Source organism: Arachis stenosperma, chromosome 10 (genome assembly GCF_014773155.1).
Source record: "Arachis stenosperma cultivar V10309 chromosome 10, arast.V10309.gnm1.PFL2, whole genome shotgun sequence".
In the NCBI taxonomy this organism is placed as follows: Eukaryota; Viridiplantae; Streptophyta; class Magnoliopsida; order Fabales; family Fabaceae; genus Arachis; species Arachis stenosperma.
In genome coordinates, this window is record NC_080386.1 from 39,308,458 (window position 1) to 39,452,636 (window position 144,179).

Genomic DNA, 144,179 nt, shown 5'->3' on the forward strand with positions numbered 1-144,179 from the left:
ACCTCTTGCTTATGTATTTTCAACAGTGGAGTTTCTGCACACCATAGATTAAGGGTGTGGAGCTCTGCTGTACCTCAAGTATCAATGCAATTCTATCTTCTCTTATTCGGTCTCTATCTTATTCTTATTCCAAGATATTCATTCGCACCCAAGAACATGATGAATGTGATGAGTAAATAACCCTCATCATCATTCTCACTTATGAACGCGCGTGATTGACAACCACTTCCGTTCTACATGCAACAGAGCTTGAATGTGTATCTCTTAGATTCCCCAACAGAATCTTCGTGGTATAAGCTAGATAGATGGCGGCATTTATGAGGATCCGGAAAGTCCAACCTTGTCTGTGGTGTTCCGAGTAGGATCCTGGGAATCCGGAAAGTCTAACCTTGTCTGTGGTATTCCGAGTAGGATTCCGGTAATGAATGACTGTGACGTACTTCAAACTTGCAAGTGCTGGGCATTAGTGACAGACGCAAAAGAATCAAGGGATTCTATTCCAGTAGGAGCGGGAACCAACCGGTGATTAGCCGTACTGTGACAGAGTGCGTGAGCATTAGTTTTCACTGCGAGGATGGGATGTAGCTATCAACCATGGGTGATGCCTCCAGACGATTAGCCGTGCGACTGACAACCGCATAGGATCATTTTCCCGAGAGGATGAAAGTAGCCACAGCTGATGGTGAACCCCTATACACAGCTTGCCATGGAAAGGAGTAAGAAGGATTGAGTAGAAGCAGTGGAAAGGCAGACGTCCGTGAGTCATACAGCACCTCCATACACTTATCTGAAATTCCTACCAATGAATCTACATAAGTATTTCTATCCTTTTTATTATTTATTATCTATTTTCTTATTATTAATTTTCGAAACCCATAAACCAATTTAATCTGCCTGACTGAGATTTACAAGGTGACCATAGCTTGCTTCATACCAACAATCTCTGTGGATTCGACCCTTACTCACGTAAGGTTATTACTTGGACGACCCAGTACACTTGCTGGTTAGTTGAACGGAGTTGTGAAAATAAACAGTGCCCTAAGAGTATACAAAAGAACATGTGATCACAATTTCGTCCACCATGGATCAAGCAATTTTAGTGGGTGATTAGTTTAGTCAAGCTAACATTGAGTGAATTGTGTGAAGTTGATCAACAGAAAGTAAATTGCAAGAAATTTAAAAGATGCAGAAAATAAAATTGCAGGAAACTTAAAGAACAAGAAATGTAAATTGCAAGAATCTTAAATGACAAGAAATATAAATTGCATTAAATGTAAAGGGAAGTGGGTGCTGGAAATTAAAGGAAGCAATAAATCAAGCAACTGAAAATTTAAATTGCAGGAAGAATAAAAGGATTTTGGGAGCTGGGATTCAAGAAATCAAACAAGAAATTGTAAATGGAAATCAAACAGAGAAGTAAAGGATGTAGTAACTTGCAACCGATCTCAAACAGAAAGTAGAATTGCTTGAAGAAGCAAATAGAAATTAAATTCAACTCAATTGGAAAATAAAATTAAAGATCTCAGGGAATCAAAGAGACTAGAAAACAAGTCTAGATCTCACTCCCTTCCTTGATCCAACCAAGAACAATTGCAGATGGAAAGAAGATGAAAGCAGTAAAGAGAGTTTTGGTTCAAAACAAGAGAAATCCTTAATTCACTGAAATTTTGCAGAAGAATAACAAGAGAAATCTTAGACCAAGAGGGAAACAGAATTCCTTCACTCTCAATCCCAGATTTAAGACAGAAAGAAAATAAAGGAAAGAGCTCCCCTTTTGAAATGAGAGTGATGCCTTTATATAGGCTTTACAAAATAAAAAATGAAAATGACATTAAAACAAATTACAAAAATGAAAATCCTAATTTACTTGATCCATGTGCCTTTGAGTGATGATGTGGGCTTTGCTTGCTTTGGATTTGAGGAGAAATGGGTTTGGTTGGCCTTGATTCAATTTGGTGAGGAATTGAATTAAATTGAATTTTGGTTGATTTTGGCCCATATGCTCCCAGGAGGTTGCCCTGCCCTTGTGGAGGGCAGGGCAGAAAATGTTCGTGCGCCCTTGGTGCGTGCTGGTTGGTGTGAGTTGGTGCTGCAGGATGCTGCCCTGCCCTCGCGGAGGGCAGGGCAGAAATTTTTGGTGCACCAGTTTGGTGCCTGTGCGTGCTGCTAGTGCTGCCGAACCGTCCCTTGGTGCGCCTGTGTGCATCACCAAAATGCTGCCCTGCCCTCGCGGAGGGCAGGGCAGTGCTTCCAAAAGTGAAGTTCCAAGTTCGAAACTTGGTGGATGCACACGCTACTTCTTTTCCTTGGTTTTCTTGGCACCAAAGTAAGGCTTAGTTTCTTGCTTTCTCATGGCCCTTAAAAATGCCTTTCGTTCCTACCTCAATTGTGCGCCAAATATGGATTGCTATATATCGTTGGAAAGCTCTGAATGTCATCTTTCCAACGCAACTGAAAGCACATCAATTGGACGTCTGTAGCTCAAGTTATAGCCCTTTGAAGGAGGCATGGTCATGCTGTGAGCGCCCAGATTTTACCTTAGCGAAATTCTTGCTTCCAACCTCTCTTTGCATCACGATTCTGCCCTGCCCTTGGCAAGAGCAGGGCAGTGTGTGCTGTTTGCCTATTCTTCATTAATTTGGTCATGGGCCACGCTTTTAAAAGCGTGGCCTAAGCCTCCAAAGTGTGCTCCAACTTCAAAGTGTACCCCAAAGCTCTTTTTTTCTCCTTTTTTTGTGCTTCTTTGCTTCTTTTTCTTCTTATTTCCTACAAGATTTATAAAATTAAAATATCAAGAAAATATATCATTTAAGTACAAAAAGCATTCAATATTTAAGCACAAATCATCAATTTCTTGTATGAAAAAGCATAGAAAATGGGTATATGATGACATGTCATCACACACCCTTTCAGATGTCGCCTTTCTGCCATGTCTGAGGATATAGTGCCTAGCACGCTTTTGTATCGTTCTGAGGATATAGTGCTTGACACACTCTTGGGCAAAAAGAAAAACAACAAAAACATATGGTACATCATAAATCGTTCCAAAGATATAATGCCTGGCACACTATCATTCCAAGGATATAGTGCCTGACACACTTTCCACCTCCAACAAGTCCATCAACCTCAAATCATCACCAGTCATCACCATTTTCTCATCTCAATCCACTTTCAATCCTCAAGTCTCAATATTCTAAGGATATAGTGCCTGTCACACTCTCCTTTAATATCCATCAAACTCATCATAACCATCATCAGTTCTTAATTCCACAAGTTACCATCCATTCACAAATTCTCAAGCCATTGCCAATAAAACACTTCGCTAGTTCACCCACAACTTCAGAAACCTAAGTCGCCGTCTTCTAAACTCATACAAAAAATTACCAATTTAGCTCACTAACCCATCTCTATTAGTCTTAAGATATAATTACTAGTTAGCAATATTAAACAATAGATAAAGAAGTTTGGAAAGCTAGAGAACCCTTTAAAAGGGAAGAAAAATAATTTTTTGGCAAAACAGGGTGTATGCGTGTGCATACATACATTTTGGCCCATTTCGCGTACGCATACACATGTATGCGTACGCATAGGTGCCAAATAGAATGGCATGTATGTGTATGGGGAATATGCGTACGCATGCACTCCCAGACTTAGAAAACTTTGCAAAGTTGCAAAAATCAGTTTTAAACTCCAAACTTTAAACATTCATAACTTCCTCTACAAAAATCCTTTTTCATCAAACTTTATATCAATTTAAAGATCTTTGAATGAACTTTAATTTAAGAAAAATTTCAACTAATTTAAAATATTGAGGCTCAAGTTATGATCCGTCAAAGTTCACCAAAAATCAAGTTTTACACAAAACATCAAAGTTCTCATATTTCCAAATTCCATAACCAAAACAAACCAAAACATACCCAAACATCATAAAATACTACCACACACTACACCTTACCATTCTATTGTACTTCCATCACTTCCACACCTAATTCACTCAACCTTTCCACTATAAATCAACACAAATCCATAATTCCCAACTTAAGATCTCAATCATCAACAATTTGTACAATTCACTCATCATAAACATCATTCATCACCTCCAATCATAAATCCTCATAATTATCATTATTCAATCTCAATCTCCATAATCAACACCATGAACATAAATAACACCAATACTCATCATATTATCATCATAACTCATATATCACACATTCCAATACTCCATATCATACTTCTCATCATCAAACATAAATTCACATATAATTAATTATATACAGCTCTCATTCAATCCTATCTTAGGGTCAACTAGTCTAAGTATCCAGAAACATTACATATTACATAAAGAAAACCAAAATCATACCTTGGTCGATTCCTAAAATGCACCAAACACCAAAACAAAGCCACCAAGCTCGATCTAAAGCTTCAAACCAACTCCAACAAACACCAAAACTCAATCTAACATCACATAACATATAAACATCAAACCTAGGGATCACAAAAATAACTAAACACAAGGATTTAGAGAGACCTTACCTTATCCAAAGAAATTAGGGACAAAACCAACAATATTCCAATACTAGATCACCCCTAAACAAACAAAACCACAAAATCTACTCAAGAACTAGAACAAAAAATGTAAAACTATTTGGGATAGAAACTGGAGTATATATTTCGAAAATATTACCACTTTGTTTAAATAAAAACGAAGATCTTAGCGAGAGCTTCACGTGGCCACAAACGGCTCGTCAATCGGAACTCCGTAACTCAAGTTATGGTCACCGGAAGGTGGATGTGAATAATGACCAAACCCTTTTGCTCTCTTCTCTCTCAAGCTGCGCCCCCTTCTTTGTTTTAGGGCAAAAATGAGCTGAAAACTCATTAAACATACATATCTATATTGGGCCTTGGACCTGGTTTGGGTTCGGTTCCATCCGTTAGCGTTTTAGGTCTGTTTGACTTATTTTAGGCCAAAACTTTTAAGATTAGTGTCCGGTTTTCAATTCTAAATTATTTTTGTCCTTTCAAAATAATAATTCAATTTTCAAAATCTTATTTTCCAAAATACATGGTACTTGACAGACTAGAGCCAGTACTGCCAGCTTAAGCGCTAGTATGCATTTTTACAAAAACTTTTTGAAAAAGATATATTTTCCAATTCAGAAAAATTCTTTGAAATCAAATTTCACTTTTTTATTCTCAATTTAAAACTTCTAAATTTTGAATCTACTTCGGGCACTTAAGAATTATTATTTTATTAAAACAGTTTTACGTGAAAACTCTTGTTCTTACAGTAAACTGTTAAGAAAGCTGCTAATGTCATCAGAGCATCTCCCAAGTTGTTCTTGACTCCCTCTCTGTTTTCGTTTCCATTTCCATTTCCTCGTTGTATTTTCTCTATGGCATGAGTAGTTGCAACAGTGTTTGCTTGCATCGCAGTGGCTAGGTTAGTCATTGCCGCCATAAACTCCGCATGGTTGTCAACTGGCGGATTAACCTCACTCTCTTCCCGTGTACGAGGTCGACCTTGCCTACGAGGCACCATTTGAGTTTTCTGTCCACACCAAACAATCGATATCAAGGTGATCAGTCTCAATATCTCAAGCTCGGTGATTCAATATTCCAAAAGTACTCACAAATAAGCATGTAAGACCCAAGACTTTTGAAAAGTTCTATTCTGAACTAATCTCAAATTATATATTGATTTATAGTTTTAATTTCAGAAATTATTTTTAGTAAAAATAATTAAAGGCAATTAATATTTATGATTTAAAGTTCTAGAAATTTGAAAATAATGAGGTTTGGCTATTTAAATTAGAATTTTGTTTAATTTTATAATTATTGGATTATTTTCTATATTTAAATTATAAAATTGGTAGTTATGAGATAATAAGAATTTTATATGATTCGATTTTAGATGCTTTATATTTATATTATTTAACACTTTAAGTTAAAGATAAAAAAATTAATTATATAACCATGTATTTTCAATTAGAGTAATTTATTGAGAATCAATTAGTACTTTTATACCACAAATAATATTTTAAAGTAATTTTAGAGATTAAATTAGTTTTCCAAATATTAATACTTTATACTCCAATTTTATTAAAATTACCAAACTATCCCTATACCTAATTTTTACCAAAACTCTAAATTCTCAAAATATCACCCTAACCTTAACTTTCCCATTCCCTTTCAGCCGCCACACACCTTTCACCCTTTCTTCCAAAATCAAACACAAACACAACACTTAGCAGTAGCAAAAATCAACTAAGAGAAAGAAAAGTGAGGAGGGGGTGCGAGTCAGGAGAGGAGAAGGGGGAGGGTGCGCCAGCGAGTCACTGCCGCTCGTTGTGCCGCCGTTGTTGCGGATGAGGGAGGAACGAGGAGAGTGTGTTGCGGAGCAGGAGGAGCTATCCGCATGCACCACCGTTGCGCACCACCGCCACATCACTGACGAAGAGGAAAGAGCGAACTATGTCGTCTGTGAAGCCTGGCTCGCTATCGTTCGTACTCGCCACCGCCGAGGGTTTACCGCTGGTGAGGAGAAAACGTTGTCACATAGGTTGCTATCGTCACATCTTCCAGTTGTCTCTGCCGCCGTGGAGAAGCTGTCACCGCCAGGTCCGCCGCTGCCGAAGCTTCACGCCGCCTCTGTCGCCCGAAACCCACCCTATTGCCTACGCTGATCTGCGGATGCCATTGCTGTTGAGCTCCTCCACCACCGTTCGGGTCATTGGGAATGTGGCGGTGATCACCGGAACCACCATCAGAGTTACCGTTATTTCAGTTCATCCGTTCATCCTTGTTTGGGTAAGCGATGCGTTTCGAAACCCTTAAATTAGTATTTCTGTTTTAAGTTATTTGAGGATCTAAGATCTTGGTGTCATAGGATCGAGTTACCAGTCTTAATTGCTGAGTTCTATGGCTGTTGTATATGGCATCAAGGTGTTGCATCGTCACCGGAACTGCTATTGCTCCGTTTTCTCGATTATTCGTAAGCCCGGTAAGTCGTTCCTTGTTCCAAACTCTTTTAATTGCTGTTCTGTTATAGATTATTGAGTTTTACGCGACATTAATATTTTAGGATTGAGCTAAGGCTGTGTTTATAGGCTGTGACTACTGCGGGGACGGTCGGTATTAATGTTGTTGCTGTGAGATAAGAATAGAAATGCAGTTTGTCGCGTAGTTAAATTGCGAATGAGGTAGGGGTTTTCTTAAAATTTATTTTATCTTACAGAGTTGTTATGAATAGATATTAATGTGAGAAACATATGTCTGTGATTATGATTGTCTTATAAATGTGGTTGTTTGGTGGACTAAATGACTGATTACTTGATTGCTTGAGTAGTTTGTGATTGTTGAAAAGAAATTAGTTTGAAACGTTATTTAGTTGATTATTATGAAAAGTGGCTTTCTTGGTTTTGAAGCTATTTTTGATATTGTAAACGAATCGTCTTTGGAAATTATGTGAAATATGAAAGTGAATTAATTTTGGAAACGGTTTAATTTTGAGTTAGTCCGACTTTATAAATGATTTAGTATTTGAGCTGGTTTGATTTTAAAAAGAGATTTATCATTGGCATTGATTCGCTTTGAAAATAATTTGATATTGGAACTGGTTGAATTTTGGAAAATGATTGAGATTTGAAAATGGTTGAGAAAAAGTTTGAGAAATATTTGGATGGGACCCGTAAAGGGTGGCAGTGTCTGAGTTTTAGAGGAGATGCTGCCAAAATTTTATAAAATTGGAAGTTTTATTTGAAGTAATCGATTAAAAAGATTTTTTTAAACATTATATGTTTTAAGATTGATTTACTTATCAAAGAAAGAATTATGTTTTGAATTGGGATTGTTAATGGACGGAATGGAAAGAAGGATGATGAGAATTTTCTTTGAAATATGGTTTTGAATGAATTTGAAAATGAGATTTGAATTGATGAATGATTATGATGTTGAGAATGTTGAGATATCGATTGAGAATGTTGAGATATGATCTTTGAAATATTCATATGGCTTATGTATTTGAATTATCTGATATACGAAGTTCCCTGGATAAAGTACCATAGCTTGCCACCACGTGTACCAGGTTGAAAACTCGATACTCTATTGACCCTACGACATAAATGTGACCGGGCACTATATAAATTCCCGGGAATGTAACCCCCATTGAGCAATATTGATTATTTGAGAAAAAGCTATGCATAGACTCTTGGGGATGCACGTCGGGGGACAGTCTAAGTATTTTCAGACTTATCGGGTTGGCTGGATAATCGACAGGTGAGCCTCATAAGCCGTAGGACAGGCATGCATCACATGCATTTGTTTGCTATGTTTGGGTTTGAACTTGTTTTGGTTTGCCTAATTGCTAAACTGTTCTTAACTGCTACCTAAACCTGTGATTTCTTTGTCTGTCTTGCCTGTGTTTGTCCTGGCGTGCTACATTTGAGAATGAACTTTGGTACTGAATTAATGATTGTGTTGTTTAATTGCGTGATTGGTTTCTGATTGAGATTTTCTTATAAGAAAGGAAAGGTTTCAGATTTCTAAAAGATTAAACATTGTTTCTTTTAAAAGGTTTTGAATGATTACCTATTGGTTTTTAAAAGATTCATTAGGTAATGATAATCACTGAGCTTGAAAATAGTTTTCTTATGAAATATCTTCTTATGACAACTTTGAAACTGTGTGGTGAGACCGTGTGGTTAGGTTCTCACCCCCTACAGCTTTACCTTTTCAGGAACCGGATGAAGAAGCATTAAGAAGAGTTATACTGCATTTGGTTTATATGTTGTTGTATTAATTAGATTATTTTCTTCCCTCGTCTTTATTATTACAATTTTGTAAGAGGGATATGAGTTTGTATGTTATATATATATATATATATATATATATATATATATATATATATATATATATATTATGTAAGAAGTCTTGTATATGAATCTATGCCTACTTTTTTTTAAGATAAAGTATTTATTTCCGGTTTTCAAAGTAATCAGTGATACGGTGTTGAGTCACAGGCTCCTATTTTAATATTAAATATATAAAATAGTCGTAATACTTCTTGTCTCTCATGTTTAGCCGCTCTAAGGCAATCAAGTTTAAGATACAAAAGTGACAGTACTACAACAAAATATCCAAAAGTACAAAAGATGATAAAAGGTCCTCCGCTCTGTCACCAGCTCGTAACTCACTGAGGTGGGTTACGACCTGCATCTGAAAAACAACAACATATGGTATGAGAACCGGATGTTCTCACTTCTCAGTATTGTAATAGTGCCAAATATATAAGATATAAGGTTCTGAGATGCCAAAGGCAATCCTAGAACTTCGCATTGATACAGATATTCAAGCTTAACGAGATAAATAACTTAAACCATAAATAGGGTAATCTAACTTAAGGAATTTCTAACTAAAATAACACCACTGTCCTACAGCCTTCACCAGCCAAACCTCCATAGGATCCCATCGCCACCGCCTATCAAGCCTCCTCAATCCCAGCAGAAAATACAAGTAATGCAAACAAGTAAAACACAAGTAATATACATATATATCAAGTAAACAAATAGCAAGTAGGCATGTGATTCATTTAGGCATACTGAAGATAAGCAAAGCAAACAAACACATAGAACATGCATATGATGAATGCTTGTCCTATTGGCTCGTGATATCACTTGTTGATCCGTAAATGCCAACCTGACACATCCTTTCGGATGTAGCCTTTCTGCCATGTCAGGGATATAGTGCCTCGCGGACTATCGTTCCAAGGATATAGTGTCTCGCGCACTACCGTTTCGAGGATATAATGCCTGACACACTTGCATGCTCACTCCAAGGATATGGTGCCTGACGCACTCTTGCAACAGAGAAGGTTATGCAAGCGGGATACTACCTCAGTCCTCACATCTCAACGTAGGCAGGAGACTGCCTTGGCCCCTACGCCTGCACTGCTACCTCGACAAGAGGTAGATTGCCACAGCGCTTGTCCGGGGCGCATAGCAACTTACCAATTCAATGCATGTCACGTGAGCAGGAGACTGCCACAACTCTCACATTCGAACGTAGGCGGGAGACTGCCACAGCCTTTATGATGGAGAACAATGTATATCACAATCACATACTCAATCTTAGAGATCATTGTTCATAGCACAAGTATGCTTATACTCATCTCATTAACCATAATTATTCATGTTTCTCAATTCATTGTCACCTCAACACTCTGCCCAAACACTCAAGCTATTCCATCTACAGAACTTCCCAAGCCTTGTCACCGTCTTCTAAACTTATATAAGAAATTCATCAATTTAATTTACTAACTCACCTCTAATAGTCTTAGGACATAATTACTAGAAAGAAACCTTTAACGGTAATTAAAGAAGTTTAGAAAGCTAGAAAATCCTTGAAAAGGTGAAGAAAACTATCTTTTAGCAAAACAAGGGTCTCATGTATGCAAACCCTTGTCCCGCGTACGCATGCTTTGAAATTGGACCATGTCGCGTATGCGTCCATGCGCCACGAACGCGAAAGTGCTGGATAGAAGCCATTACCCGCGTACGCATGCGTATGCCGCGTATGCGAGCCTTAGTAGACTTGGAAAAGTTTTAAAGCTGTAGAACCTCAGATTTTTGCACCGAATGTCAAACGCTCATAGCTTCCTCTATAAAGCTCCTTTTTTTCTCAAACTTTATATCATTTTAAAGCTCTTGAAATCATCTTTAACTTAAAGAAAAATTCAATCAATTTAAAAAATTGAGGCTCAAGTTAAGATCTACCAAAGTTTACCAAAAACAGATTTTTACCAAAAGTGACAATTCTCTAGTTTTTCCAAAACTTCTAAAACCAAACCAAACAAAACACACTGAACACAACTCAAATATTCATAGTAAATACTTCTCAATCATTTCTCAAGCATCTAGCTATCAAACTGTCAAATCCTCCTAATTTTCTTAATGGCTTCTCAATATAATCATCTTAAACATAATCAACAATCCCAACATCAAAATATTCACATATACACCATTCTAAACCACCACAAACATTTTTTTATCAACTTATCATCATAAATTCTCTAATTTCTCATCATCTATCAACAACAACATCATCAATCATCAACACATAAACAATTACCCATTATTAACATCATAATTTATCCAATCATCATAATCATCATAATCATCAATATTCATACTCCACCATATACAACTCTTTCAACCTTCATCAAAATCATCATCAACCATAACATTTACATGCAATTAATCATGCAACCACATCATCCAATCCTATCCTAAAGACCACTAGCCTAAGTCTCATGAAATATTATATATTACATAAAGAAAATCCAAACTATACCTTGACCGAATCCCAATATGTACAAATTCACTAAGTTGAGTCCTCAAACAAGCTCAACAACGCCTAGCTACCAAAGATCAACTCCAAGTTCACCAATTCCTCAATTCAATTCCAACCAACAAGAATTTCCAAGCTAAACCATATAAATTACCAAAATCAAAATCTAGGATTAAAAAATATGGCAAATCATAAGGGTATAGAGCTTTCTTACCTTACCCACTGTGAATTGGGTTAAAACCCAATAGAAATCAAGTGCTAGATTATACTTAAATACCCAAAATCACAAAAACCATTCATTCACCATAACCAAAGTTTCAAATTTATTGGGAAGAGAGAACTGGGCTTGATAATTCAAATTTCTCACTGGTGCACGAAATTGACTCTGCAATATTTGCACAGATAGACCGGTAAGTGTACCGAGTCGTCCAAGTAATACCTCAGGTGAGTGAGGATCGATCCCACGGAGATTGTTGATTTGAACAAGCAATGGCTATCTTATATATCTTAGTTAGGTGGATAGAAAATATAGTTGTTGTGGAAAAATGCATAAAAACAGAATAAATAAAGTATTACTGGCTTGGTGTGAAATCAGTGATAAGAGAACGGTTGAGAGTTCGGAGATACTTCCTCCTTCTGGATCAACTTTTCTCACTGTCTACTTCAACTTCTAATGATTCATTCCATGGCAGGCTGTAAGTGATTAATGCTTGGTCAGTGGTCATTAATCTCCTCTGCTTCAGATCAAACGCCAGGTCAGTGGTCATCCAATCTGAATAGAAGTGAAGCTCATGCAGTCAATTCCCTTGGTAATCCTACTCAAAGAGCCACAGATAAGGTCAGATCTTCCAGATCAGAGAATGCTTCTTCCTAATTCTAGCCTATACCACAAAGGCACTAATCACCCCGTACCTTGGCTAAACTGATGTCTCCAAGTCCCCAACGAAGTCATGGATTAGCCGTCCAAGAGATGTATAATCAAATTTGTTGTTCAATACTATTCCATCAAGGACTCACACGAACCCATGTAGAATAGGAATGACGGTCAAGTTACACTCCCAATTCATTACGATGAAGAACGAAGATACATCTTAGAATGGAATCAAGCATAGATTGAAATAGAATAGTGATATTATTAATCCATAAGAATCAGCAGAGCTCCTAACCTTAACCTAGGAGGTTAGTGACTCATAGCTTATAGAAAAGTAATGAAAAGTTTAAATGGGCAAAGATAATGATAAACATGGGTGATCTCCTTCTTAAATACTATCTAATGACTAAGGATTACAGAAAATAAGATAGACTAGGTTGACAGTGCAAAAATCCACTTTCTGGGCTCGCTTGGTGAATAATTAAGCTGAGCTTGGGGTGACTCCACAAGTTGGTACTCCCTTTTGGGTGTTGGACGCCCACCTTGCTTCCCTTTTGGGTGTTGGATGCCAGCTGCTCCCTTTTGAGCATCCAACACCAGGATTGGGGTTGGTACCTAGCGTTGAATGCCAGTTTTGGACCTTTAATTTCAGAGATAAGTGATGAGCGGATAATTTATACGCTTTTTTGCATTGTTTTTACATAGTTTTTAATATGTTTTAGTTACTTTTTAGTATATTTTTATTAGTTTTATGCAAAAATCACATTTCTGGACTTTACTATGAGTTTGTGTGTTTTTCTATGATTTTAGGTATTTTCTTGCTGAAATAGAGGGACCTGAGCAAAAATCTGATTAAGAGGCTGAGAAAGAACTGAAGATGCTGTTGCATTCTGACCTCCCTACACTCGAAGTGGATTTTCTGGAGCTATGCACGTGAAAGCTTCAATGCTCAGCCCAAACACACATCAAGTGGGTCCCGGAAGTGGATTTCTACACTATCTACACTTAGTTACTCATTTTTTGTAAACATAGTTTACTAGTTTAGTATAAATAGCACTGTTTACTATTGTATTCATATCTTTAGATCATTTTTGAGACTATCTTAGGATCACTTTTGATCTCTTGATCACGTTTTGGGGGCTGGCCACTCGGCCATGCCTGGACCTTCATTACTTATATATTTTCAACGGTGGAGTTTCTACACCTCATAGATTAAGGTGTGGAGCTCTACTGTTCCTCATGAATTAATGCAAAGTACTATTGTTTCTCTATTCAATTAACGTTTATTCTTGTTCTAAGATATTCACTCGTACTTCAAACTGATGGATGTGATGATCCGTGACACTCATCATCATCCTCCCTTATGAACGCGTGCTTGACAACCACCTCCGTTCTATCTGCGAGAGCTTGAGTGTGTATCTCTTGGCCTCCTGGTTCACAACGCATGGTTGCCTCTCCTGACAACAGAGTCTTCCATTCTGTGAGATTAGAGTCTTCGTGGTATAAGCTAGAATCAATTGGCAGCATTCTTGAGATCTAAAAATTCTAAACCTTGTTTGTGGCATTCCGAGTAGATCTGGGATGGGATGACTGTGACGAGCTTCAAACTCGTGACTGTTGGGCGCAGTGACAGTGTGCAAAAGGATTAATGGATCTTATTCCTACATGATCGAGAACCGACAGCTGATTAGCCATGCGGGAAACCATAGCGGACATGTTTTCACTGAGAGGACGGATGGTAGCCATTGACAACGGTGATCCACCAACATACAGCTTGCCATGGAAGGGAGTACGCAAGATTGGATGAGGACAATAGGAAAGCAGAGGCTCAGAGGGGACAAAGCATCTCCATACACTTATCTGAAATTTCCACCAATGAATTGCATAAGTATCTCTATCCTATTTTATGTTTTATTTCCTTTTTAATCATCAAAACATCATAACCATTTGAATCCGCCTGACTGAGATTTACAAGATGACCATAGCTTGCTTCAAGCCGACAATCTCTGTGGGATCGATCCTTACTCACGTAAGGTATTACTTGGATGACCCAGTACACTTGCTGGTTAGTTGTATCGGAGTTGTGCATCACAATTCCGTGCACCAATAAGTATGGATGATTATATATTTCTAGAAAGTCCTGGATGTTATATTTTCAATGCTTTTGAGAGCGCACCATTTGGACCTTTACATCTCCAGAAATGCTCCTTCGAGTGCATGGAGGTTAGAATCTGATAGCATCTGCAGTCCTTTCTCTATCTCTGAATCAGACTTTTCCAAAACTCCTCAATTTCAGTCAGAATTTACCTGAAATCATCATAAAACACGACAACTTAAAGTAGAATCCAAAAATGTGAAATTTTGCACTAAAACCTATGAAAACATAATAAAACTTGAACAATACATAACTAAAATGATATGAAAATGATGTCAAAAAAATGTATAAAATATCCGTTCATCAGAAGACCAAACTTAAACTGTTGCTTGTCCCCAAGCAACCAAAAACAAAGTAGGATCAGAAAGAAGAGAAGGAACAATAAATCTCAAAGTTTTTCAAATGAAGCTCAGTTCCAATTGATGAACGGGGCTTTTAACTATTCACTTCTGAACAGTTTTGGTATCTCACTATCTTTTAAAGCTCAGAAGTGTTGATGTCTTTAAGAATTCAGAATCTGGATGATATTATTGACTTTCTTAGTTAAGTTCTTTTTTATTTTTGAACACAGCTTTTTTTAGAGCTTAGCCGTGACTCTAAGTGCTTTGTTTTTCTGTATTACCACCGGATACATAAACGCCACAGACACTTAACTGGGTGAACCCTTTCGGATTGTGATTTAGCTTTGCTAGAATCCCCAGCCAGTGGTGTCCAGAGTTTTTAGGCACACTCTTTTGCTTTTGGAATCACGACTTTAACTACTCAGTCTCAAGCTTTTCACTCGAAACCTTTACACCACAAGCATTTAGTTAGGGGAGGAGCTCAATTGAACTTTTTAGGCCAAGATTTAGATTCTTTTAGCCCCTCCTAACCATTGATGCTCAAAGCCTTGGACCCCTTGCTCTTGCCTTTTGGTTTAAAGAGTTATTGGCTTTTTCTTTTTCTCTCTTACTCTTACCTTTTGGTTTAAAGAGCTATTGGCTTTTTCTTTTTCTTTCTTATTCTCTCTCTTTCTTTTTTTTTTTGTTTCTTTCTCTTTTTTCTTTCTTTTTGCTACTTTTTCTTGCTTCAAGAATCAATAGTTGGATTTTTCAGATTACCAATAATACTTCACCTTTTCCATCATTCTTTCAAGAATCAACATTCATTACTCCAACATCAAATATTCACTATTTATTCATGTATTCAGAAAGTAAAAGTAATGCCACCACATTAATTAACTGGACTATTCTTATTATATAACTCAAGTTCATGCATCTTACTTCTCTTTTTCAAATAAAATTTTTCTTTTAAGTATGGTGAGAGATGCATGGAATATTTCATAGCTTAAGACAAAACACAGGATGATCATGCACTTAGAAATAGAAAACAGACAATGTAATACAATGGAAAACAGAAAAATAACATAGGCAAAAGGGGGTATGAAATGTGACCACCTTAGTGACGGTGGCTACTGCTTCCTCTAAAGAATCCAATGGAGCGCTTGAGTTCTTCTATGTCACGCCCTTGTCTTTGTTGCTTTTCCTTCATGGCTCTTTGATCTTCTCTTATTTCATAGAGGATGGTGGAGTGCTCTTGGTGTCCTATCCTTAGCTGATCCAAGTTGGAGCTTAGTTTTCCTAGAGAAGTATTAATTTAATCCCAATAACCATGGGATGGAAAATGCATCCCTTGAGGCATCTCAGGGATTTCTTGTTGAGGCAGCACCATATGCTCTTGCTGTGGTTCATGTGCCAGCTCTCTAACATGCTCCATCCTTCTTTTAGTGATGAGTTTGTCCTCCTCAATGGGGATGTCTTCTTCTATGATAATTTCGGCTGAATTGCATAAGTGACATATGAGGTGAGGGAGGCGGAGGCAAGTGCCTTTCCCTTTCTCTTCCTTGAGATTTCAACAGTCTTTGGTGCCATACTTAGGAGTGGTAGAAGTAAAAAAGCAAAGCTTTTGCAACACCAAACTTAAGAGATTTGCTCATCCTCGAGCAAATATGAACAATGGGGAAGAAGAAAGTAAAAGAAGAAGAAAGAGGTAGAGATATAGGGAGGGAACGGAAGGGGTGAATGATTGGTGAGTTAGGTGTAGAATCTGTGGGACCCACTGATCCTGAGAGGCTAGGAAATTCGAATTTCCTGCCTCCTTGTGGGCGTTGAACGCCCAATCTCTGCTCCCTGGCTGGCGTTCAACGCCAGCTTCCTGCTCCATATAGGGCGTTGAACGCCCTTCAGGGTTTCCCTTCCTAGCATTCAACACCAAGTCTTTGCTCCCTGGCTGGTATTAAACACCAGCTTCTTGCTCCATTGTGGGTGTCGAACGCCCTCTAGGGACTCCTCCCTTGGTGTTCATCGCTAGCTTCCTCACCCATTAGGGCGTTGAATGCCCCCTTGCCTCCTTGTCTGGCGTTTAATGCCAGCAAGAGGTCTACTCCAAGGTGTTCTGTTTTCATCTCTGAACGTCTCTGTCTCTGTTCTAACTACTGCACATGATCACAAACATTAAAAATCAAGGGAAAACTAAAGGAATTAAACTGAAATGAACTCAAATGAAAATAAACAAAAGAAAAATAAAATTACTCTACTCATGGTTGGGTTGCCTCCCAACAAGCATTTCTTTACCGTCATTAGCTTGACGGACAGCTCATTTCAAGGAGGAAGGTAGTCATAGAGGATTAAATTCTTACTCCTTACTGGGAGCGTCCTTCCTGTGCTCTCATGGAAGAGGTAGGGTTGGGCTTGTAGCATGATGTTGGTGTTTCTTTGTGCCATGTCCCTCTTCCATGGTGAATACTATTATGAGATAAGTGAATACTACCATCTTCCATGGTGATAGTGCATACCTGACACCAAACTTACGTTTGGTGGTAAGAGGGTTGAATTGGTTCCATCCAAGGGAGGAGGCTTGAATGCTGAATCATTTATACAAGTGCCTCCCTTGTCAGGAGGCATTGGAGGGTTGAAAACCTCAAACACCATCCAGTCCCCTTGCAACCTAAGTGCCTTTTCTCCTTGCTCAATATCTATCAGGGATCTTTTAGTGGCCAAGAGTGAGGTTTCGAGAATGATGGAGTCATTCGCATCCTCTCTCATGTCAAAGCCTGTAGGGAAGAAGAACTCTCCAACCTTTACCAGTATGTTCTCCACTGGCTCGTGTGCTTGCCTCAAAGACTGGTTATTCATTTGTAAGGTAATTCTTGTTGCTTGTGCCTCTTGGATTCCCAACTTCTTAATCACAGATAAAAGTATCAGATTCAAACATAAGCCAAGATCATATAGGGCTTTGTCAATAGTGATCTTTCTGGTAGTGCATAGAATCTAAAAGTTCCCTGGATCTGACATCTTGGTTGGTAGTTCATTCTGGAATAAAGCACTGCACTCTTTGGTCAGTACCATAGTCTCATCTCCCCTTAGGTTCTTCTTTTCAAAAAGAATGCCTTTTAGACAGGCCGTATAGGGGGGTCTTCTTTTCCAATACCTCTGCAAAAGAGATATTGACTTGCAGCTTCTTGAGTGCTGCTAGGAAATGAGCCAGTTGCTCATCTTCTGATTCTGTTTGCATGCCTAGGAAAGGTAGCACTTGAGGCTCTTTTACCTCTGCAAGGGCGTGCTCTGTGGTAGTCACAGGCTCCTCTTGCATGCCCAGAGAAGAATCAACTTAAGGTTCCTTCTCCTCTGTAGGGGCGTGCTCAATGACATTCTTAGGATCCTCCTGGTTCTTGGTTGCCTTAAGTCCCTTAGTAGTAGGCTCCTGAGGTTCGGCCTCCTTGGTGAAGACTACTATTCTACCTTCTTTTAAGGTCTCCTTCTCAAAGAGCATCATGCTTTCTGTGAAGGCCCTATAGGGATGCACCTCCTCAAATAACTCAGTAAGAGGAATATTAACCTGCTCAGGTGTCCACTAGTCATGGGTGTGAATGTCTCCTTGAGGGTAGTTACCACTCATATCACTAAGAGCATTATAAATCTCAACAGGGGGTGCGGCTACAGTCTCCATGTCTAGAACTTCTGTCCTAACTGGGATCTCCTCACAGGAGTATAAGTGCTGGTTATTAGCAGCTATCTCAATGAGCTCATTTGCAAAGTGATCTACTGTCTTCTTGGCAATCTCAGAGATGGCTCATAGAAGATGATCGTCTTGCCCCATCCTGAGAACATATGGGGAGGCAATTCCTGAACAACAGCTTTTACCTCTCCTTCTGCCTGAAGGTCTGAACACCTGTCACTAGCTTAGTTAATCTCTGTGAGGGAGAGAACCTGTTTAGGAATTTGTTAACAACCTTATCCTAGGTGTTCACACTTTCTCTAAGTTTAATATACCACCATTCATTTGCTTGATCACTCATAGCAAATGGGAAGATTTTTAGCATGAGACTTCAGGGTCTACTCCATTGGCCTCTACAGTGTTACAGAACTGCAGGAAATCAGAGATGAACTTACTGGGGTATTCCTGTGGGTGTCCATGAAATTGGCATTTTTGCCGAAATAGTAGGACTTGGTCTATGTTGACCTTAAAGTCATCTGAGTCAATAGGAGTGTCAAATGTATAGGAGCCCAGAGGTCTCTCGATTCGGTTATTCTCCTTTGGATCCATAGTTACTTCGGTGTTCCTGCATACATAAATAAGAGACAAAGAAAAATGGGAGTCTCTATGTCACAGTATAGGGAGCTCCCAGTGAGATATCCAAAAGAAATAGAAGAGAATAAAGAGGGAGAATTCGAAAATTAAAGAGGAAAAAGGAATTTAAAAATTAATTTTTTTAAATTCAAAATAATAAATAAAAATGGAAAAATTAATTAGAAAATTTAAAAATAAAAAATTAGAAAGAAAGGGATTTAAAAATTTTTGAAATTAAAAAAGAAAGACAAACAATTAACTAACAAGATTTGAAAAGAAAGATAACATATTTGATTTTGAAAATTTTAAAATTCAAAAAGAATAAGTCAAACAAAAAGATTTGAAATTTGAATTGAAAAGAAAAAAATATTTGAAATTTAAAAGAAAGAGTCAAATTAGATAAGATAAGATTTAAAAATTTAAAATTTAAAAGATTTGAAATTTTGAAATTTAAGATTTAAAGATTTCAAGTTTAAAATTTAAAAGATTTGAAAATAAAATTTGAGACTTTGAAAATTAAAATTTAAAGATTTAAAATTCAAATTTGAAATTTTAAAGATCAAGAATCTAGAAAGATAAGATTTTATTTTGAAATTTGAAATTGATTTAAGATAAGATAAAGATTTTGAAATTTGAATTTTAAAATTTGAATTTATAATAAGATAAGATAGGATCTTTTTGAAATTCAAAGAAAGATAAAAAGATAAGATAAAGATTTAAAAAAATAGGATTTAAAATTTAAAAATTAAACTTTACTTAACAAGGAAACACTAAACTTAAAAATTTTTTGAAATCAAAGGTTATTATTTTCGAAATTTTTGAAGGAAAAACACAAAAAGGACACCAAACTTAAAAATTTTAAGATCAAACAAAGAAAAACACCAAGAACAATTTGAACATAATGAAGAACACTCAAGAACACTTTTTCAAAAATTTAATAAAAGAAAAACACAAAAAGACACCAAACTTAAAATTTCAAAAGCCAAGACACTAATTTTTAGAAATTTGCAAGAAACACACCAAAAGACATCAAACTTAAAGAAGTTGAAATCAAATAAAAGAAAGTAACAAGAACAGTTCGAATAACAAGAAGAAAAATAAGAACAATTTTCTAAAAACTCAAGAAAAGACAGACCAATAGTACCAAAGGGACCAAAGATAGGAGACACCAAACTTAAGGATTGACACAAGGCTCAAACAAAAAATAAAGATTACCGAAGAAAAGAAAAGATTTTGAAAAATTTTTTAAAAAAGAAATAAGAAAGAGGTAAGACTCAAAACAAAAAACTCAAAAGGAAATAGATGGTCAAAAACAGATAAAGATTTTGAAAACTTTTTGGAAAAGAAAGCAAGAAACACAATTAAAAGAGCAATTAAACCATAAAAGTACCTAATCTAAGCAACAAGATAGTCCGGTAGTTTGTCAAACTCGAACAATCCCCGGTAACGGCACCAAAAACTTGGTGCACAAAATTGACTCCGCAATATTCGCACAGATAGACCGGCAAGTGCACCAGGTCGTCCAAGTAATACCTCAGGTGAGTGAGGGTCGATCCCACAGAGATTGTTGGTTTGAACAAGTAATGGCTATCTTGTAGATCTTAGTTAGGCAGATAGAAAATATAATTGTTGTGGAAAAATGCATAAAAACAGAATAAATAAAGTATTACTGGCTTGGTGTGAAATCAATGTTAAGAGAACGGTTGAGGCTTCGGAGATGCTTCCTCCTTCTGGATCAACTTTTCTCACTGCCTACTTCATCTTCTAATGATTTATTCCATGGTAGGCTGTAAGTGATTAACGCTGGGTCAGTGGTCATCCAATCTGAACGGAGGTGAAGCTCCTACAGTCGATTCCTTCGGTGATCCTACTCAAAGCGCCACAGACAAGGTCGGATCTTCCGGATCAGAGAATGCTACTTCCTAATTCTAGCCTATACTACAAAGGCCCTAATCGCCTCGTACCTCGGCTGAACTGATGTCTCTAAGTCCCCAACGAAGTCGTGGATTAGCCATCTAAGTGATGTATAATCAAGCTTGTGGTTCAATACTATCCCGTCAAGGACTCGCACGAACCCATGTAGAATAGGGATGACGGTCAAGTTACACTCCCAATTCATTAGGATGAAGAACGAAGATACATCTTAGAATGGAATCAAGCATAGATTAAAATAGAATAGTGATATTATTAATCCATAAGAATCAGCAGAGCTCCTAACCTTAACCGAGGAGGTTAGTGACTCAGAGCTTACAGAAAAGTAATGAAAGGTTCGAATGGGCAAAGATGATGATAAACATGGTGATCTCCACCTTAAATACTAATCTAATGACTAAGGATTACAGAAAATAAGATAGACTAGGTTGATAGTGCGAAAATCCACTTTCTGGGCCCACTTGGTGAGTGTTTGGTCTGAGCTTGGGGTGACTCTACAAGTCGGTACTCCCTTTTGGGCGTTGGACGCCCACCTTACTTCCCTTTTGGGTGTTGGACGCCACCTGCTCCCTTTTGAGTGTCCAATGCCAGGAATGGAGTTGGTAGTTGGCGTTGAACGCCAGTTTTGGACTTTCAATTCCAGAGATAAGTATAAACTATTATACATTTCTAGAAAGGCCTGGATGTTAGCTTTCTAATGCTGTTAAGTGCGTGCCATTTGGACGTCTGTGGCTCCAGAAATACTCCTTCGAGTGCATGAAGGTCAGAATCTGACAGCATATGTAGTCCTTTCTCTGTCTCTGAATCAGACTGTTTCAAAACTCCTCAATTTCAGTCAGAATTTACCTGAAATCATCATAAAATACAACAACTCAAATTAGAATCCAAAAATATGAAATGTTCACTAAAACCTATGAAAACATAATAAAACTTGAACAATACATAACTAAAATGATATGAAAATGATGTAAAAAAGCATATAAAATATCTGCTCATCCCTTACCAACTTGTTTAGCTAGAATTGAAGAGCTTGACAAGAGTTTCGTGTGGCTACAAACAACTCATCAATTAAAGCTCCATAACTCAAGTTATGGCTCCCAAAAGTTGATTGTGAATAGTATTTTATGAAACCCTCACTCCCTTCCTCTCATTCATGTTACTCAGCCCCTTTGGTGCTGAAAGTGGTTGTCTTGGCCATTTAAAGGTGTAGTTATAAGTTGGGCTTGGGCCCAGTCTAACCCGTTAGCATTTTTGGTCCGTTTGACCCAACTTTGGGACAAACCTTTAGAATTAACGCCCAGTTTTCAACTTTAATTATTTTTCTAAGTTTTTCTATAATTTTACCGGTATGCATTTTTGTGCCTTTTTTTAGTAGAAAATTATATTTTTCAACTCAAAAAATCCTACTGAATTCAAATCTCACCTTTAAATTTTCAAATTAAAACTTATAAATTTTGATCCTATTTTGAGCAATTAAATTATTATTTTATTTAATTAATTTGTTAATTAAAACCTGGTTCTTATATGGATAATTAAAATTAGGTCTTAGTTGTTGCATCTTGAGAGTTGTAATCATGTTTAATCCGGGCTTGTATTAGAGAAAATTGAGCAAAAAGTCCAAAAACACACTCCAAGAGAAGCAGGTCTGTCGGGCGTGAAATGAAGAATGTCGGGTGTAAGGTTGGCTTAGGGGAGTCCACCGAGCGTAAGGGGAAAGTCGCCGAGCATAGGAGCTTGTCCACCGGGCGCAGGGCATAGCCGCCGGGCATGCTGGAGCTTAGATGGGTCCACCAGGCGTGCATCCTTCCCCGCTAAGCGTGCATAGTTTTAATTCCCTGGTCCACACTTCTACTCCTTATGCTACGCTGTTGTTGCCTTTGTGTTTTCTTTGAAAAAATCTTGGTTCTTGCTAGTTTTTTAGTCCAAAACTTTTGAAAACATAAAAACACTATCCCAACTCCATGTAGTTGGTTATTTATTAAATTCTTTTAGAAAATATAAAAAATTTGATTAAAATCTAAGAAAGTAAATGAAAATAACCCTAAAAATCACTTAAGATGATGTGTTATAAAAAATAATTTAGATTAAATTTAAAAGATTTATCTCTCAATATTATTATAAATCTCTAAATTTAATCAAAGACCTTATTATATTATCCCTTTAATATAATAACAATAACAAATTATTTGACACACGATAGATTGGATTGTGGTCATATTACTTATTCCTAATAATCTTCCACTTGCACAAGAGTCAATCATGATATATTGGGTCTTGGGAATACTATTATCTAAATAATCTTCTACTTGCACTAGAGCCAATCAATCATGTGTATACTTTTTTAATACACATTTGTGAATTTAAACACCTTAGCTTTTGAGCATGTATGCTTGACGTTTTGTAAAATACACTTACACTTTGTTTGGTTTAGAAGAATTTGGAAGGAAAGAAAATGAGGAGAAGAAAATAGATGAAAAAAATTAGTTTTTCATTGTTTGGATCAAGAAAGAAAATGAATGGAAAATGTAAAAGTACATGTGGGACCCATATTAAAGTTTTCTCTCCAAAATTGAGAAGAAAACTTAGATTGGGATGGAAAAATGGGTAAAATTACAAACTTATCATTATAACATTAGTATATTATAATTTATAAAGGATATTAATGTAATTTTATTTAAGTATGATTTTTTCTCTTCTTATTTTTTCTTCCATCCAAACAAAAGAAAAATTTCTTTCTACTTTCTTTCTTTCCATTTTCTCTTCATCCAAACAACACAAAAAAAAAAAAAAATAACTTTTCTTTTTATTTTTTTCCACTCATTTTCCATTTTATATCCAAACAAAGTGTTAGTGCATAATAGATATCAAATTTTCTCAAACACATGAAATTTTTCATCACAATAGTGCATAAGTTTTTATTTTAAGAAAAATTCTTATTGAAGATAATTCTAATGCCTATCATTGGATAGTTTCTTTTAGAATCTTTCATACTATATACCATTTATTTGGTATCAATGTACATGAATATAAAAAATTTAAGTAACTATTAGTTCTATTTTTTATAGAATTATATCATTATACAAATAGGTTACTTTTTAAAAAAAATAGTTTGACAATCAAATTTTCTATTCTTTTGAGAAATCATTGTGCTCCCACTATTCTTTTGTATATACAAAGTTCCTCTTCACATTACACAAATTGAACTTTTCAATTGTCTTGAACTTCATCAAGATTTATTTGTTCACCTTATCTTCTTTCGAAAAGAAAATTTCTTTTCTAAAACAAAAAGGTTAAACATCTTGTCACAAACACTTTTATCGTAAAAAGAATGATAGAAATAATATTCATTATTTCTTTAGGATAACCAATAAATCTCATTTATCGAATCTAATATTAATTCTATTATTGTGCAATCTCTAAACACATATAAGACATCTCTAAACTCTAATGTTCTTAAATTTCAATTTATACCCTTTTCATATCTCATATTGGATAAAAATTGATTTAGTGAAAATTTTGTTAATTTAGCAACATTTCTAAAATATAGTCCAAATATTTAACAAAAGATTAGTGATCCTCGGCCGAATCAAATTCCTTGTTTCTCAATAAAAATACAAATTAGATATTTTCTTAGAGATTTCACTTTAAATCTCTTATAATAAAAAAAAAACTCAATATTTTTATTATTGGTCAAACCAACCTTTAAGTGTAATTTTAATTCTTATACTCAATATTCATATTGAGCTTTTTTTACGAGATTACAAATCTTAATTATTAGGTTGAGACTCTTTGAACGATCTAAACAAAAATGAAAAATTTGTTTTTTATGGTGTTCCTTAAATAAAAAATAAGTAGTCCTATCAAAAAAAAAAAAAACAAAAATAAGTAGGATAAAGTTTGTGTAATTTTCTAAGCATAAATTATTAGTTTATGTGATTATTAGTTTGAATTTGTTTAATTGTTTACGAAGTGTTTGAGTAATGTCTATTGGGTTATAAGTTTGAAGAAACATTTTTAATTTTATTTTCTTTCTAGTTGTACATCAAGTAAAGAAGGAAATAGAAAAAAAAAACACACACAAAAACTAGCAAAGAAATAAAAAAAGGGTTCGATTTGACACTCAAATTTCATAAAAACAAAAATTTTAAAATTTTAATGAATACAAATCAAACAAAAAATTCGATTTGTGTTAAAATTTAATAGAACACAAATGTGAGAATCAAATTTGTATATTTAAAAAAACTAAAAATTTAAAACTACAAATCTGACTGTACTAATATCCGACTTCACATCATGGTGAAATACACCATGTTCCAATAACGCCGAAAAACAACATTGTTGATTCAGTATTAAAATTAAAAATTGCTATAATAAAAGATAAGATATATTTATGAATTTATTAGTAATGGATATCTAAAAGAAACATATTAAGTGATTAATTTTGTTTAGATTTACTACACATGCAAGTGTTTTTGGCATACAAGTTTATATAAGTTAACCCTAAATCAACAAAACCTACTTTCATAACGCGCGTGTGAAATCACGACGTTCCTCCTCGAACATGTGTATCCCGTGTTCCTCCTCTTCCTCTTTCTTCTCCTTCTTATTTGCGTTCTTCCTCCTTTTTCTTCGCGTTCATTCTTCTTCTTCGCGTGTTTCATCCTTTTCGCCATTCTTTTTATTGCTGATGTTGTTACTATACTGTTTTTCTCCTCCTCTTTCTATTGATTTTGCAATACTATGTATTTTTGGAAAAGATGAATAAGAAGTAACAGAAGATGAGAGGAGAAAGAGGAAGAGTTTTGAATCATGCACAACTTATCAGTATAAATCCATGAAAAATTCTTAAACAATACACCTAAATGTCTTAGTTTTATCGCAAAATTTACTGCAACTACATAAAAATGTTTTTCTAATGCTGCATTTTTTTTCTTATTTCTTTCTTTCTTTTAGTTGAATGAATGTAAGTTCATCCTCTTCCAAATAATTTTGCAGCATTATGTGTTTCTTCTTCTTCTTTATTTGATTTTTTTTGCTTTTATTCTTGTTAAAAAAGAATAAAATAAAAAAAAACTTGAGAAGGTAAAGCAAGAAAGGAAAGATGAATAAGGAAAAAAAAAAGAAGATGGTAACCATGATAAAAAAAAAAGAAGAAGAAGAAGCAGTAGAAGATGATGAGGTGGAAGAGGAAGAGTTTTGAATTATGCAGAATTTATCAGTACAAATTCATCGAAAATTCTTAAACAATACACCTAAATATCTTAGTTTTACCCCGAAATTTACTGCAACTACACAAAAATATTTTTTCTAATGCTGTATTTTATTTTTCTTTTTTTTCTTTATTTCTTACTTTTTTTTAGTTGAATGAATGTAGGTTCATCCTCTTCCAAGTAATTTTGCAGCATTATGTGTTTTTTCTTCTTCTTTGTTTGATTCTTTAATTTTTATTCTTGTTAAGAAATAGTAAAACAAGAAGAAACTTGAGGAAGTAAAACAAGAAATAAAAGATGAATAAGAAAAAAGAAGAAGAAGAAGATGGTGATGATAATAAAAAAAGAAGAAGTAGTAGAAGATGAAGAGGAGAAATAGGAAGAGCTTTGAATTATGCATAATTTATCAGTACAAATCTACCGAAAATTCTTAAACAATACACCTAAATGTCTTAGTTTTACCCCAAAATTTGCTGCAAATACACAAAAATATTTTTTTTAATGCTATAATTTTTTTCTTATTTATTTCTTTCTTTTAGTTGAATGAATGTACGTTCATCCTCTTCCAAGTAATTTTGCAGCATCATATGTTTCTTCTTCTTTTCTGTTTGATTTTTTTATTTTTATTCTTGTTAAGAAAGAGTAAAACAAGAAAAAACTTGAGAAGGTAAAATAAGAAATGAAATATAAATAAGAAAAAAGAAGAAAAAGATGGTGATAATGATGAAAGAGGAAGCAGTGACGGAGGAAAAATGTCGATAAAAATTTTCACAAAAATGTCGCGTTGCAAGTATAGTTCTAAACTGACAATTAAAGCTCAATCAAAATTTAAATTATTTGTCACAGATACAAACCCAATAAAATTAACCGAAATATTCAAACCTCAGGTCGTTTCTCAAGGAATTGTAGAGAAGTATTTATTATTGGTTATGATGTTCTTCTTTTTGGGGTTTTGAAATAGGAGACAAGAAATTTAAATAACGAGAAAATAAACTAATAACTATTAAAGCTCTTAACAAGGAAAGAGAATTAGAAGCCTATCCTAATTATCATAATCAATTGTAATGGTAAATATAAACTGTCTTCACTTAGTTAACCTATAACCAATGAAAGAAAATCAAGTGCATACAACTAACTTGAATTCACAAGTCTTAGTCAACTTATAGTGAGGGGCTAGAATTAGTGAAGTTCAAGCTAACCGGCAATCTTCAATTACCAATCAATAAGAGACTTTGACAACTCAAGAGTCTCTAAGTAATCAATCCAAGTTAAGAACATAAAAATCTAAATTAAAATCCTCCCAAATATTTTATCAAACACTTGGAAGGTACAAAATAAAAGTATAGAAAATTAACGAGGAATATTAAATCTAAACAGCCAATTGCAAGAATCAATGACTAACAATTAAAGAGAGCAACAATAAACATAAAAAACATAAATTGCATTAAAAGAAATCAAACGTAACAAGAGCTCATAAACATAAAATGATAATAAGGGGAATTAACAAGAGAAGAAGATGAACTAAAGTACTAGGACAAATAAAAGTAAGAGAAAACTAAATTAAAGGAAGATTGAACCTAAACCTAAAGAGAAATTGAAAGAAGAAACCCTAAGACCTAGAGAGAGGAGAGAGCCTCTCTCTCTAGAATTCTACATCTAAACCTAAAATTGTATGAATGAATGTTGAATCCTTGATTCTGCTCCACTCCCAACCTCTAATCTGTAATTTTGGGCCTGAAACTGAGTCAAAAGTAGACCAGAAATTGCCCCCAGCATTTTCTGTTTAATGCAACACGTGACGCTCTGTCACACATACACGTCATTAGACTTTTTACTGGCCACACGTAGGCGTCAGCCACACGTGCGTGTCATTTGGACATTGGCTCAGTCACGCGTACGTTTTGTCTACGCATGCGCGTCGCTACCAGATTCTCAAAACTTCAATTTCTTGTGTTTCTTCCACTTTTGCATGCTTCTTTTCCATCCTCTAAGCCATTCCTGTCCTATAAACCTTGAAAACACTTAACGCACATATCACGGTATCGAATGGTAATAAAAGAGGATTAAAATTAGCAAATTTAAGGCAAAAAAGTATGTTTTCAATTATAGCATAAAATTAGGAAGGAAAATATAAAATATTTGAATTATATGTATAAGTGTGAGAATAATGGATAAAAGTCACTCAATTCAATACAAAATAAACCATAAAATAGTGGTTTATCAAGCACCGAAGATGAGGAGGAAAAAAATGAAGAGTTTTAAATTATGCAGAATTTATGAGTACAAATTCACCGAAAATTCTTAAACAGTACACCTAAATATCTTAGTTTTATCCCGAAATTTGTTGCAACTACACAAAAATGTTTTCTCTAATGATGTATTCTTTCTTCTTCTTGTTTTCTTATTTCTTTCCTTTTTTTTTGTTGAATGATTGTAGGTTCATCCTCTTCCAAGTAATTTTGCAGCATTATGTGTTTCTTCTTTTTTTTTTCTGTTTTTATTCTTGTTAAGAAAGAGTAAAACAAAAAGAAACTTGAGAACGTAAAACAAGAAATGAAAGATGAATAAGAAAAAAAAGAAAAAGATGGTGATGATGATAAAAAAAGAAGCAGATGAGGAGGAGAAAGAGGAAGAGTTTTGAATTATGTGGAATTTATCAGCACAAATTCACCAAAAATTCTTAAACAATACACCTAAATGTCTTAGTTTTATTTCAAAATTTGCTGCAGCTACATAAAAATGTTTTCTTTGATGTTGCATTTTTTCTTCTTTTTTCTTATTTCTTTCTTTCTTTTAGTTGAATGAATGTATGTCCATTGATGAGCGGATAATTTGTACGCTTTTTGGCATTGTTTTTAGTATGTTTTTGGTAGTTTTAGTTGAGTTCTTAGTATATTTTTATTAGTTTTTAATTAAAATTCACTTTTCTGGACTTTACTATGAGTTTGTGTGTTTTTCTGTGATTTCAGGTATTTTCTGGCTGAAATTGAGGGACCTGAGCAAAAATCTGATTCAGGGACTGAAAAGGACTGCAGATGCTGTTGGATTCTGACCTCCCTGCACTCGAAGTGGATTTTCTGGAGCTACAGAAGCCCAATTGGCGCGCTCTCAACGGCGTTGGAAAGTAGACATCCTGGGCTTTCCAGCAATATATGATAGTCCATACTTTTCCCAAGATTTGATGGCCCAAACCGGCGTTCAAAGTCACCTACAGAAATTCCAGCGTTAAACGCCGGAACTGGCACCTAAATGGGAGTTAAACGCCCAAACTGACATAAAAGCTAGCGTTTAACTCCAAGGAGAGTCTCTACACGAAAATGCTTCATTGCTCAGCCCAAGCACACACCAAGTGGGCCCGGAAGTGGATTTTTATGTCATTTACTCATCTTTGTACACCCTAGGCTACTAGTTTTCTATAAGTAGGACCTTTTACTATTGTATTAGACATCTTGGTTCTTCTGGTTCCCTCTTTGGGGCCGAAACCAATGATCACTTTTGTTCTTATGTATTTTCAACGGTGGAGTTTCTACACACCATAGATTAAGGTGTGGAGCTCTGCTGTACCTCGAGTATTAATGCAATTACTATTGTTCTTCTATTCAATTCTGCTTGTTCTTTGTCCAAGATATCACTTGTTCTTCAACATGATGAAGGTGATGATTGACACTCATCATCATTCTCACCTATGAACAAGGTGACTGACAACCACTCTTGTTCTACAAGCACATGAGGCTTAGTGAATATCTCTTGGATTCTTTAATCGGAGTCCTCGTGGTATAGGCGAGAACTGATGGCGGCATTCAAGAGAATCCGGAAGGTCTAAACCTTGTCTGTGGTATTCTGAGTAGGATTCAATGATTGAATGACTGTGACGTGCTTCAAACTCCTGAGGGCGGGGCGTTAGTGACAGACGCAAAAGAATCACTGGATTCTATTCCGGCCTGATTGAGAACCGACAGATGGTTAGCCTATGCTGTGACAGAGCATCAGGGACGTATTTCCAATGAGAGGATGGGAGGTAGCCATTGACAACGGTGAAACCCTACATGAGCTTGCCATGGAAAGGAGTAAGAAGGATTGGATGAAGATAGTAGGAAAGCAGAGAGACAGAAGGGAAGGCATCTTCATACGCTTGTCTGAAGCTCTTACACCAATGATATACATAAGTATCCCTATCTTTATCTTTTATGTTATTTTCGTTCATCACCATACCCATTTGAGTCTGCCTGACTGAGATTTACAAGGTGACCATAGCTTGCTTCATAGCAACAATCTCCGTGGGATCGACCCTTACTCACGTAAGGTATTACTTGGACGACCCAGTGCACTTGCTGGTTAGTTGTGCGAAGTTGTAGTGATCACAATTTCGTGCACCATCCATCCTCTTTCAAGTAATTTTGTAGCATTATGTGTTTTTTATTCTTTGTTTTTTTTTATTCTTATTAAGAGAGTAAAATAAGAAGAAACTTGAAAAGGTAAAACAAGAAAGAAAAGATTAATAAAAAAAGAAGAAAAAGATGGTGATGATGATTAAAAAAAAGAAGCAGCAGAAGATGAGGAGGAAGAAGAAAAAGAGTTTTGAATTATGCATAATTTATCTGTACAAATCCACCGAAAATTCTTAAACAATACACCTAAATGTCTTAGTTTTATCTAAAAATTTGCTGCAACTACACAAATTGAGAAAATTCTATAGCAAAAATTCTATGATAAAAATTTTGGATCAGACAACGTCATCAATATGGCAAAATTTCTACGATAACGATAACAATAACGACAATAATGATATCGACGATATGTATAAGAAGAAGATGACAATGCTATAACGATAATGATCATGATGATGAAGATGATGAAGGAGAAGGAGAAAAATTAAGAAGGAGAAAAAAGTCCAACGAAACAAGAAGGAGGAGGAGGAGGAGGAGGTGGTGGTGGTGTTGGTGACGATAATAACGAAAAGAGAAAAATAATGAAAAGAAGAAGAAGAATGAGAAGAAGAAGAACGTACAAGGCGTGTGAATGTAAATGACTTGTATAGACTTATATGTAAAAAAATAATTAATATTTTTATTCACAGTATGTGTATATCTTTTATAATACATACTATTTTGACATCAGTATTTTCTTATCAATTATACACATATTTTATTGTAAATTAAAATTAATTTAAATATGTGATTAATTAGTAACAACCGTATTTTTATAAAATGTCAAAAGTGTTTAGTGTAAAATAGCATTTTTTATATATTTTGTATTTTAGTTAATATAATTATTTTTTATTTTCTACTAAAAACCTCTTTAGAAATTACACGCAATATATTAGGATACATAGTAGTATTTTTTTTATAAACATATATCTACTTAATAATATATGTTTTGGACTCTAAAAACTAATCTCAATTATTCAAGCTACACTTATAAATTATAATATATATATATATATATATATATATATATATATATATAATATTAACTTGGGATAATTATACAAATTAAAAAGATAATTTAAATATTAAATAAGTATAGTTTATAAATGTACATAGCAACAATTTTAATAACTAATTTTACTTTTATATATCAGCAAATATATTACTTATTTATTTTTTTAATTAGTTAAAATACACAACTAGAAAATGGATTAATACAGACAGATTTATAGACAGATTTAGTCTTTATTACAGACGGATTTTTGGTTACCGACGAAATTACCGACGGATTTTGTCCCTATGTAAAAGCCTCGTCGAAAATTATTTACCGACGGATTTTTTTCCGTCGGAAAATTACCGACGGATTTTGACCAGTTATCGACGGATTTTTCGTCTGTAATTACAGATGGATTTTTCGGCGGATTTTCCTTCTATAATTACAGACGAATTTTTCGACGGATTTTCTGTCTGTAATTACAGACGGATTTTTCGACGGATTTTCCGTCTGTAATTACAGACAGATTTTCCGATAGATTTTCCGTCTGTAATCTGAACTTTGGAAAATCATCTCACACTCTGAATACAGACAGAAAATCCGTCTGTAAATCCATCTGTAAGGTAAAATAGAATTTTTTTAAAATTTTTCTATTGCAAAATAAATACTTTAGATTTGTTTTCTAAATTTACTTCATCAAACACTGTAAATTGAAAAAAAAAAAACCAAAAATCACATAGATAAACATAATATTCATTATATAATACCTATAAAATTGGATGTTATTTTTCAACACCATTATCCAATATCTCAGTGTCTCAATAAAAAGATACCCCAAAATTTCTTTTAAACTACAACAGAGAAGGGCAGGACTTTCAGCCTAAATTTTAAAACTATTTCCTCATGCTATCTTTAAAGTATAAACTCTCCAATCTAATCTGAGTTACATGATTCTTCACTCCATGGTAGACTCCAATCTAATCTATTGCCACATCGATTTGCTCCTCATTGTTCACAATAGCTGAATTACCAGCACCCTTTCTGCGCTTGTGTGGCTGATTCAAATCATTGTCCTTGATCTCCTCTAGGACATTCTCACATGAATCACAATGCTTTGAAACTTCTGTCCCATCATCATCATTCACAGTCTCTATATTTTCATCATTTTTGTCATTAGACACTTCAGAAGTCTATTCTATCGCGGAGGAGGGTTTCTATCGCGCTCATCATGTGTCTGTTAACCTATTGCAAAGGCCAGAAACAGCATAAACACAATCGCAAGATCACATACAAACTGTAAATTGCATATTTATGAATGCTCCTCTTTAGAAGATTTATTTCTAAATGTGAACACCACCTAATTAAACTTGCCAACTCTCCATTGAATCTCATTTCAAGGAAGGCCTAAGGTTTTTCAGTGACTTTGGGTTAACAGAAAATAGAACAAATTAAGGGTTGGATTTGAAGTTATCCACATTTGGTGTCAAATATAAAACAAGCAGCAAAAACAGATAGAACACTATAATTTTTGTGATAGAACACTATGGTATTGCTTGACCCATGTAACTAACCCTAATTAATGGGACAAGGTTAGTTATATTGTTGTTATTGTTGATTTCATACAGTTGCATAAAGAATCCAATGGTCATAGTACAAAACAGAAGAAAAGATGCAGATCACTTATTCTTCATATCAAATTACTACAATTATTAATGCACCTTAAGTTCTAGTTTTACCATAGATGATATTTGAGCTAAAAGAAACACTAAGGATAGTGCAATAAGACAAAATGCAAAAGTTCTAACAAGACGAAATGAAATATCAATAAGAGTAAAACACGAAGAACAACAAAAATAAAAAACAAGGCCATAACATGTGACAGCAGAGCATATATACATGCAGAAAAATAGTAGACAAGGTACAAAATTTGTGAATTTAACTTGTTTAAGAGAGAAAATCACACAAGATTCATCAAAGCAAATATTAAGAAAAAGAAATGTACGCCATGCTCTAAATTCTCCAACAAGTACCTGTGAAATGATTGAATTCAATAAGGATGTTTCCTTTAGCATCAATTCTTTAATTTCCAAAAGAGCATTGTAGGTAGCATAGTATTTACGGGTTTGTCGATGTTTTCCCTGTACATTGCAAATACCATACAATCAAGAACAATTAGAACTAGCGCATATATGATTGGATAGGTAACAAATGAAAAAAAATACTCTCCCAATAAGAGTTTAATATCAAAAGAATCTATGATCCTGGATTTGAGCATACAGTTTTGAGAGCCGGCATTCATACCTGCACCAAGCCACCAACACAAAGAAGCGACATCAAGTAAATAATATATTTTAAGGAACTAGTTTCGACATTCTCATGTAGCCAATCCTATCAACATGCATGGAATTACTTACCCACACTCAATCTCTACAGTTAATGTCTTTATCATCTTATTTTGTATTACATGCACATAAATAGCAGGGAGATAATTCCAACATGAATAAATATATTTTTGAGAGACTACCAGACTTATTTTAAATGATCGATGCAAACATTGTGATCTAATAAGAATGAAAAGAAGAATGTAATTGAAACAGGGGACTAGCACTATATATATTTATAGAAAAGCATCAGTACTAACAGCTAACACCCACTACTAATAAACTCTTGTAACTAAGTTGCTCTTCTTAACATCGTTTACCTTGCTTCAATTTGACCATGCTAGCATCGACAATTTGACCACTCATTGACACCCATTTACTGGCTTCAATTTGACCATACTAGCATCACAAACATATATATGCTCCAAAAGTTATCATTTGAAGAAAAAATAATTAAAAGATATATAAATTATAGTAAGTACTCTAAATTTCATATACTTATTTGTTGTAATTAAATTAAACATTAATATAGTAAAAGAATATTAACTACTTAATCCGTACAACTTGCGAAAAATTTTATTATTCATATATAATCTCCTTTGCATATACATATATAGATTAAGAAAACAAAAAATAAAATAAATTTATGAAATAGCATGCATGAAAAACATACTAAAAAAATATTTCGAATAGTTAATTTCACCTTTACATAATAATTAATTTATCTTTTTTTAATTTAGTATAAGTCTATTTCAAATGTTATTATTTGAATTATTAATTGGATCAAACATCAATATAACAAAAGAGATTAATCAAGTTAATCTTTTTATATATCAAATAAATTAATTAATTCAATAAATATATATTAATCTTTTTGTAAACAAATTATACATAAATACAATAAAATAGATTAAGTACACGACTCTCGTCGAGCGCAGGCTATTCACTAGGAATCTAATACTTATTATTAAATACCACACTACCAAAAAATGGATTAAAATGGCAATAATTTTATAGCGGTTACACAAAACTGCCTTTTTTTGCCAATTTTGTTTCTAGTCTTTGCTAAAATTTTCATATTTTTGTGGCGGTTTTAGTTGATTATGGCGGTTTAAAACCGCCTCTATCATTTTTTGTTTCTCTTTTAATTCGGATGATTAGTGTTGCTGTATATATGAGAAATTTGTGGGCAATGTAAATGATAAACCCTAATCTTTTTTCCACCGTTCATCTCACACCATTGTCCTTCACCTCGCATCGCTGCCAATTATTTCGTTGCTATCATTCAGTCCCTCATCACTGCTCATCTCCTTGCCACTGCAAGAAACGCTATTGTTGCTGCCTTCATCGAGCTTCTACGATCTGGTTCTTGATCTGTCTTCAATCTGAATATTTGTTGTTGTCCCTTAATTCATCTCCGTCGTTCATTCCCTGCCACTGCTCATCTCCTCGCGACACCTATCAACATCATGCCGTTGCCTTCAATGAGCTTCTACGATCTTGTTCTGGTTTCGATCTGAAGGTTAGCCATCACCTACCATCTTCTTGTTGCTTTGTTTATCACCTTGCTGCCGCAAGCAACATTGTTGCTGCTTTTAGCGAGCTTCTGTGATTTAGTCTCTGTCACTCCGCAATTACATCCTCGCTCTCGATAACTGTCGAGAACCTCCTCAAGCACTGCCTCCAGACTCTCCTCTTAAAGTTTGGCATGGCCAAGTCAATCCACCACGTCATGGTCCTCATTCGCCAGCACTGCACATTAGGTCTTTCTTTCTTTTTTTCAATTTTTTCTGAAATTTAGGATTTTTAACTTCCTAATTTTTTATCAATGGTTGTTTGTTTTTGCTCATTGTCGAATTAAGAATCTAATTTCATTGGTTTCTAAACTTTTGATAAAGTATTATTAAATTTTGTGATTATAGAAGATTTGTTTAATTTAAAATTAGGCAAATAAAGTATTATTCCTTCTGAGTGTTTTTGTTTGCTGAAGTAGGAGATCTTATGTTATGTTTTGATCTTTGATTTGGTAATTGAAAGTTTATGTGTGTGAATGAATAAGAATAAATCCTTTGGCCTTACGTTTTAAATTTATTTGCTTCATCCTAAGTTGAAATCAAACCCTAAATTTAAATTAAATTCAAATCAAAGTCAATTTATCTTTATAATAATAATATAAATAGGGAGATTTTTTACTGACGTAGCGCTCATCTTTATCTTTATATCTTTATAGTAATACAAATAGGGAGATTTTTTGCTGACATGGCGCTCATACATTAAGATTAGGAGTGTATTTGCTTAGGTGACGTCATTAGAAATTTTTAAAATTTTATTTATAAATTATGACTTATTATTTGTTAAGGTTGTTACTTTTTAAATTTTTAAATACACTTTTTAGGTTGTTAGGTATTTAGTTTTTAATATTGTTGAACTAATTATTTGCTTACACGTTGTCACTAGAAAATTTTAAAATTTTATTTTTAAATTATTATTTGCTTAAATTGTTACTTTTTAAATTTAAGTTATTTGCTTAGATTGTTTTGTTTAAATTGTTATTTTTTAAATTTTAAGTTATTTTATTTAGATGGTATTTTTAAAATTTTAATTTATTTATAGTAATATAAATTGGGAGCTCTTATGCTAACATGGCGCTCATAGCTAGGTGTTGAGTTTATGAATTTATTTGTTCAGGTGTCGTCGCAAGAAATTTTTAAAATTTATTTATAAATTATAAATCATTATATGTTTAGGTTGTTAACTTTAAATTTTAAGTTATTTCCTTAGGTGTCATCACTAAAAATTTTTAAAATTTTATCTATAAATTATAAATTATTATTTGCTTAGGTTGTTACTTTTTAGATATAAGTTATTTGCTTATGTTGTTTTATTTAGATTGTTATTTTTTAAATTTTAAATTATTTGCATATTACTCTTTTAAATCGTAAATTATTATTATTTGCTTAAATTGTTGTTTTTTAATTTTAAGTTATTTGTTCATAAATTAAAATTCTCAAAAAAAATAATTTAAATTTATTTTAATTCAAATTTATTCCTAAACTAAACTTGAACGGAGTGTTTGGGGAACAGGAGAGGAGTTGATGACCTAAATAATACACGATGGAGTTTGAGTTGATTTTTGTTTTCTCAGGAGCAAGTATAGAAGGGCAATGAAAATTAATAAAATAAATTAGAATAACTTATTAAGTATCTTTTTTATAGAGAAAGCAAAAAGAAAAAATTTGAGCAAGGTAAACAATAATAAATTTTGTTGAAATTGATAAAATAAATTATTGCAAGAAAAAATATATTTCGGGATAAATCCTAAATTTGTATAATTAAAAAAATCACGTAATTATTGTAATTTATAACTAAGTGCAGATTAGTTTTTACGTAATGACGATAATAATTAACAGTTATTCAAATAGTTTGCATGTAACAATAATATGTCTTATCAAGTGCATGTTAATATAGAGTACTGCAACAACTCTCTATCAAATGTTTGTTCAAGTATGTGAATAAAGGTCTAGATAGAATAGCAGTTGGAGTTTCAAAGAACACTTTCAATGAAGAGGATGCTCAGGTTATTGATGAGATCAAACAATTTTATAATTATAGGTATTTGTCTACCACAGAATTGGAAGCTTGGTGCCAATTGAGGGATAAAGACCAAAATTTGCGTAGTTATATATTTATGATATAGAAAATGAGGTCTCAAATAGGATAGAGATTTTCAGGTTTGTATCATGCATTTCAAACTTATTATATCTATATTAAAGCAGTTCGTACTTTGATTTTGGTTAATTATGAATACTAATATTTTTCAATTAATGTTTTATATAGTTCAAGAACAACCAACAATAACATTGACCAGTTCTTGGTTCTAGATCTCAAGGGTATGATCGATCAACATAATACTCTTACTCACACATTTAGGACAGTAAAAAACTATCTAAATCAAGGAGATATCACAAATATAAGGCTGCAGTTGTACTAGAAAATATAAAAGGATGCGAGAGTCTATAATTTACCATCTTCTAATGAGATCGCAGTTCTAATAGTAAGAGATTTTGATTCTGAAGATGCGGAGCGTGATATTATAGTTCAATTAAAGTCCAAACATTTACAAAGGATTCATGAGACACAAACAGTATTTAGTCCTCTTCAGTATCCTATTGATGTTTTCTTAAGGTGAATATGGCTACCAAGAAGACATTCTTTTGCGAGAATCTCATAGGGCTGATGAAAATAGAAAGAGATGTCATGTGAGTTTAAGGGAGTAGTTCATATCATCTCTATAGTAAACAAGAGAGAAGGGTCAAGTATGTAATGGTAGAAGACTATTTTAGCAGTTCTTAGTTGATTATTTTTCTATGATTGAAGCACAAAGGCTGACCTACTATCGAAACAACCAAAACAAGGTGAGGAGCGATATATATAAAGGGATTCAAGATGCAATTGTTAGGGATGAGACTCGTGCTTCCAAAGCAGGTAAATGTGTCATCCTACCCGTGTCCTTCATTGGTGGTATGAGATACATGTTTAATAATTGTCAAGATGTTTTGGCAATTTGTAAGAAATATGGATATCCATACCTCTTCATCATAATGACATGTAACTCGAGTTGGCAAGAGATTAGCAGAGTTAACAATCCAAAGAACTTAAAAGTTGAAGGCCAGCCGGATATATCATATAGAGTGTTTAAAATTAAGCTTGACATGATAATCTCAGATCTTAAGCAAAAAATTTCATTTGGAGTGCTAGATGCAGGTATTGCTCATCATCCAACCTTATTTTCAGAGAAATGTTCCTTTAGATTGTTATAAAATAAATTGTAAAATATTTTTTTATTTAACATATTGTTGATTTTTTATTATCATCCATAATTTATCAAAGCATATATATAAAATTGATAGTTTATTGATAACATATTTTTTTGTCTTTTTGTTATAAGGGATGTATACAGTGAAATTCCAAAAAAGAGGTCTACCACATGCTTACATTCTTTTATGGTTGAGTGGAGACCACAAGATAACAACGACAACTCAAATTGACCAATTAATATCTTTAGAGTTACCAGATCCTGTTCGACATCCAAAATTGTTTAGAGTTGTGTCTGCATATAGGGGTGTTCAAAACCAATCCGTATTGATCTAAACCGACCAACTGAACCAAAAAACCAAAAACCGAACAAATCAATAACCAAAAAAACCGAAAAAAATATGTGTTGTTGTTTTTATTGCGGTTCAGTTCATTTTTCAATTTTAACCATGAAAATTCCAACCGAACCGAACCGAACCGGTATATTAAAAACCCTAAAAAACCAAACACCCACCCCCCAACACAACGTGACTTTTCGTGACCTAATCCCCCCCCACCCCCAGATCCCCCAATTTCCCTAAATGCAAACCTAAGTCTATTCTCTCAGTCTCGCACTTTTGCACTCTTGGTCTCGAGCTCGAAGCCCTTCCTCCCACCACCTGGTGGCGCCGCCGAACCTTTCCTCCTCGCGGACAGCACCATTGAACCCCAGCCAGCACCACCCTCGCGGAGTCGCGGTCGTCGACACACACCGGCGCCACCCCCAGCACCGTCTTTGGCCACCCGCAACACCGAGCCACCCAGCACAGCACCACCGAGACATAGAGCTCGAGCCTCCGAGCCAGATATGTAATTATTTAAATATTTTTCAACAACATAATAATACTATGATTTAGGTGTTCTTTGATCCAAACTCATAATGCATAATTATAAGAACAAATAAGTAGTTGATATAGATTAGACAGCTATTGAGCACAACAAAACATCCATCCATCCTGTTCTAGTTTCTAAGATATTGCAACAATAATACATGAATTAAGTAATTTGTTTTATTGGTTTACTTGTTATTGATTCAATGATTTCATTGTTGCTGGTTGTTGTTTTATTACTAGTTCAGTGTTCATTGTTTTATTTGTTTTTCATTATTTAGGGAAATTTTTTTTGATTGTTGGTTCACTAATCATTGTTTAATTTATTTGTAGTTCTGTTTTTAGTTTATTTGTTGTTGTGTTTCTGCTCTTGAATGATTAGACTAAAGAAATTGAATTGATAGATAAAAATTATAGTAAAACACTTGTAGCTTTGTCCTATTTGTTATAACACTTGTAGCTTTGGTTATGATGTACTAGGAAAGAATCTGCACCCTGTATTGGAAGCATTATTAGTATTTAGTAATTTGGTATGAGGTATATGATATCATATCATGCTATGTTGACTAATGTTTGTTAGTCAAGGCCGCAAGGCTAACAGTTACTGTCATGTGAAACTTTAGAGTTGAGCTAAGGCATCACATGCGCTTATGTTAGAGTATGGATATCTGGAGTTGATTAAGTGCTTTTTAGTGCCGTTTTTCATCTCTAAATGAATTGCTGTGATTTTCTTTGAATATGAATATCTTGATAAGATTGGGATGGATTGTTAATATCTTGATAAAATTATATATATGATATATGTGTCCTTATAAGAATAAGAGGATAACTTGGGTAGACATTATACATGCAAGAAATGGTCACAAACAGGTAGAAAAGGATGAAGAGGCAACATTTTTATTAACCAAAAAACTCAGACTGCTGGGAAACAAACACTTTTGTTGACAAGTAACACAGTCAGGGTTAGCAAGTTGTGTTGTGAGCAATCAAAGATGGAAACACTTTTGTTATTATTATTGTTCTTATTATGTAACTGCTTTTTTATTTCAGGTTGGTTTGTGTAAAGAAGTTTAGCTGTTTTGTTGGAGAAGACACCATAACTTGGCTATCTTTTGATAAAAATTTATATTTATTTTTAGTTGTGTTGATTATTGAACTTTTATACTTCTTTAATTGTCGTATTTGAATTTCTTTTGTCGTTAAATTTTATTTGATCAAGATTTTGTTAGCTATTGTGTATTTATGTTTGTCGATTTCAATGTTATAACTTTGTGAAATAGTATGGTAGTATTTTTTTCTGAATTGATTGAAAAACCGAACAAACCGAATCAAACCAAACCGATTTTAATTGGTTTGGTTTGGTCCGGATGGCCTCGATAAAAAAATCGAACCAAACCGAACCGTAATTTAATTAAACGATTGGATCGGATGATTTTTCTCTCAAAAATCGAACCAAACCGCACCGCGAAGACCTCTATCTGCATATATGATTCATGGACCATGTGGTAGAGCTTTCTCAAAATCTCCTTGCATGAAAGATGGGTACTGCATCAAATGTTATCCTAAAACATTTAGTAGCACCAGAGTTATCGATGATAGTGGATATCCATCATATAGAAGACGAGACACATGAGTAGTTACTGAGAATAAAGGAGTCCATATGGATAATATGAATGTAGTTCCATACAATGCATATCTGCTGATGTCTTATCAAGTGCATGTCAATGTAGAGTACTGTAACAAGTCAAATGCTATCAAATATTTGTTCAAGTATGTGAATAAAGGTCTAAACAGGGTAGTAGTTGGAGTTTTAAAGGAAGCTTCTAGTGGAGAGGATGCTCAGGTTATTAATGGGATTAAACAATTTTATAATTGTAGGTATTTGTCTGCATGTGAGTCTATGAGGAGAATTTTGGCTTATGATATTTATCAGAGGTAGCCTTCAATTATGAAATTAACCTTTCATTTGCCTGGAGAGCAAAATATCATCTTTAAAGATGATGACGATCTTGAGAAAATCGTGGAAGAATAGGAAGAAAAATGTACGATGTTCTTAGCATGGATAGAAGCCAACAAAGAATTTGAAGCAGGTCAAACTATGCTGAGTTTCCAAATCAAATTGTGTATGATAGAGAAGCAAGGGAATGGTATCCACGCAAAAGAAGGTATTCTATTGGGAGGTTAAACTATGTTTTATCGGATACATGTAATATCTACTATATGAAAATTTTGTTAGCTGTTCAGAGAGGTTGCACAACATATAAGTCTATTAGAAAAGTTAATAGGATTACATATTCTAACTTCCAAGATACTTTCTATTCCATGGACTACTGTGTGATGATAGGAAATTCGTTACATCTATTAATGAGGTAGCTGAACTTGTATCTGGTCATCAATTGAGAAAACTATTTGCGATACTATTGATATCTAATAGCATTAGCAAACTAGAGCGTGTTTGAAATGTAACTTGAACATTATTAGCTGACGATATACTATATGAGAGGAGAAAAGTATTGAAAAATTAAGGTATTTTACTATTTTTTTATATCAATATTGTATTCTCTTATTACTTTTATTTTTATTAATAATATTAATAGTTTTATTTTGAAATTACTTATTAAATATTTCATAAAACCATCATGTGATTTTGCTATGACTAAACATGACTGACGACAAATTGAAAAATCTCTGTCTTATTGAGATTGAGAAGATACTCAATAGCAATGCGAGATCTTTACGAGACTATCAATCAATGCCATATCTGAGATGTCTGATGTTCGCCTTTTTCAGAATAAGTTAATAGAGGAAGAGTTAGCATATGATACAAATGAGTTAACTCATACAAACTTATATATGGAACAAAAGATGATTCATGAGCAAACGTTAGTATTCGATGAGATACTCAATGCTGTTATTACAGACTTTAGTGGTTTTTACTTCGTTTATGGGTATGGTGGGTGTGGTAAGACATTTATTTGGAATGGACTTTCTTCTGCTATTCAGTTTAGAAGAAAGATTGTTTTAAATGTTGCATCCAGTGAAATTGCGTCCTTACTTCTACCTGGTGACAGAACAACTCATTCTAGGTTTTCAATACCCATTACAATTATTGGTGAATCTACTTGCAACATCAAGCATGACAGTTTGAAGGCTGAGCTGCTCATCCAAAGTAGCTTAATAATTTAGGATGAAGTTCCAATGCTCAATTAAATGTTCTTTGAAGCACTTGATCGGACGCTCAGGGATCTTATGTCAGTTACCAATCAACATAAGACACATTAACCATTTGGTGGTAAGGTTGCGGTTCTAGGAGGTGATTTTAGACAGATACTTCCGGTGATTTCAAAAGAGAGTAGACACAATATATTGTCATTAGCTATTAACTCATTCTATCTATGATCGTTTTGTAAGGTTTTGAAGTTGCATACGAACATGAGGCTTCTAATGTCTTCTTCAGATCAATATGATGGTGAAAATGAAGAGATTTGCTCATTAGATACTTGATGTTGGAAATAGAAATATTGGTTCTATTGTTGGTGATGAGTCAGAAGTTGAAATTTCATATGATCTGTTGATTACAACTACTGATTCAGTAGATACTGCCTTAACGCCTCCTTTTAGGGAAGTGTCATCAACAGAGTACAGATGTTGGTTCATGGAAACTGTCTCAATAAGCTTGTGAGCCTCTTCAATTGTTTTCCTTATAGATATAGACCCACCAGCAAAGTGGTCTAGAGACATCCTAGCCATGTTTGTGAGGCCAAAATAAAAGATGTCTAACTGCACCCATTGTGAAAATATTTCAGTGGGGCATTTCCTCAGCATTCTTCTATACCTCCCCTAGACATCATGAAGAGACTCATTATTCTCTTGCTTGAAGTCTTGGATGTCCAGGATTAACTGGGTCAACTTCCTTGGGGGAAAGTATTGATTCAGAAACTTGTCTACTAGCTGCTTCCGTGTTTTCAAGCTAGATTTGGGTTGATTATCTAACCACCTCTTTGCTTGATCTCTTATAGCAAAGGGAAATAGTAGCAGTCTGTAGACATCCTGAGTGTGTACTGTGTCAGCAATTTGTAAAAATTTTGCCAGAAACTTAGTAGGTTCTTCTTGTGAAAGTCCAGAGTACTGGCAGTTTTGCTGTACCAGAATAATGAGTTGAGGATTTAGCTCAAAATTACTTACTTCAATGGGAGGCATACTAATACTTCACCCATAAAAGTCAGGAGTGGGGGCCATATAGGACCCAAAATTCTTCTGAACTGTTCATTCCCATTTGGGTTCATGGTAAAGAAAGATAGGAGAGATTGGATGTTAAGAAGTAAAAAGAAAAACTAAAATTAAAATATTTTTGTTTTATTTTATTTATTAATTGAATTCAAAAAAAAGAAAGAGATTAAAAGCTAATTAATTAAAAAGATTTGAAAATTAAATGGATGATTTTCAAAAAAGAAGAGAGAATAATTTGAAATTGAAAAAGTTTTAAATTTAAAAGAAAAGAAAGTAAGTTTTAAAATTAAAAGAGAAAGATAAAGTATGAAAGAATCAAAGATAAGATTTGAAAAGTTCTCACCTCTTTCTCTCTCTTCTTGAAAATAGAAGATAGAATAATTAGTTAGGAAATTTTGAAAAAGGTAGAAAGAGAAAACAAGTAACTAATTAAGAAAGATTTGAATATTAAGATAAGATTTGGAATTTCAATTTAAATTAAGATAAGAAAAGATTTTGAAAAATTGAATTTTGAATTTTGAATTTGAAACAAATAAGATAAAGATTTGAAAATGATTTAATTTTTTTGAAAAGATTTGATTTTGAAATTTAAAATTTGAAACTAGATAAGATAAGATAATAATTTGAAATTAAAATTTGAAATTTTTTTGAAATTTTTGAAAATATTTTGAATAAAGATAGAAAAGATATTTTTATTAATTTTTTTTGAATTAATGAAGAAAGAGAAAAACAACAAAAAAACACCAAACTTAAAATTTTTAGATCAAAAGACACGTGTTTTTCAAAAATTGAAAAGAAAAACACCAAAAAACACCAAACTTAAAAATTTTAAGATCAAAATAAGAAAGAAACAAGAACAACTTGAATACCAAGAAAGAACACTAAGAACAATTTTCGAAAATTCAAAGGAAACAAAGAACACACAAAGGACACCAAACTTAAGAATTGACACTAAACTCAGACAAAAGACACCATTTTTGAATTTTTTTTTTTGAAAAGAAAGCAAGAAAGTTCAAAACTTTAACAAGAACAAGAACAAAAGACTCAAATAAAAGATAAAGATCAATAAAGAAAACAAAAGGTTTTGAAATTTTTTTTAAAAGAAAACAAAAGTAAAAAGTACATAATCTAAGCAACAAGATAATCCAGTTGTTTGTCAAATCCGAACAATCCCAGGCAACGACGCCAAAAGCTTGGTGCACGAAATTGGCTCCGCAGAATTCGTACAAATAGACCGGTAAGTATACCGGGTCGTCCAAGTAATGCCTCAAGTGAGTGAGGGTCGATCCCATGGAGATTGTTGGTTTGAGTAAGCAGTGGATACCTTGCAGATCTTAGTTAGGTGGATAGAAATTAAAGTTTGTCACGAAAAGTATATAAAACAGATAAATAGAACAGTACTAGATAGATAAGAATTCAATGGTATGAGAACGGTTGAGGTTTCGGAGATGCTTTGTCTTTCCGAATTAACTTTTCTTACTGTTTTCTTCAATTACGTTCTGATTCCTTCAATGGCAGCCGCAAGTGATTAACTCATGTCCTCTCATCAAGTTAACCTCCTTTATTGCAGCAATCCATCACGTTGAGATGACTCATGTCCTCTCATCAAGCCACCTCTAGGTTTCTCACTATAGCAGAAGATGAAGCTCTAAGCAATCCACTCTCCTTCACGATCCTACTCAAGGTGCCGCATACAAGGCAGATCTTCCGGATCAGAAAGTGCTGCTTCTCTGACTCTAGCCTTAATGCCACAGAGACCTCACGCACCCATAGTAATCGGGATTTCATGTCACATATCCAAAGTTGCTCAGATGCTTTATTGGAATTCGCAATGTAATCTCTAGCTTTTTAATTCAACTCTATCCGGGTAAGGAATCGCACGAAACCCATGTAGAACAAGGGTAATTATCACGGGTCACTCTCAATTCATAAGATGAAGAACGAGGTTGCATAAGAGATAGAATCAAACATATTGAAATAGAACAGTAATATTATTGATCCATGAAACTCAGCAGAGCTCCTAACCTTAACCTTAAGAGGTTAGTGACTCATACTATGCAGCAAATACAATGAAAGGTTCGAATGGGCAAAGATCAAAAGTCCTTAACAATGGTGATCTTTGTTATATTTATACTAGTCTAGTAACTAAGGATTATAGAAATAAGATAAACTAGTCTTGTAGTGCGAAAATCTACTTCTGGGCCCACTTGGTGAGTGTTTGGGCTGAGCTTGAGTGTCTACCACGAGCTAGTACCCCTTATGGGCGTTGAATGCTGGCTAGGGACTCCATCCTGGGCGTTGGACGCCAGCTGCTCCCTTGTGGGTGCTGGACGCCAGGAATAGGGCTGGTGGCTGGCGTTGAATGCCAGTTTTTGGCCTTCATTTCCAAATTAAATTATAGACTATTATATATTTCTGAAAAGCCCTGGATGTTAGGATTCCATAGCCGTTGAGAACGCGCCATTTGGACCTCTGTAGCTCCAGAAAAGCTCCTTCGAGTGGACAGAGGTCAGATCCTGATAGCATCTACAGTCCTTTCTCTGTCTTTGAATCAGACTTCTGCTCAATCTATTCAATTTCAGTCAGAAAATACCTGAAATCATCATAAAACATACAAACCCAAAGTAGAATAAAAAAATGTGAATTTTACACTAAAACCTATGAAAATATAATAAAACTTAAACAAAACATAATAAAAATGATCTGAAAATGATATAAAAAAACATATAGTTAGACGGAACCTATTATAGGTTCATTCCCTAACAGCCTAATCTTTATCCTGGTGTCGCTTCATTTGAGGCAAACATCATTGCCACTACATCACATGCCTCGGCCACATTAGTGCAAGTCTCTAACCACAAAATATACAGGTAATTTGTTTCCCTAACCCTAGGTTAATGGGCGGGCCGTCGTATTGGCTCAGATTACAATTCGGTCCAAATACAAACATTCCCTACGGCAATTCAAAAAGTGAGCCCATTATGTGGAGCCCAATTGAACAGCTTAACAAGAGTTCCGGATTTTGATTACTGCTCCTTCTTTCTCTTGCTCGTCTCAGACACAGACACACTTGCAAACTTCTTTGCTCCGTTTCGAACACTCTTTATCAATGCTGCTACCAGCTTCAGCTTCAATGCTACTTCCATTTCAGCTTCAACGGTAGCTATTCCAAGATACAAATGGCTTGCTGCTATAGGTATCACTGTTTTCTTCTGCACCTTCATTCCCATTGCAGAACCATTCCGCTCTCACTCCGGGCTAATTTCTCAACCGTCGCAACTTCCCTTCGCAATCTTCAACCGCCAAGACCGCTTCGACAACCACGCGCCCTCGTCTACAAGGTGGCCGCACGCGCCAATGTTATTATTTTTATTTTGCTTCTGAAGTATCGCTTCGAAGGTTTATCGTCTCATTCTCTTGTTTGCTTGCTTACGATTGTTGCGGATTCGTTTCGTTAGGGTTATTGTAGTGCGTCCAGCAACGCGAGTTTGATTCCAGAATATTTGCAGCTCAGCAATGCGGATATTGCAGCTAACTCTGCCGCTTCCAATGGCAGAGTCATGCTCATTGATGGCACCTCAATAATTCATAGGGCCTATTACAAGCTTTTAGGTATGCAATGTTTTTATTTATTTGCTTACTTTTTGTTATTTTCATTTTGGGAGAAGAGAACTTGGATTGTGTGGTGTTTATTGTATTATGTGGATTTTTCCCCCTTTTTTTTCTTAAAAAAAAAAGAAAATTGTAAATGAATGTTGTTGTTCCTTTTTGTGGTGTGATAGCGAAATTGCACCATGGTCATCTAACACATGCCGATGGAAATGGAGATTGGGTTTTAACGATATTTACGGCTCTCTCACTTGTAAGTTATATGTATATGTATATGTAGATTTTTTATTTTTTATTTTTTCATTTTAGCTTTTCGAATTGAAAGACTTCTATGCAAATACTAAATTTAGTGGCCAATTAAAGTAAAGTAATGTCTATTTGACACAAATTGATTATAAAACTATTAAAACTATGGTTTAGGATAATTTCTTGTAGCCTATCCTATTCCTGAATTCAAATTTTGAAGGACTGTAAACTTGATTTTGTAGGATGACCGATCTTAGTTTCACTAATTCCTATATTCTCACATGGATTAATAATTATAAATCCTTTGAATAGAAGCATTTTGTTATGTGACAGCATTATCATTTGGGATGGACTATGCACAAGATTAGCAAAGCCATTTGTCTAATTAAATTATGGCACTTCTAGTGTCAGCAAATGCTAAATCACTAGTAGAAAATGCATGGTTTTGTGACGGCTACAATTTTACCAGTTTGCACATTATTTCAATTTCCTCTTGATGCACCTCAGACAATTAATGAGTATTTAGTTTACATCATAGAAACACTAGTGTTTTCTTGATCAAGAAGTGAGAAAAATTATGTTGTGCTCTTGAAAATCCTTCAAGCTTAGTTGCAAGTTTCTTCCATACCTTCCATTGACAATATGACTTGCATCCAATAATTTTGACTGTAATTGAGTATACAGAGAAGTTTCATTTCGTTTCATATGTGTTATTTTTATCAATATTATTATTGGTTTCTTTTTTGCAGATTATTGATGTTCTGGAGTTTATCCCTTCCCATGTTGTGGTAAGTTTTGTCAATCATGTATTTATGTGTGTGAAAAAGCATGTATTTCCATTAAAAGTTTTTATCACCATTTCTCTTTCCCTGGCCCATTATTTCATTCTTATTCTTTTTTTGGTGTTTATTATGTATTATTGTTACTGCTGATATAGTATGGCTTCTTTTGTGTGCAGGTGGTGTTTGACCATGATGGTGAGTTATAAAGTTCTTCCTGTATATTTGTTAGTATCTTTGACTTTTTGTCTTATATTCTCCAAGCTGACAAAAATGTATCTTTGTTTTCTTTAGTCACTGGGAACTATTTTATACATTTTCTATTGAGGTGTATGCTCACTTGAATGATAAATTCTGAAATATCGCAGCTCCTGCTTTTTTTACTTTGGGTAAATCGCAATTTGTCTTTTAGGCTAAAAAGTAACCAAAAGGAACTTTTTCTATTTAGAAACATTGAATAAGTACTGTTTGATTGCATGACTTTCCACCAAGTTCTTGCAGTGATAGTTAACAATGTTGTGTTTGGATAAAAGTTATTATGATCAGTAAAGAAAGTATCTTAGGAGGATTATTATCTTCATATTTAGTGTAGATTTCTTCTAGAAGTTGACATCTGGCCCTTTCAAAATATTTTGAAACATACATCATTTAGTTTTTCTTTCTTTCGAGAGGCTAACTTGCATTTCTCTGTTTCATTGGCTTGTAAAGTCCCTCTCAGAGTCTAATAAAGAAAAACTTTTCGTTTCAGGAATTCCTTTTGGTCATTCCACTAATTCATCAAAACACTGTTTTAACGCAAAAGGTATGTTTGATTCTTGGTTTCCGTATTTTTGCATGATGAAATTGGATACAATAGCAATACCAATATAGGACTTTGAACCCCTCTTTTTGTTGTTATTCATGGACAAGAACAGAGTTACTAAAGTTCCCAGTTATTCTTAAAAAATAATTCAGCTTTACATTTGTATTCTTGACTTCAAGTATGGTGTTCTTTCATCTGTTTCCCCCTTCCTCCAAAAAGACAACACTCCTCTAGGTCCCTCCATATGTATGATACTAAATGTATATTTAGTGGTTTTTATGGAGGTGATCTGTCTGGTTTTGTTCATCACAAAATTGGAGGTAAACAAGATAATGATCTCAAGCTTTTGGTAGATATTTCAAGAAAACTTGGTTCCAGACTTTGTTGGATTCAATATTTTTCTGTTGTATTCTCAAGCTAAATTAGTTCAGCATAAATGAGGTAGGCTGAGGCTGGTTTTCCTCATATTTCTATTTCTTTCTTGAGCTTCATTGAAAAGTAAGGACCACAATATCTATCCATTTTTCATAGTATATGCTATTGTGTGGTATGGCATGGCCTTGATCTTTTATTCTGTTCAGATTTCCACTTTGGTTCTTCACTTCAAATTAGGCTGGGCAAGCAAATTTTTCTTTTGTGGTGTTCTTATGACAATGAGTACCTGATTATAACATTTTTATTCAAACTTTACCTTCTTCGAAAATGTCTTACTATAAAGCTTTTATCTTTTTGAAGTTTCTAATTGCATTTCATCATAATCTTTTCTGCACTATTTGAAGGTCAGAATTTCCGACACAATCTATACCCTTCCTACAAGAGCAATCGCCCTCCAACTCCTGATACCATTGTTCAGGGACTTCAGTACCTAAAAGCCTCCATCAAGGCAATGTCCATCAAAGTCATTGAGGCAAGTACATGTTGCAGATATAAGTTGGGTCATGGATTTTAAGGATATAATACAAATGATATAATTTTTTTTGAAAACAGGTTCCAGGTGTTGAGGCAGATGATGTGATTGGAACATTGGCCTTAAGGAATGTTAATGCTGGGTATAAGGTGATCTTATTAATTGTTGGGGAATATAGAGAATGACTCTATCTCTCTTTCACACACACGCACACATTGATGCAACTTCTTCAGATTTGACAACATACTAATCTCTTTGCTATCACAAGAAAATAAAAATAAAAATGACAATACGTTAATCTCTTGAGAAAATGGAAGTGTAATCATTTGGTTTTAAGTCTGTATATTTATTATTGAATAAAATCAATGCTTAAGACATATAACAGCAGATTATTCTGATTTCTGAATGTTAACATAATGTACAGGCACAGACCAAAACCTAAAGTTGCAATCATTCTGACATGCTAGCAATCTTCTCCTTATCAGGATCGGAAAAAAAATCATTATCATAATTAGGGCCTTTTTTAATTTCTTTTTGTGCTATATACAGAATGTTGATTGTTGTGTGAGAAGACAAATGCATGACATATTGCTTTCCTTATGGAAAATACCCTTGCTGATACTACTAATTCACTGATGATTATCTGGTCTTGATGAATGGTAGGTACGAGTTGTCTCCCCAGACAAAGACTTTTTTCAGATTCTGTCTCCTTCATTACGCCTCCTTAGAATTGCTCCACGAGGAGATCAGTAAGTACCAAAGATGATTTTCTCTTCTCTGTTACGTGGTAGCTAATCTGCTAATGATCTATGCAATAATACCTTATTTCTGACAACAAATGAATGAGAAATCATTCATGAAAGGGTTTGACCTTTTTTCCCGTCCCTCTTAACATCTTATCTGTAAAAATTACTTTACCAAACTAACAAAATTGAAAAGGATAGAAACCCATTTTAATCCACCTCCTGCAATCCTCTGTTGCAAAATGTAGCTGTTTACTAGTTTTTAAAAATCACCTCTTGACAGTTGTGTGAACTTTCATAAATAAGTAAATAAAAAGCTGTATTACAGGTATTGGATTGTTGCTGGATGTTGAATAATAATTCAGCAATATGCTTCCCCTTAAATCAAATTTGAATATTGCAACAAGTTACTGACTTACTGCAGAAATAGTTAAGAACTTAATATGCTTCCCCTTTTACTGGGATTGCAGTAGAAAGAATAGTATGAGGGATCCGGTTTTCTTATTTGAATGATAAACTGGACTAAAGAAAAAAGTTTCAACGATGATTTAGAATTTAATTAATAATTTTCTTTAAAAAAGAAAGAATGGTAGATAATGTAAATACAACCACAAAAATCAAGAAAAGATCTCAAAAAGGTAAAAGAGGAATTTTTATTTTATATTTATATTAATATGGGAAGCATGACCTACCAATATGAGGGCGTCATCTCTGATAAATGGATCAGAGCAAAAAAGATGTTTTGCTTTTTAGAGCAAGTATTCCTTGCCCTTTAATTTGTTGATTGTTTTTTACTTTCACAAAGTACAAAGTAGCTTACTCATATGTTCAATTTTAATTATTTCCGCCATTTAGGATGGTTTCATTTGGAGTTGAGGACTTTGAAAAACGATATGGAGGTCTTAAACCATCACAGTTCGCAGATATGGTTGCACTTTCCGGTGACAGATCTGATAACATTCCAGGTTATTTTCCCTTCTCCATGTTTACATCATTTGTTGAAGTGTGAAAAGGGAAATCAAACGGGTTTACTGATAGCATGGGAGTCTTTTTGACTTTGAGGATACGCTAAGGTTCTTATTAGTCGCATTTTTTTTATAAGATTATGATGCTTTTGATTTTGAAGTCTTATAATGTTAGCAGTGTTAGTACTAGTTACACTATACTCTAGATTATGAGTATAAATAATGGTACCATTACTGCATTATCTTTTTTGTAAAACATATTTTATCTTCTCTCTTTATTTCTCTTTAAGTTCAATGTGACAATAATCCTATAACATCACTTAAAAATAAAAAAGAAAGTGAGGAAGTACTTATTGCAGATGATAGACTTGCTGAAGTTTTAGCAGGATGGTTCTTAAAACATGATTAACTTGCTAAGTGGTGCTTAACTCTGCTAATGATAGTATGAAGTTGACAATTTTTTTTCAACTTTGCTTCTTATTTTGATTGTACCTGACTGGAAATAATAATAAAAGCGATGTTGGTTCACTGTTTTTTTGCACCATGTCTTGGCATATATTTAATATGAATTTTTCATTCTAATTAAGATATATAAGGAAATAAAAGTAGCAGTGAATCATCCCATTCTACAAGGAATCTCATTCTTATATTCTAGGGTAATTTCTATATTGTGGAATCAAGCTCTGGGCAGGAATTTTCATTCCTTCTCCACTTAATGAATCATCATTGCTACAGAATATACAGTAGACAAGAATGGGTTACTGTCCTTTCCAAGTATTCACGTATAACATATAAGCTTCTGGAGTTAAGTATTTGACACAAAATAGTACTTTGTAAAAGCAGGAGTTAGCGGGATTGGAGATGTTTATGCTGTGCAATTGATCAGTAAATTTGGTAAGGTTCTAAAACTCTCTAGTCCAGATAGGATTGTACTTTCTTATGCTTATGAATGTATTTCTTAACTCTTAAGTCATATTTCTTTGCTTTGCTTGGCTTATATGTGCAGGCACATTGGAGACGTTATTGGAATGTGTTGATCAAATAGAAGAGGATCGCATTAGAAAGGTATTCCTGATCAATTATTATGCTTATATGTGTAACATTAAAGTTGCACTAGTGATGGTTATATTGGTTTTGGAACTTGTGTCTGGTTCAACATGATAAACAAGGTTTCTTGATGCAATTGGCATCTGAATGTAATTATAACCTTGTCTGTTACTATAATAAAAGGGCAGCCCGGTGTGTAAACATCCCGCATTAACGTAGGGTTCGGGGAAGGGTTGCACCCAAAGGGTGTAATTTACGCATCCTAACCTGATAATTACATCAGTGGTTGCTTCCACGACTTGAACCCATGACCTTGAGGTCACACGGAGACAACTCAACGTTGCCCCAAGGCTCCCCTTCAACCTTTTCTGTTCCTATATATGATAATAATTGGCATCTGGATCTAATATTGTCATTTCATTTGCCATTTCCCTTGTAGACGTTGATTGAAAATGCTGAGCAGGCACGCTTAAGCAAGGAACTGGCAAGCATCTAGATCTCTGATCTTTTCTTTTCTTCCTACACTTTTCTTGTATATTTTATTTTTCCTTTTCCAGATCTGCATGTCCTGTATTCTACAAGTTTATATATTACAGCTTGATATTATGTGACAGGCATTGTTGCGTTCTGATCTTCCATTCTACATGGTGCCATTTGCTACAAAAGATATCTTATTCAAGAAACCAGAGGTTTGTGGCATCAGAGTCGGTTTGAGTTTTAAATTTTACCTTTATATTTTCTAATTAGTTTATGGCATGTCTTTCAGTCCTATTGTGAACTCTTTTAAAGCCCTAATAATGGTGTGCGTCTTTCTTAAGGAATCAAATTATTATGTTTTTTATGGGAACAATAACTTTTTCCAGATTCTAATGCATTTCAAAATCATCAAAACTGTTTTATTTTGATTGCTCGACTTTGCAAACCCTTTTTTATGGAATTGAAAATGGGAAAACTTACCATTAAATTATTAGTTGCCCTTCAAATTCATAATTGAACACCATAATCATATGCATTGCTATAAACTCGAGTATATTAGTACCATGAATTCTTGCTTTAACCCGTGTAAAATAAATTGTGTACAGGACAATGGTAGTAAATTCAACAGCCTTTTAACTGCTATCAGTGCATATGCTGAAGGGTTTTCAGCTGATCCTATTATCAGGAGAGCATTTCATCTGTGGAGAAAGTTGGAATCAAGATAAATTTACCAAGTCATCAGGTTCTTTTTTATTTGTACCTATTTTTGTATAGAGAGCATTTGTTGATTACAACATGCCAATCCTGGAACACCATTAGTATTCTCGAGTGTATAGTAACTAGTAAGCGCACTCCAGTGATTGTTCTGCAACATATTCAACATTAGGTTTATCTAAAAATTTATTTCATTCTTCATAATTCATCTCATGGAGCTTTTTTGTTTTTGGTTAGATGGATTAGACAATCTCCAATCTTAGACATTTACAACATCACAAGCACACACTACACACTCGCACACGCAACATTTAACTACTTGGCCTCAGTCAAGTTGCAAACCCGGGTGCAGCACATTAAGAGGCACAGGATTTGTCACTAGAACAAAGCCTCAGCTTCATCTCATAGAGCTGGTATGCACTCTTTTGTCCCCTTTTTTTCCATTGTGGGTATGCATTTTCATTTTTGTTAGCATTTTAGCTTAATATGGTAGAGAGGGGCACAAAATAGTTTGCCAAGAAAGTTTCTTGATGGTTTGTGGTTAAATTTCATTTGAGTTTTATTTGTATGCACAGGTGAATTTAAGGGTAATGCTACGGTGAAAAGTGAAATTTTGGTAAAAAATGGTAATTGTTTTTATTTTTTAGTAAAGAAAAAGTTCACCAAACAAAATTTATCATGTGCAATGCATGTGCTTTTTATAAATTTTGTAAAAAACTTTACTCTTCACCTAATTCAACTCTTCCCAAGAGAAATTTCTTGAATTTAAAGTCTTCAGGTTATGGTTCTATAAAATACGTCTTTTTTATTTTTGATTTAGCAAAATTTTTTTAATTTTAAATCCAGTTTTTAGTTTGCTCCCTTACAAAATCGAACAGCAAAATTTTTATAGGGACCATTTAGGGAGTAATGATCCCTAATTTAAATAGACGCATGTCTAATTTTTATTTAGTCTATTCTAAAAATGCATTAGTAAATAGCTAAATACTACTTTATATAAAAATATTCTTACATATTTTATATAAATCAATTCTAAAATATATGAACTTATTTAAACTTTACCACATCAAATGATGACAAATATTGACCTAATTAATTCTAAAATATATGAACTTATTTAAACTTTACCACATCAAATGATGACAAATAAAAAAAGGTGAATTTTAGTATATAGAGCAAAATTGGTACAGATTTAAAGATTTGTTTACACCACACTCTAAAGCCACACTTTAAACCATAACTCTTCATAAAGAAAAGCGTCACCTAATGGAAAAAAGTAAATTAGAAGATTTAAGAGAAGAAATAATCAAGTTATCAAAATTAATAGATCAAAAATTAATGATTTTAACTAATGTTAACTGTAATGACACCGAATTCTTAAAATCAATACAAAATGATTTTTCTCAAAATCTTTATTTTACTATAAGTTTTATTGAAAGACTTCAAAAACCTGAAAAAACTTATTTTTTACACGGAATTTCTAAGAAATGTTATCATGGAAATGATTCCTCACATCTTTATCATATTTTTAACCCATAATTAAATTCTATAGTAGATATGCTTGAAGAAATATTAGTATCTATAAAATTTCAAAGAAATAAAGAAAAAGAGAATCCCAAAGAAGAAAAATTTCAAAATATAATCAACATAACAGATCTAAAAGTAAAACCACCACTAAAATTATGAATATTGAAGAAAAATTAAAAGAAGTTACAATACTTTTTAAACAATTAAAAATGGCTCAAGAAAATAATATTATGGAACAAGGATTTCAACTAGAAGAAGAATTAGTAAATTCTGAAAATATAGAAAATGAAGAACACATCCTAGATTATTCAAGTGACGAAGAACCAGTAATTCCAATACAAGTAAAAAATGAAGCTGGAACATCTAAAGATAACCAATCTCAATATAAATGGGAAACAGGTTTTGATAATTATGCTTTTAAAAAAGGGTTTATAAATAAAGATTCAAAATATACAAAAATACCATCAAAATACGTTCCTAAAATCCAGAAAATGAAAGGAGAAAGAATGCTTGATTTAGACTGTAAAAAGAATGAAAAAGAAATTTTCGAAAATTGGTTGAATTCTTTTTTATTAGAAGCTTTTACTAATCCAAAGTTTAGTGAATTGTCTGGAAGAGATATTTGGAATTACATAGGATTTCATACTAAAGGAACTATAAGAGATTATATGACATCAATAGAAAACCAAATAATAGAAGATTTAGCAACAAAAACAACAGCTTATGATAAGATATTATATATAATGATGATTCTATATAAAGAATTTTTTGGAAAAAATATTATAGATCATAGACAAGAAGTCTATGATAAGGAATATCAAGAAGCAAAAAACCATTTAGTTAATATTCAGATATATGATCTATGTAATGTGGAATCTTATATATGTGAATATAGAATACATTATTACAAACTAAAAGAAGAAGATAAAAATCATTATCTTAGTATGTATATAACAAAACTTCCATATCCTGCTAATGAATTTATAATGGGAAGATTTATAAGAGAAATAAATAGAGGGACAATTGAAAATAATTTTGGTGGAGCAACCGCTGCAATAAGAGAGGAAATAAAAGAACGTTGTATGCAAGAAGCCACTCAAAAAAGATTTGCAAATATAATTAGAATTTGCTGTCAGGATAATGAAGAGATACCCCAAAAATATGAGCTTAATAAAAATTTTCAGAGAAAAAGAAAATATCAATTTAGAAAAAGAAAATACTATCCAAACTGGAGAAAAAAGAGGTATTTTAGAACAAGAAATAACAAAAAAAACAAAAGGCAAAAAAGTGACTATTGCCCAAATAAAAAAGAAAAATGTAAGTGTTGGTATTGCCAAGAAGAAGGACACTATGCAAATGAATGTCCGAAAAAGAAGGATAAAAAAGATCTTACTAAACAAATAGAAATTGCTAAGTCTTGTTTTATGAAACCTTTAGAGGAATCTGATGATAACCTAGACTATATTTTTGAATATGTCTCAAAAACAGACTCAGAGGCTGAGTAATAATGCCACATTTATTACTATAAAAATAACAGAAAAATTTATAAATGCTTTTATAGATTCTGGAGCAACACAATGCTTTGCTAGTTCAAATATAAAACTTGATTGGAAAAAATTAAAGAAACCATTAAGAGTTAGAATAGCTGACAAATCAATACATAAAATTGACCAAAAAACAGAGATGACTGAAATTTTTATTCAAAATTATAGGTTCATTGTTCCATCTATATATATGTTAGATTCTGGAATGGATTTTATCATAGGAAATAACTTTTTAAAACTATATCATCCATTCATTCAAGAATTAACATATATAGTTTTAAAAGCTCCACACGATTCTTCAATAAATCAAAAATCAAAACGTATAAAAATACCAACTACTACTATAGATAAGATTTTAAAATTTAAAATATTTTCTATATTAGAAACATGTTATTTAAATTTATACTTTCAGATAAACATTCCAAAAAATAATCTTGAAATAAAGATAGAGGAACTTTTGAATGAAATTTGTGCTGAAAATCCTTTAGATATTAAAAATACAAATAACGAATTAGTAAGCATTAAATTAAAAGATCCTACAAAAGAGATAAATGTTTCAAATAAAATTCCTTATTCCGCAAGAGATAGAGAAGAGTTCTCTTTAGAATGTAGAGATCTTTTGGAAAAAGGAATTATAAGATTAAGTAAAAGTTCTCATGCGGCTCCAGCCTTTTATGTCGAAAACAATAATGAAATTAAAAGGGGAAAACGAAGAATGGTTATTAACTATAAGAAGATGAATGAAGCAACTATTGGTGATGCTCATAAACTTCCAAGAAAAGATTCTATTTTAGAAAAGATAAAAGGAGCAACTTGGTTTTCATCTCTTAATGCAAAATTAGGATATTGGCAACTTCGTTTAGACGAAGAAACAAAGAAATTAACTGCTTTTACTTGCCCAACAAAAGAATCAACAAGTGTGTTACTCTATGAATGGAATGTATTACCATTCGGATTAAAACAAGCTCCAGGTATTTATCAAAGATTTATGGAAGAAAATCTAAAAGAGTTAAATGAATTTGTTTTAGTGTACATTGATGATATACTAATTTTTACAAAACAGGATAAAGAAGATCATCTTCAAAAATTATTAATAGTTTTAGAAAGATGTAAAGAAAAAGAACTAGTTCTTAGCAAAAAGAAAGCAAGAATAGCAAAACAAGAAATAGAGTTTCTTGGATTAATTCTATCCACTCAAGGAAAGCTAAAACTTCAGCCAAATGTCCTAGAAAAGGTAAATTTATTTCCTAATAAAATAAAAGATAGAAAACAATTACAAAGATTTTTAGGATGTATAAATTATATTTCTGATCAAGGATTTTTAAAGAATATAATAGAATACACTAAAAACTTATTTCCAAAAATAAGTACTAAAAAAGAATGGAAATGGGATGAAAAAGACAGTATGCAAATTCAAAGGATTAAAGAATTATGTGAAAAACTTCCAGAACTTTATATTCCAGAAGAAAATGACTACTTAATAGTAGAAATAGATGCTTCAGACATAACCTGGTCAGGATGTCTAAAAGCTAAGAAAGTTATAAAAAGTTTGGAACAAGAAAAAGAATCATTAGATTCTAAATATTCCCCAAAGGAATTACTTTGCAGGTATATTTCAGGGACTTTTACTCCAACAGAACGGAGATATACCACTCATGAAAAGGAAACTCTAGCAGCAATTAAATCTCTTAAGAAATGGAAAATTGATTTACTACCCAGAGAATTTACATTAAGAACAGATTCAAGTTATCTAACAGGTTTCATACGATATAATTTAAAAGTTGATTATAATCATGGACGATTGGTAAGATGACAATTATTTTTGTTACAATATCCAATAAAAATTGAATATATTAAGGGTGACAAAAATGTTATTGCAGATACATTAACAAGAGAATGGAGTTCGTCTACAACGCATTAGATCAAGAAATTCAGAAATACGAACAAGAACTTGAAAAATGCAAGCATTGTCAACAAATAAGGACACAGATCCAATCCCTAAAGAAGGCCATCGAAGCAATGAAATCAACACAACAACCAAAACCATCAGAGTTCAGCCAGCTAAGCGTGGTGGACAAATCAGGTGAAGAAAAAATTCCAGAAAATAAAACAATTGCTGAAATTATCAAAAAATCCACCCAAGATAAAAAATATTATGTAATTTATAATGGCCCCATGAAAGGAGTATATGATGCCTGGGAAAAAGCAGCACCAGTTACACATCAATCAAGGATAATTCATAAAGGAGGGTTTTTAACACTGGAAGAAGCAAATGAATCTTTCAGGGAATATGAAGCTCTTCATCCAGAGCAAACCCTAAAAAGAGCAGATAAAACTCCAATTCAAACCCAGAGAACAGGAATAATAAGAAACATTCCTACAAGGGTTGAAATCAAGGAAAAGAAAAGGGTCTGTAGATCAAATCTTAGAGAAACCCTTAACATAGTCCTAAATTGGACTGAAGAAAAAAGGGCAATCTTGGGATATTATCCTATTGCCAAAGAACAGCTAACAAAGCTGGTTATATTTCCAGATGCTTCCCCATCTGACACCTATCAGTTTTTCCAGTATGGATTAATTGATACAATTTTATTTTTTAATGATTTGAAAATTATTAGTGAGTTTCCTGCAGGATTCATTGATGCAGTAAAGAGATTTAAAAATATGATTGACAACGTAAATCCAAGGGATATATCCCTAAAATTTACGAATAGTCAACCTATTTTTAATGAAGAAGAAGAATGCTTGGTTCCAGCACATCAAGTAATCTTCATGTCCGTCTTCCCAGGAAATTTTCAACCAATTGATCAAGTTCAAGATTTAACAATCTACAGTCATGAAGGAAGACTAGCCAGCACACTAGCAAGGGTCTTCGAAAGAACTCAAAAGATAACAAGAGAATCTCACACAAGAATCAATTATAAAAGCAGAAATACTTTGCTTGTGTCCAGTAAAAGGAATGAAATTGAAGAAAGAGAGATGAGACTCTTAGTGGAATTTGAATCAGCATTCTACAACTTATCTGGACTCTTAGAAAAGCTCCCCGAAAGGATAAAGAAGAATCTCTGCTATTTGATAAAAGACAGAGAAGACCACAAGTGCCAGCTATGTGTCTCAGAGTTATCTGAAGAAAGCAATAATGAATCAACCCACATGATAAAGGAAGGAGACAACGCATCTGAAGGCCACATAATGAAAGAGGAGGACAGCACATCTGAAGCATCTCTCAACATTATTGCATAATGACGTAAGCGCTTAGGTCATAGAGCACCAACAATGTAGCTGGTGCAAGATAATAAACAATGACGTAAGCAATGACGTCATAAGAAGGGTAAGGATGGGAATTGTCCATCAGACCCAACCATTATAAATAGGTTGCTTAGGCAATTGTAGAAATCATCAAACCATAGAAAGCAGGAGGCTAAGAGTACTTATATGCTAGGAGAGCAAGGAGGAAGTTGCCGAGGCGATTCTATAGTTTGAAGAAGAATTTCCTTAGGAAAAACCAATTCTAAAATCCCCTCTGGAGTTAGTATCTACAATCTCCCATCTGGAGATAAAAACATCTTATGTAAAATATACTAAATAAAGGAAGTTTTTCTCCAGAAAGGTACGCCTTTATCCTAATTTCTTAGTTATGAATTATTTAGAAAGTTTAGAATTAACAGAAGAATCTGATTATTATAGATTAACTGCTTTATTAGATAATGAAAGACAGGCTGTTCTAAAAACAGAATTAAATCTCAAATCAAATGAAAATTTCAATAAACAAAATCTTTTAAAAGAAGTTTTTAATAGAAAAAATATAATATATTATGGAAAAATTCAACTTGAAGCCCCTATAAAGATAAAATCCGCCAATGGAGAACTTGAAATAGCTTTGATAAATGATGAAGAATTGAGTAAACAGATTGAGAAAATTAAGGATCAACAAAAAAGATCTAAAATTGGATGGATTCATATTAGTACTATACAAGTCTTAATCAAATCTACATATATGAAAGGAATTAATTCACCAATAAGCTTAGCAATCTGTGATAAAAGAATTACTGATGACCCAATAGATCAAATAATTGGAATTGTTCATGGAAACTTGGCAAACGTAAATGTTAAATTCAATGCCCATCTTGGATATGCTATACCTTTATCAACTGAAAACCTTGGAAGATCTATAAGTTTGGCTTATAAATTTCATAGAAAGAATCTAATGGAACAAGACGATGAACCTTTTTCAATTACATATGCAATAAATTATGCTTTAACAAATAGCCATCATAGTATAATATTTAAAAACAGAGAAAGAATTTATGTTGATGAATTATTTCAGAAAATTGTAAAAACAGAAATACCAAAATATAAAGCTATTGAAAACCCAGTTCTATTATTAAAAGAACCATCAGAAAAATTAGTTTCATCAAATTTTCAAATAAGAGAATCTAAAATTAATAGCCCTTTAAGTTTATCAAAGTTAAAGATTAAAGAAGAAAATTCTGAAATAAAAGAATTAACAAAAAAGGTCGAAAAATTAAATGAAACCCTAAACATTAAATTATGACAATAAATAAAGAAAAAATATATGTAACTTATCAAGACAAGAAACAAGAGCTCTTTGAAAGAGAAAATCGGTTGAATTATTTACAGTTTTCTGAAATAAATCAAAGAGCATTTGAAGCTCTAAAAATAATTTATGACAAGTTAAAAAGAGAAGTCGAAGAACTAGAAAAATTAATAGAATCTCTAGAAAATAATAATGAATCAATGATAGAATTTGCAGAAATTTTAAAATAAATAATGAAGCATACAAAGATTGAAAGACCAGAAAATAAAATAAATAGGAAAAGGGCGAAAAAAATTAAAAAGTAAAATAAAGGAGTATAAAAGGGAATTAAATAATCTTCAGTTCGAAATTAATGACCTTATAATAAAAAGGATAGAAATAAGAATAAATATAAACAAGTTGGAGCTAAACTTAAAAAAATTATAAATGCCTGGAAAACCATATTATGACTTAAAAGAATTAAAGCTATTGAAAGAAAAAATGGAGAATGAAGTTGAAAAATTAAAAAGATATTTAGAAACAACAGAAAGTGTAGAAATAAAAGAGGTTATTGAAGATTTGAAAAATACAAACAGATAAAAGATTTTATATACAATAATCCATGCAAAAAAGAATATTATAAACTAAAACAAGATTGAAAAACTATAAAAATGAAATCAGAATTAATAGAAATTGTCAATATTTTTTATGAAATTGTAAACTATAAAGTACCACAAACCAAATCTATACAAATTATAAACTTATTCGAAGCAAAATATGAAGAGTTAATAGAAATTTTGAAAAAGAAATTACATTTAAAAATTGGTATCAGAGCCAAGTTAACGATTAAGGGTAACACTTTCTCTTTAAGCAACACTTTTAATGACACGCTTTTTCAACCACAAAAGGACAAAAATCTGTACAGAAACATCTGTACACTAGATGGCCCCATAAAAAAATATAAAACAATTTTTTTAATTCTATTCATTTACAAGTATACACAATTCTGATGATACCAAAGTTTCATTATCTTTGTTAAAACCTAAATAAATGATACATTGTTCATTTGAATGATGTTACCGAGGTTGCAAAAACCAAACTGGTCAATAAATTGAGTTCAATGGTCGAATCGTGATCGACTTACTGGTTCAATAGTTCAATGGTCGAATCGTGATTGAACTGGTTTAATTAAATATTAAAAAAAAATCAAAACCCAATAGATATTATTCATATTGCAAATGAAAAACCATTAGGAAGTTCTTTGGTGCCTATGATTGTGTTTAAATTGCCTAAAAATAGAGATAGAATATGAGATCTACTCTTTTATTTTTGAATTCTATGTCTAAAATTTAAGCACTATAGAAAGCACCAAAACCATTATATGAAACCAACAAATATCAACACCTCCTAAGCTTGCTTTCGAGTCTGGTATGGAGCCATGATGATTGGATTTTTGACGGTTTAGAATTTCACAAATGAAATCTCGTTGAAGTATAGTCTCTAAACCAACAATAATCCTCTCATGCAAAAATTTGTTTGTCACAAGTACAAACCCCTAAAATCTATAAACCGAAGTATTTAAACCTCGGGTCGTTCTCCCTAGGAATTACAATAAAGTGTCTTGTTATTGGTTGTGAGTTGTTTTGGGGTTTTGATATGAAGTATGAAAGTAAATGGCAATGAAAATAAACTAACAACTATAAAAGGCTCTTGGCAAGGTATGAAAATTAGAAGTCCTATCCTAGTTATCCTTCTCAATTGTGATGAGAATTGTTCATTGCTACCACTTAGTTAACCCTTACTAAAGAAAGGAAAGTCAAGTGGATGAATTGATTTGAGCCACAAGTCCTAGCCAACTCCCAAGGAAAGACTAGCTTTAGTGCACTCCAAACCAATTAGCAATCTCTCCAATTATCAATCAACAAAGGAATTAGATAACTCAAGTGTCACTAATTACTCTACCTAGGCCAAAAGGAACAAAATCTATACTATATCTAGAAGAGGCATTTCAACAAACACATAAAAGGCAATAAAAGTAATCAACATAAATTGCAAGAATTAAAGAGAGATCTAACTACAAAAGCAAGAGATCAACAATAGAAAAGCAAAGAAGAACAATTATTATGAATTACCTCTTATTGAATTGAAAGAGAGTAAAAAGAACAATACTAGATCTATAACAAAATACAAGAACAACATAAGAGAGATTATAACAAAAGAATGGAAGAAGAATGAATGTAACTACAAGGGATTGAGATGTAGAAGTAGAAGAAAGTAAAGATTGAAACCTAGATCTAAGAACTAAACATAATCCTAATGCTAGAGAGAAGGGAGAGCTTCTCTCTCTAAAACTCTAAAACTAACCCTCTAACTAAAACTAAAACTTCCCTAATTGATTCTTGGTCAAAAGTGATGCCTTCCCCTTAATCCTTCATCCTTTTATTCCTTTCCCTTAGCAATTGGCGCCAGAATGGGTTCAGAAACCCTCTCAAATCGCTAGGCACGTGTTGCATTAGTGAGGTCATGTGCCATCATCGACGCGTGCGCGCACGGTACGCGTGCGCGTCCTTGGCCTGTATCGCAATGTGCGCGCGAGCGCCTTGTGCGCGTGCGCGTGCATGGCTGACTTTGCTTCTTTGACTTTTTATGCTTCTCTCCCCTTGCATGCTTCCTTCCTTGCTTCCTTTGATCCATGCCTAGCCTATTTCAATCCTGGAATTACTAGCAAACACATCAAGGCATCTTATGGAATCAAAGAGAGACTAGAATTCATCAAAATAAGGCTTAAAAAGCCTGTTTTTACACTTAAGCACAAATATGGGAGAGATAACAAAATCATGCTAATTCATAGACTAAATGTGACAAAAAGGTTATCAAAATACTCTAAATTCAATACAAAATAACCCGTCAAGTTGGGGTTTGTCAAGCCACATTGTATAACCTGCAAGAACTCAATCTCATTGTCCCACCACAAATCTCAAAATCAACATACACCTAATCACAACAAAGAAACAAACATAATAGTCATATACGAGGCCACAATTGAGAAGGAAGGTTTAAAACACAATTCTCAACCAAATCAAATTGCATAGTGTTCTGAGAGTTATCTGAAATGGTGATTTGGGTCTGAAATGTGAGGTCCAGATCCCTTGGTATGGCAGCATCTAACTTTTTTGGTGTCGAGGTGCTACTTGTCCGAGTTTCTTGTGAGGAGGTGGGGGTGGTACTTGCAAGAGACTCCGATCTTAAGTTAGCAAGGACTTTGAGTAGGTTTTAGTAGAGTAGAATGTGAATATACCTGAGAGGTGTCAGCTACCTGTTTGAGTAGGATAGCCTACCTCCCTTATGTGGGTGTCCGACCTCTTAAAAGAGTTCGGGTATGCTGCTGTAGGCCATCTTTTTTAGATGGGCTTTTTGTATTTGTTGAGCCTGGCTTTTATTTATTGGGTCAAGGTATAAACAAATGCTTTTTATGGGTTGGGCTCAAGCATCTTGTGGCTTTAATTTTGACGTCGATCCTGTTGTCATTAAAAGGTCGGGTTATCCGACGTGTTTGAAATTTTCGAACGTTGCTTTTTTAATGATGGGCGAATGTTATGCGGTAGTTTTTCCTTGGAATCCGTGTGCGTTTTGAGGAGGTGTAAAGGAGCCGTTTGTGCTTTGTCTCTTATAAAAAGACTCTTCAACTCTTTTTCTTTCCTTTTCCTTATTTCTGAAAAATTGCTTCATTTCCATTTCCTTTTCTTTCACAAAGAACTTCCCTGTGCTCTTCGATCATTTCTCCCGCTTCCAAAACTTCTTTATCTTGGACTCTGAAGGGTTTCGCTTTGCCGTCGTAAAGAGGAACGTTCGTGGTTCTTGTTGCTTTAGATGTGTCCCCTCTTTTTCCCGCAATCCCCATCAAGGTTGGTTTCTTTGCTTTATTTTGAATATTTATCTTGTGCTCTTGAGTCTTCCTTGTGTATGTGTAAAGACTATGAAAAACTGTTTCTTATGCGGATATGATTCTTCTTTCTTTTCTTTCCTTTCTAAGAAATGCTTGAAATTGAAACCGAAATTGAAACCGCTATCTTTTTGTTGTTTTAAGGAAAAATGTTTGCTTTGAGCTGTGTTGTTTTTAACTGTCACCGTAGGTGTTATTACCTGCAGATGGGTCGTTGTTATGTGACAAGGTTGCATGGTAGGGGCGTCATTTGATTGTTTTAGAGAAAATGTGGAGAGAAACGAATTTTGCTATTTTTGCTGTCTTTGCCCGACTTACTTTGGATGAGGTCCGACTTCTTTTTAGTGATAATTTTTTACTTTTGTATCTGTAGGTATAGCCTTTATAACTCGCTTTGTTCTTTCTAATATGTCGACCAAAGTCCTTTCTAGTCTTCGAGCTTGGGTAGATACTACTGTCCTTTCTTGTGTCCCTGTAACCAATAGAAAGTATTGTCACGAGTTTTATAGGCATCATAGAATATGTGAGGACAAGGAAGACGAGAGAAACTGAGTTAGTGGCGCCCAATCCGGAAGAGAGGATGTGTTTTCCCCTCTTAAGAGGACTCTGGATGTCCTTTCTTTTATGCTTACGACTGTTTCTTCACTCGTCTAGGTATCCGATTTCCTTTTACCGCTTTTGAAATCAATGTACTGTGGTCTTGCAACCTTGCCCCTTCTTAACTGCACCCGAATTCCTGGGCCTTCTTGAAAATGTACCAGCTCTTATGTCAGGAGCTAGATGTCCGACCTTCGATGAATATGTTCTTTTATCTTTTGTTGCAACCAAACCCTATAGTTCCACAAAGAAGTTAGGTTGGATATCCTTCTGAGCTATTCAAGGTCGTAAGGTTTTTGTCATTTTTGACGACTCTTTTCACGACTTTAAGAACCACTTTTTCAAAGTCCGAGGCGTTGAGGGAGTCCGTCCTTTCTTTTTAGGTGAAAACCACGAGCCTTATTTCCCCTTGTATTGGCAAGACACCTTGGTCATCCTTAAGTCTGACTATAAGGATTGAGATGATCTTGAAAAGAGTATTGTAGACCTTTTTCTGGATGTTTGGGGCCGAACTCCTTACTTGGATACGAAAAGATTCTTAGGGGATCTGAGCCTTCTGAAGCCCGAGCTGGGTAGCTCTCTTTCTCTTGTCTTTTCTGATTTTTTGTTAACATTATTGTTGTCTTTTATTAACTTTTTCTTTGTTTTCTGTAGAGAATATGGCTCTGAAATATGCTCATATGAGGACTCTTAGGAACGCAAAAAAAAAAAAAAGAAAGAATGTGGCAACTCGGAATCTTCAATTACAAAGAGAACTCGGGTCCTCCTCTGCTCGATCTCCGAAGAAATTGGAGTCCGATCCTTCGGATTCAAAGATTATCATCCCAACCCCTGCTTCCTGGCTTATACCTCTGGATCCTTCTCCTCAGTCTCCTTCTTCAGTATAATCCCCCTCTAAGAAACAAAAGGTGGATGAGGGGGTATCATCTATTCGAGGAATTTTGATGCCATGGCCTGGGGTGAAGAGAACATTCTCCCCCATCACTATGTGAGTACGGACAATGTGGCCCTTCAGAATCATTTGCAAACCTTAACTCGTGGCGGGCTTCGCACTGTCGGAGTGTGTGCCACTTTGGCCAGAGAGCTGAGAGGCACTCCTATACAGGCCACGGCTAGCGCTCTGGTGGCTGCCCGTGTGACGAATGGATTTTTGCCGGTATAGAAATTATCAAGTAATCAATCGTAGTATAGTCTAAACCGACGCAAAATCCATTCGTCAAACAAATCTATAATCTATAACCGAGAGTATTAGTCCCGAGTCGTTCTTCCCTAGGAATGCTACAAGGATGCATGTATTGGTTAAGTGGTCTTTTTGTGGCTTGAAGAGTGTGGCATAAAAGTGTGAATAAAAGAAAACAACAATCAATCAATATTAAAAGCCTTGGCCAAGGTTGAACATTGGAAGTCCCATCACTATAGCTTCCTTCAATTGTGATAACAAAGGAGTGTTGCTTCACTTAGTTAACCCCTAATTATAGAGGAAAGTCAAGTAAAAGTAATTAACTCAAGTCACAAGTCCTAGTCTTACCCTAGGGAAGTCTAGCTTTAGTGCACTCTAAGTCAATTAGCAATCCTCAATTCTTAATCAACAATTGACATCCATTATTCAAGTGTCTCCAATGACTCAACCACTAGGCCAAGTGAGGGAATGCTACTCCATATCTAAAGTTGGCATTTTCTCAAACACTTGGAGAGCAAGAATGAAAGACATAGTAAAATTGAGAAGAGATTTAGAATCAAGCAATTCAACACAAGAGATTAACAACAATTAACAATGAACAACAATGGAAATGAGATCTTCAATGAATCAATAGAATCCAAAACAACAAAGTTAAACATAAGATCTACAAGAATTGAACAATTACAAACACTAATTGAGATTAGAGAAGATGATCTACAATATGAACAAAGTAAATTGAGTGTTGTAATAGATCTCACCAAAGAATGGTTGAGAATTGAGAAAATGAAGATGAATCCTAGAGAGAAGTTGGAGTTTCTCTCTCTACAAATGTAACTAACTATCTATCTAAGGATCTAAAATTAGTCTATGGAAGTGAATGTGTGTTAATCCCCTTCAATCCTTGGCTCTTATATGCATTTTGGCGCCAAAGTTGGTTGTTGAAACCTTCCAAAATCGCCAGGCACGTGTTGCCTTAACGAAGTCATGTGCGATCATCGACGCGTGCGCGCACGGTACGCGTGCGCGTCCTTAGCCTGTTTCGCAATGTGCGCGCGAGCGCCTTGTGCGCGTGCGCGTGCATGGCTGACTTTGCTTCTTTGACTTTTTATGCTTCTCTCCACTTGCATGCTTCCTTCCCTGCTTCCTTTGATCCATGCCTGGCCTACTCCAATCCTGGAATTACTAGCAAACATATCAAGGCATCTTATGGAATCAAAGAGAAACTAGAATTCATCAAAATAAGGCTTAAAAAGCATGTTTTTACACTTAAGCACAAATAAGGGAGAGATAACAAAACCATGCTAATTCCTAGGCTAAATGTGACAGAAGGTTATCAAAATACTCTAAATTCAATACAAAACAAACCGTCAAATTGGGGTTTGTCACCGTGCTGATGTGGAGAGACTTAACAAGATTAAGAATGTGATGGAGCAAGAGAGGGAGACTTTGAGAACCGATTTGGAGAGAGCTCAGGAGAGGTTAGAGAAGTTGGAGGCCGCTGCTACTTTAGCCGAGGAGAAAATGAAGTCGGAGGAGAGCTATACCCGAGTCTTTAGAGAAAAACTCCAATAGGAGTTGGAGAAGATGAAGGAGAGATGTGCTGAACTTGAGGAGTCGGTTGCACTGGTGATGGACGAGATGTTTGAGAACCTAGAAGCCTAGATCAATGTTTTGGTTCTCGACTTTAATTTTTTTCTTTTTTAGCACGGACAATATTGTGGTGGACAGTAAGATCGTCCCTGCTCCTAAGGAAGATGAGAACGAGCCTCCCCTTAACTTAAAGACTTCGGGTCCTCAGGTTGGTCAGACCTCAATGTCGGGAGCACAGTCTGAAGTTATCGTCATGGAGACCTCTTCTTTGGCTCCTGCTGGCATTCTTGTTGTGCCAATGTCTGCTCGTCCTCCAACTCCTTCAGCCAAGAAAGATGTGGTTACAGGCAAGGACCTCACTCTTGTTTGAAAAGTCTTGAGCCTTTTGTATTCTTGCTTTAGATTTTTGGTACGACCTGACCTGTGGGCCTTATAACGCTTTTTTATAATAACTTGTAATTTTTTCGAACACTTTTACCTTCTATTTAGTTGTTTTCACAAGTTTCTTTTTTATGTAGTGTTCAAAACTTTTTTTTATTATTTTATATTGCAAAGTACCCTTCTACTTTTTGAAATGAAGTTATGTTCTCGTAAGAGGGTATGGTTTGCTTTGACTTTTGAGTCCTTAGCAAATTTTGACATTTATCATATTCCTTTCGTAGAACCGACTTCGAGTAGTCGACCTTTATCAAGTTACATTTACAACTTGTTTTTTATCCGATCTCTTTGAGGTCGCTTTGTACGAGATGTTTATATAACTTTTTACATTAATTTGTACCTCGTCGCTTCATCTTACCAACCATTTTTAGGTCGGACAACGATTTTTGCGATTTGTCCTGCTTAAACTAATGTGTTCAAGAATAGGAAACTTTTGAAGAAAGAAAAAGAATAGGAATTGTTCTTAATAATAAATCCCTTTACAAATATATTTTACTAGAGGCTCGGGTGCCTCTAGCCCTCGCGCTAGTGCCTTGTTAAAAAATCCTTATAATCGGGAAAAAGAGTATACCAAGGCGCGAGGTTTGATTTATCTAGCTGTAGCATTTTCTAAGGTTACATGCGTGCCAAGATCTCGAAAGCTCTCGTCCTTGGAGGTCGGACACTTTGTAATAACCTTTGCCTAAAACCTCTACTATCTTGTAAGGCCCTTTCCAATTTGCAGCTAACTTTCCTTCTCCTAATTTCTGCACTCCGATGTCATTTTGGATTAGGATTAGGTCGTTGGTGGCGAAGTTCCTTTTGATCATCATTTGGTTATACCTTAGAGTCATCCTTTGCTTTAAAACTTCCTCCCTAATCCGAGCTCTTTCTCAGACTTCAGAGAGGAGGTCGAACTATTCCTTCTGTACTTGAATGTTAACTCCTTCATTATAGAATATGACTCTAGCCTCTAGGTGATATTTTTGCTATTTCTATGGGGATCATGGTCTCCATTCCGTAAGTAAGTCAAAAGGGTGATTCTCCCATTGTAGAATGTGGAGTAGTCCGATATGCCCACATGACTTGAAAGAGCTCGTCAGCCCAAGCCCATTTTGCGTTTTGTAGTCGGCGTTTTAACTCGGCCAATATGACTTTGTTGGCAGCTTCAGTCTGTCCATTGGCCTGGGAATGCTCTACTGATGTGAACTGGTGTTTTATTTTTTAGGTCGGCTACTAAGTTCCTAAAGGTTGAGTCAATAAATTGAGTCCCATTATTCGTGGTGATGGAATGGGAAACTCCAAACCTTATGACAATGTTCTTATGCAGAAATTTTCGACTTCTTTGGGCAGTGATAGTTGTTAACGGCTTTGTCTCAATCCATTTAGTGAAGTTGTCAATCCCTACTATGAGGTATTTGACTTGGTCCGGTGCTTGTGGAAATGGTCTGCGTAGATCAAGGCCCTATTTTGCGATTGGCCATGGTGAGGTAACGCTAATGAGCTCTTCAGGAGGTGCCACGTGAAAATTAGCATGCTTCTGACAAGTGAACATGTCTTAACAAACTCGGTTGCCTCCTTTTATAAGGTCGGCAAAAAAAAACAGCTCTGATAACTTTTTTTGCCGATGACCAAGTTCCCAAGTGATTTTTACATACACCACTATGTACGTCTTCTAGGACTTACTTTGTGTTGGAGGTCGGGACACATTTTAAGAGGGCTGTTGAGATCTCTCTTTTGTATAAGACATTGTGGACTAGTGTGTAATTTTGTGCCTCTTTTACGAGCCTTCTGACTTTCTTTTCATCCTTGGGGAGTACATCTAATCTGAGGTAGGTTACTATGGGAGTCATCCGCCCTAAAAGTTGATTTGATATAGTCAGTACTTCCTCCTCCTTTGATATGGATGGTAATTGCAGAGTCTCTTGAATGAGACTTATATTGTTGCCCTTTGGCTTGGTGCTGACTAATTTTGAGAGAGCATCGGCTCGAACGTTGGATTCTCGGACTATATGTCGAACCTAACTTTCTGAGAAGTGTATCAGTTATTCTCGAGTTTTACCCAAGTATTTCTTCATAATGGGGTCTTTAGCTTGTTAAGTGACATTAATTTGCAAAGTTATTACTTGCGAATCACTGAACACCACTACTTTTTTTGCCTCCACTTCTTTAGCTAGCTTCAAGCCAACAAGTAGAGTTTCATACTCTGCTTGATTGTTGGAAACAAGAAACTCAAATTTGAAAGGGAGTTCTATCTGAGTTTCTTAGTCGCTTTCTAGAATAACACCTGCTCTACTTCCAACTTTATTTCATGATCCATCAACGTATAGACTCCATATCACTGGGTTTCCCAGGCTTTTAGTGTTTTCAGCGATAAAGTTGGCAAGGTATTGTGATTTAATTGTTGTCCGAGCTTCGTACTTTAGGTCAAACTCGGACAGTTTCATAGCCCATTATAACATCCGACCTGACAAGTCCGTCTTTTGAAAAATGTGTTTCATTGGTTTATTAGTGCAGATTTTGATGGTATGAGACTAAAAGTAAGGTCAGAGCCTTCGAGATGTGAGGATAAAGGTATAAGCAAACTTTTCTATGTTGATAGCTCAATTTTGCCCTCTGTAGGACTTTGCTGATGAAATAGATAGGTTGCTGCCCTTTTTCGTTTTTTCAGACCAGGACTGAAGCTATAGCTCGGCTTCCTACTGACAGATATAGCACGAGCTCTACCCCTTTGATAGGCCGGGTAAGTATGGGTAGATGCCACAAGAATGCTTTAAAGTCTTGGAAGGCTTGTTCGCATTCTGGGTCCATTCGAATTGCTTCCCTCTCCTTAGGATTGAGTAAAGAAAAAGTGATTTCAGGGCTGATCCGACTAAAAATCTGGATAGAGCTGTCAACCTTTCATTTAGTTGTTGGATCTCTTGGACACAAGTTGGGCTCTTCATTTTGAGTATAGCCTGGCATTTTTTCTGGTTTGCTTCTATGCCTTTTTGGGTTAACATGAAACCCAAAAACTTTCCAGCTTCTACTGCAAAGGTGCATTTTGAGGGATTTAACCTCATTTTATGGTTCCTTATAGTAGAGAATACCTCGAAGAGGTCGGACAAGCATGTCGTCTTTGGTCAAGCATGTCATCTTTGGATTTAACCTCCCAGCTTTCCAGCGTCCTCTTTAGTCTTAACGAGCATGTCGTCCACGTATACCTCCATGAATTTTTCTATGTGAGCGAAAAACACTTTGTTCGTTAATCGTTGATATGTGGCCTTTGCATTCTTTAATCCAAAAGGTATTACTACGTAGCAATAGTTAGCCTTTGGAGTTATGAACGAGGTCTTCTTTTGATCCGGTTTATACATCGAAATTTGATTGTATCCCGAATAGGCATCCATAAAGGACAAAGATCTATAGCCTGAGGCTAAGTCGACCAGAGCATCAATGTTGGGGAGTGGATAAGGATCCTTAGGGAAGGCTTTATTGAGATCGGTATAATCAACACACATTCTCCACTTTCCGTTTTGTTTTTCACCAACACAACGTTAGCTAACCACAGTGGATCTTTTACCTCCCTTATAAATCCTGCCTCCAACAAGGCTTGTATTTGCTCTTCTACGACCTGTGTCCATTCTGTTCCGAGCTTCCTGCGCTTCTGCTAAACAGGTCGGGAGCCCGGATATACTGCAAGTTTATGGAACATCAAGTCGAGATTTATGTCGGGCATGTTGGAAGCTTTCTAGGAGAAGAGATCGGATTTTTCACTTAACAGGTCAACAAGTTGTTCCTTCAGGCTTCCTTCTAAGTTTGCCTTTATGCTCGTTGTCTTATCAGGATGATTTCCAATTTGTACCTCTTCTATTTTACCCTCAGGTTGAGGGCGCAATTCTTCACGAGTTCGAACCCCTCCTAACTCGATGGTGTTGGCCTCTTTTCTTCCTGAATTGCCTTTCAAATTGAGGCTTTCATTGTAACATTTTCGTGCCAACTTTTGGTCCCTCTTTAGAGTTGCGATCCTTTCTACTGCGGGAAACATCATATAGAGGTGAGGAGTAGAAATAACAGCTGCAAGTCTGTTCAAAGTAGTCTGGCCTATTAAGGCATTGTAGGCCAAGTTTACATCGACTACGATGTAGTCGATGCTTAGGATTTTTGACCTAGTACCTTTTCCAAAAGTGATATACAATGATATGTAACCAAGAGATTGGATTGGGGTATCTTTCAATTCGAAGAGGCTGTTTGGGTATGCCTTTAGATCATTTTCTTCTAACCCGAACTTGTCAAAAGTGGATTTGAACAAGATATCAATCGAGCTACCTTGATCTATCAAGGTTCTGTGGAGGTTAAGTGTTTGTCAGGATCATAGTTATCATCACAAGGTCGTCATGCCCAAGTAATATTTCTTGAGCATCTTTTTTAGTGAACGAAATAGTGGACAAGTTGGTCATTTGATTGTCTTCCCCGACTTGATATACCTCCTTGAGGTGTCTTTTTCGTAATAATTTTGATATTCCTCCTCCTCTTGCAAACCCCCCATTGATCATGTAAATATGTCGTTCTAGGGTATGAGGAGGATGTTCAGGTCATCCTCCTTCCTCTTCCCGTCTTCTTTTTCTCGTGTCTTCCGATCTGTCGACCAAGTATCTGTCAAGTGGACTTTCTCTGGCCAACTTTTCTATGACATTCTTCAAATTGTAGCATTCGTTGGTGGAATGTCCGTAGAGCTTATGATACTCGCATTATTTTGTCTGACTTCCAGCTTTCTTGTGTTTAATCAGACGAGGAGGTAGAAGCTTCTCCGTATGGCATATTTCTCCAAACACATCCACCAGGGAAACCCTTAAAGGGGTGTAGTTATGGTACTTTTTGGGCTTTTCTATGTTCTGCTCCTCTATCCTTTTTTGCTCTTTTTCCTTTTTCCGAGGGTAGTAGGGCAAGTTTGTCCGTGGAAAAAGTTCCTTGAGTCGGGAGTTTTTCTCTATGTTGATGTATTTTTCTACCCTTTCTTGAACGTCATTCAAAGAAATCGGGTGTCGTTTGGATATTGATTGGAAAAATAATCCTTCTCTGAGACCATTGACTATGCCCATAATCACGGCTTCAGTGGGCAAATTTTGAATTTCCATGCAAGACTTGTTGAACATTTCCATATAGTCGCGAATTGTCTCGCCAACTTCTTGCTTAACTACTAACAAGCTCGGGGCGTGCCTGGTTTTATCCATTTGGATAGAGAATCTAGTTAAAAACTTTCTAGCAAGATCGTTGAAACTGGTTATTGATTTGGGTGGCAAGTTAACGAGCACTTGATGGCCGCCTTCGTTAAAGTAGTCGGGAAGGCTTTACAACGGGTGGCGTCGGAAGCGTCGGCCAAGTACATTCTGCTTTTGAAGTTATTGAGGTGGTGGCTTGGGTCGAATGTTCTGTCACAGAGATCTATGTCAAGGGATTTGAAATTCCTGGGAACTTTGGCCCTCATGATCTCTTCTATGAACGAATCTTTCCCTCCTAAGGGGTTTTCATCACAATCCGCCAGTCATTCCTATTTCGTAGATCAACTTCCAGCTTTCGGAGCATTTCTTCTAGCTCTTTTTGTCGTCTCACCTCTCTTCGTAACTCTCATTCTGCTTCCATTTGTAGTTTAGCCTCGTGTTCGAGCTGTTCTAGTCGATCTTCCTGGCCATGAACTAGGTCCAGGATCTTGGTTGTATAAGGGCAGTCCTCATTCTCGGGATGGTGGATTTCAGAATGGATCCTCCTTGGGTGGAAATTTCCCGAAGTTCCTTTCCCGTGAGGCCTTTGAGGGTGTTATGGTAGAGGAGGAAGCACAATGGCCTGTCATTCTGGCTAAGCTTCTTGCTCAGATTCAGATGCCGTGTGGCCGTCTTCATGCTGGTAGTCCGCCATTGTCAGATGGTGAATTCCAAGTTCCCGGCAACAGCGCCAATGTTTCGAAGGTTACCTGAAACAGTATTTTGGGCCTAAATGTGAGGTTCAGATCCCTTGGTATGGCAGCGTCCAACCTTTTTGGTGCCGAAGTGTCGCCTGTCCGAGTTTCTCATGCGGAGATGGGGGTGGTACCTGCAAGAGATTCCGATGCTTAAGTTAACAAGGGTTTTGAGCAGGTTTTAGTAGAGTAGAACGTGAATATACCTCAGGATGTCAGTGTATTTATAGTAGAGTCAATAACCATTTTTGTTGGAGTAGTTCCATCTTTTCTGATGAATAACTGTTCCTTTTATCTTGAGAGTTTGTTAGGACTTATCTTATCAGAGAAGATAAAGATTCCAGTCGAGATTTCTGGAGAAACCTACTTGTTTGAGCAGGATAGCCTAGCTCTCTTATGTGGGTGTTCGACCTCTTAAAAGAGGTCAGGTATGCTGCTTTAAGCCATCTTTTTTAGATGGACATTTTGTATTTGTTGAGCCTGACTTTTATTTATTGGGTTAGAATATGAACACATAGCATCAAAAATTATTTCACCTCACTTAATAATCATATACGAGGCCACAATTGAAATTCCTTTCACCAAAGAATTAATTACTTCAAATAACTCAAACATGGTATTTCTGGCCACACTAATTCCTAATATGTTAATTAATATCTGTATTCTATCATACTAGAACTAAATTGAAACTCAAACTCTAAAAATTCATTAACAAACATAAACACGTGCAAATACAATTATGGAGAAGCATACCACAAACCAAAATAAAATATTAATAACAGATCAGAGCATGTGACTGATGCGTGAGCATCTTATCTATCCTTTCCTAGTGAATTTGCATCTAATTTGTTGAGTTTAATTAAGAATTAATTATATTTTAGCCACTATGGATGCTATTTTGAGTTTTGTGCAATATTATTTATTTTAGGTAGCATTCGGAGGAATTTGATGAAATTTCTGCAGAGAAGAAGAAGAAACCAAAGAGATGACCAGCAAAGACCGACGCGGACGCATGGCTCACGCGACCGCGCGGAATGGAGAAATCGCAATAACGCGATCGCGTGCCTGACGCGAACGCGTGGACTGGAATATGCACAAATGACGCGAACGCGTAGACGACGCGGACGCGTCACATGCGCGATTTGCAATAATTCAGAAAACGCTGGTTACGAATTTCTGGGCTGTTTTGACCCACTTTCCAGCCCAGAAAACACAGATTAGAAGCTGCAGAATGGACAAAGCAAGTGGTCCCTACCCATCAACTGAAAATCTGTTAATTAATTCGAATTTAAATTCAAATCTTATCTTTTAGGAAAATATGTTATCTTAATTTAAAATATTAGATTTTAAATTAATTAGGATTAGTTATAAAAAGGAGAGATTTCTCTTCTATTAAAGGACATTAGATTACACTAGAGGAATTCCATTAGGAAATTCTATAAAAATTTACATTCTACATTCCATGAGCAACTAAACCTCCACTGTTAAGGTTAGGAGCTCTGTCTATTTGTATGGATTGATTTTATTACTTTTTCTATTTCAATTTATGTTTTGGATTTATATTTAAAAATTGTTTTCGTTCTTTATCTAATGAATTTGGGTGAAACGGAAGTATGACCCTCTTTCTATTTGAGTTCTTGTATAACTTGGAAAAGCTCTATACTTGAACAACAGCTTGAAAACATATTCTCTTGAATTCTAATTATCTGGATTTAACGGGATACGTGACATATAATCCTTTTATTCTTTGGGTAATTAGAGTTTTTGTGATATGCAAATTGAAAATTGATTTTTACCCTCTAATTGGAATTAATTGACCAAGGAATTGGTAGTTAATGAATTTTAGAGGAGACTAGGAAGGTCTAAGGAATTAGGGTCTAGTCACATATAGTTTGCCATAAATTAAATCCTACATAATTAAAATAGTTAGTAAGAAAAGTTAATCCAGAAAAATAGATAACTTTGAAGCCTTAACTGTTTATCCATATTTTATTCCCAATTTATTTAATTGTCTATACTTTTGATATTTTGAATTCGAACTTAAACTTTTTGAATATCTCAAAACCAATTTCTGCTTGCCCAACTAAGCCAATCAATCAATCATTATTGCTTGATCCATCAATCCTCGTGGGATCGACTTTTACTCACGTAAGGTATTACTTTGTACGACCCGGTGCACTTGTTGGTTAGTAAGTGTGGGTTGTAAAATCCGCATCAAGTTTTTGGCGCCGTTGCTAGGGATTGATAGTGATTAACAACTATTAGTTGTTTGATTGCTTAGATTAGGCATTTTAATTTTAATTTTATTAAAATCTATTTTTATAAAAAAAAATTTACGTGAACCCCCTCCCCCTGTTTCGTTTTAAAATTTTTTTTCTTCTTTTACTTGATTTTCGAAAAAAAAAACTTATTTAATAACACTAATATTTTTGGTAATTTTTGAAATTAAGTTTGGTGTCCCCGTAGTAATTTTTCTCAAACAAAAAAAAATTCTGCTTTATCTTTGCTTTCCTATTTACCACATGGTGCGTTTAATCCTTTTTGGTGTTTTGTGCTAAGAAAAAATAATGGAGAGAGATCACATGGGTTACTACTCACATCCGAGTAGTGATTCATATTATGGTGGATGGAGGAACTATCAAAATTTTGGTTGGCAAAGTCAAAACCAAAGAAACTTCAATGCTCCATGTTCCAACTATCATGAGCCACCTCTTCTATATTCATACCACGAACCACCATCTCCATATTCGTACCAAGAACCACCATCTCACTATCCATATCAAGAACCATCATCTTTCTACCCATACCAAGATCCACCATCTCCCTATTCATATCAAGAACAAGCATCTCCTTCTTATGCATACCAAGAGCCACCATCTTCCTATTCATCTCAAATACCATCAGATCTTGAGCTCCTCATGAAAGAATGCCTACATGATATAAAGACAAGTGTTAAAAATATAGAGAACTATGTGCAGGCAATAATCAAGTCACAGGAAGAGGAGCAAGCAAATTTCTTCCCAAGAGATATAATGCAAGATCCTATGGAAGAAAGTGAGGAAATCAATCAAAGGAGTTTATACTCTAGTGAATTAGAGAACTTTTCATCCTCACACATGGAAGAAAAGGAAGATGCAAAAGCAAAGGAGGAAAATGCACAACCTCCCATGCCTTTGGTAAGCAATAAAGAAGAGATTGCATTAGAAGACAGCTACCAAGAGGAAGAGGTTAAAATTGAGAAAGCTTGCAAAGAAGTAGAAGAATTCAAAGAAGAATACAAGGGAGTGGAGCTTGCAAAACCACCATCACCATCCAATACAACATTCAAGTGGGTAAAATTCCTATCATTAACCCTTACTTTACCACTTGAATATGGGCTACTAGAGACGGATGGTCAACTTAGAGCTCTTTGTGGCATTGAGAGTAAGAGGAAGATGGTTGGTGGCAAGAGTTGTCAAGCAAGGTCCAATAAGGTTGCATGCTCCAAATCGAAGTGCAAGGATTGGTGTAGAGCTCAATTGAATGGGTCTAGAATGTTGTTTTGATGTCTCTGTGAGAATTCAGATTGTTTGCCACCAGGTGAAAATAATGGTGATCCACAAGAAGACGGACGTAAAAGCAAGATTTGGGACCCTGGAATTCATCCCCATAATCAACTCTCTTGGGGCCTTGTCACTTGCTTCAATTTGCTCAAAGGCGTTATACGCCTGGTTTGGGATCCCGGTAGCCATTGGAATTACAAACATTGGTGGAGATTCCTGGATCAGTACAAGCACAAGTCACTATGATAAGGAGCTCACCACATGTCCAACTTAAGGACTTTAACTAAAAGTGCTTGGTGGGAGACAACCCACCGTGGTATGATCGTTCTTTTTCGTATCCTTAGTTATTTTCTCATTTATTTTATTTTTATTGAGTTCTTACTAGTTTTCTGATCATGCAGCTATTTTATCTCAGGAACTGAACACCTTAAGCTATATAAAAAAAATATGCCATGCGACGCGACCGCATCAGCGACGCGTCCGCGTCGCAAGGAGAGGGGAGAAAATAAAAACGAACAGAGAGTCACGCTGGAGCGTGGCTGGAGGCGTGCCAGTGACACAAATCACCCCACGCGACCGCATCACCGACGCGTCCGCGTCATGTGGGAATATTAGCCTCCCACGCGACCGCGTGACCCACGCGGCTGCGTGCCCTGATTTTCGACGTAAAAAGGGTGCACGACCAAATATTGTGCTGGAGTGGTGTGCTAGACGCATAATCCCTATCACGCGAACGCGTCGCCGACGCGTCCGCGTCATTCCCTTCTGAAGCCACTCACGCGATCGCATGCCCCACGCGATCGTGTCACCCCAAATTTGGCAAATATTTAAATTCGAACAGAGAGTTGTGCAGGCGTGAGGCTGCACTCGTGCCCGAAGCATAACATGGGTCACGCGACCGCGTGACTGACGCGACCACGTCAACTAACTAAAATGCAATCATGTGAACGCGTGCCCCACGCGTTCGCGTCGCTTGCGCCACACTAGTTCGCCGCCCAGTTTTCTTTCTCTCTCTCTCTCTCCCAATCCTAATTCTCTCTTATTCTTTTATCCTTTTATTTTTCTCTCCTCATAATATTTGTCTCTTCTATTTTCATTTCTTATTTGCTTGAGGACAAGCAAACCTTTAAGTATGGTGTTGTTGGACGCTGCGCTTATTGGTTTTCTGGCACAAAAGGAAGGCGAATCATCTTCACGGAGGAGCACAACCTGAAGAATAAAGCGACCGCTAGGATAACAAAGGTGGTTGAGTTCCTTTCATTTTTATTCCTCCCCTCTTTTTGCTATGTTATGTTCTGGCTTTCTGCTATTTTGCTTTGTTTGTTGCATGATTTTTTATTAGTTAGAATTCTAGGACTAGTTTTTTTTTATTTCTTTAATGCTGAAAAGATGTTTCATGTACCACTCACTAAACTTGAATCTAAAAAGAAAAGAAAAAGAAGTGATGTACTGCATGAGAAATTGAGTTTAATTCTAAAAATAGTCTTATTTACTTAAATGTGGTGGTATTTTCTGTAATTTTTGAATGCATGATATGAACAGTGCATATTTGAATCTGAATCAAGGGATGTTGATGTATAAGGAACAGGAATTTAGAGAATTATTATGACTTCTCTGAAATAAACAAAAATTTAATCTTTGAAGCAAAAGAAACAGCAAAAGAAAAAAATTATTATATAAATAAATAAATAATAGTAAAAGTAAGGTCCAAGGCTCTGAGCATCAATGACTAGGGAGGTCAGATATGATTAAAAGCTCAAAGAGTTATTTTCCTAGTCATATGCTTGTGGTGTGATTGTGTCAAGTAATCCTTGAGACAAAACACTTAGAGTCGAGATCAATTACATTTAACAGAGTATGCCAAAGGCTTTGAGCACCACTGTCTGGGAGTAATTAAAAGAAAAATCAGAACTCAAAGAGAGTTCCCCAGTAAGTGCTTGTGGTGTTTCTGTGTCAAGTAACTCTTGAGACAAAACATTTAAAGTCACGGCTAGGCTCAAGGTGCAAAGCACCAAAGAAAAATAAATTAAAGTAAATGTTGCTGTGTTCAAGGATTAAACTGAAATGTAAAGATCAGAGAATTCATAATATCATCCGGATTCTAAATCCGAATGACATTAACATTCTTCTGATTCAAAGGAGAGTGATATGCCAAAACTATTCAGGATTGCAGTTGTAAACCCCACTATGAGAAGAGACATGAACTTAATCGAACTCTCATTCTCATGCAAATTAACATCCTAAGCTTATATTAGTTTTGGTTGCTTGAGGACAAGCAACAGTTTAAGTTTGGTGTTGTGATGCGTGAGCATCTTGTCTATCTTTTCCTAGTGAATTTGCATCTAATTTGTTGAGTTTAATTAAGAATTAATTATATTTTAGCCACTATGGATGCTATTTTCAGTTTTGTGCAATATTATTTATTTTAGGTAGCATTCGGAGGAATTTGATGAAATTTCTGCAGAGAAGAAGAAAAAACCAAAGAGATGACCAGCAAAGACCGACGCGGATGCATGGCTCACGCGACCGCGCGGAATGGAGAAATCGCAATGACGCGATCGCGTGCCTGACGCGAACGCATGGACTGGAATATGCACAAATGACGCGAACGCGTGGACGACGCGGACGCGTCACATGCGCGATCTGCAATAATTCAGAAAACGCTGGTTATGAATTTCTGGGCTGTTTTGACCCACTTTCCAGCCCAAAAAACACAGATTAGAAGCTGCAGAATGGACAAAGCAAGTGGTCCCCACCCATCAACTGAAAATCTGTTAATTAATTCGAATTTAAATTCAAATCTTATCTTTTAGGAAAAGATGTTATCTTAATTTAAAATATTAGATTTTAAATTAATTAGGATTAGTTATAAAAAGGGGAGACTTCTTTTCTATTAAAGGACATTAGATTACACTAGAGGAATTCCATTAGGGAATTCTATAAAAATTTACATTCTACATTCCATGAGCAACTAAACCTTCACTGTTAAGGTTAGGAGCTCTGTCTATTTGTATGGATTGATTTTATTACTTTTTCTATTTCAATTTATGTTTTGGATTTATATTTAAAAATTGTTTTCGTTCTTTATCTTATGAATTTGGGTGGAACGGAAGTATGACCCTCTTTCTATTTGAGTTCTTGTATAACTTGAAAAAAGCTCTATACTTGAACAACAGCTTGAAAACATATTCTCTTGAATTCTAATTATCTGGATTTAACAGGATACGTGACATATAATCCTTTTATTCTTTGGGTAATTAGAGTTTTTGTGGTATGCAAATTGAAAATTGATTTTTACCCTCTAATTGGAATTAATTGACCAAGGAATTGGCAGTTAATGAATTTTAGAGGAGACTAGGAAGGTCTAAGGAATTAAGGTCTAGTCACATATAGTTTGCCGTAAATTAAATCCTACATAATTAAAATAGTTAGTAAGAAAAGTTAATCCGGAAAAATAGATAACTCTGAAGCCTTAACTGTTTATCCATATTTTATTCCCAATTTATTTAATTGTCTATATTTTTGATATTTTGAATTCGAACTTAAACCTTTTGAACATCTCAAAACCAATTTCTGCTTGCCCAACGAAGCCAATCAATCAATCATTGTTGCTTGATCCATCAATCCTCGTGGGATCGACCCTTACTCACGTAAGGTATTACTTGGTACGACCCGGTGCACTTGCCGGTTAGTAAGTGTGGGTTGTAAAATCCGCATCAGTGACCTGAGAAATAAAGGCATATATCTGACTGGTAGAGCACAACAAACCAAATCAGAGCCATCGAGGATGAGGAGGTAAGGGAGGAACGACAGTAACAAAGTGAGCTTGGAGGAACACGGCAGTAACAAAGAGCTTGAAGACAGTGACGCTGGGGACAGAGTTCACATAGACGAGGAGAAGACGGCCGAGCAAGGCAAGGAGAACCGGGCGAGTGGCAGAGACATTCGGCAAAGAGACGATACCCTCTATTTATCACAATGCCGGCGACAATGGTACCCCCGATCGAGGAGAGGAGTGGTGGGGACTATTGCAATTCTGAGCCTCTGATAGGGTTTAGTTTAGGATAGGTTTCGTTTGTGAGAGGGAAAGAGGGGGGTGGGGGGAAGTTCTTTTGTTTTTTTTTTTAATTAAATTAAAAACTGAAAATCTTTATAAAATATCGCCCGAGTTCAAATAGTTCACGAGTTAACCGCCGGTTCATTCTGATTTTTTTTTCTGTTGGTTTTTCGCTTCAACCGAATTAGCTAGGAGATCGGTTCCCGGTCTCAATTGAACCAGCTGGTCCGGTTTGGTTTTCAAAACCATGGATGTTACTACTATTGACTCCTTTTGTAATATATAATAGTCATGGTTCTGAAAACCGAACCGGACCGGCCGGTTCAACCGGAATAACCAGGAACCGATCACTTAGCCGGTCTGGATAACGTAAAAAACCGACTAGCAAAAATCGGTGGAAAAACCGGTCGAACCGACGGTTAATCGGTGAACCGGAAGAACCGTCCGATTTTTTAGCGGCTTTTGGTTTGAAAACTAATATGCTAAACGACGTCGTTTTGGCTTATAAAAAAAAAGAGAAAACGCGTAAATGGAAGGAACCCCTAATAGCAATCAGTTTCCACTTTCCACTCTCCAGAGCTCGAAATCACCCAAGCTCGAAATCACCAGCACCCAGCCACCCACAGCCATCAGTGAAGCCCACCGCCATCGCCATCGCCACCGCATCCAGCAGCCAGCCATCCACAGCAGCGACGACGTTGACCACCGCAACCACCACCGCGTCCTGTTTCTCGCCGAGCCCGCCTCCTCTGTCGTCCTCGCCGAGCGTCGCCTTCTGAGGTTCTGTGTTTGATTTTGCTTGTGATTTTGCCTTCATCAGTGAATTTGTTTTTTATTGCTTCATGATTTTTGTTTGCTGCTTCTGATTTTTGTTTGCTGCTTCATGAATTTGATTTTCCTTGATTTTTTTGATTTATTTGCTGAGGTTATTTGTTCATCAGTGAATTGGGTTTTGATTGCTTCATGATTTTTGTTTGCTGCTTCTGATTTTTGTTTGCTGCTTCATGAATTTGATTTTCTTTGAATGTTTTTGATTTATTTGCTGAGGTTATTTGTTCATCAGTGAATTGGGTTATTTGATGCTATAAATATCATATAAAAGCTAATTCTGTATGATTCACAATTATATTATAATTATTGATAATTTTAGGATTAATGAGTTGTGCACTTGTGCTCTCGAATTTATTGAAATAGGTTGAACATACAAAATGAATGAGGGGTTCTGTAATGAGTTGCAGGTATTGGTGGCTCTTCAAGCGGCGCTGACCGTTATTGGTAACTTCACTTCACAATGTGCATTGCTGCTTACAGGATATACAAATCGTCCAGCGAAGGCTCCAAGAAATTTTGAATGAAAAAGTATGTGTATATATACCTTGAATGGATGTCCTACTCTTCTCTTGTGTTGATTCTGATTGCTAAACTATATCTTCCATGAACATGCTGATCATTTACCAAAATATGTTGTTAGACAACTATAGAATAGTCCCATAGGCAAAGGCATAGGGTTCACATGATTACTTGAACTCTTTTCATTACATTGAAAAATAAAGCTTTTCAAAGCTACAAGTTTGTTCAGTTTAAGAATCAAAACACAGTACCTTATTACTTGTGAAAGTATTTTAGTAAAGATTTTGCCAAGGTATTAGTTAAAAATTGTAAATAGAAAATACTCAATAATAATCATTACATTTGAAAATTTCAACATATATTTTACATCTCTAAGATCAGCTTTGTGTGTGTTTAGATAAACTACAACTTACTAGGGTAGTGGCTGGGGTAAGCTTTTGTAGAACTCATTCGAAATAAACTTTATTGGAGAAATGTAAAGCATGTGTTATATTTTGAAGCAAATGGCATTTGCATGCAGCCTTCCACGAGATCAAGTAAGCAGAGAAGTCCCCTCCAAAATGGTTTGAAGATGTGGTCCATTTCTTTCATAATTCACATGTCATTTTTCTTTTCAAGTAAAGAAAGCCATCCCATCTTGTCTACCCTCTAAAAAGTTCATGCCACCCCATAAAGATAATGAAAGCATTCATAATGGCTCATCAGTCACAAGTCAAAATGTCAAACTTTGATCATCCACATAGACCTAAACTTTGATGTTTGAAGTTGTTTGTGAACCTCTAATATTAAGTAATGGATAATTTATTATGTGAAATTTTAAATTTTATTAAGTTAGAAATTATTGAATTTATATATTTAAAATTATTTTTAGGTTTTTTAATAATTTTATTTAATATTTAATTAAACCGGTTGAACTCCGGTCAAACCAATAAACCATTGAACCAGTGACCTCACCGGTTTATTGACCGGTCCGGTTCTCGCAACCTTGATAATAGTAGCAGATAGTAGATATCACTCATCTTTGTGTTAATACTATCGAAGAAGCAAAGTTGCAACCCTTAATCCGAGGCTAAAATTGATAACATTCTTCAACAAAACCACAACTATACCACAACCACAACCCACAGCCAAACACCAGTTGCTACAACTTTTGATAACCATCTTAAGAACATCGTCAATATAGTAATGGTAAATTGGCTATATTCTTTAGTCAGATTGCTAAGCCTATATCCATCTCAAACAAACACCAAGAGAACTACGTCTTTCATCATTCTCAAAAAACGAAATGTCTTTCAAGTACCTGCGTATATGCCAACTTTTTCCCACTCTGTTCTTTCGACGCCCTTTGCATCATCATGATCTCCTCAAGCCTCTTCTGGTGCGAATTGCTCTATTCTGGTCTGTGTCCGCAGGGATCTGAGGTATTTCTTCAGCAACATTTTCAGCACCTGAGCCTTCCTCCAAGCTTTTGTCAGTGCGGCGTGTTTGTATCAGATAATGTGCCACCGATTTGAAACCCAGTTTTGACACCTTATCATACCACCAATTATTTCCAAAACAATAAGATGAAACAAAGTAAAGATGGCACTTAAGAAGATTCTGAAATCAATAGCTATTATCACCTGCAATTATTTCCATCCTCTATAATAGAGAATTACACAGAAGGGAAGAACACATTGTGCAGTAACTAACCTTGTGGTATATATTACCAGTGGGCATCCAACCATTTGCCTTACGGCAACGAGTGCAGTTGCAGATTCCCCGACAAGAAGGGCAAGTCCATTTAGGATTCTCAATGGCTTCTAACAAATTTTCACCATATCTATAGAGGAACGCTAGAAAATAATTAGCATTAACCTTAACTGAACAATAGTGACTAACACAAGGATATGGCAAAAGCAGCATTTTCTTTTAAGTATTGAAATTGAAGCAATAAGAAAACTAATCATCACAATCTGAACCTCAGCTTAAGCAATGTTACCTTGTGTACAAGCAATCTCCACAAAGCTGCCCTTGAGATAACTCACATCTGTTGCAATTTGTGTGCTGACAAAGAGTTTTCTGCCTGCAACAAAACAAGGAAACAAGTATTACGTGGAAGATTTGATCTGACAACTTTATGCATGAACCACAAAGAGGAAGTGGAACCTGAGTTCTTCTATCAAAACACATTTAAGATGATAAGAGGCATTCAAGTACTAATTGCGGCAGAAATAAACAGTTAAACTGCCAGACTCGGCATAAAGCTTTGATAAAACAGCATCATAAGTGCATAATCCATGATGGCTCAGATCAAAATTCAAATAGAGCATCTTGTAAGTAAGTATGCATCATGCATGTGTATCTTCTATCTTGTAACAAAAATTTCAGAATAAAATAATGTCATGTAGGAATAGAAAATATTAAACCATTCAAGGAAATCAAAGAGCAACATGAAGTAATAATCAATATAAGCCAGTAAACTACCTGCATTGATGGCATGTCTCCCCCCTGATTGAATCATACATACGGCTCCCATCTACATCACATCCATCTACACCCAGTTCCCAAATGGTATCAGAATCTCCCAGAAGCTTCTCCTGCTCTTCAGTGTAAAATTCTGGGTTTTCACCTTCAGGTATGAAAATCTCAATGTTGTCTTTGCTATCTTTACTTGACGAATCTCCCTCTTCTCTACCCTTTGCTTTATTTTCAGCATAGTTAACTGGTTCTAGGGTCATTATTCTGTAAATCCATGAAATAGATATTTCCTTTTTAAAAAAGGATAGCTTTATCCACATCTTTCCAAAATCCAAAAACCATAAGAGTTAAATCGATGTTAAAAATTCCCATAGCTTTATCGTTGTAATGACATGTACCCTATTTAAAAATGTGACAAAAATAAAGTAATGAACTTTAACTACACAGAAGCAAAATCCATGAAAAAAGTGAGAATCTTTCAGCTTCCACTTCCACCAAAACGACACGCAAACATGGTATCAGTGAACAAAATGCAAAAAAAAGAGTAGCAGTAAAAACAGAGAGAAAACCTAGAAGAACGCCTTGACGGTAAGGCATCATCAATGTTCTTTTTGGGCCTACGTTGAGGGTTTTGGTGTTGGGTTTTGAGCTTTTGAGAGAGTTTCAATAATCCAAGCTTCTGCATTCGCTCTTGGTTCTCCTTCATCCTTTGGTCCCTAATGTGCTCGTACATTGAAGGTTCTTCATTTTGTCTGAGCCTTTTGGAAGAGCCTCTTCCTTCTTCTTCTTCTTCTTCTTCTTCTTCAGTTTCAATGTCGACATCTTCATCAGACACTTGTTCACTTTTCTTGCTGCTGCGTGTGCGAGTGGCCATTCAGATTCTGGGGTGTTGAAAATGAAAATGAGGAGGGTAAAGAAATATTTTGGTCATTATATCCGTAACATTTTAAACCTTTTATTTCTGTGACAAATTTTAAATGAGTTCTATATTATTCTATAATTAAAGGGTTAACAACTAAATACATTTTCGAATTATTCAAACGCTGACAGAAATATACTCGAATTTTATTATTGATAAAAATACCTTTAAATAATTTAAAAATATAACAACAATACTCAATAATAAATATATATTTTCAAAAAATATCTTAGAGAATGAATTTTGATGTAATTTTTTACAAGAATAATTAAAAAGATGAGATATTATTATTTTTAAAATTTGATGATTTTTTTCTAAGTATATATTTTTTGTGATTTTTTAAAAGTATTATTAGTTGTTAACAAAAAAATTACAAGAAAAATATATACTCAACGAAAAATTATCAAATTTTAAGGATACTAATATCTCATTTTTTTAATCATGCTTGCAAAACATTGTATCAAAATTCAATCTCTAATATATTTTTTGAGAAATACATATTTAATGTTAGATAATTTTGCAAAAAAAAGCTAACATTAAATATGTATTTCTCAAAAAATACATTAGAAATTGAATTTTGATGCAATTTTTTACAAGCATAATTAAAAAAATGAGATATTATTATTCTTAAAATTTGGTGATTTTTTGTTAAGTATATATTATTTTGTGAATTTTTAAAAGTGTTATTGGTTGTTAATAAAAATAACTATAAAAAATTATATACTTAATAAAAAATCACCAATTTTTATGTATAATAATATATTATTTTATAATCATTCTTATAAAAAAACTGCATTAAAATTCAATTTCTAAGGTATTTTTTGAAAATATATATTTACTGTTGGATATTGTTGTTGTGTTTTTAAATTATTTGAATGCATTTTTGTCGATAGTAAAATTCGAATGTATTTTTGTCAACGTTTGAATAATTCGAGGACATTTTTTTGTGGTTAACCCATAATTAAATTTGATACCATTAAATTTGACTGTAATAATTAGTGAATTAGCTATTATGGATATTACATATTATTAATTAAATTATATATGATGTTAGAAAATATAACAAAAATTTTATTGTAACACTTTTTTTTATTTGCTTCTTATATAAAATTCTGAATCTTAGCAATTAATTATAAAAAAATTTACATTAGTAATCGTTTTGTTATATTAGTAATCGTTTAGTCTGTATTTGGATGCACTATAAAAACAAAAACGAACAATAATATCACATTTTATAATATGTTTGGTTAAGAAATAGGAATAAAATATACATCTTTATACATATTTTTTAGTCTATCAGCCTCCACTTAAGATATATACGTAGTGTTTGTTTTGAGGTACTGGGACTAAAATTGAAGAATTGAAATTTAGTATTATGTTTGTTAGTTTAAAGACTATTATTAAAATTTCAGTCTTTATCCTCAAAATTTTAGTATTTTAATACTTCTAAAAAGTGGAGATACAAGAGACTAAAATTTTTTAGGACAGAAACTAAAATTTTAATAATAATTTTTATCTAAAATATCCCCATTTCAATTAATTAATTTTAACTTTATTCTTTATGAAAATTAAATTAAAATTTTATTCTTATTTCAATCTCTGTCTCCCATTTTACATCAAATACAATATTGAAACTTATTTCAGTCTTTGTCTCTTAGTCCATGTCTTTATCCCTAATATATTTTGTAAATACTAGAGCTTGCCCTTACTTTATCAAAATCCTAGCTTCATCTTTTCTTTCATTATGCAGCTGCGCAACCAACAATGAAGAAGAAAAGTTCGTCCAATCTGGTGTCATTCATTTTTATTATTCTTCTTCTTTCTCTTCTACTTTTGTCTCTCTCCTATGCTTTTACTGGTGTCGTAACTGGAGAAGCAAGAGTGAAGAAGATGAAAGGGCAAAAAAGATGAAAGAAGAGTATGAAAGTGGAGTAAAGAAAATAAAGGATTAAGAAGATGAAAGAAGGTGGATGTTACAATATACTACTGTATTATTTCGAATTTTGAAACTCCCTTACATTATTAATATTATAATTAAAAATCATTTTATTTTGACCAGTTTTCTTGTTTGATATGGGCAAAGTCTAAGAAAAAAACCCAAATCCACCCGACCCAGATACAACAAGAAATCTGGATTGTGAATCAACTTCTTCTTCAACCACTATGTTGAAGCAAAAAATAGGGCTCCCCAATAACCTCAAGGTTCAAAAACGCTGCCGCCCTATCAAGAGTTCAAAGTCGCCACCTGTCACTGCACACAACTCTTTCAGGACGCCGCCAGTTCCTGACCACTGTTGTGCCACTACAATATTTGGCGCGCTTTTCTCTTCGGTCATGATACTTCCATGGTCGTCCAGAGCTTCGACAATACACCGCTGATCGGCTTCTCGTCATTATAGGTTCAAACTTGGGTTCCATATCTGCTGTTTTGTATATCGAAGACCTGGTGAATTGGCGCCTGTTCCTCTTCTGACCTTCGTTGTTGTCCCCGCTACAGGTGACTTCGTCTGTGTACTATTACTACTACAGGTAAACATTATCCTCTATCATTTTCCCTTGCTTTAGATTCACTGCAAATTTGAATTTTACCTTTTTTTATTTAAATAAAATGTAATAATTTTTCAATGGTCTATCTGCTTTTTTATTTTTAGATATTGTTAAATCAATTTTTTGCATTGCAATACCCATTTACTCGTTTTATACTTATTTTATTTTAGAATTTGGCAATTTATCTTAGTTGATACTAGTTAGTATTTTACTAATAATTCATGTTAAGATTTTTTCTTGCAAATTGATGCTACTTTAAATGTGATATTGCTATTGATTTGTGGTTATTATATTGTCTTATTTGTGATGTTGAATTTTGTTCTCCTAGTATGTAAATAAAAGTTAAAAGTTAAAATGATTTTTAATTGTGATTGTTGTTGTAAGCTATTGTGATGATATAATATTTATTCATGATCGCTAAAATTGTTAATTTGTTAATTGAATAGACCCAAAATTATTTAAATTCTGCATTTTTTGTAATAAAAATTTTGTACTTTTTTTTGTTTGATTGCTTTTCTTTGAGTTTGAGACATGTGACTTTTTCTATAGTAAATTTTAGTCATTTGATAAATAATTTTTGTCTATAAAAATAATGTTATGTCGACTGATACGAAATTATTATTAAGTTTTGTTAATAATTTATGCCTAATTATCATTGTGTAGTGTTTAATTTATTAGGCAAAAAATAAATAACTTACACATTTTGATGTTGTTTGATTTATTCATTTGTAAGTCTAAATTTTGGAACTTTATCCGAAGGCATTTTGTCTTGTAGTACTTAGTACTCAGATCTTAATTTTTATTACGGTATTGTTTATGTTCAGATTATTTCCTTGCAAATGTCATTCATAAGAGAGGACGAGATAATGGATGAATGTGAGTATGAGCATGAGGATAGTATTTTTTATGATGAGAAGTATTCTGGTGATGAGTCATATTTAGATAAGTTGCAGTTGCAAGAGTAGGAAGAAGAGTTAGGTGATGAGTTAAACGGTGATGAGATATTTGAAGAATTGACAGATTATGATTATAATGATGCATATAGATTGGATTCAATTGAGGATTTATTGAAACTTGACTTTTTAAGTATTGGTGAGGTTGAAGTTGACAAGTTTCACTTTCGAACCCTAGCCATTACTTTTGAATTTTTACAACAGATTTGCAAAGGGCCAAGGTTTCGGTGCAAGAAAAGACAAAAAACTGGAAGAACTCAAATGACGAGACCTACTTGCAGAGATTTGTGTGTTTTCAACAAGAATACCGATTAGAGAAGTGGTACACTTTGCCAAAAAGAAAAAGGGAACCAAAGACTGAGACAAGAACTGGGTGCGAAGCACAATTCCAAGTCAAGTTTGTAGGGGTAACTGGAAGATGGAATGTGACCCGATTTTCAAATGTTTATAATCATGAACTATTGGAAGGACGATTGAGTAGGTTATTGCCAGGTCATCAGAGTATGTCCAAAGCTGAAATTGCACTCATAAACAACATGCGAAAGTCGGGAATTAGAACATCCCAGGTTTATGCTTTGCTAGCAAATCAATGTGGTGGTTTTAACAAGTTGAACTATGATCCTAAAGACCTGTACAATCAAATAGCTAAGGTGAGGCGTGAGATTCCAAAGAATGTGGGTAGAGCATTAAATTTTTTGGAGGAGATGACTGCAAAGGATAAATCTTTATACTACTAAGAGCTTCGGGCGACGGATGGAAGGTTACTAAATCTCTTTTGGTGTGATGGTTTATGTAGAGAGAACTATGAATTATTTGGAGATGTTGTTGCGTTTGAGGCTACATACAACCAAAATAAATATAAGTGTCCTTTTGTTGTGTTCACGTGTCAATCATCATAACCAAACTGTTGTCTTTGCTGCATGCCGTGTAACAGATGAGACTGATGAGACTTATATATGGGTGTTGCAATAATTTTTGGAGGCAATGAATGGTAGAGCCCCATCCTCTGTGATAACTGATGGGGCAAGGGCGATGAAGAATGTGATTGAGGAAGTATTCCCTGGTACTCACCACAAATTGTGTGCTTGGCATCTCCTGCGTAATGCAACGACAAATATGTGTAGTCCTCGTTTCACATCTAAGTTTAAGGATTGTATGTTAGGAGATTACAAAATTTCAGTGTTTCGTAGCAAGTGGAAAACATTGGTAGAGGAATTTGGGGTTGAGGAAAAGGAATGGCTAAATAAAATTTATGAGAAACGTCGATCATGGGCAACATGTTACATCCGAGGGAAGTTCTTTGCTGGATTTAGGACTACTGCAAGGGTTTGCATTCATTGATTGGGAAGTATACTAAGCCTCATTATGACTTGTCCGAGTTCATTGAGCACTTCTAACGAATGTTGGGCCATATGCGGTTTAGGAAATTTTATGTTGAATATGAATCTGCTCGTGGAGTTCCAGTTATGCAAACTTGTATTGAACCCCTTGAGATGTGTTCTGTTGATACTTGCACAAGGGAGGTATTCCTTTTATTTAGGCCTATTCTTGTTCGATCGGGTGCAATGAGAGTCGTGGATTACCAAAATGGAGACAATAGTGTAACTTATTATGTTTGTAAGTATGCCAAACCAACAAATATGTGGGAGGTTGAGTGGGTGGATAATGGTAACACAGTCACTTGTTCATGCATGCGTATGGAATCATTCGATATTCCCTGTGAACACATTATCTCTGTATTGGTCCATAGGAATGTGCGTGACATCCTTAAATGTCTAGTGTTGCATAGATGGACTAAGAAAGCAAAAGAATATATGTCTGAGTCAAGTAGTTTTACTAGCGGATTGCAAGCCAGTAGTCGACTTTGTATCCTCAATGAGTGTGCTAGGATGATGCAGAGGTTGCATGTGCTACTATAGAGAGGTTCCATGAAGCAAGGGATTTTATGCTTGATCTTTATAGCTCATACAAAGTACATGATGAAGGAAACACGCCTTTGAAACTTGGACTGGGAGGTGGTGCCAATCCTAAAGGGCATAGTGGTCGGAAAAAGCCCCAATGTTGCAGCAATTGCAAGAAGCCTGGTTATAATAAAACTTCTTGTTCAAAGCGCAATGAAAATCCTTTCATTACACAAGGTAGTTCTACCCCTCAAGTTGATGTAAGTGGACAAAAATGATATATAATTTTTTATTCACTCATTTGATATTGGAATTGCTCCACAGTGCTAATTTAAAGTGTCATTGATGTATAAAATTTTGACAGTTCTAGGCAAACTATGATGGGGAATGCATGTATAATGTGGAATACAAAACTCAAAGTGGTGTGAACCTTGGGATTAGATGTAGCTTTGTTCGTGATTAATTTTGAGAGTTGATTAGGGGAATATGCATGTAATGTCCCAAGATTTTTCTGAAACACTTTATATTTAATTTCTTCTATTGCTATCCTACCCTCTAATTTTATCAAAATACCTATTCTACCCTTATCCGTTTTATCAAACCTTAATCCTAATCCCAAAACTAAACCCACTAACACTCTCACACAAAACACCTACGCACAGAGAAAACAAAAAAGAGAAAGAGGAATGAGGGGTTCAAAGGAGACGAGGAAAGGGAAAAACAGCGCCAGCAGAGGGAGGTTCGCCGTCACAATCGCAGACGAAACTCACATAGAGGCTCGAGGAAGGAGAGTGATGCGCGTGCGAGAGAAAGAGAACGAAAACTTAAGATAGAGAAAGAGACCACGACGGAAAAGAGGGAGGAGGTGTTGCCTCTGCTGCCACCATGTTGTCGCTGCCGCCATAGAACCCAAGAGAGAGACTTTGAGAAAGGGGAAGGAAAACGCGACGGAGTTTGTCGCTGGCAAGGGGGGTGTTGGTAGTGGGAGTTGCCGTCGCTGCTGTTATTGTGGAAGGAGGCCGTCGTCGAGCTGTGTGGCGCTATTGTCGCCAGACAAACCAACACTGGAGCCTTTGCCAGCTTGACCTAGCTCTGTCCTTTATTCTTCCTTCACTGGAGCCTTCCGCCACTGCCCTTACCCTTTTGAAAACGCCTCGCACCTTTTGTCAGTTTTGTTTCACCACCATTCTAGCCTGATTAGTGGTTGCTTGTTCTGTTTTGGCTTTGCCACTATTTTACCACTGCCATTGATGATGTTGTCATTGCTCTGCCTTTAGCCATTGTTGCTGTGTGCCATTAGTTTGCTGCTCTCGCTCCATTATGTCTCAATTCGTTGTTTTGCTTGCCTGTCAGAGCTGCCGCTGCCCCGGTCCAAATTCGGCACTCTTTCTTTCCATTCTACTTCAACTATCCTCACCCTTTAATTCGGCAATTTAGATTTGGTCTCTTCGATCTTTTGGACCACGTTGTGAGTAGGCTTTACATTTATAACAGTTAGTCTTGTGGTTTATGCTATTATGAGTTTTTAATTATATTTATAACTATTATTTAAGAACTTTAATTTGATTAAAATTATTGATTTATTATAGTTGAATAATTATTTTTATGATGCTCATACCTTAAATTTTACATGAGACTATATATATATTTGATAAAGCTTTATATTATTTTAGAATATTTGATTTTACTCGAATATATACTTTTGAAGCATTAAAGTATTTGTTGACATTCACTTACTTTGAAATTGTAAAATTTGTTTTTATGATTTAAAAAGTATGATTGGAAAAAATTTCTGACGGAAAAATATTATTTGATTTGGTTTGATCCAATACTTTATATATCTGAAAGATTTATTGTATTTGAAATGATATATTTTGAATTGGTTTGGGAGGATCGTATTAGAAAATCGTAGTTAACGGTGGTTATGACGTTAATTTAGATGCATCTAACTCAGACTCCAGCTAGCATGGGTGTTGCTAACCTAACGTGTAGGCCACACATTAGATCTGTTATTCTATTAGGACACACTAGAAGAAATGACTACCCATAGAGGTGGAGCCGCCCAAGTGTGGACTTTTGATTTAATTTCTGTATGAGAACTCCCTTATTGATTCACTTATTATTATCAATTACTATTTTCTAATTAAAATTACTTTGATAATAATGTTTATATGGTCTCATACCGATTATAGATGTATTGTCTAGTCACTGAGTTGCAAAACTCACTCCGTTTTTCTAAAAACATTTTTCAGGAACAAATACTTGACTATGTGAGACTTTCTATTCAAGAGTAACAATCTGCAACAAGTATATATTCTTTTTCGAGTTCCTAAGTGTATATGCTCTATATGTCACAGGCAGGATCTAACTATTCTTAATTATTTTAATTTTTGTTAAAAATGAATAACTATTTATTTTAGAACTTGTAAAATATTTTTAAATTTCTTATTCAACTTATATTTGCGTATGTTAGGCTTGCTATGGAACTATTCTCCTGAGCGCCGGTCATGGCTCGTTTTAGACCGTGACAATGCAATTACTATCTAAACTCTAAATTATTACTATTTCTTTTGTTTGTTCTTAATGGTAGATTTTAGTTTAGGGCAATTGTTCATACCCTGGGTCGAGCTATCCGACCTGGGATGATTGGAGATAAAGCGACCGACCTCCTCTGGTCAGACTATCCGACCTCTTTTCAAAGAGCTCGACCAAATTGACAGGAAAGCCCAATAAAGGGCCCAAATAGAGGAACACGACCCAAATCCTAAGGCAGCCCAAGCCTATAGAGATAAAGGCGGTTCCATTGAAGATACACTGACCTTAACTCAAAGATAAAGATAAGATAAGATAACTAACTTATCCAAAAGGTCACATCTCACCATTATAAATACACTGGAGCACCCAGGTATAACTCATACTCTGATTCTACTCAATACCTGCTTAATACCCTTGCTAACTTAAGCATCGGAGTCCCTTGCAGGTACCCCCCACCCTCCGGAGACGAAGGATCAGCACCACCACCAAGTCCAACAAGTCGGACACACCAGCTCCGGCCGCTGTACACCTACCGGACACGTCGGCTCCAACCAACACAGAAGGTCTCGTCCGAGATCAACCTATAGTTTCAGGTGACCCTTGGAACATTGGCGCCGTTGCCGGGGAACCTGGAAGTCATCCCATTGACATGGCAGATGACTATGACAACGACCACGATTCAGGTCTGGAAGATAGAACGCCGCATAAAAACGCGAACACAATACTCAAAGATACTCCAGAAACCAATGGAGACAAAAATTCACCAAATCCAGGAATAATAGAAGCACTTCAAAATCGATTGGAGCAACTCGAGAAAGAAGCCCAACATCAACGTGAAAAGGAAGAAGATCTACGCCGGGAGATAAGGCGGCGCAGAGAACTAGAAGATAAGCTTGTAAAACTTGAAGCCGATCTTAAAACTAAGGCTACTCGATCATCCGCAGAAGATAGCTCTCAGAAAGATCAATACCCATTCACCAGAGAAATTATGAAGACCAAAATTCCAAAAGATTTCAAGCTTCCGGATATGACTCTATATGACGGCACCTCGGACCCCAACCATCATCTCAGCAACTTCAGAAGTAGAATGTACCTCACAGATGCCTCAGATGCAGTCCGCTGCAAAGCCTTTCCAACAACTCTCACCAAGACAGCGATTAAATGGTTTGACAACCTACCTCCAAAATCCATCTCGAGTTTCGATGATCTGGCCAAGAAGTTCCTGGCCCGATTCTCCATACAAAAGGACAAAGCCAAACATGCACCTAGCCTCCTAGGGATCAAACAAGGAGATCGGGAGAGCCTTCGCAATTACATGGAAAGATTCAACAAAACATGCATGGACATACAAAGTCTACCAACAGAGGCTGCCATTATGGGCCTTATAAATGGCCTACGAGAAGGACCATTTAGCCAATCTATATCAAAGAGATATCCTACATCCTTAGACGAAGTACAAGAACGGGCACAAAAATACATCAACATGGAAGAAAACTCTCGACTTGTCGAAGCCTCAAGGTTCGGCTTTACCTACCGAGATAAAGAATCTAAGAAAAAGGAAGATCGCTCCGGAGAGAAAATCAAAAAATATCATAACTATACTCCTCTTAGGGTATCCTTGGTGGATGTTTACAAAGAAGTCTGCCATACAGAGAAAATCCCTCCAGCTTGGCCACTTAAAGGCAAAAGAGGAGGAGTAAATTGGAATGAATACTGTGAGTATCACCGACTTCGAGGGCATTCCACCAACGAATGCTTCGACTTGAAAAACGTCATAGAAAAACTAGTAAGAGAAGGAAAGCTAGATCGATTTTTGGCCAATCGGGATGACGAACCAAGAAAAAGAAGAAGGGATGAGGATGTTGGACAATTTGAACGATCACCTCGCACACTGGAAAGACATGTTCATGTAATACACGGCGGATTTGCCGGAGGAAAAATCTCCAAATCATCCCGAAAGCGACATCTCAAAGAAGTATACCACGTCGAAGGAAAAAAGGAAGTCCCAGACATCCCAGCAATCACGTTTACCAAGGAAGACGCATCCGGAATCATCTCGGGACACGACGACCCCATGGTCATTACGATCATACTGGAAAACGCCAACCTTCACCGTACATTAATTGACCAGGGAAGCTCTGCAGACATCTTATTTAAAACTGCCTTCGACAAACTCGGTCTAGACGAAAAAGAGCTAAGAGCATACCCGAACAGCCTGTTCGGACTAGGAGATGCCCCAGTTCAACCGTTGGGATACGTATCGCTGCATACAACCTTCGGAAAGGGGAACCAGTCCCGAACACTCAAGATAGATTACATCGTGGTCGACGTAAGCTCAGCCTACAATGTCTTAATAGGTCGGACAACGTTAAATCAACTCGGCGCAATAGTTTCAACCCCACATCTATGTATGAAATTCCCAACTGCGGAAGGGATAGCTACGATAAAGGCAGATCAAAAAATGGCACGTCGCTGTTACAACGAAAGCCTAAACCTCCGAGGTGAAGGAGGAGAGTTCCACACAATCGAGCTCGGTGGAGTTCAGAGGCGAGAAGAATTCCGACCACAACCCGAAGGAAAAGTAGAAAGAATCCAGATCGGAGACACCTCGGATAAAACAACTAATATTGGCACGATCCTGAAAGGAGACGTAAAGGAATTGCTAATACGGTTCCTACGAAATAATGTTGATCTCTTCGCATGGAAAGCTGCCGACATGCCAGGTATTGATCCCGAATTAATGAGCCACAAATTGGCAGTCTATCCGGGATCCCGGCCGGTACAACAAAGACGAAGAAAACTTGGACCAGAACGAGCTCAGGCTGTAGAAGAACAAGTACAAGCACTACTTGAGGCCGGGTTCATAAGGGAAGTCAAATATCCAATATGGCTAGCAAACGTCATCTTAGTGAAAAAGTCAAATGGGAAGTGGCGAATGTGCACCGACTACACCGACCTCAACAAAGCCTGCCCAAAAGACCCCTACCCACTCCCAAGCATCCGACGCTCTAGCGGACGCTTCATCAGGATATAAGTATATCTCATTCATGGACGCATATTCAGGGTATAACCAAATCCCCATGTATCCACCAGATCAAGAAAAAACCTCATTCCTAACACCGAAAGCAAACTACTGTTACATCGTGATGCCTTTTGGTCTCAAGAACGCAGGAGCTACTTATCAAAGGCTAATGAATAAAGTTTTCTCAGATCACATCGGAAAAATCATGGAAGTTTATGTAGACGATATGTTGATAAAAACACAAAGCAAAGATACATTGTTATCCGACCTGACTCAAGTGTTTTCTACTATCAGGAAACACAACATGCGGCTCAATCCCGCAAAATGCACCTTCGCAGTAGAAGCCGGCAAATTCTTGGGCTTCATGCTCACACAAAGGGGGATTGAAGCAAATCCAGACAAGTGTCGAGCCATACTCAACATGAAGAGCCCAACCTGTATCAAAGAGGTACAACAACTCAACGGGAGGTTAGCCGCTCTATCTCGATTCTTAGCAGGAGCTGCGATAAGATCTCTTCCCTTCTATGCTACCTTAAGAAAAGGAAAACAGTTCGAATGGACGACAGAATGTGAGCAAGTCTTCCTAGACTTCAAGGAGTTCTTAGGACGGCCACCTATCCTATCTCGGCCACGAGAGGGAGAACCGCTCATATTATATCTCGCAGTAGGGAGCCGGGCAATAGCCTCAGCACTAGTCATAGAAGACGAACATGGGCAAAAACCCGTCTACTTCATTAGCAAAGCACTACAGGGATCCGAGCTGAACTACCAGAAAATAGAAAAGTTTGCCTACGCTCTGATCCTCACATCCCGGCGGCTTCGCCCATATTTCCAAGCGCATACCATTAAAGTTCGAACCAACCAACCCATAAAAGGAATATTACAGAAAGTAGATTTAGCAGGAAGAATCCTACAATGGGCAATCGAGTTGTCCTAATTCGACCTCCAATACGAGGCGCGTACAGCAATCAAATCGCAACACCTGGCCGACTTCATCACAGAATTTACAGACGTCCCAGAAATCCCCGTAGAATGGAACATATACGTAGACAGATTCTCGAATAAAACAGGAAGCGGTGCGGGTGTGATAGTTGAGAACAACCAAGGAACTCAACTGGAGCTCTCCCTTAAATTCGGATTTCCGGCCTCAAACAACCAGGCAGAATACGAAGCACTATTAGCTGGTCTGAAGTTGGCTAGGGAGGTTGGAGCTCGGAAGCTCAACATCTACAGTGACTCACAAGTCATTACCTCACAAATAACAGGAAACTACCAAGCCAAAGATCCGACCATGAAAAAATATTTGGATAAAACCAAAGAACAGCTCGGACAACTCGGGGAATATAGGATCCACCACATACCTCGTGAGCAAAATGCCCGAGCTGACGCCCTTTCAAAATTAGCCAGCACCAAACCAGGGGGCAACAACAGAAGCCTCATCCAGGAGGTATTACATAACCTGTCAATAGCGGAAGAAGAAAGAATCCTAGCCATAATAGGTCAGGATCAAGGATGGATGACCCCCATAATAAATTACCTCAAAACAGAAGAACTCCCTACAGATGAAAAGGAGGTAAAGAGGCTGAAAAGGGAGGCACAGTACTACACTATCATAAACAAAACGCTGTACAAAAGAGGGATATCAACACCTTTACTAAAATACGTACCAACTTCCAACACAAAGGAAGTCTTGGAGGAAGTACACAGTGGCATTTGTGGAAATTATCTCGGAGCGCAAGCTCTCACCAAAAAGGTACTCCGGGCGGGATTCTATTGGCCAACTCTACAAAAGGAGGCTACAGAATTTGTAAGGACATGTCCACCATGCCAGAAGCATGCCAACTTTCACATTGTCCCACCAGAAAAGCTTATCAGCGTGACCTCACCCTGGCCATTTGCGAAATGGGGACTCGACCTACTCGGACCCTTCCCATAGGGATCGGGACAAGTAAAATTCCTCATAGTAGGAGTAGACTATTTCACAAAATGGATCGAGGCAGAACCCCTGGCCAACGCCACCGCCCAAAGAAGTCGAAAATTCCTATATAGGAACATTATTACGAGGTTCGGGGTACCATACTCCATCACCATGGACAACGGTACCCAATTTACAGAGGCAGGCTTCAGGAAACTGGTGGCCGACTTGAACATAAAACACCAGTTCACCTCCGTCGAACATCCCCAAGCCAATGGACAAGCCGAAGTGGCCAACAAAGTCATATTGGCCGGATTAAAACGGAGGCTACAAGAAGCAAAAGGAGCTTGGGCCGAGGAAGTTCCACAAGTCCTATGGGCATATCGAACAACACCCCATTCTACTACAAACGAATCACCATTCCGACTAGCATACGGAGTGGAGGCAATGATTCCAATAGAAATCGAAGAAGGATCTCCCCGAGTAGTCCACTACAATGAACAAGCAAACTCCCAACTTCAGAGAGAAGAGCTCGACTTGTTACCCGAAATCCAAGAAAGAGCTCGGATCAGGGAAGAAGCTCTAAAACAACGAATGGCTTCCAGATATAATCAAAAGGTAGTGCCGAGAAGTTTTGCAGAGAATGATCTTATCCTAATCAGAAATGACATTGGAACAACTCGACCCGAAGAAGGAAAGCTGGCAGCTAACTGGAAAGGACCTTACCGAGTCATTGAAGTACTGGGGAAGGGCTACTACAGACTGTCCGAGCTTGATGGACGAGAGCTTCCTCGATCATGGCACGCCTGCAACCTAAGAAGGTACTACAGTTAGAAAAGGTAAATGATCTCACTAAATGGATGCGCTCTTTTTCCTGAAAAGGTTTTTTAATGAGGCACCATGTCGAGACCTAGGAACAAGGAAATTCCCACATGTATATATTTGCATTTTTCTTTGAATAAAGTTTATTTAGATATTCTACAAAGTTTCCAAGACGCATTAATCTGAAGTATTCATCGTCCGATTATAAAGCAACAGGTCGGCAGAAAGTGAAAAACAAATTCACTGCGCGACCACGATAAAGACAATCGTCCGATAAAGGTGAAAACACGATTCACCCAAAAGACGATCTAAAGACGCCAACCATTTTCTACAAATCGGCAAAGATGAACACAGAATAATGTAAGAAGTTATCGAAAGCAATCCAAAAAAAGAACCTGACGAGGTCTTACGGATAGCTAATATAATAACTTAAAAGACTGGCCGACGTTCAGAAATCGGACCAAGTCAACCCAAGTTATAAGTAAACCCTGGAAAGAGGTCTGGCCAACCCTATTAAAGAGGATTACTTTAACTTAGAAGGGCCTGACATAACAAAGTCAGCCCAAAACTAAAAAGTTATCAAAGTAATCCCTGAAAGAGATCTGACAAAGATCCAAGAAAGAGGATTACATAAATAACTTAAAGGAGACCGACATAACCAAATCGGACTCCTACCATTAAAAAAGTTATACAAGTAGTCCTTGAAAGAGATCTGACAAAGATCCAAGAAAGAGGATTACGGAAATAACTTAAAGGAGACCGACATAACCAAATCGGACTCCTACCATTAAAAAAGTTATACAAGTAGTCCCTGAAAGAGATCTGACAAAGATCCAAGAAAGAGGATTACAGAAATAACTTAAAGGAGACCGACATAACCAAAGTCCGACTCCTACCATTAAAAAAGTTATACAAGTAGTCCCTGAAAGAGATCTGACAAAGATCCAAAAAAGAGGACTACGAAAAATAACTTAAAGGAGACCGACATAACCAAGTCGGACTCCTACCACTAAAAAGTTATCAACATAATCCCTGAAAGAGACCGAGTAAAGGCCCAGAAAAAGGGATCACGAAAATAGCTTTTAAGGGGGAACAACATAAAGAAATCGGTCATAAGGCGCTAAAGAGCGAGGAAACCGAGAAACAAGTCGGAACCCCCACAGGCACGGCCTCAAAGGGATCCAAGCTACAAACGATAAAGCGCGCAAACAACCTAAAGAGGCCAGAACAGCAAAATTTCAACAGGTACCATGCATAAAACGATAAAAGCTTTAAGAGGTCACCACAAAACCAACCTCGGAAGCTACTTTTGTTTTTCAAAAAAGAGTTGCAAGACAGACAACTAGAAGCGTCAAATAAAACAAAGTTCAAAAAGCCCACAAACCGGGCTATTTACACAAAATATCCAAAAAAAGATCAACTAAAGATCGGGAGCTTTCCCGGCAGCATCAGTATGAGGAGAAGGAGGACGAGTCTGAAGGGGCACGGCATCTACGGTTCCATCATCCCGGTTTAGAATCTGGCAATCCGGATCATATGTAACGGGAGGAACAGAGGAGGTCGACACCTTGAGAGAAGGCACTGGGGGAGGATCAGTCTCTTCATCATCCTGGTCATCAGGGACAATCTTACCATCTCTCACGACATTATCCAGGCTGATAAGAGTCAAGTCGGCATCAGGAGCAACAACTCGGAACTGCTCCATCAGGTTCTCGGAGGCAGCAGTTACACTACCCACAAGGTGACCCTGAAGCTCACCATAATTAACCTGAGCTGTTTCCAACTCCTCCCGAAGACGCATCAATTCCCTATAAGCCGAGACATAGCTATCCTTATGTTTCAAAGCCATGTCTTCGACCAGCTTCAGAGAAGCAGCAAGGGCAATAGAGCTGGCCTTCTCACCCTCCAGTTCCTTCTCCACCTTGGCCAACTTCACCTCCAACTCCTCCTTCAGACCCTTGATTAGATCAAACTCTGACTTGGCCTCCTCCATAAAAGATTTGGTAGCATGAACCGGAATCCTCTGAATTGTTCGAAAAATAGCCGCACCCATATGGGCCATTTTCACACTATTTTGGGTAATAAAATACAAATGCTTTAACAGAGACACGTCGTCCATGGAAAGCCCACCATAGGGGGCAATTTGCTGGTCAACAAATTCAATGGCATCAAAGTCTGGAGCATCCAAGTTAAAGGGTTCGGATGTTTTTTGCTTTTTCAAAGGTGGGGCACCAGAAGCAGCAGCAGAAGTTTGAGGAGGATCGACCTGATGAAACTGGGGAGTAGGAATTACTTTCCTCGGCCCAAGGGAACTCGGCACCGGGGGCTTTAGGGGGACCTGTGAAGATCCCTCGCCGGCCACCTTGGCCGAGATGTTCAGAGTAGCAGTTGCCTTCTTTGCCCTTTTGAAGGCCTTCATAGAGTCGTTATTCTTTGACATCTCTACAAAACACAAAAACAGTCACGACAAAGAGCTATAAAAGAGGAAGAAAAAGGAAATAAGCACAGAAACAAGTCAGACAAATACCCAAAACAGTCCGAACCAAGGATGGGTCATTCAAAAACCTTTTTGTATCAAGATGGGGCGGTTTCCCCCATAGATCCTCAAGAACAACAACAAAAGCACGCTCAACATCATCAAGCATCTCCCAAGTATAACGAGACACTCTCACATCCCTCTGCCACTCTAGAGGGAAAGAAGGCTCATCATTTTCGTCAAGAAAAAAGGGGCGGGCCCCCTCGACAGCACGAACCTTAAAGAAGTAATTCTTGAAATCCTTAAAGGACTCATCATACATAGCAAAAACTTTGTGGCCCTGGGCGGACCTGAAGGAAACCCAGGAAGCCTTCTTTTTTGAAGAACCGCCAGGCTTGGCAGAAACAAACAAATAAAGAAACAGAGTCTGGGAAGGTGTTACATCTAGTTCACGGCAGAGAAGTTGAAAAATTTTAATAAAACCCCAGGAATTGGGGTGAAGCTGGGATGGAGCAATATTACACGACCACAACAGGTCGGTTTCAAAAGCAGTAAAAGGAAAAGTAACATTCAACTGGCTGAAAAAGTATTCATAAGCATAAAAGAAGGGACGCTTCCTCTCAATGGAAGTCGGAAAGCAAACCCTCTCATCAGAATCAGGAGCAACAAGCTCGTAATCCCCCTCGCGAGCATTGTTACCACAAATCTTATGACGCTTCCTCAGCTCTGTGCAAAATTCAGCGTCCACAACGGAAACACACAACAAAACAAGGGAGTCCAGCCAATCGGACATCCCCTCGGGAACTCTGGAAGACATCTCTACAATGTTATTGCGAGAAGACATGAGGCCAACTAAATCCTACAAGTAAGAAAAGAAAATGAGGTTACTACAAACATCTCGGACAAAGGAGAAAACAACTCGGTCAATACTTCTCAGGCAATGAAAAGCAAGAAAAGAAAAACCCCAAGACTCAAACCAAAGTCCTGGGGCATCCTTTGGAGGCAGTAACAAGGCAAGGTTTCCAGAAAAATAGTGTGAAGTTCGCATCCCAGCATTTTTCAAATAAGAAAAAGACCTCAAACAAGCAAACATTTTCAGAAGCATAAGTCATCACAGTGTACCAAACAAAAAAGCATTCCCAGAATGTCAAAACGCGCCAAATTGCTAAAGGTATGAACTTTCTCAAAATCAGAAACAAAAACGATCAAGCAAAGCAAGGAACAAGATGCAGATTCACTATTAGAAGCAACAACAAAACCCTAGAAAGCCTCGACAAAAATGTCAAAAGAGCGCACGAAAGAAAGCCAAGGAAAACACGTTTACAGCGACAAACAAACGCAAGATCATGAAAAGGTTCAAACTTTCAAACATGCAAAATCAAAGCTTCACAAAAAAACTAAAAGTAAAGCCGCGAAAGAAGCAAGAAAGTTAGTACCAACCTGAAAAATCAGCAGGCTTCGAGGAAGTTGAAGAGGAAAGGCGAAAATCTGGAGTTGCTCTCTCAAAAAGTAAAAGAGAAGACACGAGCAAAAGCAACGTCGCTGGGCTAAAACGCGGAAATGCAAAACTCCAGGCAGAGGCTTCAGAAAAATCAAACAACACCGCAACACGAAAAAAGTTGAAAGCGAGAGAAATACGAAGAAGTTACGAAAAGGGCGAAGGAGAGAAACCGTTTCTGGGTTTTCAAAATCAAGATAAAAGAGCCAAAGGAAAACGGGGCAATTAATGTAGACATTAAACCCTCGCACATTTCCAAAGCGCCGATATAAAAGCGCGCGCTTTTAAGAAGAAAAACGTTCTACATTCAAAAAGCTTATACAAAAAGAATCGACAAAATGCTTGAGTTCGGCTTCACTAAAGAAGGACCGAAGTCAAGGACTCAACCTCAAAAAAGTAGACCGAGCTCAAGCAGGGGCACTGTTCATACCCTGGGTCGAGCTATCCGACCTGGGATGATTGGAGATAAAGCGACCGACCTCCTCTGGTCAGACTATCCGACCTCTTTTCAAAGAGCTCGACCAAATTGACAGGAAAGCCCAATAAAGGGCCCAAATAGAGGAACACGACCCAAATCCTAAGGCAGCCCAAGCCTATAGAGATAAAGGCGGTTCCATTGAAGATACGCTGACCTTAACTCAAAGATAAAGATAAGATAAGATAACTAACTTATCTTATCCAAAAGGTCACATCTCACCATTATAAATACACTGGAGCACCCAGGTATAACTCATACTCTAATTCTACTCAATACCTGCTTAATACCCTTGCTAACTTAAGCATCGGAGTCCCTTGCAGGTACCCCCCACCCTCCGGGGACGAAGGATCAGCACCACCACCAAGTCCAACAAGTCGGACACACCAGCTCCGGCCGCTGTACACTTGCTGGACACGTCGGTTCCGACCAACACAGAAGGTCTCGTCCGAGATCGACCTACAGTTTCAGGTGACCCTCGGAACAGCAATCATTTAAGTTTTTATAGGAAGACTTTATTATTATTATTATTATTATTATTATTATTATATATGGAAAACAGATCATGGATTTCTTTTTTTGGCTTTGCTTTGATATTCGAGATCTATGCATTTTGTTGTTGTAGCCCACTCGAATGTGACTTGGCTTAGGAGTATGATATTTACACTTATAAAAAGGGTTGGCATATATAAGACTATTTGTCATTATCATATATAATGTGCCAAATTTGGCTAAGTATGTAATAGATAGATGATAATTTATTATAAAACCCGATATAATGTTGCATAAACTTGTTGCAAGAAACTGATTTAACCGCATGAAATCATTTGCAAAGTAAAATAAATAAACATATGTAAAATCCATGCAGAGATTCCTACGAAAACCAAATAAGCATAAAGTTTAGAAAAATTTTACTTTTAATAAAAAAAAAGAAAATTCTATGTAATAATTTTTTAGTATATAAGATCTATTTTATTAAAAAAATAGTGCTAACTAATATTCTATATGAATAAAAAAACAATTGAATACTCATGTTATATGACATAATATCAGAGAATACCACCAAAATATGTTAAATTGTTATATTATTTATAAAACATGAATAAAACTATATAAGTAGTTCACATAAAAAAATATTTCATTCGTACTCATCAATTATATATATACATATTGATAAAACTAGAATTTTAATATTAGTGAGACCAAAATTATTCTTTATAACTATTCTTAATTCATGTACTCACCAATTATAATTATTATTAAGTCGTCATAAAATGTATTATGAAATAGTCTAAAATTAAATATTTCAGTATTTTATTTTTTTAGAACTATAATTAAAAACAGTTTAATTATACGTTTTTCTTTAACATAAAACTCCAATCATAAATTTTGTAAAATGTATTGAATTTATTAAAAATGTAATAGAATTACAAGATTTAATAATTTAGCTAAATCTTTATCATAAATAATATACTGGGATATATAAATAAATTATTTGAAAAACAAACCTAAAGATAGCAAAATAATCATATAAATATAAAGATGTTGAGATTTGTAGATGGTACATGGCCATAAACAATATACTACCAAATAAAATATTTAAAACATTAGTGTCATAAAATCACAATCCAAATTAACAACACAGCTCTAGAAAACAAAATAAGAAAGAAATCATAAGAAATGTCATTCCATGTAGTCAACAAAACAAAGACATGATTATGATGCACATGGCATTTCAGTAAGCATCATCCTCTGCATGCATGCTCCAAAACTCTTGGACAAGGGGAGCTATCTCAGCCTTGAGTTCATTGAATCGCCCATAGAATAATTGCTTTGCAGTATACATCCGTGTGTCATTTTCATCTAACTGCAAAAAAAATAATATAAAATTACTTATAGCCAAATCTATGACAACATTGGTAATATATATTTACAAATGTAGTTTCTATGTGACCAGTTGTACCACATGAACTTCAGAGCATTGGGAATCAAAGGCATGTTCCAAATTCATCCATTGAAGAACCCATGATGGAGAATCACGACTGCACCACAACAATAATAGAAAATTGTCTTGAAACGAGAAAACTAATTTGTAAAAATGACATGATACATATTAAGTTAACAACAATATATAATCATTTAGTGTATTTTGTAAAAGTATTGATACCTTTGATGTCGATTAGGGATTTCTCTTGGAGCATAAATTCTCCATCTCCGCATGTTTTCTTTCATCTCAATTTTACATTCTTTGTAAATGTCACTTTTTAAAATGAGCTCTACTGTCGCAACCTACATTAAAAAATATAAAACAACTTCAGATTTTGAGTCTCTTACCATATGCTCATAAGTAACTAAATTGAACGGTGATAATGATTGAGGGTATTAATTACAATGTCACTAACCACTGTTGTCATCTTGTTTCTACGATGCTGAATATCATCATCTTCTAAATAAGAATCCAGGTGCCAAATTACGCTATCATGTATGCTGATAACCACGAGGTACCTGTGCTCAATGTCTCTCATTAGGATGTATATCTGTATCAAGCAGGAGATATAATGCATCAAATATTAATGCCTTTGTTTCGTTAAATTTTTTTATTTAAAAATATTTGATGACATGGCGTATTTATGAAGAGTCAATAACACTTACAAACTGAAGATCCTTAGTAGGTGTTCATACCCTGGGTCGAGCTGTCCGACCCGGAATGTTCTACAGACAAAGCGACCGACCTCTTTAGGTCAAGCGGACCGACTTCTTTACAAAGAACTCGGTCCAAATCGATACGAAAGCCCAAAGAAGGGCCCAACTCAAGGAATACGATCCCGATCCAAGGGCAGCCCAAGCCTTTAGAGATAAGGGCGGTTCCATGGAAGATAAGCTGACCTCGACAAAAGATAAGATAAGATAAGATAACTAACTTATCTTATCTAAAGAAGGTCACATCTCACCATTATAAATACACTGGAGCACCCAGGTATAACTCATACTCTGATTCTACTCAATACCTGTTTAATACCATTGCTAACTTAAGCATCGGAGTCTCTTGCAGGTACCCCCACCCCTCGGTGACAAGGGATCAACAGCATTCTCAGTTCCACAAGTCGGACACACCAGCTCCGGCTGCTACACACCTGTCGGACACGTCGGCTCCGACTAGCACAAGAAGATCTCATCCGAGATCGACCTACAGTTTCAGGTAACCCTCGGAACATTGGCACCGTTGCTGGGGAACCTGGAAGTCATCCCATCACCATGGCAGACGACCATGACAACGACCACGATTCAGGTTTGGAAGATAGAACGCCGCACAAGAACGCGGATGTTACACTCAAAGATACTCTGGAGCCCAACAGGGACAAAAATTCATCAAATCCAGGAGTGATAGAGGTGCTTCAAGATCGATTAAAGCAACTCGAGAAAGAAGCCCAACATCAACGCGAAAAAGAAGAGGATATGCATCGGGAGATAAGGCGACGCCGAGAATTAGAAGATAAACTTTTAAAACTCGAAGCCGATCTCAAAACTAAAGCTACTCGATCCACTCCAGAGGACAGTTCTCGCAAGGATCAAGATCCATTCACCAGGGAAATTATGAAGACCAAAATCTCAAAGGACTTCAAACTTCCGGATATGACTCTGTATAACGGCACTTCAGACCCCAACTATCATCTCAGTAATTTCAGAAGTAGAATGTACCTCACTGACGCCTCGGATGCAGTTCGCTGCAAAGCCTTTCCAACAACTCTTACCAAGATAGCCATTAGATGGTTCGACAGCCTATTTCCAAAATCCATCTCGAGCTTCGACGACCTGGCCAAAAAGTTCCTGGCCAGATTTTCCATACAAAAGGATAAGGCTAAACACGCACCCAGCCTACTAGGAATCAAGCAAAGAGATCGGGAGAGTCTTCGTAACTACATGAAAAGATTCAACAAAACATGCATGGACATACAAAGTTTACCAACAGAAGCTGCCATTATGGGCCTTATAAATGGCCTACGAGAATGACCGTTTAGCCAATCTATATCAAAGAAGTACCCTGTATCCCTGGACGAAGTACAAGAACGGGCGCAGAAGTACATCAACATGGAGGAGAATTCTCGACTTGGGGAAGCCTCGAGGTTCGGTTCCACCTACCGAGATAAAGATAAAGAATCCAAGAAAAAGGAAGATCCCTCCGGGGAGAAAATAAAAAAATATCATAACTACACCCCTCTTAGGGTATCCTTGGTAGATGTTTACAAAGAAGTCTGCCATACGAAAAAAATACCCCCAGCTCGGCCACTCAAAGGCAAAAGAGGAGGATGAAATCGGAACGAATACTGTGAGTATCATCGAGTCCAAGGACATTCCACCAACGAATGCTTCGACTTGAAAAATGTCATAGAAAAATTAGTAAGAGAAGGAAAACTAGATCAGTTTTTGGCCAACCGGGACGAAGAGCCAAGAAAAAGAAGAAGGGATGAAGATGTTGGACGGTCTGAGCGATCACCTCGCACACCGGAGAGACACGTCCACGTGATACACGGTAGATTTGTGGGAGGAGGAATCTCCAAATCATCTCGCAAGCGACACCTCAAAGAAGTATACCATGTCGAAGGAAAGAAGGAGGTGCCAGACATCCCAGCAATCACGTTTACCAAAGAAGACGCATCTGGAATCATCTCAGGACGACCCCATGGTCATCACTATCATACTGGCAAACGCCAACCTCCACTGTACATTAATTGACCAAGGAAGCTCCGCCGATATCTTATTCAAAACTGCCTTCGACAAGCTCGGCTTAGAAGAAAAAGAGCTAAGAGCATACCCGAACAGCCTGTTCGGACTTGGGGATACCCCAGTACAACCACTGGGATACGTATCGCTACATACAACCTTCGGAAAGGGGAACCAATGCAGAACACTCAAGATAGACTACATCGTGGTCGACGTAAGCTTAGCCTACAACGCCTTAATAGGTCGGACAACGTTAAACCAACTCGGCGCAATAGTTTTAACTCCATATCTATGTATGAAATTCCCAACTGTAGAAGGGATAGCTACAATAAAAGCAGATCAAAAGATGGCGCATCGCTGTTATAACGAAAGTCTAAACCTCAGAGGCGAAGGAGGAGAGTTCCACACAATCGAACTTGGTGGAGTTCAGAAGCGAGAAGAACTCCGTCCACAGCCCGAGGGTGAAGTAGAGAAAGTTCAGATTGGAGACACCTCGGATAAGACAACTAATATTGGCACGATCCTAAAAGGAGATGCAAAGGAATCACTCATACAGTTCCTACAAGATAATGTTGATCTCTTCGCATGGAAAGCTGCCGACATGCCAGGCATAGATCCCGAACTAATGAGCCACAAGTTGGCAGTCTATCTGGGATCCCGGCCGGTACAACAAAGACGAAAAAAACTCGGGCCAGAACGGTCTCAAGCTGTAGCAGAACAGGTGCAAGCACTACTAGAGGCAGGGTTCATAAGAGAAGTTAAGTACCCACTATGGCTAGCAAACGTCGTTTTGGTAAGAAAGTCAAATGGGAAGTGGCGAATGTGCACCGACTACACCGACCTCAACAAAGCCTACCCAAAAGACCCTTATCCACTCCCAACCATCGACGCTCTAGTAGATGCCTCATCGGGATATAAGTATCTCTCATTTATGGACGCATACTCGGGGTACAACCAGATCCCAATGTATCCACCAGATCAAGAAAAAACCTCGTTTCTAACACCCAAAGCAAACTATTATTACATTGTAATGCTTTCGGCCTTAAAAATGCGGGAGCTACTTATCAGAGGCTAATGAATAAGGTCTTCTCAGATCACATTAGAAAAATCATGGAGGTCTACGTGGATGACATGTTGATAAAGACACAAAGTGAAGAAACATTACTGTCCGACTTAGTTCAAGTATTCGACACGATACGGAAGCATGGCATGCGACTTAACCCGGCTAAATGCACCTTCGCCGTGGAAGCAGGTAAGTTCTTGGGCTTTATGCTCACACAAAGAGGAATCGAGGCAAATCCAGATAAATGCCAGGCCATACTCAACATGAAAAGCCCAACCTGCGTCAAAGAGGTACAACAACTCAATGGGAGATTGGCGGCCTTGTCCAGATTCCTAGCAGGGTCAGCGATAAGATCCCTCCCTTTCTACGCTACTTTAAGGAAGGAAAAGAACTTCGAGTGGACAACAGAATGTGAGCAAGCCTTCCGAGACTTCAAAGAATTCTTGGGGCGGCTACCTATCCTATCTCGACCACGAGAAGGAGAACCACTCATATTGTACCTCACAATAGGAAGTCGGGAAATAGCCTCAGCACTAATTAGAGAAGACGAGGGTGGGCAACAACCTGTCTACTTCATTAGCAAAGCACTGCAGGGGTCAGAGCTGAACTACCAGAAAATAGAGAAGTTTGCCTACGCTCTCATATTCACATCCCAACGACTTCGCCCGTACTTCCAAGCGCATACCATTAAGGTTCGAACCAACCAGCCCATAAAGGGGATATTGCAAAAAACAGATCTAGCAGGAAGAATCCTACAGTGGGCAATCGAGTTGTCCGAATTCGACCTCCAATACGAGGCGCGAACAGCCATTAAATCACAATACCTAGCCTACTTCATTGCAGAATTCACAGACACCCCGGAGATCCCCATAGAGTGGAATATATACGTGGACGGCTCCTCGAATAAAACCGGAAGTGGTGCAGGTGTGATAATCGAAAGCAACCAAGGAACCCAACTTGAGCTTTCCCTCAAATTTGGATTTCCGGCCTCAAACAACCAGGCGGAATATGAAGCGTTATTAGCTGGTTTGAAGCTGGCTAGAGAAGTTAGAGCTCGGAAACTCAACATCTACAGCGATTCATAAGTCGTTACCTCATAAATAACATGGAGCTACCAAGCCAAAGATCCTACAATGAAAAAGTATTTGGATAAAACCAAGGAACAGTTCGGACAACTCGGGGAATATAGGATCTGCCATATACCCCGCGAGCAAAACGCCTGAGCTGACGTACTCTTAAAACTAGCCAGCACCAAACCAGGGGGCAACAATAGAAGCCTCATCCAGGAAATACTACAGAACCCGGAAGAAGAAAAAGTCCTAGCCATAACAGGTCGGAATCAAGGATGGATGACCCCCATAATTAACTACCTCAAAACAGAAGCGCTCCCTACAGATGAAAATGAGGCAAAGAGGTTAAAAAGGAAGGCACAGTACTACACTATCATAAACAACACCCTATACAAAAGAGGGATCTCAGCATCATTGTTAAAATGCGTACCGACCTCCAATACAAAGGAAGTCTTGGAGGAAGTACACATCGGCATTTGTGGCAATCATCTCGGAGCACAAGCTCTCACCAAAAAGGTACTCCGGGCGGGATTCTATTGGCCAACTCTACGAAAGGAAGCTACCGAATTTATAAAGACATGTCCACCATGTCAGAAGCATGCCAACTTTCACATCGTTCCGCCAAAAAAGCTCATCAGCGTCACCTCACCCTGGCCATTTGCAAAGTGGGGACTCGATCTTCTCGGACCCTTTTCCCAGGGATCGGGACAAGTCAAGTTCTTCATAGTAGGGGTAGACTATTTTACAAAATGGATCGAGGTAGAACCTCTAGCCAACGCCACTGCTCAAAGAAGTCAAAAATTCCTATATAGGAACATCATTACAAGGTTTGGGGTCCCATACTCCATCACCACAGATAATGGCACCCAATTCACAGATGCAGGCTTTAGAAAACTAGTGACCGACTTGAATATAAAACACCAGTTCACCTCTGTCGAACATCCCCAAGCCAATGGACAAGCTGAAGCGGCCAACAAAGTCATATTGGCCGGGCTAAAACGGAGACTGCAAGAAACAAAGGGAGCTTGGGCCGAGGAACTTCCACAAGTCCTATGGGCGTATCGAACAACCCCCCATTCTACTACAAACGAATCCCCATTTCGATTAACATACGGAGTGGAGGCAATGATTCCAATAGAAGTCGAGGAAGGGTCTCCCCGAGTAGTCCACTACAATGAGGAATTTTCGAAAATTCCTTTGCCTCCTCTGGCTCTTCCTGATCAGTTTGAGCATCTTTGAAGATGTCCTCAAGCTCTGATTCTAGGCTTTCAGCCATATTGATCTCTTCTACCAGAGAGTCAATAATGTCAGCGCCCATGCAGTCCTCTGGTGTGTCTGGATGCTGCATTGCTTTTACAGCATTCAACTTGAACTCATCCTCATTGACCCTCAAGGTTACTTCCCCTTTTTGTACATCAATGAGAGTTCGTCCAGTTGCTAGGAAAGGTCTTCCTAGAATGAGAGTTGCACTTTTGTGCTCCTCCATTTCCAGCACCACAAAGTCAGTTGGAAAGGCAAATGGCCCAACCTTGACAATCATGTCCTCTATTATGCCTGATGGGTGTTTAATGGAGCCATCAGCAAGTTGGAGGCATATCCTGGTTGGTTTGACTTTTCCAATCAACCCAAGCTTTCTGATAGTGGATGCAGGTATTAAATTAATACTTGCTCCAAGATCACATAAGGCTACCTTGGTGTAAGTGCCTTCCAATGTGCATGGTATCAGAAAGCTTCCAGGATCTTGAAGCTTTTCTGGTAAGCTTTTTAGAATGACTGCACTGTATTCTTCAGTGAGAAACACTTTTTCAGTTTCTCTCCAATCCTTCTTATGACTTAAGATTTCCTTCATGAACTTAGCATAAGAAGGTATTTGCTCAAGTGCCTCTGCAAAAGGAATCTTTATTTCAAGAGTCCTTAAATAGTCTGCAAAGCGGGCAAATTGTTTATCCTGTTCCGCTTTGCGGAGTTTCTGAGGATAAGGCATCTTGGCTTGATATTCTTCAACCTTAGATGCTGCAGGTTTATTCCTTACAGAAATGGTTGAAGAAGCCTTGTTAGAGGGATTACTGTCAGCACTCTCAGGTGTCTGATCCTCCCTTGGCGTTTGAACGCCAGGAATGGGTGAAGTTTGGGCGTTAAACGCCAACTTCCCTTCCTTTTCTGGCGTTTAAACGCCAGAACTGGGCAAGGAATGGGCGTTTAACGCCAGCTTTCCTTCCCTTTCTGGCGTTTGAACGCCAGAACTGGGCAAGGAATGGGCGTTTAACGCCAACTTTCCTTCCCTTTCTGGCGTTTGAACGCCAATATTCCTCTCTGGGCTCTTACTGTCCTCAGAGGGATTTTGAACAGTGGTTTGGTTGTCCTCTGTCATTTGTTCCTTATTTGGCTTTTTGCTCTTTTGAACAGTGTTATTCAAGGTCTTTCCACTCCTCAATTGAACTGCTTGACACTCTTCTGTTATCTGTTTAGATATTTGCTGTTTTGCTTGACTCAACTGTAGTTCTATGCTTTTATTAGCAACTTTAGTTTCATTGAGCATCTCTTTAAATTCTGCTAACTGTTCTGTCATCAGGAGTAGTTGTTGATTAAGCTCCATTACCTGTTCTTGAGGATTAGAGTCAGTGACTACTGTCATGACTTCCTCTTCTGGAGAGAACTCATTGCTAGAGTATAGATATTGGTTCCTAGCAACAGTGTCTATAAGCTCTTGAGCTTCTTCAATTGTCTTCCTCATGTGTATAGATCCACCAGCTGAGTGGTCTAAAGACATCTGAGCTTTTTCTGTAAGCCCATAGTAGAAAATGTCTAACTGTACCCACTCTGAAAACATTTCAGAGGGACATTTTCTTAGCATACCTCTATACCTCTCCCAGGCATTATAAAGGGATTCATGATCCTCTTGTTTAAAGCCTTGGATGTCCAGCCTTAGCTGTGTCATCCTTTTTGGAGGGTAAAAATGATTCAGGAATTTGTCTGATAACTGTTTCCATGTCTTTATGCTTGCTGTAGGTTGGTTATTCAACCACCTTTTAGCTTGATCTTTTACAGCAAATGGAAACAGTAATAGTCTGTAGACATCCTGATCTACCTCTTTATCATGTACTGTGTCAGCAATTTGTAAGAACTGTGCCAGAAACTCAGTAGGTTCTTCCTGTGGAAGACCGGAATACTGGCAATTTTGCTGCACTATGATAATGAGTTGAGGATTTAGCTCAAAGCTGCTTGCTTTGATGGGAGGTATACAGATGCTACTCCCATATGCAGTTGTAATGGGGTTAGCATAAGACCCCAGAGTCCTTCTGGACTGATTAATTCCACTTAAGTCCATGATGGACAAAAGGGAAATGATAATAATTGCAAAGAGATAAATTTTGTTTATTTTTATTTTTTTTATTTTATTTTATTTTTTTTTGAAATAACCAAAAAAAATAAAATTCAATAAAAAGAAATTTAAATAAAAAAAAATTCGAAAATCAAAAGGGAAAATGAGATCAAGGCAAATTGAGAACTGAATCAATTAGTAAAAAAAAAGATTTTGAAAACAGCAATTAAGAAGATATGATTGAAAAATTTTTATGAAAGAGATTTGATTTTTAAAAAGAGGAAAGAGAAAAACACAAAAGACACCAAACTTAAAATTTTTAGAAAATCAAACACTAAATTTTTCGAAAATTTTAAGAGAAAAATACAAAGAGGACACCAAACTTAGAATTTTTATGAATCAAAAAGGGACTAAGACTATGCAAAAACGAAAATTTTAAAAGAAAAATAAAAGCATGCAATTGACACCAAACTTAGAATATGAAACTAGACTCAACTAAAAGACTCTAAACCAACAAAAATAAAACAGTCCTAATCTAAGCAACAAGATAAACCGTCAGTTGTCCAAACTCGAACAATCCCCGGCAACGGCGCCAAAAACTTGGTGCACGAAATTGCAATAACACTTTTGCAATCCCGCACAACTAACCAGCAAGTGCACTGGGTCGTCCAAGTAATACCTTGCGTGAGCAAGGGTCGATCCCACGGAGATTGTTGGCTTGAAGCAAGCTATGGTTATCTTGTAAATCTTAGTCAGGATATCAGAAATTATCAGGATTGATTGTAAAAAGCAAAAGAACATGTAATGGTTACTTGTATTGCAGTAATGGAGAATGGGTGGAGATTTGGAGATGCTCCATCTTCCGAATCTCTGCTTTCCTACTGTCTTCTTCATCAAACACGCATGTCTCCTTCCATGGCAAGCTCGTGTAGGGTCTCACTGTTGTCAGCAGCTACCTCCCATCCGCGCAGTGAAAGCTAATGCACACACTCTGTCACAGTGCTGCCAATCACCGGTTTGGTTCCCTCCCCTACCGGAATAGAATCACTCTTTTGCGTCTGTCACTAACGCCCAGTAGGTTACAGGTTTGAAGCACGTCACAGTCATTCAATCATTGAATCCTACTCAGAATACCACAGACAAGGTTTAGACCTTCCGGATTCTCTTGAATGCTGCCATCAGGTCCTGCCTATACCACGAAGATTCCGATTAAAGAACCCAAGAGATAACTACTCAATCTAAGATAGAACAGAGGTGGTTGTCAGGCACGTGTTCATGGTTGAGAATGATGATGATTGTCACGGATCATCACATTCATCCGGATTAAGAACAAGTGTTATCTTAGAATGGAAGCAAGCATGATTGAATAAGAAACAGTAGTAATTGCATTAATCCATCAAGACACAGCAGAGCTCCTCACCCCCAACCATGGGGTTTAGAGACTCATGCTGTGGAAGAAAATGTGTACAATGTCATAAGGTCACATCCGGTACTGATTACAATGTAAAAAGGTCCTATAAGTAGTAAACTAGTATCCTAAGGATTACAGAAATGAGTAAATGACAGAAAAATCCACTTCCTGGCCCACTTGGTGTGTGCTTGGGCTGAGCAATGAAGGAATTTCTGAGGCCGGTTTGGGCGTTTAACTCCAACTTTTATTCCAGTTCCGGCGTTTAACGCTGGAATTTCTGAGGCCGGATTGCTACGCGGGTTTGGGCCATCAAATCTTGGACAAAGTATGGACTATTATATATTGCTGGAAAGCTCAGGATGTCTAATTTCCAATGCCGTTGAGAGCGCGCCAATTGGGCTTCTGTAGCTCCAGAAAATCCACTTCGAGTGCAGGGAGGTCAGAATCCAACAGCATCTGCAGTCCTTTTCAGTCTCTGGATCAGATTTTTGCTCAGGACCCTCAATTTCAGTCAGAAAATACCTGAAATCACAGAAAAACACACAAACTCATAGTAAAGTCCAGAAAAGTGAATTTTAATTAAAAACTAATAAAAATATACTAAAAACTAACTAAAAGATACTAAAAACATACTAAAAACAATGCCTAAAAGCATACAAATTATCCGCTCATCACAAAGCAATAGAACTGGCCTTCTCACCCTCTAGTTCCTTCTTTGCCTTCGCCAACTTCACCTCCAACTCATCCTTCAGACCCTTGATTCGATCAAATTCTGATTTGGCCTCCTCCATAAAGGATTTTGTGGTATGAATCGGGATCCCCTGAACAGTTCGGAAAATAGCCGCTCCCATATGTGCCATTTTCACACTACTTTTGGTGATAAAATTCAGATGCTGAAGAAGAGACACATCGTCCATGGAGAGCCCACCATAGGGGACAATTTGCTGGTCAACAAACTCGACAGCATCGAAATCCGGGGCATCCAGGTTAAAGGGCTCGGATGTTTTTTTCTTTTTTAAGGGAGGAAAACCAGAAGCAACGGCAGAAGTCTATGGAAGATCGACCTGACGAAACCGAGGAGTAGGAATTGCTTTTCTCGGCCCGAGAGAACTCGGCACAGGAGGCTTCATTGGGACCTGAGAAGATCCCTCTCCGGCCACTTTGGCCGAGATGTTCAGAGCAGCAGCTGCCTTCTTTGCCTTTTTAAAGGCCTTCATGGAGTCATTGTTCTTTGACATCTCTGCAAATACAGAATCAGCCACAGCAAAGAGTTACAGTCATAATAAGAGGAAGAAAAAATTAAGAAACAAGTGTAGAAACAAGTCAGACAAGCACCCAAAACAGTCCGAACCAAGGACGGGTCATTCAAAAACCTTTTTGTATCAAGATGGGGTAGTGCCCCCCCATAGATCCTCAAGAACAACAACAAAGGCACGCTCAACATCATCAAGCATCTCCCAGGTATAGCGAGACACTCTCACATCCTTCTGCCACTCTAGAGGGAAAGAAGGCTCATCATTTTCATCAAGAAAAAAGAGGCGGGCCCCCTCGACAGCACGAACCCTAAAGAAGTAATTCTTAAAGTCCTTAAAAGACTCATCATACATAGCAAAAACTTTATGGCCCTGGGCGGACCTGAAAAAAACCCAGGAAGCTTTCTTTTTTGAAGAACCGCCAGGCTTGGCGGAAATAAACAAATGAAGGAAAAGAGTCTGAGAGGGTGTTACATCTAATTCTCGGCAGAGAAGCTGAAAAATTTTAATAAAACCCCTGGAATTTGGGTGAAGCTGGGATGGGGCAATATTACACGACCACAACAGGTCGGTCTCGAAAGCAGTAAAAGGAAAAGTAATATTCAACTGACTAAAGAAGTATTCATAGGCATAGAAGAAGGGACGCTCCCTCTCGATGGAAGTCGGAAACCAAACTCTCTCATCAGAATCAGGAGCAACAAGCTCATAATCCTCCTCACGAGCACTGTTATTACAAATCCTATGGCGCTTCCTCAGCTCTGTGCAAAATTCAGCATCCACAACAGAAACACACAACAAAACAAGGGAGTCCAGCCAATCGGACATCCCCTCGGGAACTCTGGAAGACATCTCTACAATGTTATTTCGAGAAGACATGAGGCCAACTAATCCTACAAGTAAGAAAAGAAGATGGGGTTACTAAAAACATCTCGGACAAAGGAGAAAACAACTCAATACGATACAGGCGAACACACAGAAAAGGAAAACCCCAAAACTCAAACCAAAGTCCTGGGGCATCCTTTGGAGGCAATAATAAAGCAAGGTTTATAGAAAAATCTACTTCTCGTGTCCTAACACCTCTCAAAACAAGAAAAGAAGGCTTCAAACAGCAAGCATTTTTCCATCAAAGCAAAACACAAAACAAAAACATTGCCTTACAGTCTAAACCAGCAAAAACCATCCACATCAAACACGCCAAGCAGAGGCCATTAAAGATGCAACCTTTTTCAGAATTAGACAAAAGCAACCTTCAAATAAAATGTGGAACAGATGCGGACAGCGGTATCAGAACAGAAACAACAAAGAACATGCAAAACCCTAAAAAGCATCAAGCAAAAGCAAAAAGGATCATGCAGAAGATGGAGAAACTCCCAAAATGCACATTTCAACAAATCTAGGACACAATGGAAACAGAAAGATCCAAACTTTCTCTAAAAGGAGGATCAAAATCAAAACCTCATCACAAAAACAAAAACAAAGAGAAAGCACAAAATGGGACTAACCTAGAGACAAAAGAAGCTTCGAGAAAGAAATATGGAGGCGTAGAAATGAAAGCTGCCCAGAAAATCGTCAAACGAAAGCCGCAACACAAGAAAGCAGAAGCGCAAGCAAAAAACAGAGAGCGAAGAGAGTGGAGAAAAGAAGTTACGAAAAGGGCGAAGGAGAGAAACCGTTTCTGGGTTTTCAAAATCAAAATAAAGAGCCTAAGGGAAACGGGGCAATTAATGTTAAAATTAATGAAGGCATTAAACCCTCACACGTTCCCAAAGTGCCGATACAAAAGCGCGCGCTTTTAGAGGAAAAACGTTCTACATTCAAAAGCTCCTACAAAGGAATCGACAAAATGCTTGAGTTCGGCTTCATTAGAGAAGGACCGAAGTCTAGGACTCGACCTCAACAAAAAAAAAAAAACCGAGCTCAAGCAGGGGCACTGTTCATACTCTGGGTCGAGCTGTCCGACCCAGAATGTTCTACAGACAAAGCGATCGACCTCTTTAGGTCAAGCGGACCAACTTCTTTACAAAGAACTCGGTCCAAATTGACAGGAAAGCCCAAAGAAGGGCCCAACTCAAGGAATACGATCCCGATCCAAGGGCAGCCCAAGCCTATAGAGATAAGGGCGGTTCCATGGAAGATAAGCTGACCTCGACAAAAGATAAGATAAGATAGGATAACTAACTTATCTTATCTAAAGAAGGTCACATCTTACCATTATAAATACACTGGAGCACCCAGGTATAACTTATACTTTGATTCTACTCAATACCTGTTTAATACCCTTACTAACTTAAGTATCGGAGTCCCTTGCAGGTACCCCCACCCCTCGGTGACAAGGGATCAGCAACATTCTCAGTTCCACAAGTCGGACACACCAACTCCGGCTGCTACACACCTGCCGGACACGTCGGCTCCGACCAGCACAAGAAGATCTCATCCGAGATCGACCTACAGTTTCAGGTAACCCTCGGAACAGTAGGCTACATGAACTGTTCGACCATGGGAACCAGTAACTCATCCAAATTATTTCCATCCAATATGGTATCTTAGATATTTATTTTTATTTCAGTAGAGATTAATATGTATATAGTCGAATTATAAATAACATTATAAATAGCAAACTAATCTACTTACAGCAAAAGCGGGAGGAAGCTGCCAGACATTTTTTCATGTTAATAAAGTTTGGTTATGGACACATTGCAAGACAGTCAAGTACAATATGTAACACCCTACTACACAGAGCTTTAGGCTTAAGCTGTAAATCAGAGGTGGTGTGTTATTATGACCTCTAAAATAATAATAAGGAGATAGTATATTAGGAGCCTTAAAGGACAGATAAAACAAAATCGCAAAATAAAAAGTGCAACACTTAGAAATAAGGATTACTTGTGTGAGAAGAAAACTAAAGTTCATTAACACATATATACAGAAGACAAGAGTAGAGGATCAAGAGTACAAAATATCAACCTCCTAACTCAGCCTGTGAAGCCAAGGCTGGCTGGAGAATATTTACATATATATATACATATCCCCAAAATCCAAGATACATAGATAAAATTCTAGTTCTCCATAATCCTCTAGAAGGAGCAAAATAAACAAGTATATAAGAGGAGATTTATATATACATATATCAAAAGATCAAAAGAAACCCCAACAGGAACAACATCACTGCAGAAGCTCTAGACGACTACCAAGGTGCCTCTCGACCTGCATCTAAAAAACAACAACATAGTATGAAATGAAAATCGGAGGTTCTCAGCATGGTAAAGATGCCACGCACATAAGATATAAGGTCCTGAGAATGCCAGAGGCAATCCTAGAACACTGACACTCAGATTATAAACCTTAAAGAACTAAAACAGAATCCATGAATTAGGGTGGTTCTCTAAGGCTTTCTAAACTAAAATAATTCCTTAAATCTAACTAAAACTGAACTAAAATCCTAAATCTTTCTGCCTTTCCTCCGTTCCTCCATCTCCGATGAAATTACAAAGCCAAACAAGCAAACAAAGGCAAACACAGGTAGAATACAAATAGTACAAATAGTAAGTATAACAACTAGCATGTTATAAGTAGTTAGGCATTCCCAGTTAATGCACAATCAAACAATTCAAACAATATGCACATGATGCATGCCTGTCCTATGGCTGATGAGGCTCATCTGTTGGTTATTAAGCAAACCCGACAAGTCTGGCTGCTAAACCCTAGACTGTCCCCCGTCGCGCATCTCCATGAGTCTATGCATAGCTTTTTCTCTTTTCATTCATAATTCATACATTCATATATATAACTTTACTCAATGGGGGTTACCATTCCCGGGAATTTATACGAGCCCGGTCACCCTTACGACGTAGAGTCAACAGAGTATCGAGTCTTAACCTGGAACACGTGGTGGCAAGCCACGGTACTTTTTCCAGGAAACTCGTATCTCAGATAATCATTTCACATTCATTTATTAACATCTCATAATCATTCATTATGGCTGTAAAATCACTTTATACATCATATGTTTGCATCTTTATATATAGTTTATCATAACCCGGAGCAACTGGGGTGAAACCACAACCCTTGCGTCTACTCGGAGAGTGATGAGCGGATAATTTGTACGCTTTTTGGCATTGTTTTTAGTATGTTTTTAGTAGTTTTAGTTGAGTTCTTAGTATATTTTTATTAGTTTTTAGTTAAAATTCACTTTTCTGGACTTTACTATGAGTTTGTGTGTTTTTTTGTGATTTCAGGTATTTTCTGGCTGAAATTGAGGGATCTGAGCAAAAATCTGATTCAGAGACTGAAAAGGACTGCAGATGCTGTTGGATTCTGACCTCCCTGCACTCGAAGTGGATTTTCTGGAGCTACAGAAGCCCAATTGGCGCGCTCTCAACGGCGTTGGAAAGTAGACATCCTGGGCTTTCCAGCAATATATGATAGTCCATACTTTGCCCAAGATTTGATGGCCCAAACCGGCGTTCAAAGTCACCTTCAGATTTCCCAGCGTTAAACGCCGGAACTGGCACCTAAATGGGAGTTAAACGCCCAAACTGGCATAAAAGCTGGCGTTTAACTCCAAGAAGAGTCTCTACACGAAAAATGCTTCATTGCTCAGCCCAAGCACACACCAAGTGGGCCCGGAAGTGGATTTTTATGTCATTTACTCATCTTTGTACACCCTAGGCTACTAGTTCTCTATAAATAGGACCTTTTACTACTGTATTTTCATCTTTTGATCTTTAAATCTTCTGATCTTTGGAATCTCTTGTTCTTTAGATCTTTTGATCACTTTGGGAGGCTGGCCTCACGGCCATGCCTAGACCTTGTTCTTATGTATTTTCAACGGTGGAGTTTCTACACACCATAGATTAAGGTGTGGAGCTCTGCTGTACCTCGAGTATTAATGCAATTACTATTGTTCTTCTATTCAATTCCGCTTGTTCTTTGTCCAAGATATCACTTGTTCTTCAACTTGATGAATGTGATGATCCGTGACACTCATCATCATTCTCACCTATGAACGTGTGACTGACAACCACCTCCGTTCTACCTTAGATTGGGTGAATGTCTCTTGGATTCCTGATACACGATGCATGGTTGATCGCCTGACAACCGAGTGCTCGCCTGACAAACGAGCCAGCCATTCCGTGAGATCAGAGTCTTCGTGGTATAGGCAAGAACTGATGGCGGCATTCAAGAGAATCCGGAAGGTCTAACCTTGTCTGTGGTATTCTGAGTAGGATTCAATGATTGAATGACTGTGACGTGCTTCAAACTCCTGAAGGCGGGGCGTTAGTGACAGACGCAAAAGAATCATTGGATTCTATTCCGGCCTGATTGAGAACCGACAGATGGATAGCCGTGCCGTGACAGGGTGCGTTGAACATTTCCAATGAGAGGATGGAAGGTAGCCACTGACAACGGTGAAACCCTTGCATAAGCTTGCCATGGAAAGGAGTAAGAAGGATTGGATGAAGACAGTAGGAAAGCAGAGAGACGGAAGGGAAAGTATCTTCATACGCTTATCTGAAGTTCTCACCAATGATATACATAAGTATCTCTATCTTTATCTTTATGTTTTATTCATATATCATCTATACCCATTTAAGTCTGCCTGACTAAGATTTACAAGGTGACCATAGCTTGCTTCATACCAACAATCTCCGTGGGATCGACCCTTACTCGCGTAAGGTTTATTACTTGGACGACCCAGTGCACTTGTGGTGCACGAAATTGCAATCACACTTTTGCAATCCCGCACAACTAACCAGCAAGTGCACTGGGTCGTCCAAGTAATACCTTGCGTGAGCAAGGGTCGATCCCACGGAGATTGTCGGCTTGAAGCAAGCTATGGTTATCTTGTAAATCTTAGTCAGGATATCAGAAATTATCAGGATTGATTGTGAAAAACAAAAGAACATGAAATAGGTACTTGTTTTGCAGTAATGGAGAATAGGTTGAGGCTTTGGAGATGCTCCATCTTCTGAATCTCTGCTTTCCTACTGTCTTCTTCATCAAACACGCAAGGCTCCTTCCATGGCAAGCTGTATGTAGGGCTTCACCGTTGTCAGTGGCTACCTCCCATCCTCTCAGTGAAAACGTTCCTATGCTCTGTCACAGCATGGCTAATCATCTGTCGGTTCTCGGTCAGGCCGGAATAGAATCCATTGATTCTTTTGCGTCTGTCACTAACGCCCCGCCTGCTAGGAGTTTGAAGCACGTCACAGTCATTCAGTCATTGAATCCTACTCAGAATACCACAGACAAGGTTTAGACCTTCCGGATTCTCTTGAATGCCGCCATCAGTTCTAGCTTATACCACGAAGATTCCGGTTAAAGAATCCAAGAGATATCTACTTAATCTAAGGTAGAACGGAGGTGGTTGTCAGGCACACGTTCATAGTTGAGAATGATGATGAGTGTCACGAATCATCACATTCATCCGGGTTAAGAACAAGTAATATCTAGAATGGAAGCAAGCATGATTGAATGAGAAACAGTAGTAATTGCATTAATCCATCAAGACACAGCAGAGCTCCTCACCCCCAACCATGGGGTTTAGAGACTCATGCCGTGGAAGGTATACAATGAAATGTGTAAAAATGTCATGAGGTACAGATACAATATCAAAAGATCCTATGAATAGTAGACTAGTAACCTAGGGTGTACAGAAATGAGTAAATGACGTAAAAATCCACTTCTGGGTCCACTTAGTGTGCGCTTGGGCTGAGCAGTGAAGCATTTTCGTGTAGAGACCTTTTCTGGAGTTAAATGCCAGCTTTCATGCCAGTTTGGGCGTTTAACTCCAAGTTTTATGCCAGTTCCAGCGTTAAACGCTGGAATTTCTGAGGCTGATTTGCCACGCCGGTTTGGGCCATCAAATCTTGGGCAAAGTATGGACTATCATATATTGCTGGAAAGCCCAGGATGTCTACTTTCCAACGCCGTTGAGAGCTCGCCAATTGGGCTTCTGTAGCTCCAGAAAATCCACTTCGAGTGCAGGGAGGTCAGAATCCAACAGCATCTGCAGTCCTTTTCAGTCTCTGAATCAGATTTTTGCTCAGAACCTTCAATTTCAGTCAGAAAATACCTGAAATCACAGAAAAACACACAAACTCATAGTAAAGTCCAGAAAAGTGAATTTTAACTAAAAACTACTAAAAATATACTAAAAAATAACTAAAAGGTACTAAAAACATACTAAAAACAATGCCAAAAAGGGTACAAATTATCCGCTCATCACAACACCAAACTTAAATTGTTGCTTGTCCCCAAGCAACTGAAAATCAAAATAGAATAAAAAGAAGAGAATATACTATAGACTCCAAAATATCAAAGAAACATAGTTCCAATTAGATGAGCGGGACTAGTAGCTTTTTGCCTCCGAACAGTTTTGGCATCTCACTCTATCCTTTGAAGTCCAGAATGATTGGCATCTATGAGAACTCAGAACTCAGATAGTGTTATTGATTCTCCTAGTTAAGTATAATGATTCTTGAACATAGCTAGTGTATGAGTCTTGGCTGTGGCCCAAAGCACTCTGTCTTCCAGTATTACCACCGGATACATACATGCCACAGACACATAATTGGGTGAACCTTTTTAGATTGTGACTCAGCTTTGCTAGAGTCCCCAATTAGAGGTGTCCAAGGTTCTTAAGCACACTCTTTTTGCCTTGGTTCACAACTTTATTTCTTTCTTTTTCTCTTTTTTTTTCGAAATTTTTTTTTGCTTCAAGAATCAATTTGATGATTTTTCAGATCCTCAATAACAGTTCTCTTTCTCCTCATTCTTTCAAGAGCCAACAATTTTAACATTCTCAAAACAACAAATTCAAAAGACATATGCACTGTTCAAGCATTCATTCAAAAAACAAAAAGTATTGTCTTCACATCAAACTAATTCAACTAGTTTCAAGGATTAATTTCGAAATCCTGTACTTCTTGTTCTTTTGTGGTTAAAGCATTTTTCATTTAAGAGAGGTGATGGATTCATAGGACATTCATAGCTTTAAGGCATAAACTTCAAATTTTATTAATTATGAATTAAGAACAAGACTCAGAAAATAAATATAAGATGAAACTAGAAATAGAAAACAAAACAAAAAAAAACGCAAAACATAGGCTCCTAATGATAGAGGTTTTCACAGAGTTAGGACTCAACAACCTTGATTTTGAGAAGTGGATGCTCCCTCAGCTTGAGAGGAGAGCTTTTGGCGTTTCATCTCTTGGAGTTCACGCCCCTGCTTCTCTTGCTCCTTCAGCAATTTGCAGAGCATGCAGTTCTGATTCTGCTGTTCTTCCTTAAGTTGCTCCATAGTCTCTTGCAACTTGGTGATAGATGCTTCTAGGCTGGCCCAGTAGCCAATTTCAGGAAATTCAGGGAGGAACTCCTGCGCCCTCCTTTTGATAGAGTTGTCTTGCACTTGTCCTTCCATTGACTTCTTGGTGATTGGGTGTTCAATGGGTATGAATTCATCTACTCCCATTTTTACCCCAGCCTCTTTACAGAGCAAGGAGATCAAGCTTGGGTAAGCCAGTTTGGCTTCAGTGGAATTCTTATTTGCAATTGTGTAGATCTCACAAGCAATCACATGATGAACCTCCACTTCTTTTCCAAGCATAATGCAATGAATCATCACTGCTCTCTTGATAGTTACCTCAGAACGGTTGCTAGTGGGCAGTATGGAACGCCCAATAAAGTCTAGCCAACCTCTTGCAATTGGTTTGAGGTCTCCCCTCTTGAGTTGGTTTGGGACACCCTTAGAATTGGTTATCCACTTAGTTCCAGGGAGGCATATGTCCTCTAGAACTTGATCCAACCCTTTATCTGCTCTCACCATTCTCCTATTAAAGGAGTCAGGATCATCTTGCAGTTGAGGCAACTTGAAGATTTCTCCTATTTTGTCCAGATGGAAGTACATAACTTTCCCTCTGATCATGGTTCTGTAGGTATGGTAAGCGGTTCCAGTCATTCTCTGCTTATCTGTCAGCCACAGATTTGAGTAGAATTCCTGAACCATGTTCCTTCCAACCTTTGTCTCAGGATTGGTTAGAACTTCCCATCCTCTGTTTCGAATTTGTTCTTGGATCCCCGGATATTCATCTTCTTTCAGATCAAATTTTACTTCCGGGATCACTGACCTCAGACCCATTATTTTGTGATAATGGTCTTCATGTTCTTTGGTTAAGAACTTCTCTTGATTCTAAAGATTCTTTGGATTATTCTCTTTCTTGCCTCTTAAATTGGTTTGTTTTCCCTTAGGAGCCATGATATTGATGAATCTTGGCTTAGTGATCACGGAAAAGCACACCAAACTTAGAGGTTTGCTTGTCCCCAAGCAAAAGAAAGGAAAGAAGAGAGAGAGAGAGGAGCAAATTCGAATGGTGTAGGCAATGAGGGGCCGAACGTGTTCTTATAAGGGGGGGAGGAAGGAGATTTTGAAAAAAAATAAGGAGAGATTTGAGAAGATATGGAGAGAATTTGAAAAAAGGCTGAGTTTTTGAAGAAGATTTGGGATTAATTTGAGATAGATTTGAAGAATGGTTTTGATTTGTGAAGATTTGAGAGTGAATGATGAAAGGTTGAAGTGCATTTATGTAGAAGAATATGGGTAATAAAAGGAAAGTTTGAAAAAATTTGAGTTGAAAACGAAATTGTGGTCCCCCCACCTTTCTGGCGTTAAACGCCCAGAATGGCACCCATTCTGGCGTTTAACGCCCATTTGATGCCCCTTTTGGGCGTTTAACGCCCAGCCAGGTGCCCTGGCTGGCGTTAAACGCCAGAAAGCCTTTATCACTGGGCGTTTTTCTAAACGCCCAGGATTCTGCACACCTGGCGTTAAACGCCCAGAATGGTGCCCATTCTGGCGTTAAACGCCCAGAATGGTGCCCATTCTGGCGTTTAACGCCCAAAATGGCACCATTCCTGGCGTTAAACGCCCAGAATGGTACCCATTCTGGCGTTTAACGCCCAAAATGCTCCTTACTGGCGTTTTTTCGCCAGTAAGCTCTTTTTCTCTGCTTTTTGAGCTGAATCCTTCTGTAACTCTGTGAATTCCTTCATTTTTGATACTTGCCTCTGTAAAAACAAATCATATAGCCTCCTAATGACTGGGTTGCCTCCCAGCAAGCGCTTCTTTACTGTCTTTAGCTGGACCTTTACTGAGACTCACTCAAGTCTCAGTTTTGAGCATTCCTGCTCAAAATTGCTTTCAAGATAATGCTTGATTCTCTGTCCATTAACAATGAACTTTTTGTCAGAATCAATATCCTGAAGCTCAACATATCCATATGGTGACACTCTTGTGATCACATACGGACCCCTCCATCGGGATTTGAGTTTTCCTGGAAACAATTTGAGCCTGGAGTTGAAGAGCAGAACTTTTTGTCCTGGCTCAAAGACTCTGGTTGACAACTTCTTGTCATGCCACTTCTTTGCCTTTTCCTTATAAATTTTTGCATTTTCAAAGGCATTGAGTCTGAACTCCTCTAGCTCATTTAACTGGAGCAATCTTTTTTCACCAGCTAACTGAGCATCCATGTTTAGGAATCTGGTTGCCCAGTAGGCTTTATGTTCCAGTTCCACGGGCAGATGACAGGCCTTCCCATACACCAGTTGGTATGGAGAGGTTCCTATAGGAGTCTTGAATGCTGTTCTGTATGCCCACAGAGCATCGTCCAAGCTCTTTGCCCAATCCTTTCTTCGGGCTATTACAGTCCGTTCTAAGATTCTTTTTAGCTCTCTGTTAGAGACTTCAGCTTGCCCATTTGTCTGTGGATGATACGAAGTTGCCACTTTATGGCTAATTCCATATCTAACCATAGAGAGTGTAGCTGTCTATTGCAGAAATGAGAGCCCCCATCACTGATTAGTACTTTGGGAACACCAAATCTGCTGAAGATGTGTTTCTGGAGGAATTTTAGCACGGTCTTGGTATCATTAGTGGGTGTAGCAATTGCTTCTACACACTTAGATACATAGTCCACCGCCACCAGAATGTAAGTGTTTGAGTATGATGGTGGGAATGGCCCCATGAAGTCAATTCCCCATACATCAAACAATTCTATCTCTAATATCCCTTGTTGAGGCATGGCATATCCGTGAGGCAGGTTACCAGCTCTTTGGCAACTGTCATAGTTACGCACAAACTCTCGGGAATCTTTATAGAGAGTAGGCCAGTAGAAGCCACACTGGAGGACTTTAGTGGCTGTTCGCTCACTTCCAAAATGTCCTCCATACTGTGATCCATGGCAATGCCATAGGATCCTTTGTGCTTCTTCTCTGGGTACACATCTGCGGATCACTCCGTCAGCACATCTCTTAAAGAGATATGGTTCATCCCAGAGGTAGTACTTGGCATCTGAAATTAATTTCTTTCTTTGCACACTGATGTACTCCTTGGGTATGAACCTCACAGCTTTATAATTTGCAATATCTGCAAACCAAGGAGCTTCCTGAATGGCAAAGAGTTGCTCATCTGGGAAAGTCTCGGAGATCTCAGTAGAAGGGAGGGACGCCCCAGCTACTGGTTCTATTCGGGACAGATGATCGGCTACTTGGTTCTCTGTCCCTTTTCTGTCTCTTATTTCTATATCAAACTCTTGCAAAAGCAACACCCATCTTATTAGCCTGGGTTTTGAATCCTGCTTTGTGAGTAAGTATTTAAGAGCAGCATGGTCAGTGTACACAATCACTTTGGATCCCACTAGATAAGATCTAAACTTGTCAATGGCATAAACCACTGCAAGTAATTCTTTTTCTGTGGTTGTGTAATTCTTCTGTGCATCATTTAGAACACGGCTAGCATAATAAATGACGTGCAGAAGTTTGTTATGCCTCTGTCCCAACACTGCACCAATGGCATGATCACTGGCATCACACATTAACTCAAATGGCAATGTCCAATCTGGTGCAGAGATGACTGGTGCTGTGACCAGCTTAGCTTTCAGGGTCTCAAACGCCTGCTGACACTGTGTGTCAAACACAAATGGTGTGTCAGCAGCTAGCAGGTTACTCAGAGGTTTTGCAATTTTCGAAAAATCCTTTATAAACATTCTGTAAAATCCTGCATGCCCCAGAAAGCTTCTGATTGCCTTAACATTGGCGGGTGGTGGTAATTTTTCAATTACCTCTACCTTTGCCTTATCCACCTCTATTCCCTTGTTTGAAATTTTGTGCCCAAGGACAATTCCTTCAGTCACCATAAAGTGACATTTCTCCCAGTTTAAAACCAGGTTAGTCTCTTGGCATCTTTTCAGGACAAGTGATATGTGGTTAAGACAGGAGCTGAATGAGTCTCCATATACTGAGAAGTCATCCATGAAGACTTCCAGAAATTTCTCTACCATATCTGAGAAGATAGAGAGCATACACCTCTGAAAGGTTGCAGGTGCATTGCACAGACCAAAAGGCATCCTTCTGTAGGCAAACACGCCAGAAGGGCAGGTAAATGCCGTTTTCTCTTGGTCCTGAGGATCTACTGCAATTTGGTTGTAGCCTGAATAGCCATCCAAAAAGCAGTAATAATCATGACCAGCTAGTCTTTCTAGCATTTGGTCTATGAATGGTAAAGGGAAATGATCCTTTCTGGTGGCTGTATTGAGCCTTTTGTAGTCAATACACATACGCCACCCTGTAACTGTTCTTGTAGGAACCAGTTCATTTTTTTTATTATGAACCACTGTCATGCCTCCCTTTTTGGGGACAACTTGGACAGGGCTCACCCAGGGGCTATCAGAAATAGGATAAATAATCCCAGCCTCTAGTAATTTAGTGACCTCTTTCTGCACTACCTCCTTCATGGCTGGATTTAGCCTCCTTTGTGGTTGGACCACTGGTTTGGCATTATCCTCCAACAGGATCTTGTGCATGCATCTAGCTGGGCTAATACCCTTGAGATCACTTATGGACCACCCAAGAGCTGTCTTGTGTGTCCTTAGCACATGAATCAGTGCTTCCTCTTCCTGTGGATTTAAAGCAGAGCTTATAATCACTGAAAAAGTTTCACCCCCTCCCAGAAATGCATATTTCAGGGATGGTGGTAGTGGTTTGAGTTCAGGTTTGGGAGGCTTATCCTCCTCCTGAGGAATTTTCGAAAATTCCTTTGTTTCCTGTGGTTCTTCTTGATCAGGTTGAACATCCTTGAAGATGTCTTCAAGCTCTGATTCTAGGCTTTCAGCCATATTGATCTCTTCTACCAGAGAGTCAATAATGTCAGCGCCCATGCAGTCATTTGGTGTGTCTGGATGCTGCATAGCTTTTACAGCATTCAACTTGAACTCATCCTCATTGACTCTCAGGGTTACTTCCCCTCTTTGTACATCAATGAGAGTTCGTCCAGTTGCTAGGAAAGGTCTTCCTAGAATGAGAGTTGCACTCTTGTGCTCCTCCATTTCCAGCACCACAAAGTCAGTTGGAAAGGCAAAGGGCCCAACCTTGACAATCATGTCCTCTATTATGCCTGATGGGTGTTTAATGGAGCCATCAGCAAGTTGGAGGCATATCCTGGTTGGTTTGACTTCTCCAGTCAACCCAAGCTTTCTGATAGTAGATGCAGGTATTAGATTGATGCTTGCTCCAAGATCACATAGGGCTGTCTTGGTGCAAGCGCCCTCTAATGTGCATGGTATCATAAAGCTTCCAGGATCTTGAAGTTTTTCTGGTAAGCTTTTCAGAATGACTGCACTGCATTCTTCAGTGAGAAACACTTTTTCAGTTTCTCTCCAATCCTTCTTATGACTTAAGATCTCTTTCATGAACTTAGCATAGGAAGGTATTTGCTCAAGTGCCTCTGCAAACGGAATCTTTATTTCAAGAGTCCTTAGATAGTCTGCAAAGTGGGCAAATTGCTTATCCTGTTCCGCTTTGCGGAGTTTCTGAGGATAAGGCATCTTGGCTTGATATTCTTCAACCTTAGATGCTGCAGGTTTATTTCTTACAGAAGTGGTTGAAGAAGCCTTGTTAGAGGGATTACTGTCAGCACTCTCAGGTGTCTGATCTCCCCTTGCCGTCTGAACGCCAGGATTGGGTGGAAAATGGGCGTTTAACGCCAACTTTTCCCCCTTTTCTGGCGTTTGAACGCCAGAACTGGGCAAGGAATGGGCGTTTAACACCAGCTTTCCTTCCCTTTCTGGCGTTTGAACGCCAATAACATTCCTCTCTGGGCTCTTACTGTCCTCAGAGGGATTTTGAACATTGGTTTGGTTATCTTCTGTCAATTGTTCCTTGTTTGGCTTTTTGCTCTTTTGAGCAGTGGTATTCAGTGTTCTCCCACTCCTCAGTTGAACTGCTTGACATTCTTCTGTTATCTGTTTAGATATTTGCTGTTTTGCTTGATTCAACTGCAGTTCTATGTTCTTGTTAGCAACCTTAGTATCATGGAGCATTTCTTTAAATTCTGCTAACTGTTCTGTCATCAGGAGCAATTGTTGATTAAGCTCATTCATCTGTTCTTGAGGATTAGGATCAGTGACTAATGCCATGACTTTCTCTTTTGGAACGAACTCATTGCTAGAATATAAGTATTGGTTTCTAGCAACAGTGTCTATAAGCTCTTGAGCTTCTTCAATTGTCTTCCTCATGTGTATAGATCCACCAGTTGAGTGGTCTAAAGACATCTGAGCTTTTTCTGTGAGCCCATAGTAGAAGATGTCTAATTGTACCCACTCTGAAAACATTTCAGAGGGGCATTTTCTAAGCATACCTCTATACCTCTCCCAGGCATTATAAAGGGATTCATTATCCTCTTGTTTAAAGCCTTGGATGTCCAGCCTTAGCTGTGTCATCCTCTTTGGAGGGTAAAAATGATTCAGGAATTTGTCTGACAACTGTTTCCATGTCTTTATGCTTGCTGTAGGTTGGTTATTCAACCACCTTTTAGCTTGATCTTTTACAGCAAATGGAAACAGTAATAGTCTGTAGACATCCTGATCTACCTCTTTATCATGTACTGTGTCAGCAATTTGTAAGAACTGTGCTAGAAACTCAGTAGGTTCTTCCTGTGGAAGACCGGAATACTGGCAGTTTTGCTGCACTATGATAATGAGTTGAGGATTTAGCTCAAAGCTGCTTGCTTTGATGGGAGGTGTACAGATGCTACTCCCATATGCAGCTGTAATGGGGTTAGCATATGACCCCTGAGTCCTTTTGGACTGATCAATCCCTCTTAGGTCCATAATGGACAAAAGGGAAATGATAATGATTGCAAATAGATAAATTTTGTTTTTTTTTTTGAATTAACCGAAAAAAATAAAATAAAACAAAAGGAAATTAAAATAAAAAAAATTCGAAAATCAAAAAGAAAACAAGATCAAAGCAAATTGAGAACTGAATCAATTAGTTAATTAAAAAGATTTTGAAAAAAGCAATTAGAAAGATATGATTGAAAAGTTTTATGAAAAAGATTTGATTTTTGAACAGAGGAAAGAGAAAAACCACAAAAAGACACCAAACTTAAAATTTTTAGAAAATCAAACACTAATTTTCGAAAATTTTAAAGGAAAAACACAAAGAGGACACCAAACTTAGAATTTTTATGAATCAAAAAGGGACTAAGAACATGCAAAATCGAAAATTAAAAGAAAAGCAAAAGCATGCAATTGACACCAAACTTAAAATATGAAACTAGACTCAACTAAAAGACTCTAAACCAATAAAAATAAAACAGTCCTAATCTAAGCAACAAGATAAGCCGTCAGTTGTCCAAACTCGAACAATCCCTGGCAACGGCGCCAAAAACTTGGTGCACGAAATTGCAATCACACTTTTGCAATCCCGCACAACTAATCAGCAAGTGCACTGGGTCGTCCAAGTAATACCTTGCGTGAGCAAGGGTCGATCCCACGGAGATTGTCGGCTTGAAGCAAGCTATGGTTATCTTGTAAATCTTAGTCAGGATATCAGAAATTATCAGGATTGATTGTGAAAAACAAAAAAACATGAAATAGGTACTTGTTTTGCAGTAATGGAGAATAGGTTGAGGCTTTGGAGATGCTCCATCTTCTGAATCTCTGCTTTCCTACTGTCTTCTTCATCAAACACGCAAGGCTCCTTCCATGGCAAGCTGTATGTAGGGTTTCACCGTTGTCAGTGGCTACCTCCCATCCTCTCAGTGAAAACGTTCCTATGCTCTGTCACAGCATGGCTAATCATCTGTCGGTTCTCGGTCAGGCCAGAATAGAATCCATTGATTCTTTTGCGTCTGTCACTAACGCCCCGCCTGCTAGGAGTTTGAAGCACGTCACAGTCATTCAGTCATTGAATCCTACTCAGAATACCACAGACAAGGTTTAGACCTTCCGGATTCTCTTGAATGCCGCCATTAGTTCTAGCTTATACCACGAAGATTCCGGTTAAAGAATCCAAGAGATATCTACTTAATCTAAGGTAGAACGGAGGTGGTTGTCAGGCACACGTTCATAGTTGAGAATGATGATGAGTGTCACGAATCATCACATTCATCCGGGTTAAGAACAAGTAATATCTAGAATGGAAGCAAGCATGATTGAATGAGAAACAGTAGTAATTGCATTAATCCATCAAGACACAGCAGAGCTCCTCACCCCCAACCATGGGGTTTAGAGACTCATGCCGTGGAAGGTATACAATGAAATGTGTAAAAATGTCATGAGGTACAGATACAATGTCAAAAGATCCTATTAATAGTAGACTAGTAACCTAGGGTGTACAGAAATGAGTAAATGACGTAAAAATCCACTTCTGGGTCCACTTAGTGTGTGCTTGGGCTGAGCAGTGAAGCATTTTCGTGTAGAGACCTTTTCTGGAGTTAAACGCCAGCTTTCATGCCAGTTTGGGCGTTTAACTCCAAGTTTTATGCCAGTTCCAGCGTTAAACGCTGGAATTTCTGAGGCTGATTTGCCACGCCGGTTTGGGCCATCAAATCTTGGGCAAAGTATAGACTATCATATATTGCTGGAAAGCCCAGGATGTCTACTTTCCAACGCTGTTGAGAGCACGCCAATTGGGCTTCTGTAGCTCCAGAAAATCCACTTCGAGTGCAGGGAGGTCAGAATCCAACAGCATCTGCAGTCCTTTTCAGTCTCTGAATCAGATTTTTGCTCAGAACCTTCAATTTCAGTCAGAAAATACCTGAAATCACAGAAAAATACACAAACTCATAGTAAAGTCCAGAAAAGTGAATTTTAACTAAAAACTACTAAAAATATACTAAAAACTAACTAAAAGGTACTAAAAACATACTAAAAACAATGCCAAAAAGGGTACAAATTATCCGCTCATCAACTTGCTGGTTAGTTGTGCAAAGTTGTGTAGTGATCACAATTTTGCGCACCAGAGAGCTTCTATACTAACCAACTTAGAGCAAGTGGGGCGAAACTACAACCCTTGCATCTACCCAGGAGGTACGTTCTCATATGCCCAAGAGGAACAAAGGAGGGGATCCTAACCTTCCACCATCTCGCTAGGGGCGATTTTACAATAGTAGGAGGAACAAGGAAGGGGATCCTCACCTTCCACCATTTCCTGGGGTCGCACTTTCAAGAAAGAGTGCTCAAATGCAACATTTATTCCTTTCTTTAGCCATTTTCATAATTGAAATAACATACACACACACACACACACACACACACACACACACACACACACACACACATGTAAGCACCCTACTTCCTTATACCTAAATCATCACTTCTCAAACTTTTTCATCCCCAAATTACCACCGTTTCCTAGCTTCAACTCATTACAAGGCTTACTAACAAAATCTAGGACCAAAGGAATAAAAATTAAGCTTTAAAACACAAAACTCCATTTTTGCTAAAACAGGGGCCACACGTACACGTGGGCGTGCAAACGGACCAGTTCGCGTACGCATCTCCTTGTTACGCGTATACACGTGCGCCTAACAGAAGCGCACGGTTGCGAATGGGAGATTCGCTTACGCATGCACCCCATGTCACGCGTACGCATAGGTTTGTTTGTGTATGCATAGAAAGCGTACAGTGACTGATAAACCGCTATTTTATGGTTTATCTTATGCTAAATAGAGTGGATTTTATCAATCTTTTATACACTTATTCATATGAAATGCATGGCTTTACATTTTCCTTCCCAAATTGATGCTATGATTGAAAACATGCTTGTCTGGCCTTTGATTGACTATTTCTTAAATCCTCTCTTATTTCCATTTAATGTCGTGATATGTGTGTTCAGTGTTTTCAGAGACTACAGGGCAGGAATGGCTTAGAGGATGGAAAAGAAGTATGCAAAAGACGAAGGAAGATAAGGAATTAAAGATATCAAGGGCAAGCAACGACGCGCTCGCGTGTAGTACGCACACGCGTGATTAGAGGAATGCACATCGACGCCTACGCGTGGAAGGCCGTCACGTGCTGCATATCAGAATTCGCCGAGGGCAATTTCTGGACCCTTGTTTGACCCAGTTTCAGGCCCGAAAGTCCAGAATAGATGCAGGGGTGTAGCTGAGACTTCACACACTTTTCATTCTGACTTAGTTTTAGTTTTAGTTTAGAGAATTCTAGAGAAAAAAAACTTGCTCTCGTAGGATTCTTAGCTTTTCATAATTTTTCTTAGTTTTGCTTGGATTGGATCTTGAGAGAGAGAGTTGCTACTATCTTCGGTAGAAGTCTTCGTCATTATAGTTTGCTTTTCTCTTACCTTACTCTTGTGCTTTCCATTTCAATTGCTTGGATTCATGTTATGATTTTTTTAATTTTACGCTTATTAATATAAGGAACCAATTTCAGTTTTAATTCCATTACTTGTTAAATTTCTTTCAATTACTTATCATCTCTAATTTTAGTTTTATTAATTTTAATTTTAATTACCATGTCCTTTCTCTACTCCCTTCATATGTTTGTGGAAATGACATTCATATCAATGGAGTAGAGCTCCCAACTTGACTTTGGAGTTGATTAATAGGGAACCCTTGAGTTGGAATACTCAAGTGTTAATAGGTAATGGAAAATTGCTGCCAATTGGATTATCACTAACTCTAATCCTTCCTTGGGAAGCGATTAGGACCTGTGAATCGAAGTTGGTTACCTACTTGACTTTTCTTTATTAATTAAAGGATAACTAAATAGAAGCAACAGCCATTTCTTTGTTATACTTGGGAAAACCAATAAGGATAGAAATTCCTATTAATTTTCTCCTAGTCAAGGCTTCTTATTTTAAATACACAACACATCTTGTTATCATTCACTATTTTAATTTTCAGTTACTTATTTTTCTAATTTCAACATAAAAAATTTCTCAGAAAATTCCTGATCAATAATTCGCACCTTATTTCAACTCGTTGGGAAACGACCTGGGAATTCTAATCCCAGTATTTCATTCGTAATTATGACAAACTCTTTTTAAATTGACAAGTGAAATTTTCCTCAATTAAGAACTGTACTTTCAACGCTATTCTTATTATAAATTCTTAATCGACAATTTTTCGCCCGTCAATTTTTGGTGCCGTTGCCGGGGAGTTGCAACAGTATGCTAAATTGTTGATTGGTGTAAATATTTATTTTATTTACATTATTGCATTTTTCTTTTTATATTTTATTACCATGAGCTATATGTTTCTTTCATTGAATGACACGATCATTACCGGATCCGAGCTTAGCCACATTTGATCCTGAGATTGAAAGAACTATTTCACGTATTAGGCAAGCTCGGCGTCGGTTATTCTCTGAGGGTGGTTAAGGGGTTGTACCCAATTCACCAGTCTTATCTGAAAATGGGTCTGATGAGTCATTTGAGGAAGAGACTAGTTCATCTCTTATTAATTTTATTGACGCTTATTCTCTTGATTTGAGTGCATGTACTATGGCAGAGCCTAGGAGAATCACGCTAAAGGAAGCGGGAGCTCCGGATTTTACACTGCAACCATATCAAGTGCGTCATCAAAACTTGGGTGCAAACTTCGAACTGAAGACCTCTTTGAACAATTTACTACCCAAGTTCCATGGCTTACCTGCTCAAGAACCTATCAAGCACCTTAGAGATTTTCAGACAGCGTGCTCAACTACTAGATGGCATGGTGCTGATAAGATTGCCGTCTGGCTATACGCCTTCCCATTTTCTCTTGAGGAAAAGGCGAAGGAGTGGTTCTACACTCAATCTGAAGCCGTTGTTACTAATTGGGATGCGCTCAGAAGGGAATTCCTAGACAAGTTTTTTCCAACAGAGGTTACAAATAGATTGAGGAAGGAGATTTCCTGTATCATTCAACGTGAATCAGAGACCCTCTACGAGTACTGAGAATGTTTCAGGAATCTCCTAGACGCATGCCCCCACCACAAGATTGAACAATTGGTGTTTATCAGCTATTTTAGCCAAGGCATGAAGCCTGGAGACAAGACTGATGGTGTTTTTGTGGAAAAACAAATTTCCAACACACAAATCCAACCGGCAAGTGTACCGGGTCGCATCAAGTAATAATAACTCACAAGAGTGAGGTCGATCCCACAGGGATTGATGGATCAAGCAACTTTAGTGGGTGATTAGTTTAGTCAAGCTAACATTTAAGTGAGAATTGTGGCAGCAAAATGTAAATAGCAATGAACTTAAAGTGCAGAATGTAAATAGGCAGGAAGCTTAAAGAACAAGCAATGTAAATTGCAGAAACTTAAATGACAAGAAATGTAAATTGCTTGAATCTTAAATGGGTCAGGGATGTGGGATTGCAGAAATTAATCAAGGAAAAATAAATTGCAACAAGTAAAAGAGTAGAGGATTGATTCAATGGAACTAGATCTTAACAGAAAAGTAAAAATGCCTTGAAGAATTTAGAACAGAAAAGCAATGCTTAAGTTGCAGCAAATTAAAAGTGATTGAAGATCTCAGGAGTGGAGGAGACTAGATAACAAGTCTAGATCTCAAATCCTTCCTTGATCCAACTAGAACAATTGCAAAAGAAATAAAAGAAAGCAAATTGCAGAATCGCAGAAGAAGAAGAAATGAACAGAAAGTAGAATTCAATTATGCAGAAAATTAAAGAAGAGATCTCTAGGTGAGATTGAAACAGAAGTTCTTCAATTCTTCACCCAAGATCCAAAACGAAAATGGAAACTAAGAGAGTTTTCTAATGGAGCTCCCCCCTTCTGAAATGAGAGTGATGCCTTTATATAGGCTTTTCAAAGTGAAAAATGAAAATGAAATTAAAACAAATTACAAAAATGAAAATCCTAATTTAATTGATCCATGTGCCTTTGAGTCATGTTGAGTGGGCTTTGCTTGCTTTGGATTTGAGGAGAAATGGGTTCGGTTGGCCTTGATTCAATTTGGTGAGGAATTGAATTAAATTGAATTTTGGTTGATTTTTGGCCCATGACACTTCCAGGAGGCTGCCCTGCCCTTGTGGAGGGCAGGGCAGGATTTGGTGCGTGCGTCCTTGGTGCGAGCGTGGTGTGGGCTTGGAGTGTGAAGATGCTGCCCTGCCCTTGCGGAGGGCAGGGCAGAAAAATCTGGTGCGCCAATTTGGTGCTTGTGCGTGCTGCTGGTGCTGCCGAAGCCTTCCTTGGTGCGCCAATCTGGTGCGTGTGTGTGCATCACAAAATGCTGCCCTGCCCTCGCGGAGGGCAGGGCAGTGTTTCCAAAAGATGAAGTTCCAAGTTCGAAACTTGGTGGATGCACACGCTACTCCTTTTCCTTGGTTTATTTTTGCTTATTTTTGGCCCTTAAAGATGCCTTTCGTTCCTGCCTCAATTGGATGCCAAATATGGATTTCTATATATCGTTGGAAAGCTCTGAATGTCAGCTTTCCAACGCAACTGGAAGCACATCAATTGGACATCTGTAGCTCAAGTTATAGCCCTTTGAAGGAGGCATGGTCATGCTGTGAGCGCCCAGATTTTACCTTAGCGAAATTCTTGCTTCCAACCTCAATGTGCATCACGATTCTGCCCTGCCCTTGGCAAGGGCAGGGCAGTGTGCGTGCTGGCTGCTTCCTTCCTTGATTTGGTCATGGGCCACGCTTTTAAAAGCGTGGCCTAAGGCTCCAAAGTGTACCCCAACTTCAAAGTGTACCCCAAAGCTCTTTTTTTCTCCTTTTTTTGTGCTTCTTTGCTTCTTTTTCTTCTTATTTCCTACAAGATTTATAAAATTAAAATATCAAGAAAATATATCATTTAAGTACAAAAAGCATTCAATATTTAAGCACAAATCATCAATTTCTTGTATGAAAAAGCATAGAAAATGGGTATATGATGACATGTCATCACAACACCAAACTTAAATCTTGCTTGTCCCCAAGCAAGAAAAGAATCATGCAATAAAGATTGACAATCCAAGGTAAGAAGAATAGCAACTCAATGTTCATGGCAAGCTAGTTTTCTATGCATGCTACAATTACAAAAGAGATGTAAATGATTGATGCTTCTATCTAGCTTATTTTATGAAATCTTTTTCTTATAATTCTTCCTTGAAACAAGCTTTTGATTTTTTTTTTCTCCTTTTGGGTGCTTTGCCCCATGAGTTAATAACAAAGCTACAACTTCTAAATGCTTTGTTTTCAAGTATTACCACTTGATACATAAGCACCACAAGCATTTAATTAGAGGACTTCATTAAGCTCATTTTTTCTTTTCTTTTCTTGACTCTCTAATCATTGATGCTCAGAGCCTTGAGCTTTGAGGGAGTGCTTTTGCACTTGAGCCTAGCCTTGACTTCTAAGTGTTTTGTTTTCAAGCATTTGGCTTGATACATAAACACCACAAGCACTTAGCAAATAAATTGCCATTGGTACTCAGAGCCTTCAGCTTTCTCATTCTTTCCCTTTTTCTTTTCTTGCTTTAATTGTATTTGCTTCTTCAAGATTTTCATGATTTCAAAAGATTTCACAAAATGTACTAGATGAAAAACTTCAATTAAATAAAATCCAATGCAATTGAGCAACAATCAATCATACTAGCTTTCCAATACTTGTATGCACATGCTAAATTCTTCTTTAATTCCTTGTTTGTTTATGATCATGATACTTTATTGCTTTTGAACTTACAAAACTCAAGTTGGTAGTCATAATGGCATGGCAACATGTTACAAATCAACATTCAAGCTATGCTTATTCATACCACACATGCTTACAGAGAATATAAAGATAATCATGCAATTTAAGTGCTGGAAACAAATGAGAAGAAAAGGAACTCTACAACCTTGTAGTTTATCTTCATTATTGTTGTCCTTTTTCCTCTATTCTTCCTCTTTCCCTTGCCAAACTCAGCATGCTTGCTCATCCTCAAGCAACAATTAGAACAACGGCTATGGGGCTAAGATGGATCATGAATGTCTTACACAATGGTATGTTAGTAGCACATGTGTTCTAAGCAAGCAAAATTAAAGATAACAATCAAGGCACAAGAAACAGAGACATTTTGATTGCATAGATGAGAAGGTGTGCATAATACATTGCATAAAAGATAAGTGGCACACCAAACTTAGTGTGACACTTTCACTTGGAATTAATGCAAGTATCTTGTAAGAATTAGAACCAAATTTTGTTGCATAGCAACACCAAACTTAGAATGCAATCATATGTCAATTTTATTTAAAACAAAACTAAATGAAACTGTTGTATGTTAAAGACAATCACCAAGCCAATAATCTGTCATGAATAAAGCTCTCTTGGTAATGTATTAACAAACACAGTAAATAAGCAAACTAAAATGAAAGCATTAAAAACAAAGAATTAACTAAAGTAAACAGAATAACAAAATATCAAACCAAAAGAAAATTAAAACACTGCAAAGACATTATGGTTATGCAGACAAGTGGTGTTGTTGAATGATTTGCATAGAAAAATAGGTGGCACACCAAACTTAAAATCTTGGTGTGTCACTTTCATTTTTTGATTTGATGCAATCATCCAAAAAGATTGAAAATGTGTTGCATAGCAACACCAAACTTAGAATGTAACCATATGCCAATTTATTGAATTTAAACAAAGTAAAGAAAGAAAACAAAGCAGAGAAGAGAAATTATACCTACGGTTGGGTTACCTCCCAACAAGTGCTCTTTTAGTGTCATTAGCTTGACATGTTGTTCTTCACTTTCTTCCTCTTCTTCCAATTGGTTAAGAGGAATGACCTCAAGGGGGGAGAAGATGCAGCTACTGTCCCTTGTCTTGGCCTTTCCTCAGCAAGCTTTCTTTTGCAAATGTCTTGATTGATTTTGCTTGCTGGATTAGCGACAGAATTGGTGTTCTTGTCAATTGCCTTCACTTCCTTGAGTCCAACTCTTGGTGGTTGTGTAATTGTTGGAGTTTTGTCTTCATCAAGAGTTCCTTGCAGTGATGGTTCAATGAGCTTTTCCTCTTTACACTTCTCTGCTTCACTTGAGTTTGGAATGACTTCCTCACTTTCTTGCTCCTCCACTTCCTCCCTTGCACCCAACATTTGACTTAATAATTCTTTTATGGAGGAGGTTTGTTGTTCTTCCCAAGATTTCTTCATCTCCTCTTCATATTTTTCGATCACAGATTCAAGGGAGGTTTGTGAGGGTTGTGAATGTTCATGTTCCCTTTTCATCTCAAGTGCAGTTTCATTTTCAACCACCTCATTCTTCATTGAAAGATCACTTGATGCAGTAGCCTCCTCATCTTGCTCTTCCACTTTCTCCTTCACATCCATCAATTGGCCTTCATTTTCCTTGCTCAGTGGTTCTACGCTCCTCCTTGTTTGCTCTAAGGGGCCATTCATCTTCTTGAAGATGATTTCTTTCCAGGATTGGGGTTGTGTGTATCTTTCCACGAGTTTTTTATGTATTTCAATGGCTTGAAGGTAATCCTCACAGGTGGTTCAAGAGATGAAGGTTGAGAGTAATAATAATCAAGTGATGAAGAACTTTCAAATGAGAAACTGGGATGTGAGGGTGGATGCTCTTCCATTCTTTGGTGATACTTCCATCCACCATGAGGATAATGATATGAATCATTTTGTGGTGGTGGTTGGTATCCCATATGATTTTCTTGCTCATCTTGTGTCTCTGAAGCAAATCTCCATGAATTGGAGTGCTCAGAATGTGTATTCTCTTGGTGATATTCCCAGCCACCATTAGAGATTGGTGATGGTGGGTAATATCCCATAAAATTTGTTTGATCATAAGATGAGTTGAACTCCATTTGAATTTTGTAAAACACAACACCACGGAAAATTGAAATTCATATCTCAGAGATGATTTTCTTAGTGAGGCAATAACTCAAACACCTTGGTTTCGACTTAGAACAGAGAACAAAAATAAAGAAAATGCTTGATCTAGACTTCTCACCCACTTAATCATTGTTGATCTAATCAATCCCCGGAAACGGCGCCAAAAACTTGATGGTGTTTTTGTGGAAAAACAAATTTCCAACACACAAATCCAACCGGCAAGTGTACCGGGTCGCATCAAGTAACAATAACTCACAAGAGTGAGGTCGATCCCACAGGGATTGATGGATCAAGCAACTTTAGTGGGTGATTAGTTTAGTCAAGCTAACATTTAAGTGAGAATTGTGG

At 37.0% G+C, this 144,179-nt stretch overlaps 3 protein-coding genes across 10 annotated transcripts; 2 read left to right on the forward strand and 1 right to left on the reverse strand.

The window, feature by feature from the left end:
- Positions 1 to 42,377: 42,377 nt before the first annotated feature.
- Positions 42,378 to 42,797, forward strand: LOC130956997 (uncharacterized). The gene has a single exon (XM_057883909.1). The coding sequence runs from the start codon at positions 42,378 to 42,380 to the stop codon at positions 42,795 to 42,797; it is 420 nt and encodes a 139-aa protein (XP_057739892.1).
- A 4,103-nt stretch (positions 42,798 to 46,900) lies between these two features.
- Positions 46,901 to 76,861, forward strand: LOC130955751 (uncharacterized). Of its 8 annotated transcripts, XR_009076886.1 has the most exons (18): positions 46,901 to 47,182; positions 47,300 to 47,453; positions 47,624 to 47,703; positions 48,446 to 48,484; positions 48,655 to 48,673; positions 49,224 to 49,277; positions 50,057 to 50,184; positions 50,265 to 50,333; positions 50,848 to 50,933; positions 51,783 to 51,892; positions 52,736 to 52,786; positions 52,899 to 52,957; positions 53,379 to 53,423; positions 53,554 to 53,628; positions 54,022 to 54,158; positions 54,368 to 54,543; positions 59,082 to 59,284; positions 76,329 to 76,861. XR_009076886.1 is itself a non-coding variant. In XM_057882708.1 (16 exons), exons 1-15 carry the CDS (start codon positions 47,021 to 47,023, stop codon positions 54,139 to 54,141), a joined length of 1,251 nt encoding a protein of 416 aa, XP_057738691.1. In that variant the 5' UTR covers positions 46,901 to 47,020; the 3' UTR covers positions 54,142 to 54,158; positions 54,368 to 54,721. The 8 variants fall into 8 exon arrangements, 3 of the variants coding, with proteins under 3 accessions (XP_057738691.1, XP_057738690.1, XP_057738692.1); XR_009076889.1 differs by lacking the exon at positions 59,082 to 59,284 and having other exon boundaries at positions 76,329 to 76,857; XR_009076887.1 differs by lacking the exons at positions 59,082 to 59,284; positions 76,329 to 76,861 and adding an exon at positions 59,990 to 60,913.
- Positions 76,862 to 85,398: 8,537 nt separating this feature from the next.
- LOC130956106 (uncharacterized) lies at positions 85,399 to 87,709 on the reverse strand. Its single transcript, XM_057883137.1, has 5 exons — positions 87,379 to 87,709; positions 86,816 to 87,073; positions 86,331 to 86,414; positions 86,042 to 86,171; positions 85,399 to 85,879 (listed from the first exon to the last, which is right to left on the reverse strand). Exons 1-5 carry the CDS (start codon positions 87,681 to 87,683, stop codon positions 85,703 to 85,705), a joined length of 954 nt encoding a protein of 317 aa, XP_057739120.1. The 5' UTR covers positions 87,684 to 87,709; the 3' UTR covers positions 85,399 to 85,702.
- Positions 87,710 to 144,179: the final 56,470 nt, after the last annotated feature.

What these genes read in the sequence shown, in the direction of transcription:
- LOC130956106 (XM_057883137.1), bottom strand. Translation starts at nt 87,683, where the DNA reads ATGGCCACTCGCACACGCAGCAGCAAGAAAAGTGAACAAGTGTCTGAT. An exon ending in CCGTCAAGGCGTTCTTCTAG is followed by an intron (nt 87,074 to 87,378) that starts GTTTTCTCTCTG and finishes ATGGATTTACAG; the next exon opens with AATAATGACCCTAGAACCAG. An exon ending in GGAGATTGCTTGTACACAAG is followed by an intron (nt 86,172 to 86,330) that starts GTAACATTGCTT and finishes GTTCCTCTATAG; the next exon opens with ATATGGTGAAAATTTGTTAG.
- LOC130955751 (XM_057882708.1), top strand. Translation starts at nt 47,021, where the DNA reads ATGGCTTGCTGCTATAGGTATCACTGTTTTCTTCTGCACCTTCATTCC. An exon ending in TATTTACGGCTCTCTCACTT is followed by an intron (nt 47,704 to 48,445) that starts GTAAGTTATATG and finishes TCTTTTTTGCAG; the next exon opens with ATTATTGATGTTCTGGAGTT. An exon ending in ACACTGTTTTAACGCAAAAG is followed by an intron (nt 49,278 to 50,056) that starts GTATGTTTGATT and finishes CACTATTTGAAG; the next exon opens with GTCAGAATTTCCGACACAAT.
- LOC130956997 (XM_057883909.1), top strand. Translation starts at nt 42,378, where the DNA reads ATGTCTGATGTTCGCCTTTTTCAGAATAAGTTAATAGAGGAAGAGTTA.